Below are 144,179 nucleotides of genomic sequence, written 5' to 3'. Positions count from 1 at the left end.
CCCCGATTATGGGTTTGCAGAAGCCTAGTGGAAAATACAGAATAGTGCAGGATCTTCGGAAGATTAATAATATTGTTGTCTCATGTTGTCCAGTGGTACCGAATCCATCAGTGATATTATTTCAGATACCGTTCCAAGCTGAATGGTTTACCGTGATAGATTTATGCCAGGCTTTCTTTTCGATACCTTTAGATGAAGAGAGCCAGTATCTTTTCGCTTTTAAGCTGGAAGATCGCGTCTTAACATGGTGTCGTATCCCTCAGGGGTATCCAGAAAGCCCATCGATCTTTAACCAGTTATTAAAACGAAATCTTGAAAGTCTAGTACTGCCCAAGAATTTGGTTCTAATCCAGTACATAGACGACCTCCTAGTTGCGTCAGAAACTGAGGAAGCTTGCAGAGAAGACACCATAACCTTGTTAAATCACTTGGCCGAGAATGGACACAAGGTGTCTCCAAGTAAATTGCAGTATTGTATGACTGAGGTGCAATACTTGGGCCATAGGATTGAAAAGGGAAAGCGGAAGGTGTCTCCAGACAGAATAGAGGCGATCATGAAAATGAACGCGCCTACAACACAAAGAGAAGTCAGGATGTTTCTAGGCATGGTCGGTTATTGTCGGCAGTGGATAGCCAACTTCTCACTGAAGGCAAAACCTTTATTACAACTGACGCACAAAGGAGTAAGTGATCCGGTACCATGGGACAAGGATTGTTTGATGGCGTTTTTGCAGCTGAGGGAGGACTTATGTCGTGCCCCGGCTTTAGGAATGCCTGATTACACAAAACCATTTTTGCTTTACTGCTGCGAAAGAGAGGGATGCGCTTTAGCGGTTTTAGCTCAGATCCACGGAGATGCGCGTAGACCAGTGGCGTATTTCTCGGCTACATTAGATCCAGTAGCCGCAGCGTTGCCCGGATGTCTCAAATCCGTAGCTGCAACGGGTGTCAGCATTGAACGTTCTGAAAGCGTAGTTATGGGTCATCAGTTAGTTGTGTATGTACCTCATTCTGTAGAATTGTTAATGACCAGGACTAAGACTCAGCATCTGACAAATAGCAGGCTCACACGCTACGAGCAAGTCATACTGGCTGCCGAGAATGTGACCCTAAAAAGATGCTCCGTCTTGAATCCTGCAACTTTGATGCCACTTCCAAATGAGATTGATGACGAAATTTGTACAGATCATGACTGCCTTGATGTGACTGAACTATGCACCAAACCGAGACCCGATATTGTGGATGAACCATTGACTGACCCAGATGAAGTTTTCTTTGTTGATGGTTCATGTGTAAGAGACAATGTCGGTCAGCTGAGAGCAGCTTATGCAGTTTGCACAATTACGAGAGTAATAGAAGCCGCTTGCCTGGAAGGAGTACACTCCGCTCAGGTAGCTGAAATTCTTGCTTTGACTCGCGCTTGCTTAGCGGGCGACAAACTTCGAGTCACCATATACACCGATAGCCAGTATGGTTTCGGGGTAGTTCACGATTACGGGCAGCTATAGTCTCAAAGAGGTTACATGACCTCCTCGGGTTCTCCCATTAGGAATGGAGAATTCGTGAGACTTTTGTTAGAGGCATTGCAAGGCCCAACAGCTATAGCAGTGGTCAAATGCGCAGCGCATACGAAGAACATTGACTTTGTTTCACTAGGTAACCGCTATGCTGATGAAGTAGCGCGTTACTGCGCAGAACAGGGATATTCTCACACTGATGTAAAAGTGGGGGGAATCCAGGAAAGAACTGAATTGACAATGTTGTTGGATACTGTAGATACGTGGGATGAATTAAGAAGTGTTCAGGAAAATGCACCAGATGACGAGAAAAAGAGTTGGGAAACAGCGGGTTGTTCCAGAAGCGAGATGAATTTCTGGATCTCCGCCGATGGGAGAGCAGTTTTACCAAATGAACTTGTTAGTCCAATGGCAAGGAAATTGCATGGATCAGCACTCATAGGAAGAGATGCTATGGTGAGAGTATTCAGACAAACGTGGTTTAATCCCAAATTTAGAGTAGCGGCAGAAGCAGTGTGTCAGAGATGTACGATCTGTCAGCAACTAAATGTGGGCAAGAGAACACCAGTTACATTGAGTCATATTGGGAGGTCTGGGGGGCCTTTCAATAGGATGCAGCTTGATTTTATAGAAATGCCTAAATGCAATAGACTCAGATACGTTTTAGTGATTGTTTGCATATTTTCTAGATGGGTTGAGGCTTACCCTACACGTAGGTGCGATACACTTACAGTAGCAAAACTGTTACTTAGAGAGTTGATACCGAGGTTTGGGGTGCCATCCTCTTTGGAATCGGACAGAGGAACTCATTTTAACAGCGAAATAGTGAAGATGCTATGTTCAGCTTTGGGTATCGATCAGAAACTCCATTGCAGCTATCGACCAGAAGCTTCAGGGATTGTAGAGCAAATCAACAGCACGATAAAGTCCAGACTTGCCAAAGTTTGTTCAGCAACATCCCTGAGTTGGCCAGACGCACTTCCAGTGGTTCTTATGAGCATACGTAGCACACCGGATAGAAAAACAGGTCTCTCTCCTCATGAAGTGCTAATGGGGAGAGCTATGAGATTGCCATCGGTTCCGACTGCAGCTCTAGTGAACATCACAGACGATTTGATCTTGGACTACTGTAAGGGACTATCTGATGCCGTTAATTCTGTGTCCCTCCAGGTCCAGGCTGCAGAGGTTCCATCAGCACAAGACTTGTGCCATGACCTGAGTCCGGGAGACTGGGTCCTGGTGAAGAAGCATGTCAGAAAGAACTGCTTAGACGTGCTTTGGAGAGGACCGTTTCAAGTTATACTAGTGACGAATACTGCAGTAAAGTGTGGAGGTCTGCCAAACTGGATACATGCCTCACACACCCGAAGAGTGCCAACACCTCTAGAAGAAACAGCTCCTCTCTCGGATGAGAATCCAGCGGAAAGCGGAGAAGCCATAGAGGGGGAAAGCCAAGCTGTGGAGGTGATCGAGGGAACTGAGATTGAGACGGAACAGGTCGACGAAGGTCAGGACATCAGTGAGACCGAAGTCGCCTCAGGAGAAGAAAGTAATTGGGAGTCCGACACAGATATCGAACAAACTGAGAGTGACGAAGAGACTGGTCCAAGAACAAGGAGCAGGAGGACAAAGAGAGACGAAGCCAGTTGGCCGGAGAGAAGGAAAGGGCCAAGCTCGGAAGAAAAGCAAAAAAGAACTCTTGTTCCGATTGCAGAAGAATCAGACCAGGAGGAGGAAACTACAGACTCAGGAACTGAAAGTCCAAGAAGATCGAGGAGGGTACGTGTGCCCTGCAGAAGGTACGCCACCCCAGAGTGGACTTATCTAGCAGATGTCTTGGGGACAGAAATCTGGGAGAGTGAAGAAAGTGAAAGTAATCGATCACGATCCATTTGTGGCAGTGGAGATATGGATGTTGACGCCTGGACTCGAGACTGAGGGGTTACTGACTTTCACACTTCCCATACCCCCATATTTGAGTCAAATTCAAGATCTAGTGCTAAATAGATTACAATTTCCAACTTTTGGCCAGCAAATCCCAGAAGAAGAAGAAAAAGTTATTCGTTTTGAATTATTAGAAATTGTTGTGAAAGCTGCAGGTCCGAGAATAATTGTTGATGCGTAAAAGACTTTTGTATATAAGCTATAAAGAAGAAGGTAACCTAGCACCGAGTGGAAAGAAGAATAAAATTAGGGATTACATTTAGAGGACGGAGAAGGGTTAGGGTTGTCTGTTGCTAAAAGAGAGAAAGACATTGTTGCGAAAAAGAGACTTTTTGATAAAGAACACTTTAAAGACTGGGAAAGCAAATAAAGCAAACCAAGACTGCAGAAGGAAAAACTTTTTCGCAAAAGAAGGAGCTACGCTGTTTGATGACTTGGAGAACGGCAACCCAAACCGAAAAGCTAGATGTATAGTAGGTACACTAATAGCAGTAGTAATTTTTCTCATAATTACAGTAGTGACAATATCATACATAATAGGACATGAAACTGATAAAGAAACAGCAGATGTAAAGCCTGTAACGACTTTGAAACCTGCTCTTGTTGGGAAGAACGAGGAGAGCAATGTTATACGTGAAAAGGCGTTATTGGCAGATGAAGCTCGTAGATTACATGTAGACGAGTCACAGGGAAACTTTAGGTCAAACGCATATGCTAAACTGTTATATGAGTATATCGATGCCATGGAGGCCAAAGATTGCTATGTTTGTATGCAATTGCCGGCTTCTGTAGACGAAGGCATTAGATATCATCATCTTCCATTGACTTATGGGATAACATGTAGTTTACTGCTCAGTATATTTTATGGTAGGGAAGGATTTGAGTACTACTTTTCAAATTATGATTCGGTACTGCCTGAAGTTCCGAATTATAAGCAAATGAATAAGTGGGACTATTACAAAAAGGAGGATAGACTAGCTAAGTTCTTTCTTCCGTGGGATACACTAGATACTTCATATGCACGCAGAAATAACCTAACTTGCAAAGTGTCAGAGGTTGAGAAAAAGTTCATAGGACAAGTAGATGATAGATACAGAAGGCAGAAGATTCTAAAAATGTCAGGACAATGGAAAACTGATTGGACCGAAGAAGAGAAAGCACATAAAAAGAAGGGTAGCAATGGTCCAATAGCATTGGATAGAACGCAGAAAGGAAAGTTATGTTTAACTCGAAGCAAAACGTATTACGAGAATGTATTTGTAGGTGAAGTGAATTGCGAACATGCTTTTAGATTGGAGTACTATACGACAGATTTTATGAAAGAGATGCAAGTTATTCCGAATTTATATTTTGTATGTGGAAGAAATGCCTATGTAAAACTACCTGACAATTGGTATGGTTCGTGTTACTTGGCAATTGTCTTCCCCAAAATATATCATGCAAAGGATGTAGCGATAATAGAAGGAAAGGCTTCGAGGAGAGCGAAAAGGGAAGTAGGAGATGCAGAAGTAGTAGGAGATGTATTTGGAGCAATGTTTCCGATGTTAGGTTTAATACTTAACGACGTTAAGATCAGGAGACTGGCTACAGTTGTAGATAGATTATCTGCAAGTACTGCAAGGTCATTAATGTTGGTAGAAGGTGAGATGCAGTCGATTAGAGCAATGGTTCTTCAGAACCGACTTGCTTTAGATGTACTGCTAGCAAAAGAAGGCGGAGTTTGTAAGGCTTTGAAGGTCCAGGAATGTTGTACTTATATTCCTGATAATTCAAAACCACTTGAGAAAGTCATACGGAACATTACACAGATTCATCAAGAGATCGAAGATTTATCAAAAATAAATGTTTGGGAAAAAGTTGGTCATGGAGTAGGAAAGGTTGGGAGTTGGTTTTCCAACCTTGGGAAAAGCATAGTATGGTACATAATAAAGCCTGTATTGATAGTATTAATTTGTATAATCACATTGTTAGGTTTAGAAAAATTATATGAATGGTATAGGTCGAACCGGTTACAACGAACAATGAGAGAGCAAGAAAGGAGATTAGCTGCTTTACAAGATCAACAGTACAAAAGTTTAAGAGCTCTCGAAACGATGAAAAGAGGGAATATTGTAACTAGTCCTGTTTAGAGATATTATTCAAATTGCATTTAGTGATGACTCCTAGAAGTCATCAAAGGGGGGACTGAGAGAGCGCAAATTTGAATAAAAAATTATGTATAGGCCGTATTTACAAGCACATCGTATAACGTAGGAATGAAACGTATATCGTAATGTGAAATTGACACTTATAGCATATAGATAACCGATATAATCCAAAGTAATATAGGAAATGTAACTGCATTCACTTTAGAACCTGTATTAGATTTAGAAGGCCCGTATATGTAGTGGGCTGATGTAGAGATGGTGTAGAAATGCTTACGAAATGTAGAACGTGCAAGGGAGAATTCATGTACGTGTGTAACCTTTAAACGGAGAAGCAGCGAGAAATGAAACGTGAAGAAATGTGTAGAACATGTATAAAACGATATAGAGAATGAGAATATAAAGTTATGCTTTACGTAGTTTATATTCTATGTACAATGTATTCACATATGTGTAACCGACTTTCGCTAAATACGAATATATATAAATGTGTGTTAAGGGTTATACTGTGTAGAAGGCTTTTTGTGAGAATGTTAGAAAGGTTTAGGTCATTTGTGATTCTAACCTGACTGACAGAGGGTTAGCAGGAGCACAGTCCAATGTATATAATTTAGCGGACTTACAGGAGTCGTAAATAGCTTGATGTGGACGTGAGAGCCAAGAAGTCTAGCACTTGTTAGATTTAAGGTGACAATGCTGGACAAGGTTTATGGCCTGAACGTGATGAGAAGCGCTTAGAATTTGAAACTTGTTTTGAATGACCATTCACAGGACCTAGAAGGTCAAAGAATAGCAGTTGTAAGTTAAAGTCTTGTTTAAGTTCATATGACTTTTTGATCTGAAAGTGTCAGTTGAAGTCGCCAATAAGAAGATGAAGATGACATCTAAAGAAGAAAGGTCAACTTAACGGACGGCGAAAGAGATGAAGCAATGGAAGAAGCTAGAAGCTGACATCATCGGGGAAAGTCCGTGGTGGGCGTCAAGGGGCGTTCCACCCACACTGTGATTGTGTATTTTAGGGACAGCACCCCGGGGAGAAGTTAGCAATTAGCGAAGGGAGAGCGATTTGCTCAGAGGGAGCTCAGAGAGAAGGGCGAAGCATAGATGACTTGAGCAGATGCGCTGAGAGAGATCAGAGCGCAAGAGAGCAGTAGGCCGAGGACCCTTAAGAAGAGCGGATGGGTAGGCAGAGAGGGTACTGCTTCTTAAACTTAAGTTACCTTTAGAGGCTAAGAGAGTTTGAACTTCTTTGGGAGTCAAACTGCTGACACCTTTTTAGGTTAGGAACTTGCGAAGTAGGGATGTCACATAGCATAGAGTAGGGACAGATTTAACGTGATACTTTTCTCTTTCTGTAGATGACGCCAAGGAACCACTTCACATCGAAACTTTAAAATTGCTGATATCGGAATTGATTTTGTATTCTTTTGTATACTTTGAGGTTTATCCTGAGCAGATTGTAATTGCATACAACTTTGACTTTTATATAAAACTTTCAAACTTTATCAGTTGTAAGTGGTTCTTCCGAGTGGCGTCAGTTAATGGGGTTTATCTAAACTATGCGGGGGTTGTCTTTTACTCAATGACAGATACCAACGGTCCAAAATAGATGAATGAGATAAGTTATTAAATTGATCATAAATTGATATCAAAATCTCATTCCCCGCAATGGCACTATATGTAACCTGCAGAATAAAGGGAGCTCAAGACTGCACGGTCTGAAATATGACCCATGGTAGCCTGGACACGTCAGTAAGCAGACCCAGCATCAATTCCAAACAGAAATACTGGCACATTGCCTTGCCTGGTCTATTTGACAAACCAGCCTCTCAAGGGCCAGGACGACAGACACATTAAGCCTCATGTTATTTATCAGCACCCTGGATTTTTTGCGTGATGCTAGGACAGAGACTGACTGGACACATGTATGGATAACCTGGGCAGCTCCGTGGCAGATGTGTGATTTTTGCTCTAGATAAAAAATGCTTCTGGAAACCATATGAAGATCTTGAAGTAGATCTTGAAGTATTTTCATGCTTCATGGGATTCCCATGTGTATTAAAGTTGTGGATTTTAACAAGGATAGCTGGAAATGTGTGTTTTAAAGTACACTGCAACCATATTTGTCAAAATATCCTGGAGGGAATCAGCCTTTTATCCTCATCCACCTGGAAAAAGTCAAGAACACTCTGCTGTAATTGAAATTAGTATGATAGTTGCAACTGGGGCAGGCTACAAATAGAATAACCTAAAAGGGAGTTGAGGTACATGAGATATGGAGACTTACATGGGATCACACAGTTTGAGGAAAGGGTATCGGGGATTTGAACCCAGCTCTCCCAGTTTGAAATCTGAGGTTTGAGCCTATGGGCATGTACAGTCAAACTAGAATTTCCCTTTTTGAAAATCAATAACATTGCAATATGCCTTTTGTAAATCACTGCAAAGCACACTGCTATTTACCTTTCTCTTTGAAGTTAACTATATCACTGGAGCTCCAGCTGAAATCATGGATGTGCTTGGCAAAGATGTGCTAATTCTACATGGTGGATAGTGAAGCCTTGGGTGTACTGGTGCCCATTATGGTTTCGGTATGCTCCAGCCATTGGCTTTCATGTGTTTTTCATGGTTTTCCATTGCTTGTATTTGCAGTACTTCCAGACCATAGCGTAACTTCGCTAATGCAACCTGTTTAGCAGAAGTGCCTTGCTCCCAAGTCCAAATGGTGTTGCCCAAGATGTTGCTTCACAATGGAATTTTCTGTCATGTCTAGCTAGGGATAGCACACACAAAGTGACCCCACTATCGTAAAACATCCCCTAACATAAAGCTAGGACGCCTGGCTTTGCCAACTCTTTTTATAGGGTGTTCTCCCGTGACCTCCTGACATAGTGTGTTCTATACAAAAAAAGTGATAGTATCACAAATAGAAAAGTGTAAAGAACTTTCAAAAGTAACTTTACCTTTTCTAACCCACATTTTGTATGGATGTCGAATTTCCCTCTGCACTGGTGAATAATTCATTTTCAACACAGGATATAATTGAATAGTATCACCAGTTTCTGTTTCTTGAACAATTAACCCTTTCGATGCTGATGACGAGCTCAGCTCGTCATCACCCACGGGTGTCGTGTGCTGATGACGAGCTGAGCTCGTCATGGTGGCAGCAAAAGTGCAAAATCCAGCACAGGGGGGGGGAAATGGCCAGCAGTCATGTGGTTAATTGACCAGCATATTGTCTCCTGATCCCGTATGACCATTGGTACAATAGACCAACAGGATGACCTAAGGGGAGCGGCTTCTATTGCAGACAGTGCATAGATGGCGTAGAGTTCAGGCTTTGCAATGGAAGGTGCTTTTATGTCCCTTATGCACTTTGACCTGCTTGGTCTCCACAGTCGTCTCCTTGAATCCTTCAGAAACGGACTATATTTTGACCTATCAGCGCTGGAGCATTGCCTCCAAGGTGGTGCAGTAGCATAGTGACAGGCACTAAGCGCGTATGTAGTCTCGTCTTAGACAGTGAAGCAAATAATTTCTTAATGTAAACCCTTCTAGGAAAATTGCTGAGCATGCCATGTGTTGGTGGATAACCAGTCAGGGCAAAATTTCCCCCATATCTATATTTCACAATAGGGTATGTTTTTTTACTCAAAACACATGATTTAAATGTGTCCTATGCTGGAAGGTCAGTTTTGCTTTTATTCGTTTCATCTACCCACCCCGATTGTCCTGACTTTGAAAAGCATTCTCCAGAGGTTTCAGTCTTGTTTCTGTGCCCCTTCTCCGGGTCCCTTCTTTTCTAAGATATTGCTCGGTGGGATTCCTGCGGTGTGCTCTTGAAGTTGTTGCTGTGTTACTTCCAGTCTGTAGCCTCACATCATGCTTCCAGATGCTGTTTTTTGGCCGGTGTTGTCAATGTTGCTAGAGGCTGTTCCAAAGCAACGTTGGCACCCTAGATGTGCTGATTGGTCAGGGTAAGTCCTGGAGTCACCCTCTCAATTTTCCTCCGTCCCCATGGCAACAATTGTCTCTCCATCTCTAAATCTAGGAATAGAAATAGCAGCCCCTCAGAGCCATGCCAAGAACCATCCCAGCACCCACATCAGAACCATCTTCAAGCGCGATTTCCACTGCTAATCCCAGACTCACACTCACAGAAGGAACCCATGTACCAGCAGATCGAACATCTTCCCTGATCAAACCATCCCAGCAACTCTTTCACACGGGCACCACTGATGCGGAGTTTGTGGGCGGTATTTATTGTCCAGTCATACTGAAAGAGTTGCGCATCTTTATCACAATAATATTTGAGCTCTTTATCAGTACTTATGACAGCATAGTCACTCTCAGTAAGAAGAGCGTGCACAAAAAAAGCAGGAAACAGATCTACAATCGGGCCAAGCTTCGCAAACAGGAAATTATATTTACATGGTAAATAAGGTGGAAATCTGTGCTCAGTAAATTGACAAGATTGTGCATTTTTTTCCTGGTCTGCCACGTATGGCACAATAACACAGATAATTCTCGTACGTCAGGCACACCACATTTTGCTCAAACAGCAACCCTCACCTTAAAAGGTCATTTGGTCATTGGCATTGTGGGTCACAGATTATGAGAAACGCCTAGATAATTTTTTGCTCATATCTCATTCTTACATCTCTTTTTTTAAAGGGCACACGCATCGGAGGTGGTTGACCTCATCTTGCCTCACCTTTTACATTCAATCGAAATTAGCAAAGGCCCATATATTCTGTTCGTTTCTTTACCCTGGCCTAAAATGCTGGTGTTTTGGAGGTTGTATGAAGAGATCGTAGACAGGGTCTCAATAAAAATGCACATTGTTATACTTTTTTTCCTAATTTATTATTTTATGAGAAACATTAACATCATTATATAGCTTGGACAGCCTGAATGAAGTTTGTATTGTATTTAATTGGACTCAACCCTGTCTATTTAAAACATTCAGACCTGGGCGATGTCTTTATATTAGACTTGCTAATGAAGATTATTTTCAGTACATTTCAGGTTAAAGTATTTTGAATCCGGTTGAAGTGAAAACATTTTGCATTTCAAAATGTTCTCATTTGCATTAATTAGTTTACTTGTTTACACCACCGCTTTGGTAGTTTTTAAAATGATTTTTATATTCAATATTGCAGGCACTAGAACAAGCATACAGTACAACCAGAGAGGAACTTTATGATTACATACAATAGTGTATGTGCCCTTCCCATGGCCAGAACCCCCGGTTTCTGGGCTGTATAATCCCCTTGCCTCCCTCCAGTCCCTTCCCTCATGTCCCTTCTCCGAAATCAGAGTTCCGGCGACATTCTGATCGAACGTCAGGGTTCGTACTCTTCACAGCACATCGAGTACTTGTAGGTTTGCCATGCTCCCCATGGTTTACCAAACTTCTTTGGGCATCCAATGCTTTCAAAGACCACCCTTTCTGCCTCCCTACACATGTTCATTCCCCCCCTCCACTTTACTATCTTTGGAACTTGTATCACCCCCCACAGCCTTGCTAAGTCTCTCTTGGCCACCATGAACCCCAAATCCAGAATCCCAGAGGCCTACGTGGTATTCCTACATCATTCAGGACCCCCAAGATTATCAGCTGTGGTATTCTCGGAACCTCAAGTTTCATAACTGCCTCCAGTTCCTGTATCACTTCCCTCCAAAACCCCCGCAATCTTGGGGCACCCACATATAGTATGTAGGGAATGTACCCTCTCCACTGACACATCTTAAATAATTGAGGCTCGGCGCTGTAAATGGTGCCCTTTTTCTATGGCCACCCCCCCTTACTACTCCAAATGCTGATGGTTGTTGCTCTGCATTGGAGTTTGCTGCCCAGACCTCAGTGCCTGTGCTCTCTCACAAAGCTGTTATTTTCGACTTGGTGACATTACCCCCTTGTAAGTCCCTAGTATATGGTATCAGCTGTACCCAAGGCGTAGGTAGTAAATTAGCCCCCGGGATGCAGCACGGTCTTGTACCACCCTGGGTGACATAAGAAAACTATTGACATCAGGCCTGCCATTGAATACTGCAGGAGCAGTGCAAACTGCTCAAACTCGACTGTGCCCTCACCGTATGCGGCACAGTCAAGCACACTATTAACCCCTTCCATGCTGATGACGGAACGGTTCCGTCATCAGCGTCGGTTGAGCTGTGCTGATGACGGAACCGTTCCGTCATGACTCCGCCCACGCAAGGCGGAGTCAGCACAGGCGGGGAAAACGCCCCGCACGCAAGGGGTTAAAGATAGGTCTGGCACCCCTAAGGTAGACCTTTTTAGCCCAATAGACAGGGTGCAGTATATTAAAGGTGAGGACAGATAAGTGCAAGCTTTTATGTCCCGATCGTGGCATTCCCCAGTGTAAGTTACTATAAGTGTGAGACCGTCCATAAGTTAACATGGGCTATAACTCTAGCATTTTCAAGGTTAGTATCTCCATTATGGTACAGCCGAAATATGTAATGTTTGGTATCAAACAATGTGCCTTCTCACCCATGTCATTAATCTTGTGCCTGGGTGACGTGGCATGCACCCAGGTCGCTATCATAGAGGCTGCCCACCTGGTTGCCCCAACTTCTCTGTGCTCTGGCTTTCCAGTGCCTGCTGCCACCGAGGCAGGATTCTGATATCCTGTCAGGCAACGTGGTCAGTCCCAGGCGTCAGGAACAAAGGCTTGGACAGTAAGGAGGAAACACCTCCCTTCTCCTAAGCAGGCTAGTGAAGTAGCACATCAAGTCAGTAAGCTTCAAATGCGGCAATGCCTCTGATATGCATCAGGCCTGACTAGCAGAGGAGGAAATAGCCCTCCCCCTGCTCCAAGCACAATTGCACCCACACAGGTGGGAAATTAGCTACGCAGGGAGGTGTACACCCTCAGAGGACCAGCCACACCTCAAGGGCGATAAGCATGACTTGTACACTTTAATTTGATTTCTGCCATCTTTTGGAATGGCAGAATAGACTGTTCTGGGTAGAAAAGATGACCTACGCCCCCGAATGTGGTCACCTCAGGGGCCGACTAGCTGCAGGGACTGGCTGCCCATTGGCTACTAGCTTCCACACCCCTAAATCCTCTAAATCCAGGATTTAAGCAACCCCCTTCACAACAGAACCTCAGATCTGAATAACTTGCATCAATGAAGGACCAAGAGAAGACCTTTGTCGGCAACAACAGGACTTTGCACACCACTCCAAAGCAAAAGAGGGATACTTTGTGCCTGTGCCAACTGACTTGGAACTGAGTGATCAAACCCTGTCCTTGGCTGAAACTCAGCACTCCCTGACAGAGGGACAACTGTGGAAGCCAGTAGCACCCTTAGACTTCCCTGGACTAGTGCCACTAGTCCCCTGCAAACTGCAGGTTAAAACACTCACAGGATCCAAAGAATTGCTGGCCATCGAGCCATCCGTGGGATCGTCCAAATCCAGCTGGTCCAGTGCGTTGTGGGAGTTGTAGTCTTGCCGGCCCGTGTTTCATTCACTACCTCACTCCCCAGTACCCAGTGAAGTGCAGTACCTTTTCGCTGGGTTTACTGCTGCCAAGGCTTGTTGGTCACCAATCTTGCAACTAAGCCCCACACTCAACGCTGCCTCTACAGTGAACACGTGCAAACTTCATCTGATGTGAGCAGCTTTGTATCTGTTGTGCTTTTGCATTCTGTTTCTTGCAGCACTGTGTAAGCAGTAAAACCACCATTCCTGTGGCTTCCGTTCAGCACCTCGGACTGCAAAAACAACTCTGCACCTGGAATCCACAGGCTAGGTGGCCTGCATCACCTTAACCCTGTGAGGGTTCCTCTTAACTCGACCTGCAACTTACCAATTGTTCTAGTGGTGTTTCTCATTGACCGCAATGCTATATTTTGTATGTTTCATTTTGTAGGGATTTAGTATTGCTTCAAAAATCTATAACTCTGGTTATATGTATGCTAATCTGTTCATTTTAGTGTCTAAATTAAGATACAAATACACTCAATGGCAGCCGGCATGACTCGCGAGAGGTGTGGCGGGGGCAGGAGCGAATTGGCGATGGGCCCATGGGCGTGATGTTGCACAGTACAAAAAATAAACATACACTTAACTTGCCACCGGGTCGCGCATATTTGCTCCTGGTCTCCTCATGGAACAGGAAGAACAGCCAGTCTCCCCTGACCAATCACAATGCTGCAATGCATCGTTGTATTTGGTTTTGAGCGTCCTGGTTGGATAATTGGGAATGTGCGCATGATTGGTTTGGGCGGCCCAAGAGGGCCAACCAAACAGTCATTGTGCACTTAGGAATGGGCAAACCACTCCTCCCCTGCCCTGCTCATCGACTACTGATAGAGGATAGTCCAAGAAAGACTAGAAAATACCCTAAGGTGTATGAATTACTCTGAAACCCTTATGGACATCCTTCCTACTCCAATAACCAACTCCCCTTTTAAAATAATTGTCACTGTAATTATATTCACTGTTTTGGCTATGGTCACTCCACTGGGGTCACATAAGTCACAAAATTCTATTGTGTGTGCGTAAATAGTGATAATACACAGTATTAATTGACAAATTTTCTACTTACGATTGAAAATAAAAGCACTTACTTTGGCTGAAGTGAGTGCTGCTTAAAAATTCTGCTTTGTGGAGCTGTCTTTTCTCTTAGTCATATGGGCTTTTGAAGTCAATTATTAAGTGTAACTTCATAAGAAAAACAAATGTATGACATATTGACTACATTGTATGCTACTTCTGCTTAAATCAAAACAAGAAAGTAATACCGTGTCAAAATATAAATGATTCCATGATTTAAATGAGTTGCTTGTGAACAATTGTAGATTGGGTGTCTGCTCTTAAAGCAGAGCAGACTGGCCCACCCCCCGCCCGCAAAGGAAACATAAAATGATGATAACTCAAAGTTATTATCATTTTATATTTACTTTACTGCTCAAAAGCAGTGGGGTGAAGCTCCTCTGCCATCTGACTACACTGTATTTAAATAAATTGGTATCATATTTCTCTTGAGTCATGTTAATTACTTATTGGCCCTGTTGGTACTCTATAATGCTTAACACTCGTTCCTCTAGTAAAGCCTGACTGCTATTTGCCACACTACCAGGACTGAGTTAAGGATTTATTAGTGTGAATCCAAGTAACATCTTTGAGGTATTGTGATAGAATTACATGTTGAGGTCTAGTCCCCACATGACCTAATACTCTACTTTCCTACAGGTGCCCTACCCATTTTAAATAATTTGCTATGGTTGTAGTAAATCCGGTGCAATATATTTAACTGCACTAGTCTTAGACGAGATTTTATGGCTACCTCCCTCGGGTGCATGAAAGCCGCCTCTCTGTCTATATCTCCCATGTCCCCACTATTAGTTTCTCACCTGGCCTAAAGGCCATCCAGGGCATGGTTGATCATGGTACAGTAGAGTTTTGAGATCGCCGTCTGGGCTACTGCTTCCTGTAACAACCCCTCTCCCCCGTTGACATCCCCCTCATTTCCGAAGTGTGTGCAATAGCTGAAAATATTTTCACCTCCCCCTGATGGAGGATGTCATCCAGGGGCTGAAAGCACACCAATTTCAAGCTTTTAAGACCTTTGAGCTTATGTATTTTGTTTTAAAGTCGTAACCTTCCACAATGGGGTGGACATCTCTAACTTCTCCTGCCATCCAGTTGCCTTCTGTAATCTTCCCACACCTTAAGATCTCTTTAGTCAGTGTAGGCAAACACTTCCTCCCCTTTTTGCTGTAGATGTAGTAAACATGTCTGGCTGCTTCGGTGCTTTCTCAACACGTGTCCCTGGTAAACTATGAGGGGATAAGCCCTAAACATTAATGACCTGTAACTTCTTCTCCCTCTAATAGGACCTAATGTCTGGCAAGACTATTCCCTGTTGTACCAGGACCTGTATAAGGTCTGTAGGGCTATCCTTGTGGCGTCTTTACTCCATAGGAACCCTCTCAATATATTGCCAAGTTTGAGGAAGTAAGCCTCAGGCATCTCAAGGGGAATGGTCTGCAATGAATGCAGCAGTTTCAGAAAAGTTATCCTGTAATGTAGTGAGGCTCTTCCTAGGATTATTAATGGCAACGTGCTTCACCTCTTTGTGTCTACACTAAATTCGCCCGGAACTCTCCCTAGGACCGCTGTTATTGTCATTGCCGGGTCCATAAGATAAAGTAATATATCATCTTTGTCCAGCAAGATTTTATCAGGCTTTACCATCAACTCCAGAAACCCTATTACATTCGTTCAACATAGTCCTAAGCTCACGAGTGGCTCCAGGCACAGAGGGAACAGGAGCGGAGAGAGCAGACACCCATGCGTTGTTCCCCAATCCAGCTTCAACACCCCATTCATTCTCACTGACACTATAGGGGTTCAATAGAGCAGCACAACCCAGTCACCAAACTTAGGCCCAAACTAAAAGCGCTGCAATGTCGGGTGGAGATAGGGCCAGTCCATAGAACCAAAGCCTTTTCTGCATCTAAAGAAAGTATGGCTCTGTGGTCTGCTCCCCCCTTCATTATATCCTACCACACCTGAAGCAGTCTGAGCTTGAGGCGGATAGTTGGGGGCAGCATGAAGCCAGACTGATACTCATGTACCAAGTTAGTGCCAACTCTAGCTCGTCTGTTAGCCAACATCTTAGCCAACACCTTAATCTCTGTATTCAAGAGAGAGATATGCCTATACAAGACGCATTCATCTTTGGGTTTATATGGTTTGGGGATCACCTCTATGATAGCATGATTCAAGTCTGGTGGAAACTGGCCTTGTCTCCTGATTGTCCGATATATATATATATATATATATATATATATTCAGAAGGTGCGGTTTGAGAAGTGAGGCAAGGTGTTTACCCAGTTCTAACGCGATGTCATCGGCCCCTGGTGCCTTCCCCGAAGTAATTGCCCGCAATGCCTCTCCTATTTCCTCAAACATGAGGTCACCTTCCAGGGCCTCTCAGTCGTTTGCATCCAATGCCCGTAGTGGGGCTTCCTCTAAGAATGCCCCGATGTTTGGATACGATCTGTGTATAGCTGTATGAGGTAACAAGGAAATGTCTCTGCTATGTCCTTATCAGTGTGACCCATCTCACCTGCCTCGCTGTGCACCTCCTCAACCCATCACAACCCCTACTCTCTCCTACCCAACAATGCCAAAATGTGGCGTGCCTTATCTCCTGTGTCATGTAGTTTCTACTTCGTCGCGAGGTAATGAGTATGAGCTGCATTGTGAGTAAGATTACAGTACTGCTCCCTGAGCGCCTCCCATCAGAGGTATATCTGGAGTGTGTCCTACATGTATCCACTCCATCTCAAATTCAGGGAGCCATCACTCCATCTCTTCCTGTGGACCACTTTGTTCTGCTCATTATCACAGAGCACAGTTTTGTATGTCTTCCAAAATGTGACTGGGGAGGTCACTGTTCTCACGTTTTACCCAAAGTATGGACTCACTACTCAGGACTCTGACTACTCCCCTATCCTGTAGAGCTCACACATTCAGCTTCCATGTCCTAGGCCTCCTTTGGTTCCGGTTACCCATGTTGACCTGCAGTGGCAAACAAATTGATATACTCTGGGCCAAGTACACCACCTCTTACACTCATAGAATTTGCAGTGCTGGGAAGAACAGAAAGTCAAACATAGAGAGCATCCAAGAACATTTTGGTCATTAATTGGTAAGGGTTGCGGGGCAAGGTTGAGTCCCTCTCCAATTCCAATTAAGGAACGAATCTGGGTTGAGCATATTAAAAATCTATATGCAAGCAATGGGGAATGCTCACTTCAGGGAAGTTACAACGTGGTGCATTTGGCTCATGAGGAACCTCCTTCGGAAAAGTCCATTGTGTTGGCCATCCGTGAAATGCGTACATCAGGGGCCATGGGCCCAGATGAGTTGCCTATTTCTGTCTTAAAGCAGAGTAGCACAAAGTGGAGTAAAATCTTATTCCCTGTATTTGCTCGTTGCTTTTTGAATAGGGCGGTTCTCCCATCTTGGAAGGGGAGTATTTTGGTTCCCCTTTTCAAGAAGGGTGATCGACTTCTGCCTCAAAATTATCGCCAGATTGCCCTCCTGGATGCCGTCGGCAAGGTCTTTGCCAAATGCCTTTTGAAATTATTATCTGAATGGGTAGATCAGAATAATATTCTCCCCTTTGAAGAAACGGGTTTCCGTAAAGGACATGGAACTATGGATAATCTAACAGCTTTACAAGTGATTATGGACAAATACATCAGAGTCCGGGGTGGAAAGGTATATGCTGCCTTTATAGATTTTTCCACAGCCTTTGATAAGGTTGACCGCCACCTGCTGTGGAGGAAACTAATATTTTTAGGTATCCCCCCTTTACTGTTAGATTTAATTCAGGATCTCCATACGGATACCTGGTGCAGAATATTGTTGGGAGGAGAAAGAGGTTTGTCAGATCCTATTCCCTCGGCCAATGGACTCAAACAGGGCTGTTTGCTGGCACCATTATTGTTCTCTCTTTATGTTCATGATCTTCCTCAAGCTGTAACTTTGAGTGGCGGAATTGCTCCTGTATTGGGGGATAATGCTATTGTGTGTTTAATGTATGCCGATGACATATTATTGTTAGATTTGACACCGAAAGGATTGAACAAGCGTCTACAGGCATTACATATTTTTGCAGAGGCGCACTTTCTTCAGATAAACATCTCCAAAAGTAAAGTTATGTGCATGTCGGGGAAGAGAAAAACCGCTCATGGGAGTTTCATATGGACATTAGGTGGCCAAAAGCTGGAAATCGTAAATTCATACCTATTTTTGGGGAAAATAATTTGCGGGAATATGAGTGATAAGGCCCAGATTGAGAATAATATGCGTAAAGCTCTGATACAGGGCAAGGGTCTAAACGCTCTTTATAAAGCCACAGGAAAACGTCATTTTCCCTTCCTGTTAGAAGCTTTCCGAGCAAAAATCCCCGCCTCATTATTGTACAGAACTGAACTTATTGATGTGAGTAACTGGGGTTTTCTCCACATTATTGAAGGTAGACTCTTGCGACAATTATCCTCTGTTAATTCCGCTTGTTCTGTGGCCTCTCTTAGGCTTGAGTTTGGCTTAAGAAGTAGCTGGGTCCAAGGACTAGCTGGGATAGTCAGATGGGTCTTCTATCTAGCTAAATGCGAACCCTCCACACTAAGACATTTCATTCAAAAATAATTATTGGGCCCTTTAAAAGAACTTTCTCCAATCGTAAAAAACTTTAGAAAGGCGGTCTCTTTGTTGCGACTGGAAGAATCTTCTTTGTTTTCACTCTCTTCCTACCAATTAAAGGCATTATTAAAAACAGCATCATGGAGGTTAAGCTTTATGCTGGATAGAGACTCTATTGTATCAAGGAAAAGTAGTCTGCCGGTGATTAATTCCTATGTTTTTAAAACTATGCAATGTTATGCATCTTGGAATCTTCCACACGGCATTCTGCGCTTTTGGTACTTGTTAAGACAAGATATGTTACCCTTGAATAATCTTCTATCCAAATGGTATGGTTCTTCCAACATATGTACCTTGTGTAACAATTCGATTCAAGACCTCTCTCATGTTCTGTTTATTTGCCCAGCTCTGTCATATTCGCGGCGTAAGTGGATAAGATCAATTTGTTTGAAACTAGGTATCTTATCTGTCAATGCATTTTCTGAAGTGATCCTAAGCCCCCCTAATGAAATGTTCTGTCCTAGAATATTTAACTTTTTTTAATGTTTTTTGAATTTATATTAATTTCAGGTCGGTTATCTTTTACCTTGTAACAACTACATGATTTTATATACTTGTACTGTTTTGTAGTTGTACCTTTTATGTGGACCTCTCACGAGTTCCAAATCATAAAATAAAAACTTGAACTTGACACTAGAGAGCATCCAGTGTGCACTTGAATGGAATGATTACTGATGGTCTGAGGGTTGCTGAGCCCTCTAGAGTGTAGTTCCTATATTCCCAATAGGCTCTGCACATTGGAATAACATTTCCTATAGATTTGACGTAGGTCGACTAGGTCTCTATCAAATATATTAGACTTAATTGTGAGTGCCAGCTAGCTCAGAGGTCACTAGAAACTTTCTCGAATACACAAGAAGGGATTCGTTTCTGACCACCGCATAAACATGACATCTTTGTTTCCCCAAGAATAAAATGTACCTTAAGAGTCGTGGAAACAATAGATAGATATTTTTCTTAGTCAATCGTGCATGCTTCGTTTCAACAGAGGTGCAGAGAAATAGAGAGACGGGTGTTTTCAATAAAAGGATTTATTGAACAGCCTTCTTTCTCATGCAAGTAAAGTGAACTGCTACAATCGTAATACTGGCTGTAAAGTATAATGCGTACAGCAAGAAGAGTATTATAAAATAATACTGTAAAAGCATGGTATGGTTTTTAAGCCATAAAATACATACATAAATAACAAAAGCGAAAAGTACTCTACTGGTGCTTCTAAAATATGCCTACCCCAATGTACCTAACCAAAGTCTAGTACGAGGGAAGAAGTAAGTATGGTGTAGCATAGGTTTAGTTTCTTTGCCAAGAATCTATCCAAGATTTCTCTTAGGGTCTAATCAGCTCTGTACCTTGGTGTAGAATGAAGGAGGTCTGGTATCTCTGTCTCGGGACTCGATTTCCCAACACCCCACAGGGGGAGCTTGGAAACACTGGAGCTGGCTTCTCAATGAGAGAAAGAACAGCTTCTCTGTCAGTGCGTCAGCTCGAGGGTCGGCTTCCTTCGGCACTTGCTGTAGCGTGTCGGGTAAATAGATATTTGAGCTGCTCCGAACCACTGTGTGTTTGCTAGGGCAAGTGTAGGCATATTTATACCTTTAAGGTGCCTGGTTTGACGTGAAGTCGGACACAATAACATCACCAAAGAACCCCAAGGAAATGGTAGTTCTTTGAAAACACATATCACTAACAATATATTGGAGGGTCTAGCGCACAGTGTGTTCTCACAGTGTTCCCAAAAGAAACAGTTCCAAACCAAATGTATCAAAGAAAAAAGAGTCATCCCTACAGTGATCAAGGAGGGATGCCCATCAGTCACCACACGGAACCGCCCTTCATCATTTGGGATTCCACCAAGGCCATTGTAATGTAATGTAATGTAATGTAATGTAAGTATGCACTTATATAGCGCGGCTGTCACTCCAGGGAGCATCCTGGCGCTTTAAGCCCGTAACCTAAGATGGGAGGCCGGCAAGCAGTCAAATTCGCACATCTGTCTCTTCTATACTGAAACACAACTGTGTCTAAACCAGAGTCATACAGACCGTGTCTGACAGGTTGAAAATCCAGGTTTTCAGAGCCTTACGGAAATTGTTCTCCGCAGAGATCAGGCGCAGATTGGTTGGGAGTTTATGCCAGGCTTTTGCGCCCAGTGTTGGGAGGGATTTTCCTCCTCTTGTTGCAAGTCTGAATTTAGGAATCTGTAACAGATTCAGGCTTGCCGATCTGAGGGGTAAATATTTAATTACCGTCCTAATTTCTATGCAGGTAAGTACTAAAAACAGAATAACTCAATCGGAAAGAAAGACGCAGAGTCCGTGGTGTTAGAGTTCTTAGGGGTTTTATTCCTTAAAAAGGAATGGTTCTTGAACCGGATATCGGGTTCCTGACACCACTGGGGTTCAGGAAGGGATAGAGCATACTTTATTGACAAGACATAACTTTTATACTTAAATCATATAATGGAAACCAATACAGTAGGCGTAACAGCTGCGAGAAACAAGATAAGAGCACACACGTGTTAGCAATACGTAATCAGAAGGCGTGAACCAGGCGTGTGTGCTAGAAACGTCCCATGAAAGTGTCACAAGTGGGTGGGTACATAGCAGAATCTTGCAATGTCAGCAAAAATCTGAGATTTGGATGCGCGCGCAGCTGCATGACGTGTGATTGACGTGGAGCTGGAGGGTGCAGGGGACTTGACATTTACACTAGAGGAAAGAGACAGAAGTCTGGCATGTCAGATCAACTCGTTCCTATATCATATCTGATATCTGATGTTTGGGAACCATATTATCTAGAGGGAAAGGTCTCTTGGGCAGAGGCTATTCTATACTGACTGTGAGTGCGTGTAATAAGCGTCTACGTGTCTGCATGAGATGCGAGGGGGCATGGGCCTACCATGGTAACAGAAGCTATGAATTACTTGCACGGAGACAGTGAGGCCGGGCCCTTTGCTCTGCAGCTGGAAGGATGTTTACTTGAACTAGTAGGCAGGAATGTATTTTTGAGGAGCGGAGCAGATAATTTGAAGGTTGAATACAGTCTTGGCAGGCAACAGGCTGAGCTAAGCGCCGTTAGCCGCGCAGGGAGTAAGGCAGAGGTCACGGGTACAGAGGCAGGCCCAGGCTGAGGCATTCAGAGTCAGAAGGCAGGAAAAGGCTCGATGGCAGAATTTAGGGCCTACTTCGCCAGAGCTGAAAAACGTGTAAAGTACACCACAAAAAGACGTTGGCAAGGCATACTTAAGAACGGAATATTCAACCCATTCAGGGTGGATCTGAAAGAGGACATGTTAACGTTGGACGCAAATGTATTTGCGTCTTCATAGCTGGCACAGGAGGGAAGTTACATGCACTTTAAGCTCGTACATGGAGACGGTGGGGTACACGTTAGGGAACATATCTTGACCATACAATTTATATTTCCTCATTCCCTCCTTGTTCCCTACGGACCCTTCATGATATATCGATCCTCATGAATCGATCAGTCTGTTCATGTAGCATCATTTGCTCTTCTTTCTTCTTTTCATGTTTTGAGTAGAAACTTGAATGCGGAATACATGATGTGGCGCACAGACCACAAATCGCTGGCCCACATTGTAGGCACAGGCAGCAACTGAATACTATGAGAAGGGCAATGCCTAGGAAGGATAGGATCTTCCATCCCCAAGCGGTCACCGTTGTCCAGAACCAACCGGACCAAGTCCAGGTGCCTGGATTCTGATGTATCAAACTTGCAATTTTATGAAGACGTGTGATAGCTTTATATACTGTTGGCGCGTTTTCTGGAATGAAAACACAGCAACTCGACCCGATGACCTTACAGGCTCCGCCCCTATCTGCTAGGATGACGTCAATAACAAGACGATTTTGAAGAACAACAACCCGCATGGCAGATTGCTCCTCTGTTAAGTTGCCTAGAGCGGAAGTAGTTTCATTCACTACTGCTTCGAGGGTTCTAGTTAATTTTCGTATCAGTTTACTATTAAAGACAGTACCTAAGTAGGGGAAGAAACCTTTATTGAAGTCTGTGTATTGCTCCCATGCCGTTTCAGTATAGTCGACAATCGGGAGGTCTCTCCGGAATCTATTGGTTACTAGATTTGTATTTCTGTGATAATCAGGAGGGGCTAGGAAAACAGGTGGCAGAAGGAATGCAATGTAACAGGTACCATCCCAATCTGGAGGTAAGCGTATATATGCGTTATGGCCACAAACAAAGTAGGAATGACGAGTAGCTCTAAATGTAGACCTGCCTTGATCGCTGAATTCGACCACAGTAGTACATTTACTATGACCTAAGTGTACTTCTGTGTTTCTGGCACATAAGTCACCCGTGACTGGTAATACTGACATAGCAGGGAGAACTGGTGCAGCTTCGGATTCAACAGTAAGAATCATGAGGTTAATTGTATAATTACCTAATCCATATACTTCATTTTCTAGATCAGTTCCTGTCCTAGTGGGAAGTCCCTTCTTGTCAGGGTAACAGGCGTTAAGCAGAACTAAGTTCAGGTTTCCCCAAACCCAACTTCCTTCGAAAACAGCAATATCAGAGTCTAAAGAATTAATTAATCTAAACCATGCTCCACATGAGCCATTGTGAGTGAACGGGTATGGAAAGAGAGGCAGAACTCCCTTGTATTTCTGATAGGGAGGGAGTCGGCCACATATCCAACAGTTTGTAGCATTATTAGTCTGATGGGAGTGATGTAACATACTAATGAATGTGTTGTTGCGCAGCGCAAGTCTGTAAGATAACTCGTGTGGGGGTAATTCACTAAAGGAATGTTCGGCAGTGACATTGTAAGCAGATGCGGTACGCTTGAAGATAGGGTAATATATATGCAACAATATACTGGCAGCAATAATCAGAAGGCTTAGAAAAAACATAACCAATAATGTCACTATACAGTGACTACGAAGTGATTTACAATATGCACGTTTCTTGAGTTGTCTCTCTCTCTCTCTATCTCGGTCTAGGGGATACATGTCAGAAACTAATTTAACCGATTCACCTAGGGGAGGACTTAAACAATTAAACTGTCTGACTTGCTAGACCGTAACTTGGATTTATACTCCTCTTGCGGAGTTTTCTCTCTCTTGGAAACTTCAAAGTCACTAGAATCGGGGCAGTCCTTTGAGGGGGTGGAAGAGTCAGTGTCTGGCAACAGTTCATTACACTTTTTAATATGACTCGTATGGATCCACCCCTTTCGGCCCTCCACCTTGATTGCAGTCCTCGTGGTCAGAAGGACGAGCTTCGGCTCCTGCCAACGGGGCTCCAGCGGACTCCTCCTATCGAAATTTCGTATCAGGACAGTATCACCAGGACGGACATCGTGTGGCTTCACATCAGTGTTGTCGGGAAAGGCTGCGGCAACCTGTGAACGACATGATTGGAGTGCAGACATCAAGGAGGCAAGGTAATCTGTCAGCATATTACAGTCAACATTGGTTATTTTCTTAGGCATGGGCGTCCCCCACATATTTGGTGGTCGGCCAAAGACCACCTCATACGGGGATAGTCCTGATCTCGAATGGGGGACCATTCTCATGTAGAATAGTGCAACTGGCAGGGCGACTATCCAGTCGACCCCTTTCTCTTTACATATTTTGGCGAGACGTGTCTTCAGTGTCTGATTGTGCCTTTCTACAAGGCCAGCTGCCTCGGGATGTCGGACACAATGGAATTTCCACTGGTATCCGAGCAGAAGTGAAACCTGCTTCATGAGCTCGGATGAGAATGGCTGTCCGTTATCTGAGTACACGATACGAGGCAAGCCGTACCGTGGGAAGAATTCACGAACCAGCTGCTTGGCAGTGGTCGGGGCAGTGTAATCTGGGACTGGATATGCTTCGGTCCAACGGGAAAGTGCACAAACAACTACGAGGACGTACTTGAATCCTCGACAACGGTCCATCTGGATATAATCCATCTGGAGGACTTCAAAAGGGTGATCGGGAGGATGAAATCCAACTTGCTCTACAGGGACGCTTTTACCTGGATTGAACTGACAACAGATCATGCAAGTACGCACTTTCTGTTTTGCGGCTGCTCGTAAATGTTTGTTGTACCAGAGATTCTGTAAACTGTCTAACATCGCTTTTTCTCCTAGGTGTGCTGGACTATGTGCTGTATTTATTATGACTTGAACCATAGAGTCGGGGAGAAACCATGTAGATTTCCCCTTCGTCATCCATCCCTGATCTGTCTGGATCCCTCCTAGTTCAGTCCATTTCTTGATTTCATCTGGAGTGGCATGTGTCTGAATATCGATTACATCTAATGTGGGATCCCTAACTGTCAAACAATGTGTCGGCACTATTGTCTTTGTCACATCAGTTGTCTGGGTGTGAGTCAATGCTGTATGTTTTGCTGTTTTGTCTGCCAGGTCGTTACCCTGGGAAATAGAGTCTGTAACTTTAGTATCTGCTTTACACTTCATGATAGATATGCCTGAAGGCAGATGTATTGCTTCTAACAGTGCTTGAATAAGGGGACCGTGTTGAATCTTGGCACCGTGAGAGGTCAGGAAACCTCGTTCTTGCCATAACACTCCGAAGTCGTGTACGACTCCGAAAGCATAACGTGAATCGGTGTATATGTTAACATTTCTGTTCTTGGCTAGTATACAGGCTCGGGTCAGAGCGATAAGCTCTGCTGCTTGAGCGGACAGTGTATCAATACGGTGTGTTTCCTTGACTTCAGTTTCAGTGGTCACTGCATACGCGGCCACCAATTCTCCTGTATTTGTTCTCATACATGAACCGTCCACGTAAAGTGTCAGGTCTGGATTTGTCAGTGGAACATCTGTTAAGTCTCGTCGGGGCTTTGTTACTGCATTAATGATCTCTATACAATCATGCGGGGCTGAATCTGTCATAATCGAAGGTAACAATGTTGCAGGGTTTAGAATGTTACAGCGTCTGATTTCTATGTGTGGCTGGAATAGCGTCAATTCATAACCTGTCAGTCGTGCTATAGTCAGGTGTTGAGTCTGTGTTCGGTTTAGAAGGACCTCTACAGAATGTGGAACTTGTACTGTCAATGGATGTCCTAATACTATTGAGTCGCTTTGTCTGATTGCTAGGGCTGTCGCTGCAACTGATTTTAAGCACGCAGGCAGAGCCTGGGCCACTGAATCCAATGTACTTGAAAAATAAGCACAAGGCTTATGGGAACCTGCTTGATCTTGAGTGAGGACAGACAACGCTGTACCATCACATTCTGTAACAAAAAGTGTAAAAGGTTTGCTGTAACATGGTGTCGCTAAAACTGGTGCTTGACATAAAGCTTTCTTTAATTCCTCAAAGGCCTGTGTATGTTCCTGAGTCCAAGGGAGGGCAGTCGAAGTCGCTGCCTCCTGTGTTGTCAACTGAATGAGTGGTTTAGCTAGAAATGCATACTGAGGAATCCATTGTCTGCAGTACGAGGTGAGGCCTATAAAGGCCCGCACTTCCTTTTGTGTCTGGGGTTGTGGCATGTTTACAATTAACTGGATGCGATCAGGAGTGAGCTGTCTCCCCACTTTGGACAGCAAGTGACCCAGGTACACAACTTGCTGAACACAGAATTGTAGCTTCGAAGGAGACACCTTGTGTCCCTTGTCGGCCAGAAAATGTAAAACTGTCAGTGATGCTTGTTCACATTCGGGTTCACTTCGTGCGGTGATCAGCAGATCATCGACGTACTGTAGTAAGGCAGTGTTAACTGGCATTTGGATACAATCAAGTTGTCTTTTCAGTGCTTGGCTATAGATGCTGGGGCTTTCTGTGAATCCTTGAGGTGCGCGTGAAAATTTGAAACTTCGTCCATTTAAACTGAATCCGAAGAGATATTGGCTCTCTGGATCAATTGGTACACTGAAGAAGGCGTTCTTGAGATCAATTACAGTAAAGAACGTTGCTTCTGAATCAATAGCAGTCAATAAGGATGAGATGTCGGGAACCACAGGATACTGTGGGACAATGCATTTATTCAGTTCTCGTAAATCAATCACCAGCCGATATACTGGCGGTGCATTGGGATCAGTACGTTTAAGAATCGGAATGATAGGGGAATTACAGATATTGGAGTCGGTTTCTACGACCACTCCTTAGGCAATGAGCTCTTCAATGATTTCCAGTAAAGCCACTACAGCATCGGGTGGTAACTTGTATTGTCTGATTCGGGGCAAAACAACTCCTGGTTTGAGTGTAACACGGTATGGTGTGATGTGCATGCAACCTACATCGGTTGGGCCTTGTGCCCACAGGTGTTTCGGTACATTTTTCAATCTGACATCAAACTCTCGTAATACATAGTGACCCTTAAAGTCACGTAGAAAAAGTCTAACTCCCTCCGGAGAACAACATATCACAGCTCCTAGAGCCTTCAATGTCTTGATACCTAACAAGTTTTCGGGACATGATTTCGTGAGTAACAAGTCTGTAATGCGTGATAATGGACCTACTGCTAGGGGGACTGGTTTCGATACTTCATTTACAATAGGCTGTCCTGAAAAACCAAGGGAAACATTCTGTGAGCCTGAGAGGGGTGCCCCTGGGACTTCATCATGGCTGATTGTTGTGCGGCTTGCCCCTGTGTCAATTAAAAACGTTCTGTCTTTTCCCAATACTTGACTGTGTACATAAGGACCCTCTTGATCTACAGGAATCTCAATAAGAGGCAAGCCAACCTCCCTCTCTAGGCTGTTTCATGTGTATCGCTGATAATCGGGATAATCAGATTGGGCATACTGGCTCATCTGCCGTGAAACTTGCTGCGTAGCAGCAATAGGCTGTGGCTGTGGCTGTGATACCGCTGCGGTCTGTACTGTATGTGATGGAGCATGCATAGGCTGTGAATTCTGTGAAGTCTGTTGCTGGACCTGGTCTTGTCTAGGCTGACGCGGTCTTTCTTTAGTTTTACCTGTTGCTATATTGTGTTTCAGGACTGGACATTCATGTACGTAGTGACCTGGCTGTTTGCAATAGTTGCATGTCCCTTTAACGGGAGCTGCTGAATTACCTGTCTGGGTCGCACCCTTTCTCTGACCGTCGGCTGGAACCGACTGGGCCACTAACATTTTCATTTTCGTGTCTTTCATACGTCTCTGTTCGTGATCCTGTTCTTCTCTAATTCTGTTCTGGTGGTATTGTAACATTTGTAACATCTGGGATGGCGTATTTGCTTGCCATATACTTTCAACCTTATATACACGATTCTTAACTTGTGTCAGGGAATTCTCAACTAATTTTGTTACAAAAAGATGTGGGTATGACTGGCTACCTGGTTTTAGGCCACTATTAATAATGAAACATTTCTCGAATCTTGAATAGAAATCACTAGTATCTTCATCGTGTTTCTGTTTACAGGCTGAGATTGCGTCCCAGTCTTCCTTTTTAGTTGTCAATAATCTTGGCAAAACCTGTACTATTAAACCTGGTAATGCTTTAGCTTTGTCCCCAAGGCCTAGCCCTGGAGTACGACCTTTTTCCTCGTCTTCTATTTCAGTCCAAATAATCTTTTTATCTCCCACCTCCCATTCTTTTTCCTTGAGTTTCTCGTAAATGCCGGTGGGCAGCAGTACTTTTAACAATTTCATAATATCCGTATACGTGTAATCTCCCATGAGTAACATGTCTTTAAGTTCCCGGTGAAAACCTGCAGGGTCTTTATCATGACAGGGTACTAGTTTCTTCATTTCTAACAATTCCAACTTTGTTAAAGGTGTGTACACAAACACACGTTCCAAGGCATGATTGGCATTCATAACTGGGTGTACTTCTCGTAAAGGATTCTGCCTGTCAAAATGAAACATTTTTCTTTCTGGGGGCGGAGCTGAAACATATTGTGGGCCTAAGAAAGCGTTATATCTGCGGCGTTGTTCTAGAATTATTTGAATTAACTTGGTACTTAGGCCTCTCCATCTATTCATAAGTAGTGCTTCTAATGTATCAGGTAAGGGACCTGGATCAGAATGTTGTTGTCTGTATAACGTGATGAGATGCTGAATCATGTATACACCAGCTAATTTCTGCTCGTCTGGGGAAAGGTTCAGAAATGTCTGTGCTAATGTATCATCATTGTATGTGCTAGGATTGTCAGCCCATAGTACTGCTGACCGGGCTAGTTCTTGTTCATCCATAGAATTGAGTACATGATACCCCATTCGTTCTTGAAGACTTTTATCGGTACCTTGAAACAGATATTCAGGAGAACTCGGTTTTGATATACCAGAGAGAAAAACTCTCTTGCTTTCTGGTCGAATGCCTTTCTTAAGGTAATTTCCCTTACCCACATACGCTATCATTTCTTTAGCCGTGTCATGTTCTTCAGGTCCGTCCTCCTCGGAGGAGTCATTCCTGTCACTTTCTTTTTCTTTTTCTTGTTCTTTTTCGTGTATTTCTATTACTGCTTTTCTGATTTTCTTGTACATACTTGCTATACAATTCAGTTTATCATGGTTTCCTTCGGCTATATTTTGACCCCACCTGTTTAGTGCTTCCATCTCTTCCTGGTCTACTCCAGGCCTGTCTCGTTCTCTTATTAAGCAATTTATGAAGAAACGTAATATACAACCTTGAGTGTCAACTTTCTGGTGAGCCAGGGCCTCCTTAATACTTTCAGGATTTTCCCCAGTCTGGATAAAATGATATATTCTATCTAGGTGTTCAGTCATTCCTGGAAATAACACTAGGTAATCTGTAACTTTTCATAAACGTAGGGATGCTAACAACATTCTATCGTCTTTACCGGGTACTGGATCGTATCTGCAAATTGGAAGGGGTTCTTTAAGCATGTCTAATCTTGGTGTTTGCGGTGTACGTTGCTTCATTATGTCCCTAATGTTCAATCTGTGTGTTGGTGGCGGGGTCTGGAGACCTCCTGTCGCACCTCCTGTGGCGTAGGCTTGAAAATTGCGTGTCTGTGGAATCGGTATCTGTACCTGAACTTGTCTCTTATTAGGATCAGGCGCAATCGGATTTGGTATATTAATCTTAGATGTGGGAAGTGGTGGAGGTGGAGGAGCAGGTGGAGCAGGCTGTCGAACGGGTGAACTTTGTTCCGGCAATGGCTGGACATTGTCTCGGAGCGGGTTGCCACCTCCGTCACCGTCAGTAGGCGGTACGTTGGCACGTGGATTGGTGTAAGCGGGAGCTACATCGTCTAGATAGGAAGCAAGGAATATGTCTTTGGTGGTCCTGTGACTTACTTTAGTTGGAACCAATGGTGGCGGCAGATCTTTCGGCATTTCTGAAGTGGCTTCAGGCAAACCCTCGGCCACAAAGTACATGCCATTTACAAGATTGTTTCGCATGCGGTCTACTTGTTCTGCTTTTACTCGGATCCCTTCATTAACTAATTCGTTTTCTCGGACTTTATCCGACTCTTCTCTATGTCTGTCTTCTTTTCGGAGTGCTTTTTCGGCACGTTTATGTGATTCTTTACGCCACAACTCTATGGCATCTTTCTGAGATTGTCTGGCTTTCTTTTTCCATAGCGCTTCTTCTACTTTCATGATGCACTCGGCATCCCATGTTCCTGTAACGGGCCATCTGTGTCTCTCCTCTAGGTGCTTGGTATAATCGGCCCATAAATCTAGATACAGTATGGCATCTAAGCCATGCTTATGGTACATAAAACTTCCAGGAGTGTCCCTAGGGGGAATAGGAATTTCTTCCTCTAGTATCTCTTTCCTAGTTCCTATCTGTCTTAATTTATTGAAAAACGGCATCTTTTTACTTAGTACTGGATACTCGATACTTGTTACTTACTCTGAACACAGCTAGTTACACAAAAACACAGTAATGTACATCAAACAATCACTCATACCACGACATTAATCACATGAAAACATTTTGAACACATATGACTACCCTTGATACTAGATGTACCGCTAAACAGCACAGATACACTGTTGAGAACAGTGCAAGAACTCGAATGCCTGATGTACTGCTAAACAGTACAGATACACTGTCTAAAACAGTGCAGACCGTGTTTGTGTACCCAAACCCGTCTTTACCGGATACATAATAATGCACCCGTCTAGATGCGTCCCCAGCAATGGTACTCACCGGGAAGCACGGAACAGAAGGAAGGCCTCGGAAAACTCGACTGGACTGGAGCGGACTGGACTCGACTCGACTCGACACGTGAATACTTCGGAACTGGTGGGCCTCTTGACACCTCGGACCTTGCTTCTTTCGGCTAGGCTCTGGTCGGGATCCTCCGCACTCCTCACCGCCTAGTTTGGATGCTGATCGCAGTCTCCGTCACCTCCGTAGGCCTGAGGGAGATGCAGGAAATCCTGCGGGTACGCGTAATTGTCCGTCTTGACTTATGGCAGGGGGCAAAGGTTGCAACGCACCAACCAGCGCGTAAGGTGGGGGAGGGGTCCCTGTTCGGGCGCCATAATAATGTGGTAAATATTTCATTACCGTCCTAATTTCTATGCAGGTAAGTACTAAAAACAGAATAACTCAATCGGAAAGAAAGACGCAGAGTCCGTGGTGTTAGAGTTCTTAGGGGTTTTATTCCTTAAAAAGGAATGGTTCTTGAACCGGATATCGGGTTCCTGACACCACTGGGGTTCAGGAAGGGATAGAGCATACTTTATTGACAAGACATAACTTTTATACTTAAATCATATAATGGAAACCAATACAGTAGGCGTAACAGCTGAGAGAAACAAGATAAGAGCACACACGTGTTAGCAATACGTAATCAGAAGGCGTGAACTAGGCGTGTGTGCTAGAAACGTCACATGAAAGTGTCACAAGTGGGTGGGTACATAGCAGAATCTTGCAATGTCAGCAGAAATCTGAGATTTGGATGCGCGCGCAGCTGCATGACGTGTGATTGACGTGGAGCTGGAGGGTGCAGGGGACTTGACATTTACACTAGAGGAAAGAGACAGAAGTCTGGCATGTCAGATCAACTCATTCCTATATCATATCTGATATCTGATGTTTGGGAACCATATTATCTAGAGGGAAAGGTCTCTTGGGCAGAGGCTATTCTATACTGACTGTGAGTGCGTGTATAAGCGTCTACGTGTCTGCATGAGATGCGAGGGGGCATGGGCCTACCATGGTAACAGAAGCTATGAATTACTTGCACGGAGACAGTGAGGCCGGGCCCTTTGCTCTGCAGCTGGAAGGATGTTTACTTGAACTAGTAGGCAGGAATGTATTTTTGAGGAGCGGAGCAGATAATTTGAAGGTTGAATACAGTCTTGGCAGGCAACAGGCTGAGCTAAGCGCCGTTAGCCGCGCAGGGAGTAAGGCAGAGGTCACGGGTACAGAGGCAGGCCCAGGCTGAGGCATTCAGAGTCAGAAGGCAGGAAAAGGCTCGATGGCAGAATTTAGGGCCTACTTCGCCAGAGCTGAAAAACGTGTAAAGTACACCACAAAAAGACGTTGGCAAGGCATACTTAGGAACGGAATATTCAACCCATTCAGGGTGGATCTGAAAGAGGACATGTTAACGTTGGACGCAAATGTATTTGCGTCTTCATAGCTGGCACAGGAGGGAAGTTACATGCACTTTAAGCTCGTACATGGAGACAGTGGGGTACACGTTAGGGAACATATCTTGACCATAAAATTTATATTTCCTCAGTTGGTACATACCGTTTGAACCAGGGGAGAAGGTATTTGGGTCCTTTTTGGTGGAAAGCTCTGAAGGTAATCACCAAGATCTTGAACAGTATGCGCTTGTGAATGGGTAGCCAGTGTAGGGCCTTGAGAGCAGCCGAGGCGGATGATCTCCTCGGCCATTTTAACACCAGGCGGGCAGCAGCATTTTGGACCATCTGCAACTTATGCAGGACAGAGCGATTGAGTCCTGCATATAAGCTGTTGCAGTAGTCCAAGCGAGAAGTTGCGAGTGCTACTGTCACCGTCTTCCCGGCTGTCAGAGGAAGGAAATCAAAAAACTTTCTGAGTCCTCTGATGATGTTAAAGCAAGACCTTGCCACTGCCCCAGCCTGCTGTTTAAAAGATAGGGCACTATCAAACTTAATCCCTAGATTTCGGGCCGTAGCGATGGTATCCGGAGGGGATTCCGCATCTGAAGGCCACCATAGGCTAGGCGAAAAGGGGTTTTGGGGGCCGAAAGGTATAATTTCGGTCTTCCCAGTATTACATTTAAGATGGTTCTCACGCATCCAGGTAAAGGTTGTGGTGAGGCAGTGTTTTAGATTTTCCTCTGCCTTTCCATTTTCCCTATCTAGAACTAGAATGAGCTGAGTATCGTCAGTGTATGATATGGTTCAGATGTTAAAGGACGAAATCAGCTCAATCAAGGGGGTCATATATAAGTTGAACAGTACCGGGCTCAAACTAGAGCCCTGCGGTACCCCAGTTTGTGTGACTTTCTCCTCAGAGCAGTGTTCTCCCAACACTGTGACCTGTCTACAATGGTCAGGAAAGTTCTTCAACCAGTTCAACACAGTGCCCGCTATACCCGCCGCTACCAGACGGCTGATCAATATTGCGTGGGACACCGTATCGAAGGCCGCCGATAGATCAAGTAAGACAAGGACTGCCTTCTTCCCTTGATCCATGGCGGTCTTCAGTGTCTCCACGGTGTATATGAGGGCAGACTCGGTGGAGTGTGAGGCCCTAAACCCTGATTGATTAGGGTGCAGGATATGCTCATCCTCTAGGAACTTAGTCAGCTGTTTGGTCGCCACAGTTTCAGTCATTTTAAAAATCAGCGGGAGCAGGGAGATTGGGCGGAGGTTGGAAAGTGTTGAGGGGTCTGGCAGGGTTTTTTTTTGCAGTGGTTTTACTGCCGCCAGTTTCCATTCCGATGGGACCTCAGCAGAAGACAGAGATGAGTTTATGATGTTGTTTATGATGGGGTTGACTGTATCAACTAAGGCCTGTATCAGCATTGGGGGGCAAGGATCAAAAGGGGATCCAGATTTAGTGGACATGATCAATTGGCGTGAGTCTTCCGGGCTGATAGGTCGGAAATCACAGAATTTTGCTATTCCTGGGGCAGTTTCTAGGTCTTCTATTGCCTTGGAAGTGGGCTGTTCAGAAAAATCTTTTGTAAGGTTTAATATTTTCTGCTCAAAAAAACCTGCAATGGAGTTGCATAGGGTGAGAGAGGGAGGGATCTCTGATTGGAGGAACCTTGGTTTCATAAAATCGTTAACTACTTTAAAAATCTCTTTCTGATTATTATTTGAAGAAACAATTGCTTTTAAGTAGTATTCCTTTTTAGCATTTTTAATCTGTGCATGGTACTGCTTCCTAGATTCTTTATAGTGGCTGAGATCCTCTTCCTTATAGAGGCGGCGCCATTTCCTCTCCAATCTTTTAACCTCTGCATGTTTCTCTTTTATGGAGAGCGAAAACCAGGGTGCCGATTTTTTGTTCTGGTGTAGTTTACTGGGTTTTGTGGCCTTGGGGGGGCCGCAAATTTCCTTTATCCAGTGGTTGAAATTTTTATTATCTACTTCCGTGACACCCGTAGGAATGGGTTTGAGAGCTGCAGCTGGGATAGGGATAGCCCACCAACTGTCACGGTCGGGGGTCCTGATGTTGGGAGGAACTCCACCGCCGGGCAGTAGGGTCTAACTGGGGTCTTTCTTATCAGATTATGAGGATGTAAATATCACACCCTGGGGGACTGATGTTGCAGTGCTCAAAAGGTGTGAAAAAATGAACAAAACTGGTGAGTGTAAAATAGGATAGGGGGTTACTTATAACTTTATTCTGGTGTTACCCTACCTTCCAATATTAAAAAGTAGTAGTTAAATGACAGTCAGAAAAGAAATCAAGACCGTCTAGATGTAAGGTGTGGTCGACATGTTTCAGCAAATAATAGACGTGTTTGTCATTGTTTTCTTCAGGACCATAGTAATAATAGCTACTGCAAACAAGGTGATAGTGATATGATAAGTGCTGAAAATCAAAATACGATACAAAGATCACCTGATATCTCTAGGTGTTCTGTTCTGTTCTAAAGAAGAGAGAAAACAGAGAAGGTTTGAAGACTGCAGTCTTCAAACCTTCTCTGTTTTCTCTCTTCTTTAGAATATCATGTTAAGAGGGAACAGAACACCTAGAGATATCAGGTCCTTGTAAGAAGTTCCTTAAATCAACGCCATCTTTAAGCAAAGATAAGTGTTGTTTAACCTCTGTAAGTGTGGATTTTTTTAGCCACTCAAGGTACAGTTTTCCTACACTGTATGTTGTTACTATCCCTGGATGTTGTTTCTGGACATGTCTTGGATCTGCCTTAGTTACTGTAAAGCCTTGTGTCTTGTTCAGGAATCTATCTTGACAGTTGCTTGTGTCTGTGGGAAAGATTAACAATTTTTTCCAATCAGGATCAGTTCTGTTTTTAAGTAAAAGTGATTTTACGTTGACCCCTCCCTCTATAGTGTTTTTACTATCAGGTGTAGGTATAGGTATGGAAGGTTTGTTTAAATCTTTTATCTTGGCTATCCCAAGGCAGGATGTCTGTTGCACAGTGTCATTCAAAAAAAAATTTTGTTCAGGGATGATGCAGGTTCTAAATAAAGATTCTATTCCCTGCACCTACCAGTCTTTTGTGCCCCAGGCTGCTTTTGTCTCAATGTTGTTTTTCCAAAAGTCAAAACCTAATGAAGAAAGCTGAGCATAAAAGGCTGCAGAATAAATTTGCTTAGTATTAGTCAACATACTTTTCATTCCTGTCTTATTAACATTTCTAAAGTAAAATGTTTGTGGATTTGTGGTGTTAAACCCTGAAAAGTATGGACATTTTTCATAGAATGTTTTTGAGCTACCTTTTGGTGGCATTGGACAATGTTCTCATTGATTGAAAGTATAAACATTTCTAGGGTTTGCAGATTTGTGCAAGTAATGTTGACCATAGTGATTACAACGGTACATTTGTTCATAGTCTGATGAACCTTCTAAAAATTCATGTTTTGTAAATTTAGCAGACATCTCTAAATCTGACATCATATTATTAACAGTCTCAAAGTCCCAATCATCAGAAAATGTGCTCAGTGAAACAAAGTCACTCAAGGAAACCTTAAATTGATGTGGAATTTTCAACAGCCCTGCAGGACCAGAAATGTCATAATCAGTTCTGTCTCATGCTATACCACCAGGTATAGGAAAGGCTGTGATGTTCACTGATGTCAAGTCTCTTTGTTCATGATGAGATGATTTGTGTGGCTTTAGGAGCAAGTTGATGTTCTTACTTGCTGTGTCCATTTTACTATATTTTCCATTTATCAGTATCCCCAAAGTTAATACAAGAATTAGCCAAAGTAGGAGAAAGAACACGCCTAGCACAATCCAAAATTCAACCCATGGTGAAACCAGATAATTTTTTTCAAGTTACTGAAAAAGTTCTGTTACTTGTTTTTTAAAAGTTTTATTTGCTGGCGTCGTTTCGGGCTCACTGGGATCCTCAGAAAACATATCAAAGTTGATAAAATAGCCAGAGGCAGTTCTGTCAATTGCTGGAATTGCATCAGGATTTTTTTAAATCACTGGGGCTCCTGGATCCTTTGTCATATTAGTATAGTCAGATGCTACATCATTGTAGACAGGAGTGTCTTGACAAACTGTTATTTGGGTCTCAAGAGGCACAATTTCCATGGCTTTATTGCATAGTCCTTCTTTTCTTACTGCAGATTCTTCAAAGGTGATGAGTCTCTCAGTTTGAACCTCTTGGATAGTAGTGAGATTTGGTCTTCTGCTACATCTTTGGAGTCCACTGGGCCTACTACTTATTATCGGCCACATGATGTGGTTTGGCCAGGTCCATGGATACGAACTGTTCTCCTTTCTTCCAGCAAGGGTCGGTAGTAACACTGTTCTTGATCCGTCGATTGCTAGTACAGGTACTGGTTTTCTGTAAGAAGGCCCAAATTCCTTCGTATCCGCGATCTTTTCTCTGACTAGATCCACAATCTTTGGAATCCAGACAGGCCTTGCTGGGACGGGTGGTTCTCCTTCAGTAGCCGTTGGCTTCTGTATTGTGTTGATTTGACTTCTCCTTTTCTCGTTAAAGTCCTGCAAACAGCCGAACGATCTTTGATATCAAAGGGTTTTTGTTTCACCACTGAAGTGTGTCGATCGAGATCCTGGACAAGCATTCAATTACCAAAAAGTATTTCATTTGGAGTGATTCCACCCAGAGAATTTCTTGGCAGATTATTTAAACTACGTTGGACACTTATTAGATGTTTGACTCACCCGTCACCCGAGCCTAATACCCTAGCTGTTATAGATTGCTTTATGTCCTGTTTTTTTCTTTCCACTACAGAATTTCCCTCAGGATGGAATGGACTTGAATATCGCAATGCAGCGCCCAGATTGGCCATGGCATCCTTGTAAGCTTGAGAGCTAAATGCAGGACCCTGGTCAGAATATAGGGTGCCGACTGCGTATGTGCCGATAAAGACTCGCAAATCTTTTATAACAGTTTGGGTGTCAGCCGAGCACTGAGGCCACATCAAATGAATCCTGAGCATGAATCTACTGCGACCATGATATATTTATAGTTGCCTTCACTCTGTAAGGGACCACAGTGGGCAAGGTAAACGCATGCTTATGGTTTATCTGAAATTAAAAGGGGCGTCTGCGCCTGGCGTTTTACTGGTGAAAACTTCATTTTCTGGCAGATTTCACATTCCAAAACATAGTTTCTGGTCTGTTTCCTCATGCGCAGCCACCAGTATCTTTGTTTTAGTAATGAGACTGTGGCGGAACCACCTGCGTGTCCAAAGGCAATCCCTTCATGTGCTGCTAAGATTAGTCCTAATCTATGTTCCATGTTTGGAATTACTCTATCCCCCACTCCAGTGATTCGAGCAAAAGGAACATTATTTGAATCAGTTATATATGAGTATTTGAGTGGAAAGCCTTTAGGTAATGTTTTACCGCTGTCTTTGTTGGATCACGTGAGTCTTTTGTAGTTCTTTCTGTAATTGAACTACTTGTTCCCAAAGCAACTTATGCTTGATTGTGCCCCCTTTTGCATCTTTGAAACTGTTTTGAATCCAATTCTGCAAGTATTCATTGTAAGATTGAACGCAGTAATATGAATCGCACACTATCAGTGTGGGGAATTCGTGATCTGTATTTTCAAGCGCCATCTTAAATGCCTGTAGTTCAGCTCGCTGAGCTGTAAAGTCTCCTAGAGATTCAGTTTTTGTGATCATAGGTCGGAATCTACCATCGCACCAGCGACCTTTAACAATCGCGCATGCAGCACTATAAGTTTGTTTACCTCCAATTGCGGGCTGTGCTGATCCGTCTGTATTAATTATACATTCGTACTGTTCGAGAGGCAGAATCTCAGTGGGCAGAGGAAATTCTTGTTCATATTGTAGAAATTCTTGAGTCTTCAGATAGGGGTCAAAAACGTATTCAACGTCTGTTGCAGCAAGAGAGTTAACCCATTGTATCTATCTTGGATGTAAAGCCTTTGCATTCTGAATGCTACCTTTTGTCACTGCTTCTAAAGCAGGTACAGGAGTAACGACCATTATGCCTTTACCTTGTGCGAGAGCTCTCTCTTTTGCTACTGCAGTTTGAACCGCTGTCAGAATTTTTTCTATTGAAGTGAATCAGGATTACAAGGTTGCGTACTTTTACGCGTGTCTGTAAATGTGTTGTTGCTGTTTGCACTGAAAGCAAAATTTCTGTGTGCTTTGCAATCCAATTAGTTAGTTTAAAATCAGGTTTGATTAATTTGTAGAGAGGTTTAACCCTTTCTGCATAATTTCGAATGTAAGCTCTTCCAAAATTCAGGAAACCTAGAATTGACTGTAAGTTTGTCAGCGTTTTTGGAGGTTGGATCAGCGCACACTTTTCTAAAAAATTGGCTGCCAGGCTTTTGCCTTCACTTTATAACTCGTATCCTAAAACTAGGACGTTGAGGTGGGCAATTCTTGATTTCATAAAGTTGAATTTGTACCCTTCAGAGGCAAATCCAAGTATTATGGTATTCACTCTATTCAAGTGCCTATCCAAGTCCTCGTCTGTTAGATAGATGTCATCAACATAAGATAATGCCTCATCATCATACGTGTGTAGTAACTCTGTTACTCTGGCTGAAAATAACCCCGGACTATTCATGAATCCCTGGCAGAGACGACAGAAGTGACGCTGTGGCCCCATAATTGAGAAAGTGGTCAAGTACCTGCTTTCAGGTGCAATATTTTGACAGAAGAAACCATTAGAAATATGTGGTTTTCTATTTTTTAAGCACAATGTTACTCATTAGTGCTGCACTGTGTGAATTTTGTACTGCAAAGGTTTTGCAACAAGAGTTTAAATGTCTGTAGTCCAAAACTAGACGATATGTATTGTCTGGTTTGGAGACAGGAAACAAAGGATTGTTCATTGACTAGGTGCATGGTTCAATCATCCCTTGGTATTCAAGTTGATCTAATATCTCCTTGACCTGTTTTTTAGCTTCTTGCTTTACTGGATACTGCCTTTGTGCAGTTGGTTGAGTTTTTATCTGGATTTTATGGTGAGGAGAATCCTCATCCCATCCTACATAATTTTTCTATAATGCTGGAGCCTAGGATACATCCCATTATCTGGCATAGGTGTAGTTTAAGTGAAATGGAATATGATTAGAGAAGGCTGGCATAATGATGTATTCCCCCTGTTCAATGATTCTTCTGATTCAATCTTTTTGCTTGATTCTCGTGTTTATTCTGAAACCTTTTTTATACAAATCATTCAAAGGTATATGTCAATACATTCTCTATACTGAATTCTCAAAGCATACTTCAATGTACAAAAATCATATTCAATAACTCCTTCACCATCATTGTACATTCATAATTAAAGATATTCGGCGATTGCTGAATTTGTTGGCCCGATGCATTTCGGGACCCACGTCCCTTCTTCGGGGGCCTCTGTGAAAGGAATAATATATGCACGTTAATTCTGCTAAATAATATTTATGTTTCTATATCAGCCACTACTAGGTTCTGAGTTCCACACTCCTCTACTAAGAACTATAGTGATTCATTATTATCTCTTTGTGCACATTCAACAAACAATGCAAAAAATCCGATGACTCTTCCAAAACAATAGTGCTTTCTATACCAGTTTAAAAACAACAACAATGCATGGTAATCTCTTCATACACATTTATGTCGATTTACAAAGAGTAATTATTGTTTCTAAACGAGGTTACTCTGTCTATCGGCTTTTCATATGGTTAAAGATTTAAGATTTAAGCTCACTCACATGTGTATCGCAAACGCCTAGATGGACCTCACTGTGTAAATCAAAGGAGCTGATCCGTGTGACTACTCTGTGACAAATAGAAATTTTAAATAAGAAACTCTGTGATGAGAGAACAGTTGAATTAAATTAAGGTGGGGTCTGGTAGAGATTAGCCTATCGTTACCTGCTCGTCAAAGTGAAAAAACAGCGTATCTGTAAGAAAATGAGGAGCCCATATTAAAAACCGGGTCTTCAAGTTACTGAAACGATATGCCGCAAAGTGTTAAAATCGTATGAGCTTACCAAAAGTTTTCAAACACGTTCGAAAAGTCTCTTCCTGGGTGTGCCTGTTCGTGAATGTAGCACTGGTTAAAGTTGAATATCGCGTTTTTTAAGTGAAACGCGCTTTCCGCGTTCAACGACAAAAACGATGGGCTATTCGAAAAATAAACGTTGTGTCAGCCATATTGGAATGGTGTATACACTGAGTAAATACACGCTATATCTTAATTCTGTTAAGATTGCTTAAATGCTTAAATTTTAGGGGAGAGCCAGAGGGAGAGAAACAATAGGGGTAAGTACATGCTAGGAAGGTAGAAATGTAAACGCGTGGCTCATGAACGCGTGAGTGGCGATGCTGTAATACTGGGATACTGGCCAAATGTGGATGAAGCTAAATGAAACACTGATCTGGGGCGAATGGAGTCCCTAAATGGGAAAAGACCAGTAGTAGAGAGGTGTACATGCACTGTTTGTGTATGATAGAAGAGTAAACAATTTTCATAATCACAATTACTTAACAGTTGAATGTGTACATTAATAACATGCCAGCTATACTGGAATTCACTCTCTAACCATAGTTGTAGAATAGGTATATATATACAATCAAAGCTTCAATGCATTACCGAAGTTGTTAAACAGTTATATACACGTCAATTAAGTCCTAACCATATGCAGTTAAAATGAATCCTGATTTGCTTTCACAATCACAAAAAACATACTAAATCCAATTTGTCATTTAAACCCGTGGGTTCCATTGTCTGAAATTTTTTGATTAGCATGACTTCCCTTTGAGACAAAAGTTTCTGGCTATCTGTTCCTTCTCTTTTTTCAATTTTTTCTATAGCCATAAATCGTACTTGGGAGATATTATGATTGTGCGTAATCCAATGAGCTGCCAAATTGGACTTCATGTTCTTGTTTCGTATCATGCTTTTGTGTTCTCCTATCCTTATTTTGAGCTTCCTTTCTGTTTTGCCTATATACATTAGGCCACAAGGGCATTTTATGCAGTAAAGTACAAAGTTTGAGTTGCAATCTGCTGTGAATTTGAGTTTAATTTTTTCTCCAGTTCTTGGGTGGGTTACAAAATCTTGTTGCATAACATTGTTGCAATGGACACAGTTGTTACATTTACGCTTCCCCTTATGGTCAGTGTTGCTGGGTTTGGTCGTCATTTTTAAATGTTCTTGTAAATTGCGACTTCTAGTGTATGCAAATAGAGGTTTGGATTCGAAAATATTGTGGAAGTCCTCATCGTTTTCTAATAGTTCCCACCTCTTTCTGATGATTTTCCTTATGTAGACTGCTCCTGTGGAAAATTTCGATACAAAGACTCTTCGATTGGTGTTGGTGGATTTATTTTTGCTTATCAACAAGTTTTCACGGTTGATCGCCTTGATGCGTGTTTCTGCTTTTTCTATACATGTGATGGGGTAACCTCGTTCCATGAATCTCTTTTTTAGTCTTTGCATGTCCTCATCATGGGCTTCTGGAGTTGAACATATTCTTTTGCTCCGTAAAATCTGTGAAAACGGTTTTCAATGAGTTTGGGAGAGTGAAAGCTCTGATACAATAAAGTGTTGTTTCTGTCAGTAGGTTTAACATATGTTTTAGTAGATAGCATTTCCGTTTTTTTTGTTATTTTCACATCTAGGAACGTTATTTCTGTGGTGCTAACAGAATGTGTGAATTGGATTCTTGCATTCTTTTCATTGAGTTCTTGTATGTTTTGCTCCAGAGTTTGACGAGAGTCGTCCCAGATTAAAACAATATCATCAATGAAGCGTTTGTAAAGGATTAAATGATCCGACCATTTGGTTTCTGAAAGAATATGTAATTCCTCAAATTGGGCCATAAAAATATTAGCGTAGGTTGGCGCTCCTCCAAAACCCATGCTGGTTCCACTTATTTGTAGGAAATAATCGTCCTTGTACTTAAAATAACTGTGTTGAAGGCAAAATGTTAAGAGTTCCAATAATAGGATTTGATTTGCGCCTAAGTTTTCCATTTGTAGTAGGGCCCATTCTGTGGCTTCAATGCCTTCTTTAAGAGGGATCGACGTGTACAAGGACGTCACATCCTTCGTGCACATGATCCATTGTTGGCTGTTGATGAGATCCAAATTGCTGAGCTGATTCAAGAAGTCTGTGGTATCTTTAATGGTAGTTTTCCAATTTAAAACAAATTTTTGAAGAAAAAAATCAATGTATGTACCCAATGGTTCAAATAGCGATCCTACACCTGAGACGATGGGTCTGAAGGGAGGATCGTAGAGATTCTTATGTACTTTGGGTAACATGTACAAATACGGTCTCTTTGGATTTTGTTTGGTCAGGAATTGCTCAGTTTTAGTTGATATCCAATCCATTTCTTTTGCGTGGTTCAAACTTTTTTCAAGAGTCGACATTATTTCTTGAGTTGGATCTTTCTCCAAACGTAAATATGTGGTTTCGTCAGCTAGGTGTTCCATAACCTTCTTATTGTAATGTTCGGTGTTCATTATTATAAGGGCTCCCCCTTTATCTGCTCGCTGAAATGTTAACTCCTTCTGATTGGACAATTCCTGAAATATGTTTCTTTCCTTTTTGGAGAAATTGGAGTTCTTCTTGACTTGAAAGTCTAGTTTGTGAATATCAAGCAAAACCAGTTTTGAAAATAAATCTAGAGTTTTGTGTGATACTGGAGCTACACAGGTGCTTTTGGGTTTGACTTCCACATATTCCTTAGTTACTGGTGGCTCTTGTTCATTGATAACATTGGTGAAAAAGTGTTTAAGTCTGATGCTTCTCATGAACTTATAAAACGCAATTTCTGTTTCAGCCAAATTCGAATAATATGTAGGGACAAAAGACGTACCTTTATTGAGAACTTTCATTTGTTGACTTGTGAGTTGCGTGGATGAAATGTTGATTACTATGTTCTCCAGCTCCGTAGATTGGGTTTGGTTTTTTCTTTTGGCTTTTCCTCTCCTGGTTTTTGTTGATTTCCATCTGCTTTTGATGTTGGGGCTGTTGATAACTGTTGACCTTGCTCTAAAAAAGCCTCAGTAGAGGTTGCTGTTGGGGGTATAGCTGATGTGGTTGCTGTCTCTTTTTCTGTGCTAGATGTTTCTTTTCTCTGTATCGGAGCTCTAGAGGTGGAAATGTCTCCATCTGATACTACACTCTCATCAGATGAGGTGAATTGTTTTTTGGAGGTTGGACGGCGTTGAGCATACATTTCTGCCCATGTGTACACTTCATCTAGACGATAGTCAATGGTATCTCGTTTGAATTTTCAAAGTTTTCTTTCTTGCAGATCTTTTTCATAGCTTTCCAATTTGTTATTAATTAGATCCAGTTCATTTTTCCATTCTTCTCCATCCATGCGCTTAGATAGGTCTCTCTGTAAATTGAATATCTCTTCTTCCAATTCTTTTATGCTTTTAGATAATTCTTCCACGATTAATAAAATCAGGTCTAGCGAGCATTTGTTTAACACCGCGTACCATCTGTCCATGAAATTCTTGTTGTGTTGAAGTCGAAAGAGGAGGGGTTTAATTGCGAGTCTCAAACCTCTTGGGATGCGTTGTTGTTTATGATATTGAATTAGCGTTGACGCGTGTAATCTTTGATTGAGTTCACGTCGCATGATGAATTCCAATTGTCTTAATTGTTGAATTGTGGAGCCTTGGTGGGACTCAAAAGATTTAGTGGCTTTTATAAGTGCGTAGATTTCTGTCGCTTGTTCCGCTGTATACGTTTTGGCATCAGCACGATTTTCAGTGGTACCTGCTATACTGTCGAATGTTGCCATGTTGTTTGGTTTGATGGGTGCTCAGACCTATTGTAGGCAGTGACTGAGAATGATATTCAAAATTGTGTTGTAGGTCGCTGTCACTCCTGTTGTTGTTGTTCATTGGTTTACGTTGTGACTTTTGTCAAAATTAATGTCCTTCTTTTGCGTGCTTCTTGGTAGCTCGGGCTGCCTGTCCCTGAGATTATCAAAATTGTTTGGGGATTGGTTTGTGGAAACAATATCACAACCTTACCAAGCGCACAGCTCGTTTTGCGTTATTTCCCCCTGTTCAATGATTCTTCTGATTCAATCTTTTTGCTTGATTCTCGTGTTTATTCTGAAACCTTTTTTATACAGAAATAACGTTTCTAGATGAGAAAATAACAAAAAAAACGGAAATGCTATCTACTAAAACATATGTTAAACCTACTGACAGAAACAACACTTTATTTGAGAATAAACGCATCAAGGCGATCAACCGTGAAAACTTGTTGATAAGCAAAAATAAATCCACCAACACCAATCGAAGTGTCTTTGTATCGAAATTTTCCACAGGAGCAGTCAACATAAGGAAAATCATCAGTAAGAGGTGGGAACTATTAGAAAACGATGAGGACTTCCACAATATTTTCGAATCCAAACCTCTATTTGCATACACTAGAAGTCGCAATTTACAAGAACATTTAAAAATGACGACCAAACCCAGCAACACTGACCATAAGGGGATGCGTAAATGCAACAACTGTGTCCATTGCAACAATGTTATGCAACAAGATTTTGTAACCCACCCAAGAACTGGAGAAAAAATTAAACTCAAATTCACAGCAGATTGCAACTCAAACTTTGTACTTTACTGCATAAAATGCCCTTGTGGCCTAATGTATATAGGCAAAACAGAAAGGAAGCTAAAAATAAGGATAGGAGAACACAAAAGCATGATACGAAACAAGAACATGAAGTCCAATTTGGCAGCTCATTGGATTACGCACAATCATAATATCTCCCAAGTACGATTTATGGCTATAGAAAATTTTGAAAAAAGAGAAGGAACAGATAGCCAGAAACTTTTGTCTCAAAGGGAAGTCATGCTAATCAAAAAATTTCAGACAATGGAACCCACGGGTTTAAATGACAGATTGGATTTAGTATGTTTTTTGTGATTGTGAAAGCAAATCAGGATTCATTTTAACTGCATATGGTTAGGACTTTATTGACTTGTATATAACTGTTTAACAACTTCGGTAATGCATTGAAGCTTTGATTGTATATATATACCTATTCTACAACTATGGTTACAGAGTGAATTCCAGTATAGCTGGCATGTTATTAATGTACACATTCAACTGTTAAGTAATTGTGATTATGAAAATTGTTTACTCTTCTATCATACACCAACAGTGCATGTACACCTCTCTACTACTGGTCTTTTCCCATTTAGGGACTCCATTCGCCCCAGATCAGTGTTTCATTTAGCTTCATCCACATTCGGTCAGTATCCCAGTATTACAGCATCGCCACTCACGCGTTCATGAGCCCCGCGTTTACATTTCTACCTTCCTAGCATGTACTTACCCCTATTGTTTCTCTCCCTCAGGCACTCCCCTAAAATTTAAGCATTTAAGCAATCTTAACAGAATTAAGATATAGCGTGTATTTACTCAGTGTATACACCATTCCAATATGGCTGACACAACGTTTATTTTTCGAATAGCCCATCGTTTTTGTCGTTGAACGGGGAAAGCGCGTTTCACTTAAAAACCGCGATATTCAACTTTAACCAGTGCTACATTCACGAAAAGGCACACCCAGGAAGAGACTTTTCGAACGTGTTTGAAAACTTTTGGTAAGCTCATACGATTTTAACACTTTGCGGCATATCGTTTCAGTAACTTGAAGACCCGGTTTTTAATATGGGCTCCTCATTTTCTTACAGATACGCTGTTTTTTCACTTTGACGAGCAGGTAACGATACGCTAATCTCTACCAGACCCCACCTTAATTTAATTCAACTGTTCTCTCATCACAGAGTTTCTTATTTAAAATTTCTATTTGTCACAGAGTAGTCACACGGATCAGCTCCTTTGATTTACACAGTGAGGTCCATCTAGGCGTTTGCGATACACATGTGAGTGAGCTTAAATCTTAAATCTTTAACCATATGAAAAGCCGATAGACAGAGTAACCTTGTTTAGAAACAATAATTACTCTTTGTAAATCGACATAAATGTGTATGAAGAGATTACCATGCATTGTTGTTGTTTTTAAACTGGTATAGAAAGCACCATTGTTTTGGAAGAGTCATCGGATTTTTTGCATTGTTTGTTGAATGTGCACAAAGAGATAATAATGAATCACTATAGTTCTTTGTAGAGGAGTGTGGAACTCAGAACCTAGTAGTGGCTGATATAGAAACATAAATATTATTTAGCAGAATTAACGTGCATATATTATTCCTTTCACAGAGGCCCCCGAAGAAGGGACGTGGGTCCCGAAATGCATCGGGCCAACAAATTCAGCAATTGCCGAATATCTTTAATTATGAATGTACAATGATGATGAAGGAGTTATTGATTATGATTTTTGTACATTGAAGTATACTTTGAGAATTCAGTATAGAGAATGTATTGACATATACCTTTGAATGATTTGTATAAAAAAGGTTTCAGAATAAACACGAGAATCAAGCAAAAAGATTGAATCGGAAGAATCATTGAACAGGGGGAAATAACGCAAAACGAGCTGTGCGCTTGGTAAGGTTGTGATATTGTTACCACAAACCAATCCCCAAACAATTTTGATAATCTCAGGGACAGGCAGCCCGAGCTACCAAGAAGCACGCAAAAGAAGGACATTAATTTTGACAAAAGTCACAACGTAAACCAATGAACAACAACAAACAGGAGTGCCAGCGACCTACAACACAATTTTGAATAATGATGTATTCGCCATGTGGGCACTCCCTGACAAATTTTGGTGGCCAGTCTTTTCAGCTAGAAGAATGTCTTAACCCCTAGAGAGCTTCTCCAAATAGAGTGCTGTTATTTTCCTAGTTATTTCCCCCTCCATCCGGAGTGTTACTTCACATAACTTATGGGGTATACTAACCCTTGTATCGGCTGTTTCAACTTGAATGTACTCATTCAAGTCCACTGTCTCCAGATGATCCTTCAAGATCCTGCGAGCTATGGTGACTTCTGTTGCGCTGTCCAGCATTGTCTGGGCCCACTCCCCGTTCTTGAGTTGTGTCCTCAAGATCTTCGGCATGTCTGATTTTAAGACCTGCTACCTTCTTATTGGTAAATTGGGTTTTCTTATTTTTTGGAACGTGTTGATCGTCTTTGGACTTCACGCGTTCTTCTTTGTTTTCTGATCGTCCTCTTCTTTCTGATTTATGTAAGGAAGTCTGAAAGGTGCGAGCGGAACGTGTATCAGTATCTTGATATCTATCAGGTTTTCTCAAATTATCCCTTTTCCTGAAGTTATACCTCTTTTCAGAGGGCTCCTTTTGAGGAGACCTTCCTCGGGACTGAGAACGCTTCTCATTAGAAGTTTGTTTAGTATTTTCCCACCTCTTTTTAGGAGTAGTGAGAGTGTTTTTAATAAAAACCTTTTCAGGACATTCTGTGAGTTGGGGCTTGATTGGTTTCCCACCCAAACTATCTCTACCTAGTTCTTCATAGGATTTTTCAATTATTCTGGCTAGTTCATATGGTTGCTCAGTTACATCAATTTCCCTTATTTTGTGGCGGATCACCATGGATGCTGCTTCACCTTTAATATTAACTAATATTATAGCTGAGACCTGTTTGAAATCTTTCAGCAATTTCATACCCAGATTTAAAGCAGGCTCTGCCCTGTATTGATTTTGAATCTGTTTCAGGACGTCTGGCATCACCGCCATAGATGGAACAGCATGTGTTTTTGTGTATATTGCAGCAAAGACTGTACCCCAAGTGTCGCAGTCCTCCAAGTGTGATGCGATGTCCATTGGTAAATAGATTGGTAAAATTCTGTGTTTCTCATGAGGTGTATTGTCAGGTAATACTGCCTCAATTTGAGTAATTTTTTGAGCTATCCAGAATGGAATTTGTTCCCTTTTTGCGGGCAATTTACCAATGACTGATTGTATAGTCTGTGGTGTGATTTTATTTGTGTTCCCCTGGTGAGGGGTTTGTTGTTGAATCCTTATAGGAGGTTGGACTGTTAGAGTCTGCATGACATATTGAACCAATTGTCTATGTATTTTTATGAATTGTTTTAGTTGAACTAACAGTTCTGCACCTGTCATTTCTTCAATGGCAGTGTGTGGTGTATAGCTGGCTCCTGGTCTACCTAGTGGACCGTGCCTGGTAATGTGATTTTGATGTTGTAGGGCGTCTTTAAACCAGAGCTGGTGCTCTTGGTAAGTTAGTAGAATTTCAATGTCCTCGAAAGGAACGTATTCCGTTGGATTAGCCTCTATTTTCGAGAAGTGAAACACAAGCGATACTGCATTTGCTTCAGGGAAGACAATCCATGAATAGAATACCTCTGTCTGCCGATATTCATGTGCCTCTATGACAAAAATTACCCTACCACCTCTAGATGATAGGCCATTTGTTATAAGCTTTATAGTGATGGTTTTCCTTTTCTGGGATGATTATTGCCTCTGGGTCTGTTCTTGGAAACCGGTAACATTAAAACCAGGTCGGGCTGCAGCTGCAGTTCCACCGGTTGCGTTATTGCCTGCCGGTCCACCGTTCTCGGTGTTGCTATCCGACATTTTGGTGACTGAAAGTTTGAAGAGCAAGTTTCAAGGAAACAAAGATAAGGTGCACAATATTTTGGATTTTCATCCTACTCAGTTATGGCGGATATTTTATCCTTTAACCCACTCCAGACGTCTATTGGAGTATTTTACGGGAAAAAGGGGTCTCTGTGAAAAGCACGACTGAGTTACTCTAGTATCTAGCGTTAAATTAGTGCCTTACCAATCTTTGGGCACCATGTAGTGTAGTTCCCATATTCTGAAAAGGCTCTGCGAATTGGAATAACATATCCTATAGATTTGACGTAGGACTTAGGTCGACTAGGTCTCTATCGAATATGTTAGACTTAAATGTGAGTGCCAGCTAGCTCAGAGGTCACTAGAAACTTTCTCGAATACACAAGAAGGGATTAGTTTCTGACAACCGCATAAACAATAAAACGTATCTTCAGAGTCGTGGAAACAATAGATAGATATTTTACTCTCAGTCAATCATGCATGCTTGTTTCAACAGAGGTGCAGATAAATAGCGAGACGGGTGTTTTCAATAAAAGAATTTATTGTACAGTCTTCTTTCTCATTCAAGTAAAGTGAACTGCTACAATCGTAATACTGGCTGTAAACTATAATGTGTACAGCGAGAAAAGTATGATAAAATAATACTGTAAAATCATGGTATGGTTTTTAAGCCATAAAATACATACATAAATAACAAAATCTAAAAGTACTCAACTGGTGGTTCTAAAATACGCCTACCCCAATGTAGCTAACCTAAGTCTAGTACGAGGGAAGAAGTAAGTATGGTGTAGCATAGGTTTAGTTTCTTTGACAAGAATCTATCCAAGATTTCGCTTAGGATCTAATCAGCTCCGTACCTTGGGTTAGAATGAAGGAGGTCTCGTGTATCTGTGTTGGGACTCGATTTCCCAACACCCTGCAAGGGGAGCTTGGAAACACTGGAGCTGGATTCTCAGCGAGAGAAAGGACAGCTTCTCTGTCAGTGCGTTAGCTGGAGGGTCGGCTTACTTCGGCACTTGCTGTAGCATGCTGCGTCAGGCAAGTAGATAGTCGAGCTGCTCCGAACCACAGTGTGTTTGCTAGGGCAAGTGTAGGCATATTTATACCTTGAAGGTGCCTGGTTTGACGTAGAGTTGGACATAATAACGTCACCAAAGAACCCCAAGGGAATGGTAGTTCTTTGAAAACGTCATGATTTCTAGGACAAATCAATATTCAAGCAAGGGGATGTCCCTGACTGCTGAAGCAGAGTTTTCCAAGAAATCATTGTGGCTTTTTGGAACTAGTGGAAGTAGCCATGCCTGTATTTGGACTGGATGGGTTATGTCTAAATATGGTTATGATTTCTATGCTTATATAAGGGCAATGTGAATTGTACCTAGATAAGGGCATGAGTCGGTAATTTCGCTTGGATTTCTAAAATGCTACACAACACCTTCACATGCCAATCAGGACAAAGACCCTTGTAAATAATTCCAGGTCTGTGGGCCATCTCTGTGGTAAGTCCCGCCCTGTTGATCTATCCAGTGTCCTACACATCACGTTGTTGAAATCCCCCCTATAATATGCAGTTCGGCACTCCGGTTTAATATAATGGGCCCCACCTCGTGGAGGACCACTCGTTTTAGCCTTGGCTATGCATAGATATTGACCAAAAAAAGTGTCTTCCTCTTCATTGAACCCTGCACCACTACATAGCGGCCGTCTGGAACTACCCATTTACTTGTCACCTGGGAAGGAGTTTTTTTTTTCTAGAATCACACCCCTCAACCACCTGTGTAGCCCGAATGCACCAGTAAGATACATCTACCCCTTTGAGGGCATTTGCAGTTATTGCTCATGAGATGGGTTTCTTGCAGTACTACTACATCTGGGGAATGGTGACTAAGATACTGTGCCCCTATGCCCCTTTTAATCTTACATCCCAACCCATTATCATTCGACGACAAAATTCTTACTTGCTCTGTCACATAGGAACTATAAGGGGTAAGGTGGGATCCCCAAGTTCTCCAGAGTTCCTCAGCCTCTCACCCTATGATGTCTGAATGCAGTGCCTAAACAGCCCCTTGTAGCTCGTCTCCCCATATCCGTCCCCACCTAACTCACTCTGTGCATGAGCTCAGAACTACCCACGTCCCCAACTGCTATCCCCCTCCATCCATATGTACTTCTCCCACTCTACTTGGGAACCCACAGATTCCTCATTGAGCTGTCCTGTAACTAAATTCCCTTTGTAACTAAATAACCCTATTTAAACACCCATCATACCATTATTATTGTAATGCTGGTCAATCCATAGGCCTCGTGTTTGTGGAACAGGAGCCCAGATTACTACCGATGCCCAGGCCGCTGGCGCAAACCGCCTCTTAGTTCCCATGTTGAATAGTTACCAAATAAAGAGACGGGCGCTGGAAGCAGGAATCAAGAACAGAGTTTATTTCTCATGAGGAGAGCCAGTCATTTCGGACACGAAACACGGTGTCTTTCAGGAGGTGCTCTAACAAGTGAGCTGAGACTCCGTCTTTTATACTTTACAGAACACTTGGCATTACAATCATGATATTGTGTAACAAGGAAAATACATCCCCATAATCCTCGTGTCAATCCTACCCCACATGTGTCCACAATAGGGACCCTTGACCTGCTGATAAGAGGGGAGGGCAATCACGCAGCTGAGTGTTCCGTCAACAGTTTAGGATGTGTGCGCCTGATCATAGCCCAGGGGGTGGGGTGGCCAGGATCAATAGTGGGTCCTTTGAAGAGGAGTGACTTCATACAATAAGGGCAGTAAATGGTACCTCCTGGCTCAGGCGATGGCCTCGGACATGTGTGGTCAGCCGGACTCGAGGGGAAGGGGTCATCAAAGGAGTGGTATTCATGCTGCGTGGACAATCGAGCGCGGAGGGAAGGCTTGTCAACAGAGGGGCATTCATGGAAGGAAAGGAGGGGTTGGTCAGGCGCGGCCGTGGCTCCCAAGGACAGGGTCTTGCAGAAGAAGAAGGTTTATGACTTGCCCATGGGAGGAGAAGGGAGGGGGGGGAAAGCCAGGGTGGACACAGGGACAGAGTCACATAGAGAGAGAGAGAGGTCTTATGACCCGTACATGAGAGAGCGGGGGCAGTCAGGTGCAGCTGGGGAGGGCTATGCCAGCTAAGGCGAAGGATGTCTCTTCAAGAGGGAATGGGGGGGTTTGTGCGGGTCAAGCAGGAGGGTTGCCTTTCACAACAGGGTCGCGCAGAGGGAGAGGGTTTCATGGTCTATGCATGAGAGAGGGGGTTTAAGATACGCGCAGGAGGGAAGCCGGGGATTCCAATGGGTAAAAGGCCATGGTGCCTAGAATGGCTGTACATATGCATATGGGTATGGGCTCTTACTGGCAGAGTGATACGGTCAATAATTTACAGTATTCATGGTGCTCACAGGGAGAGGAGTGGGAGAAGAAGGGAAATGAATGCTGTTTATGTACATCAATTTCTTCAATTTCCACAGTCGCCCCTTTTTACATTACAGTGTTCATTTTTGCAATTGATGGGGTTACAGATAGACAGGCATCGTTGAAGAATTAGCATTCGTTGATACTAGCATTTGGCGTACAATCATAGACAGTTGAGGTGATGGGCAGAATGCAGCACATAGGAAATTGCATTTCGTTGAGTTCCTAACAATTAAGCACACTACATAGCATAAGTCTTTCTGACTTAAAAAATGTGACCAATGAACAGTTTTGACCAGGTAGTCGAGAGCGGAATTCAGTTCAATACACAAGATTTCTTCGTCACAGTGTCTTTTTATCAGTGAGCCATCACTGGTAGGCTCTAGTCCGTGTACTTTCGTTGGCGCTGTTGAGCACCAGCGGTGGAGCTATAGGTCCAGCTCGGTTCTATCCTTACGCGTTGCAGGGTGTGGTCAGTCCTCTGCTGTTAGACCACAGTCCTGTTCCCTAAACAATCCGTTTGGCGGCGCCTTATGCTCGGCACCTATATTTCCGTGGCAACACCCTACTCCACTTGAGTGCAGTTCTTCCCCTTTGGCAAAAAGTCATGTGGAAAAGAGGGTGAGTGTGGTTCAAATAGTCGATAGGAGGGAGGGCGGAGTTGGGTCAGAGTTCCGGGGACACACAAAAGGGACCAAGGGAGCAAAGGATAACAAGCAGGCAGGCCCATCAATCGGGCCCAAAGAAGGGGAACGGAGACTCCAGGCACACGTGGGTTAGCAGACGGAGGGCTTCAAGGTGGCCCGTCATTTTTCATTTTCCACGTTGAAATGGCGGTCTCGTCCCGTATCTAGTTGCTCTGCAGCTCCATCTTTGGTCGAGGTCACACGTGTCCCAAGATCTGCAGCCGGGCTGTACGTTCACATCTGACCCTTCTCCTTCGGTGATCGTGAATCTTTAAATAGGTACAAAACAAGCTTTAGAGAACTGGTCAGGGGAAGACATTTATGCATGCGAATTCCTCTCTCAATCCAACGCACCTGGGAGATACGCTCATTGGTCACAGTCAGAAGTTCATTTACCAAGCAGTGCATATGTCGGCATTCCTACTGAGTTCATGCCAAGTTTTATTCATTGTCTACACAGGTCACATATGGAGGAAAGTCAGACTCTTATCAACTGTGTATTTCATCAAACTCAACATTTCGGAGCCTCCAGGGAGACTCGTCTTTCTAACCTGCGCCTTAACAGTCTAACATTTCCCTTCAAGGCTGGCTAACCTTTTCAAACAGGGCGGGGGTGCTATCATCGAGAGTCAGGGTAAAACATGTTTTTCTCGAGGGACGACAATTACTCATGGTCATCATGTTTATATCCAGGACAGCAGCTGGGGTCAATCAAGTGGGGCAGGGATTCTTCGGGTATTCGTGCTTGGGTGCAAAAGGGGGTGGGGCAATCTGGACGTTGGGGGTCAATCTAGGCGCTGGCGTTCGTCTCTGATGAACAGAAATAAGGTGCCATTGACATACAGTTCCCCTATAAATGGCCAAATTTGGGGGACCTTAGTCGTCTTACCTGTCCTTTCCTTCTCAGCCAATTCAAGTTCATTTATTTTGCAGAAAGGAGAGGTAGTAATATGGCGAGATACAATCATTTTAGTTTCGGTCAATTTCGCTGAACACCTTCGCGTTCAATAAATATCCAATCAGACTGGTGCCGGTGGGGCACAATTTTACCACAAAGAGGGAGAGAAAATAGGGAGACTCTCATAGAGAGTGAGAGTCGTCCGCAATCCAAACGAGCCATTCGGTACACGTATGACATGTAGAGAGAGGGAGAGAGAGAGAGAGAGAGAGAGAGAGAGAGAGATAAGGGGGTGGTGAGAGAGAGAGAGAGAGAGAGACGTGTACGAAAATAGGTCTTTTAGTGCGCTCGCAACACAGAACAGCAAAGGTCAGGCAACACGCAAATACAGACAGAGGGAAGACATAAATCCGTACATTACATACACACAAACTCAGACAAGGAAGACAACACATGTATTACATATATAAGACATTCACGACAAAACAGAAAACGACAGGTGGCCATCAAAATCCATATTATATCCTACGTATCTTTACTATCCTATTTATCTATGTGCTTAGCTCTTTCTACCCTTCCCTCCTTTTCCTTCTCGCTTGTTATCTCTGCGAGCGTTCTCAATTGCCAATACTTACACCTCGGTTAGTTGATCAGAAATTAACCTGGTCGTGCTATTTACCCATGGTTGGATCTTAAACCATTTTTCAGTTCCTTCCTTTGGTGGGAAGTTCCCCAGGCTGAGGCAACGGCAAGTATTGATCGGGAGAACAGTCGGACAGCTTGGCTATATCTATAAGAGTGTGAGAAAGGGGGCAGTGCATTTTGAACATCAGCAACATTTCTAACTTTCCAGACGGGTGGTGCCGTGGTAACCCTTACCCACACACTTTTCCTTGTCCTTACCCTACCTAGTCAAATGTCTAGTTACATTGTCTAACGTGTTATTTCTTAGTCAATTGTCGTCATACAGTACCCGTCAAGTTTCTATGTCAGTCCATCCTCCCAGTCGCTATGTTCTAAGGAGGAACAGTCATGTTTAAGTCTACGTCTTTTTTTTAAAAAACTTATCGTCATAAGGACTATGCACATATTCCCTCCTTCCCTTTTCGTCGGTGGTTCGACCATCGCTCTCCCACACTTCAGCCGACGTTCTGACGTGACCTGCAGAAGGGAGGAGAAAGAAGGGGTGGGGGGGGCAGCATTCAAAGCACATCGGCATGCAGTAGTCCGGAAATGTTTTTACTTACCACATACTCGACCTATCTCCACGTACTGCATTTCTTTACCATCTCGGCGTTTAAGCCCAGAGGGACCAGTAATGTCAGACAGATAATCATTGACGATCTGCGTATCTACATGAGTTACTTGGTCGCAACCCCTTTTGTTGGGTGCAAGGGTGGCGGCCAGGTGGCATTTCTGTGGTGTTGTTTCAAGGGCGTCTAAAACACTTTTTCCGGCTGCCTGTGACACAAAATGTAGCTGCTAAATATCTGGTCCTTTTTAATCTACATCCTTCATCATACTTATTCTTCGCTCACAGTAGCAAAACATCCAAAACTCATTAATGCAACTGCTACAAACATGCTTTCTTTTTCAAAATACCTATAATAAAGAGGGTTGGTGTATAAATACAGGCCTATAACCCATTGGACCGGCCACGGAGCAGATCGGAACTGTACGTAAGAAGAACGAAGTTGGTGGCAGTTCATTGCATAAAGTGCAGCAGTGCAAACAAATCGTATCAAACTTCCCTACAGAGCAAGCATGATGCATGTCAAGAATTCAGTTTTAATTAATTCATAAATTCATTATCCAATACTCATTCTTATTACACCAATTCATTTTCCAAATCATAATCAGTACCCACCCTAAGTCAGTTCTTTGTCCGGGCACATACTCAATATCCTTCATATCTACTTTCATTATCCAAAAAACTACATACATATCTCGGGGCAAAAAGCTGCGTGGTCAGGGTGCAACAAAGTTTATTCAAAAAGTCTCATTTTGTGTCGGCGCCATTTTGGGTGGGGTCAGGCGAGTTCCAGCACAGTCAGAATATCTCCAATGACTCGTGGTTGGGCCAGAACCTTCCGTTGGAAGTTCAAAAAGTTTTGCACAATGTGGTAACAGTCTAACAACAGTCAAAGAGTGGAGAGGGCAGCAACAATTTTCCTACCGGGTCATTCTGGTGTTCCTCCGGAACTGAACAAGTCTGTGCCGTGGCTGCATTTTAGCCATTTCCAAACTGAGGCTGGTGCCGGCAGGAGTGCACCGATGTCGCGGTTCCCAGTGAGGGGGGCGGGGGCGCCCATGCGGAGGGATCGGGGTGCCCCCCGGCTCTCATAGAATCTTCAAGGTTGAGGAGAGAAGGCATGGGGTGCGTGCCCGTCCTGGGCAAAAGACCGCTTTTCGATGTGGACCCTCTTTAAGCAAAAAGCGTTGGGGTGTCGCTGGAAGCCTCCACCTGGAGGGAGGTGGGGGAGGCTCGTTCGCGTCACCTCCCCCTTCCAGCGACCCCGCGCCGTTCCTCGGCTCCGCCGCTTCGATATTGGCCGTGCTGGCTATTGAAGATGGGGGGGGGGTGGTCGGCGGCTGAGGCAAGACAGCCCCCCCCTTCCTTTTTGACATGTGGCGGGACTACCTCCAACTCTCCAGGAGTGGACACGTGGCGGGGCTACTTGCTCTTGTCCAGACGTCGGCATGTGGCGGGACTACCTGTAACTATCCAGGCGATGGCATGTGGCGGGACTACCTGCAACTGTCAGGCGTTGGGTGTAGTTGCGGCCATTATAGCACAAAGAAATGCCGCCATCCTCGCTTTGGCTTCGACCTTCGACGAAAGCCGGATCGGGTGAGAGAGAGGGGTGGTCGGTGGCCGAGGCAAGACAGCCCCCTCTCTCCCCGCGGCCTGCAGGGCGGCAGAAGAGGGAAAGGTGGAGAGGTCCTTATTATTCTTTGGGCCGCCTGCCCACCAGCATCTCCTACTGACCGCGGCCAGGCGAGCCCCGCATACCTCGAGGCCTCGCCCTCCGGATGGGCGTAACCGCGGACCTGTTGCACTTCGGGAGCTTCCGGAATGGGGGTAGGTACCTATTGAATTGTTGCTATTTCGTGTGACCGTTCTTTGGGCGTGGTGGGCAATGAGGCAGACATGTTGGGAGCAGGAATAGGCAGTGAAGCCTAGCTACCTCGTGGCTATTTTTGCTGTCAAACTTTTCGCCATTTTATATTTCTTATTACGAACTATTTCTAATGTTTCTTATTTTTAGCGAAGTCAAAAGCTTATCAGGGGGTTACTGACTTAGCCTGATTTCTTTTTAGTTTACCTTCTTTTCCTTAGCGTGTTTCGAGCTAAAGTTTTCTGTTAGTAGGGAACGGTGATCACTTCATATTTTTATGTGTCCTTTTCACTAGGGGGTACTTCTGGACGGACCAGACGAGGTCCCTCCAATAAATGGTCCGGGGTGGAACGAGATTGTCGATCAAAAGGGGAACATATATTCCTTCATTAGGGTATCATCCTGGACAGACCAAGCGATGTACTTCCACTTACTAGGGTAGCCTCCTGGACGGACCAGATGGTCTACTTCCACTAAATGGCCCATGAGCGGGGAGCATATGTCCTCCATAAGGGTAGTCTCCTGGGCGGACCATGCGAGCTACCCCCCAAATAACCAAACAGTGGGGAGTGGGTAGGACTGACGAATTCACAAAGGGGCATAACCTACCCTTTACTACTTGCAAAGACTAGACAGAATATTTCTATTCCACGTTGTTTGCAAGTAGAAAATACCTCAAACGAAACAATTCCTGGAACAACAATGTCCAGGCAACCAATCAATCAGTGGGGAGAAAAACAGGCATGACGGATTACAACGGGGACAAATGTCTGCATTACCTGCCCTTCGCTATCCATAAAGGAAACAGAATATTCCTATTCGTCTCTGTTTGTGGACAGGGAAGATCTCAAAGAGCAACAATCGATTATTAATCGATTTCAAACAATCAGTGGGGAGAAAAGTAGGCATGACGGATTACAACGGGGACAAAAGTCTGCATTACCTACCCTTCTCTATCTGCAAAGAGGGACGACGTTCCTATTCGTCGCTGTTTGCAAACAGAGAATGTCTCGTTCTCCAGAAGAGAACCAATATGTCAAGTAGCATTCAAAGCTAAATGAACCGATACCAACAATATCAGTATACAAATACCGATTCCAATACAAACAATCAATCAATCAGGTGGATAGAACCACCCTACCAATCAGGCGTAGAAACACCCTACTTAATCTTACCCGGACCGGACCATACGGACAGTTCTTCGTCTTCCTCCTCCAGCGCCCGATCGTTCTCTTACTCCATGTAGCATTCCTGTGGGATTCCAGTCAGGACAATAGGTCACCCAAGAGAGGTCCGTTCAGAATTGGTGAAGTTCTTTTCGATCGGCAGCCGGGCGAGGGCCCTCTCAAGGCAGGTATACTCCGATCATTTAGATGTTTACTTCTTCGTCTGGATCTCTCTTACCGGACCTTATGTCACTGATGGACCCCGCGTTGGGACGCCAATTGTGGAACAGGAGCCCAGATTACTACCGATGCCCAGGCCGCTGGCGCAAACCGCCTCTTAGTTCCCATGTTGAATAGTTACCAAATAAAGAGACGGGCGCTGGAAGCAGGAATCAAGAACAGAGTTTATTTCTCATGAGGAGAGCCAGTCATTTCGGACACGAAACACGGTGTCTTTCAGGAGGTGCTCTAACAAGTGAGCTGAGACTCCGTCTTTTATACTTTACAGAACACTTGGCATTACAATCATGATATTGTGTAACAAGGAAAATACATCCCCATAATCCTCGTGTCAATCCTACCCCACATGTGTCCACAATAGGGACCCTTGACCTGCTGATAAGAGGGGAGGGCAATCACGCAGCTGAGTGTTCCGTCAACAGTTTAGGATGTGTGCGCCTGATCATAGCCCAGGGGGTGGGGTGGCCAGGATCAATAGTGGGTCCTTTGAAGAGGAGTGACTTCATACAATAAGGGCAGTAAATGGTACCTCCTGGCTCAGGCGATGGCCTCGGACATGTGTGGTCAGCCGGACTCGAGGGGAAGGGGTCATCAAAGGAGTGGTATTCATGCTGCGTGGACAATCGAGCGCGGAGGGAAGGCTTGTCAACAGAGGGGCATTCATGGAAGGAAAGGAGGGGTTGGTCAGGCGCGGCCGTGGCTCCCAAGGACAGGGTCTTGCAGAAGAAGAAGGTTTATGACTTGCCCATGGGAGGAGAAGGGAGGGGGGGAAAGCCAGGGTGGACACAGGGACAGAGTCACATAGAGAGAGAGAGAGGTCTTATGACCCGTACATGAGAGAGCGGGGGCAGTCAGGTGCAGCTGGGGAGGGCTATGCCAGCTAAGGCGAAGGATGTCTCTTCAAGAGGGAATGGGGGGGGTTTGTGCGGGTCAAGCAGGAGGGTTGCCTTTCACAACAGGGTCGCACAGAGGGAGAGGGTTTCATGGTCTATGCATGAGAGAGGGGGTTTAAGATACGCGCAGGAGGGAAGCCTGGGATTCCAATGGGTAAAAGGCCATGCTGCCTAGAATGGCTGTACATATGCATATTGGTATGGGCTCTTACTGGCAGAGTGATACGGTCAATAATTTACAGTATTCATGGTGCTCACAGGGAGAGGAGTGGGAGAAGAAGGGAAATGAATGCTGTTTATGTACATCAATTTCTTCAATTTCCACAGTTGGGTCTAGGGCTACATTTGAGTCATCCTCCATGGTGTCGATATCTGAAGTGTGGTCTTCAGTGGAAATATTCTGCGATGACTGGGCAGTCAATTCTTCTTTACATCTTGATAAGGCTTAGGTAGTCCTTCCTCAATTTGTCCCAGGTCCCCAGTGGTGGGGACCCCTTCCTTGGTGTCTTCCGTTTTGTCCAGTGGGGTCGTTTCTTGACTCACTCCCATGCTGTGGCCGGATGATCAAAGTAGAGGGATTTTCCCTAAAAAATTACTCTGAGTTTGCCTGAATAAAGCAAGATAAACTCAAAACCCATGGCCTGCAAATTCTATTTCACATGTTCCAATGACTGCCATTGTTTTTACAAGTCTGGTATAGTCCAAAAAGATGAAAATCCTCTGGGAGTCAGACGTAAGAGTCCCCAGCTTCTGGGCCACCCCCAAAACCAGGTCTCTGTTACTGTAATTCAATCGGCGGGCTATAAGTGCTCAGAGGGACGCTCTCGGAGGGAGGGTTCTTCACTGATGCCTGATGCACTCTCTTAATGAGAAAACAATGCAAAATCTGTTCCCCTGGTTGTAAGGTGCAGAGCCAGTCCTCCAGGAATTTCTGAGGCTGATTCCCTTCCACACATTCAGTGAACTCTACAAAGTGCATGTTATTCATCTGGATCTCTTCTCCATGTCCTCCGCTAGGTTTGTCACCTCAGAGACCTTGTCTGTACCTTTTGGCAGAGATCTTTGACTGTGTTTCTATCACCCCAATGAGAATCTCAGACTCTGTGACTCACCCAGTAGTTTTACGCAGATCCACTCAAAGCACAGTCACATCTGTGCCTATCTCCCCTATTTTGGATTCCAGGGCCATTCAGAATGTCTCTATAGCCTACAAAATTACAGCAGTTTCTGTAGGGACGTGGCTCCCCCAGCCTCTGCAGTCTCATGGTTTGGCATTGGTTCTGCTAATTTATCTAGTTTCCTCTGCTTAGGGGGTAGTTAGTCCTTCACTATCTCCCCATCTCAGGATCAGAAAAGTTCCTATAGTCCAGCAGAACTCCATCAACAGCCCACTGAGAGCCACACAAGCAACCCAAGGGTGAGGTGGGGAGGGGGGACCTAAGCCCCATAGCCTTCCAGTGTCGTCAACCCACACCTCTCAGCCTCTCCAGATCAAATGCACCGGGGGAAGTGTAGGTACTGGTACATATGTCTGGTCATCTGATCTTGGGCTATCCCCTTTTCCTTCTCTCTACTACCTCAGATCACCCCGCACATCGCACTTACGGGCCCACGGCAGGCCGCCAACCCCCCCCCCCTGGGTCCAATTAGCACCTCAGAGGTCCAATGGGTTTGCCACTGCGTCATGGCCTCTGTTACTGTGCAATTCAGCCCTCATGTTTAGTCTGTCTGGACCAGTTCGCCGGGACAGTCATTTGGGGCACCCCAAACTCTTTAAAAGCCTATAAGGTTCAAAGTTTCACAGTATCCTTTAAAGAACGTAGAACAGCAATGAGGTGTATTTGGTTAGATCCAGTTGTGTATGTTCCGATAATAAACACCCAGTTGTAAAACTTCTAGCAACGGCGGTGTAGAATACCCTGTCCCCTGCACAAGTTACACATGTTGCGAGTCACCTCCCTGATGAAGCATACACTCAAATTAGCAGAGGGTGGAACAGTGCAAAGCATCATTGGAAGATAGAACACCCAGTGCTTCAAAGTAAACATTCCAAACGGTAAGCATGAACCGATGAGTATGATTACAAGAAACATCACCATACCACAGAAAATGACATCATTGCATTTCCCATCATCCATCTGCACAGGAAGTGATAGTGATGGTCTTCCACCCACAGCGCAATGTACTTTTCCGCCCTCCGGGGAGCTGCTTAATGGTAGCCACAGCAAGAATGCAGAGTGGGTGCACTTCTGGCATGCCAAATGTAAGCTGGTCCGCATACTTCCATGCCTGGAATGCACCCAGAGCCAGGAATCTTGGTTCTTCCCCTACCCACAGCAATCGTGCCTCTCTCCTTCATGCTCTCAACCTCAGGCACTTCTCACCACACTGCTGCCACATTGCTCCACACAACACGGAAGGAGTGGCCATATGTGCATCTCTTTCCCCTGCACTCTACCACACCCTACACCCACCACTCCTGCACCAAGAGATTTCCGTTCCCTCACACAAACCACCCATCTGCTTGCGCAGACCAAATCCACCCACACAAAATGACACACTCACATGCATGCTTCTCAACACCAGCTTGCTCACCAAACACACCACGGAGATATGGAACTTACAGCACAGCAATGCTCCAGACCCGCTCTTCCTCGCAGACGCATGTCTAAACCTAGCCTCTACACCAGACATCACTACAACCACCCCCACTGGCTACAAGATCACCAAGCAAGACCATCAGTGCAGGACCAGAGGTCGAGTGGCAATCATATTCAAAGATACAATCAGCTTCACCACCTACATGGAGTACCTCATGTTCAAGATACGCATCGCAGCCAATTTCTCACTGGGTGTAACTCTCAAATACAGACCACCAGGACCTCACATGAATTTCGCCAGCAACATCATGGACTTCATCTCACACCTCAGCCTCGATGCTAGCACTCTCCTTCTTCTCAGAGAGTTTAACTTTCATATAGAAATCAGCAGCTGCCCAAATTATACAGACCTTTTAGAAAACCTCAGAAACCTTGGCCTCACCTAGCACATTACTGGACTGCTATTAGGTTCCTTTTTCTCCTCAATTAGCAACATCGCAACCATGACCTGGACAGACCACACCCTCATCAGTTTCAGTATACACATCCCTCACCACCACAGACCTACTACTACTGGTACTGCCTCCCGCAGCTGGAAAAGCATCACAGAAGAGGAGTGGAATTCTGCCATCTTCCATACTGACCAGAGCTCACCTTGAGCTTGCCAAAAGCCATCAAGAACCTCAAATGGAGTACAAATAGATAAGAAGTCAAAATACCACAGATAAATTAATCTTCTAAGTAGCCCTAAGGCGCTACAACTAGCAGATACGGAACACAAACCACACAGCTCTTGCAGATCGCATCAATACCAGCTCTAACAGCAGCAAGGAAATATTCACCATCATTAAATATTTCACCACACCTCCTGCTGCCTTCAGCAAAATTACCTCCTTACAACACCTTTGCAACAAGCTCTCCAGTAGTATGTAACAAAAATTCCTCCTTATACAGGACACTCAGCCAGACCCTGTTTCCATCATGGCTTAAGATCGAACACTGACCTTGTGGCCTACCATCACCTCTGTCGAAATTGCTGCTACCATAAAAACCATTCTCTCTGGCCCCATCAAACCCTTGCCCCCACCACACCTTAACCAACGACTCCTACCAATCAGTTAAGCACTAACACCCATCCTCTATACCTCCATTGACCCCGTCACATACCTGAACGTGTGGAAACATGGAACTGACATGTCCCTCCACAAGTAAAAAACGCTGCTCCACACTTTCCAACTATCATACCTGCCTATGGTCTTAGAGAAACTAATCAACCAATGCCTCACTGACCACCTCTGCAACCACCAGCTCCTGGACACCACACAGTCCGGATTCAGGCCTAACCACAGTACAGAAACAACACTAAACACTGCCACAGACGAAATGTGCATGATCCTTGACAGAGGAGACACTGCAGCCCTAATTTTCCTGGGTGCCTCTGCAGCATTTGACATGGTCTCTCACACAATCCTAATCAGGCACCTATATGAGATTGGCATCCAAGGACCACCTCTCCACTGTACCTGCTTCTTTTTAACAGATAGAACACAAGCTGTTAGTTTGGCACTTACTCCTCGGCAGCCACAAACTCATCTGAGGAGTGCCTCAAGGTTCATCGCTCAGACCCACAATCTTCAATGCATACATGATCCCTCTGGTCAACATCATCCACGCACAGAACATACACATCCTCTCCTTTGGTGATGACATGCAACGCATACTCTCCTTCTTGGACAACACCCCCTTGCAAAGGAAGCAAGTTCCCGGCCTGCATGACCTAAGTCACTAATTGGATAAAAGTCAATTGTCTTAAGTTTAACAAAGACAAGACAGGAGTAGTGATCTTCATCAAGGAAACCTCACCATGGGACTCCAACTGGTAGCCAGCCAAAGTCAAACCCACAGCCAGCTCCTATGCCAGGAACCTTGGAATAATCAACAGCAACCTGGATATGATGTCAACATCATCACTTCATCCTGCTTCCACACAATCAAGATGCAGATGAAGATCTTTAATTGGCTCCCAAGCAACACTAGATAAACTGCCACTCAGACCCTAGTCACCAGCAGGTTGGACTATGGGAATACCCTCTTTGCTGGAATCACCAAGCAACTCACTAGAAGACTACAAGCCATCAAGAACTCAGCACCCAGATTGATCATCAACCTTCCACACAGAATTCACTTCCCTCCAAACCGCAGGGAGCTCCACTGGCTCCCGATACACAAAAGCTCTCATTTCAAACTCCTCATACACATATTAAATGCACTCCACAACTTGAGCGTAAGGGTAACAAAGAGAGAGCTAGGAAGGGCAAAGGGGTAAGTCCTTTCCCCCTACTAAACAGTCATCAAGAACAACCTAGATGGACCTGCCGATGAATCCTCATACCAGGATGACTCAGTACCATACACTGGAATGCAGAAAACCAAATAGGTTTGTAAGAAGAACCCTCACCCACCAACCTAGTTGATGGCATGCTTCATCATTGGGTTCCTGAATGCAACCCAGCTGTGCTTCGACGCCTGAGTTACAGCGGAGTGAATGTGATATGTGCTCAAAGTGGTGATGTTCAAAATGTCTCGGGGATCACCCACTGATAGTGTTTTATTCCTGGGGTCCCAGGAATGTGAAATGTGATGTGGTAAAAAAATAAAGCCACGTAAATGTTTTTAGCACAAACGCTAATGTGTGCTGTGCATTCAGTGGTGTAACCGTACTTCCGGACCCCACCTCCTGGTTCAAATACCAGCTACGTGAATTAAGTCATTGTAATTGATCCCAGGAAGAGACAGATTCCTGTAGTCACACATTCATCAATGCTGTCCGTCCACCTTTTTCACCTACTCCGGTCTTCTTGGCCTTAATTTTTTTGCCACATCACATTTCACATTTTATGGTCCTGAAGAATCATTATTGTTGACAAGGCTGAAACTTGTCGACCAGTATTTAGGGGATAATGAAGACCAATTTTTCATCTTCACTATATCCCGCGTGTCTTTTTAACTGTGTCCTAGGACCCCAGGAATAAAACACTATCAGCAGGGGACCCAGAGACATTTTTATCATCACCACTTTAAACACATTTCACACCAAAAAAACAAACCCACTCCGCTGTAACTCAAGCGTCGAAGCACAGCTGGAATGTATTCAGCAGGCTAGCTGGGAACCCAACGAGGAAGCATGCCACCAACTTTGTTGGTGGGTGAGGGTTCTTCTTACAAACCTATTTGGTTTCTTGCATTTGAGTGTATGGTACTGAGTCATCCTGGTGTGAGGATTCATCAGCGGATCCGTCCACGTTGTTCTTGATTTTCAGTTAACCAACCTACCATAGTCAAAGCTAGGTTCACACACTTACTCAGTGCCAGGATACTCTCACTGGTGGTAGTGCACTTTACAGATCACATACGATAACATAGCAAACAAATTTCGTGTGTTATGTTTGCAGGTAATTGTGAAGTGCACTGATACCTAGTCAATCAACTCAGATTTGTAGAGTGAGGCTAATTACCCAGGAGTGTATCCAGGTGCTATGTTCATGCTGGGATTAGTTGAAGAGGCAGGTCTTGGGTCTCTTTCTGAATTCTAGGAGAGAGGATGCTGTTCAGATGTACAGGGCAAGGTAATTCCAGGACTTGGCAGTTGATGAGAGTCCATTTGGGGAGGCAGAGGATGAGTCCGGCAGCTGAGTTCTGAGTCTCTTCTGAAAGTCGATGTCCACGTGGGGGCACTCTAACTTTTATATGCCTCGACCGGTCAAAGACATTTTTCTTCGCTTTTTCAGGTTTATAGTGCAAAGATCCCGCCAATACTTTCATATGCTCTCGAATACATCCCAATAAGTCAATGGAAACATCAAGATCTTAAAGAAGGGAAGATCCTACGGAAACTCACAAAGATGTCTCAAGCAGTCCTGGTACAAGCCCTCCGCATCCAACTTTCACTTGTTAGTTCTTATGCCAGAGGAATCAGTAACGTTATCAGATGGGCATATAGCCTGCTCTATGCAGAACAAGGAACGCTAAAATCTTTACTTAAAACAGAGACATTCGAACAAGGATCACTGAAATACGTATTCTGTAGGAATGTCTCAACTGCTTTTTAAATTATCTAATGTTAATATCAATTTGTTACAATCCTGCTCAGCTGAAGCTCCTTTTTAAAACATTTCATTCCAAGACTAAGTTTTGATATTGATTTTAAGCATTGCGCCAAACTGTCACTATATAAAAAATATGCTGAAACTATGGTTTATAGGAAAACACAACAGTATATTAATTTTAATCTAAAGCATGGCATCAGGAGATCGATTGCATTACTCCGATTTGAGATATTTCCTCTAAAATCTTTTACCTACAAGTGGCTATGAAAAGAAAATTCTAGCAGTCTCGGTAACATTTGTAATGGTGGGGAGCAAGACTTGGAACATATGTTGTTTACTTGTCCAAATGCGACAGTCGTCGAAGCTAGATAAAGGTTACTACAACTAATTTGTATAAAATGTAGAATTAATTCAATTCAGGACTTGATTTCGCTTTGTAAGGTTCTGCCAAATGAATTTGTATGTTACAATGTATTAAAACATTTTAAATCTTGTTTACCTTTGCATTAGAACATAAACTTTTATTTTCTTATCGTCTAAATTCTATATATCATGTATTAAATATTTGTTGTTCTCAGTCGAGAACTAAATCAAATAAACTTAAACTTGAAACTCTTCAGGAGTTGGGTGGTGATTCGTGCATTGCCATAATCCAGCTGGCTGGGGACTAGCGCTTCAGTGACTATTTTCCTGGTGCTGACGGGGAGCCATTTGAAGATCCTTCGTTGCATGCAGAGGGTGTGGAAGCAGGCAGAGGAGACTGCATTGATCTTGCATTTCATGGTGAGTTTGCTGTCCGGGATGATGGCAAGGTGGTGGGAGTGGTCTGTTGGTGTGAGAGTGGGTCCGAGTTCAGCGGGCCACCAGGTCTCGTTCCACGGTGAGATGTTGTTGCCAAAAATCAGCATTTCTGTCTGGTCCGTATTGAGCTTAGTCTTTATCTATTCTGTGAAACTCATCATGGAGTTGTGAAAATATGTTCTGGTGGTCGGTGTCTTCTGAGAGCGAGAGGATGAGCTGGGTATCATCTGCGTAGGAAATGATGCTGATGCCATGGGATGTGACTGTGTTGGCCTGGGGAATCATGTACGCGTTGAACAGGGTGCAGCTGAGGGATGAACCTTGAAGCACCCCGCAGATGATGCTCTTGGGTTCTGAAGTGAAAGGAGGTAGGCACGTTCACTGGGTACATCCTGTGAGGAAGGAGGCAATCCATTTGATGGCATCTCCATGGATCCTGATGTGGTGGACTCTTTTAATGAACGTGTGGTGGGATATGGTGTTGAGTAATGCTGAGAGGTCAAACAGGATCAGGGCAACTGTCCCACCATCAAGGAGTGTTCTGATGTTCTCAGTGCAAGCAATCAAGGCAGTTTCAATGCTGTGGTTGGCGCAGAAACTGGATTGAGAGGTGTTCAGTAGGTTTTTTTCTCTCCAGGTGTTTGGTGAGTTAGTGGTTGAAGGCCTTCTTGAGGACTTTGGCAGGAAAGGGGAGCAGAGAGATGGGGCAGTAGATTTTGAGTTTGTTAGGGTCAGCAGAGGGTTTCTTGAGGAGGGGGTTCTGACCTCTGCATGCTTTCATTCATTGGGAAGGTGGCCATGGTGATGGATGTGTTGAAAATGGAGGTTGTTTTGTCGCTGATTTCTTAGCTCCCAGGGTTGTAGATGTTGTGGGGGCAGCAGTCCATGGGTGCTCCAGAGTGGACGGAGTTCATGGTGGCTGTGGTTCTTTGAGTGGTGAGGTGTTCCTATGTGGTGAGCGGGTGTTTGTGGGTGGTGTGAGGAGGTTGTTGAGGTGTAAGGGTTGGAATTGGAAGTTACTGTAAATGGTAAATATCTTGTAGTGGAAGTAGTCCGCTATGGAATTTCAGAGCTCCTGGGAAGAGAAGGTTGTGTTCTTGGTGGCTGTTGGGCATGAGAACACTCTGCTGATGCTAAAGAGTTTATTGCTGTGGTTGGAGCTTGCTTGGATGATGTATGCCAGGGAGCCTCTTTTTGTGTCTTTTAGGCTTTGGTGGTATTTGTTGAGGGCTTACATGAAGGTGGCTCGTTCTGTGGGATCTCTGCTGTTGCACCATCTACTTTCTAACTGTTCCTAAATTCTAATATATACCAACTAACTTGTTTGTTGGATCTGGTGCTCTTGCGCTGGCTTGATGGGGGTGACTCTGTTGGCGTAGTTGGTGATCCAGGCGGGGACATTATGAACGGCCTGTCCAAGGCTGGTTGTAAGGTCAGGCTGGGTGGTGTTGAGAGTGTCCATCCATTTGGTCTTTGTCACTTTGAGCCAGCTGCAGCAGGAGAATCCGGGGGGCCTGGTGGTAGTGCATGGGAATCCTGAGATGATGAAGTGGACGATGGTGTGGTAGGTCCAAGTGAGTCTGGTAACATGACTATACTTGACTCTCGCTGGCAGTGAAGATCAGGTCAAGCATGTGTCATGCATTGTGTGTCTGTAACCTGTTGTGGTGGGAGGAATTTTCTCATGGTTGAGGTCACTGAGGAAGATCTAGTGCTTATAGTCAATGGTGAGTGGGGCAATAATTTCAGGGATAGCTTTGCAGAACCTGGGGTGTGGTCCTGGGGTTATGTAGGCGAGGGTGCCTCTGAAGGTAGTTTTGCCGTTGTATTGGAGTTGGAAGTTGAGGTGTTTCTGATTGGTGTGGTGTAATCTAAGGTATTAGTGCAGCTGATGGTTTCTCTGCAGATGATGGTGATGCCTCCTCCATGTTCCGCTGCTGCGGTCCCGGTGTATCATCTTTCATCTGTTTGGTGTCGTATTAGCGATGTCAGGGGTGGAAGAGGTGCTGAGCCAGGTCTCTGTGATGAATATAACGTCGGATTGAGGTTGGTAATGGTGTCCCAGATTCTGGTTGCTGGTTTGCAGTGTTCGGGCATTGAGCAGGAGGCCTGAGACTAATTCTGGGTAGTCGTGGTCAGTGAGGTGGGTGTGGCAAGGGTTTCTGTGAGGGGAGAGAGGTCCTAAGGTTCAGGAAAAGAAGCAGTAGGAAAAAGGTTGGACCGTTGATTGAGGAGATGCAATACAGCAATTTTTGTTGCTGCGTCTGGGGTCCAGGGCTTTGAGCTCTGTGGCAGTGTATCTGTGGTTGGCCAGAGGGCCAGGGTTCCTGGCGCTAGGTACCGTCCAGATGCAGACACAAACAGTTTAGTCTTTCACGCACCAGTTCGCACCCGCTGCGAGGACTGCTGCGTGGACCATTGCAACCTCCATTAAGTTAGTCCTGGTAGGCCGGAATGTTGCTGGGAGGCGGTAAGAAGGAGAAGCGATCAAGCCTAAAACAGTACAGCAAAAAAAAAAACCATACAAATAAATCTGAGTATGACAAACGGAGTATGGCAATACCAGCAATGAGCAAAATACAAATACCAGCACAATAGCTGGGGACCAAAAACCCAGGCAAGCAAATAGTGTCAGCAAGCAAAGGGTAGCAGGCACCAAAACCTGGCTTCTGTATATGGCTTTATGATTAATGCGTGCTATAGAATGCAAATAAATATGTTGTATTTCCATTACTGTTTCGAATCTGGTGTCTAATGAGGTTTCTGGTATATAATTTTTGAGGATTTGTTCTTTTTAGATCTGATCTCAGTCACGATCTTTTGGTATTACTAAAAATATATATGTATATAATATACTCGTTTGGCTTTGAGCTAACCCACCATTGGTCTGTTATACCGCCACTCTCATTTTTCTTCTGCCCTCTACAGAATACAACTTGATCCATTAACTAAATTCACTACAAGAGAATGCGTTCTGTGTTTTTACAAATGGCACATCCACACTGTAGTTCTCTTCGGTAACATGATCTACTATGGCAAAAGGTCCTTTGCTTGCCAAAAATATTTTTGCTTCTAACCAATGTTTATTTTATTTTTTTGCAAGGGCTCGGCAGTGACAAAAAAATGTGCTTTCTTTTATATTTTATTTTTTATAAAAAGCAAATCAAAACAACCATTGACAGAGCCAGATGGCCGGCAGCCAAGGCAGACCTACTTACTGTGCCAATACTTGTTCGCCAGTGGAATACAGTGTTTACTGCTTATGTGAACAAATGTCCATTTTGCTTGCCTGCGTGATATGATATTATCAAATCCATTCTGAGTGACATTTGTTTCAAGCTGCAAGAGGCCATTTTACATTTGCGCCATATTATGTTATTTTGTGTTCGTAAAGTAGTTGTGCCGCACAAGGACATGGTGACTGAGTTCCTGCAACATTTTAGAATGGGAGGGCGAATATCCTTCCAGGATGAGACTCGTGAAATGATTTGTGGCTACATTTTACATAGGATCTCATGTTGACATTATTAAATCAGTATAAATCTTTTTTATACCTACATACAAAGTTATTTTTAATTTGTGTTAAATAATAATTGAGAACGCTCAAGAAAGAAGCACCATAGGCAGGAAAATGATTGTCCCCATATCTGTTTCATGAATGTTTATCTAGGTACAGCAGCCCGTCCCGACCTTGTCCGGGAGCAATCAGGCTTCAGGGCCTCCGCCCGCCCCAGCCCTCGCCCCCCCCGACATTGTCCGTGGGCCCCCCGAAGTAGCAGCCCGTCCCGACCTTGGCTTCAGCGCCCCCGCCCGCCCTGGCATTGTCCGTGGGTCCCCCGGAGCCTTACCTCATCCGCCGCACCTCCCCGCGCTCCTGAGTTCACCGGTCCGTCGCTCCTCCCCGCCTGTCCGCCGCTCCTCTCCGCTCCACCCAGCCTGTCCGCCGCTCCTCACCGCTCCTCCCCGCCTGTCCGCCGCTCCTCCCCACGCTCATGTCCGCCGCTCCTCCCCGGGCTCCTGATGTCAGCACGCACGTTGCGGCCGGCGCTACTTCCATCGGACTAATTTTTTTTTCTCGTAAATTTTTTAAATACCTTATATTTTTTTAATTTACATAGCCTATGTCCATCTGCACACCCTGACAATTACAACGATGTAACGGGTGTGTGGATTGGCTGGTCTACATAGTTGCTGTGTCCTCTCGTGGTCAGCGCCGGGACGCCCCTTTGCTGGGGCAGCTGCGCGCTTTACAAAAAAGATAACATAACATAACATAACATAACATTGGCGCTGTGGTTCCCGAGTTTACCCGCCTCAAAGGTTCAAAGTTCTGCCTTTATAATAGTAGTATAGATTTCAGTTCCATTTCGTGATTGTTTGAAGGTACTATGGATTGTGGTGCAAATATGACATTTATGTAAGACTGAAGGGACAAATAGACTCTCTTGCTGGGTCGCATCATGACACAGTGATTGAGCAGCATCACTGCTGTAACCCAGCTTGGTCTTTCTGCTGCGCTTTCTGTATTAACGCAGCACAGCGCACAACAATGGTTCACAAGTTTAGTTTATTATTATTATGCATAGTTAATTAAAACCAGTGCAAAAACATTATACAGAACAGTAGAAAAAGACTTTAAAATATCATAAAATTTGTACATTGTAATCATCAATAACGAGCTTGCACTAAACCCAGTCTGAATGACCGAAAGTATTTGTCTTATGGCGGGGCAACATGTTCCCTTAAATAATGAGCTTCCACTACAAAACCCCGTCTGATTGAGCAAATTATTTATCTTATGGCGGGGCAGCGTGTTCCCTTACATCCTGTAGGCCGCCTGCTTGTTGTCTATATCAATGATCGAAAGTTTTTGTTTTTGGCAATTTTTGCTCGATCATTGCAAGGAACTTAACATATCTACAATTCAGTTTCGTGTTCAAAGGGTTCAGGTAGGCTAGCACTGCTTGCCTTCTCGTGCGAATCCCTAGCTGCTTGAACTGGCCCTTTAAAAGCTGTTGACGGGCTGGCTGTAACTCTTCACAAAGACAGGTCAGATGGAGTATGTCGCCCTTGTCAATGTTACACAGCGGAAAAACCTCGTGGCCATGGTGGTTGATGCTCGCTGCTTGGCAAGACCCCTAGTCTGTATTTCAAGAACTTCAGTTTTGTGGTCTTAGGATAGCCCTGACTGAAGTATGGTTGTGATGACAACGATTTATACAAATTTAATGTCATCCAAGCGTGTTTTCTTTTGGCGAATGTGGCCTTATCCTCTAGTAAGGATAGAGTTTTGACCATTTTCCAGACTAGTTTTTTGAATTGGTTATGCCAAAGTTGCATGTCCCAGATCGCAGTTAGATTGGTTGCCCCCAGGGCTTCCTGCAGGTAGGATCTTGCCTGAGATGAGTCCCTGTTTTCAATATCTTGCCATAGCAGCGAGTTTAGAGTGTTGGTGGTAGCCGAGCATAGTTTGTGGCAGCAGATGATGTATGCTCCCTGTCTGGCAACAACTTGCTTTTGCAAACCAAATTCCAGCCTGAGTTGGGCAGGCGATGTATAGGACGGGAGCGAAAACATTATTCTATAAGCTTTTGTCTGGATTATGTCCAGGTTCTTGGAGGTTCTCCCACGAAGCGCCTCGCTGCCATTGATTGGCTATGTTTTTTAGTGTGACGGCAATGCACGCCCCTCTCCTTTTCGCTTCCTGCTTTTGTTGTACAAAGGGGCAATCTCTATCAAAGAGGACTCCCAGGTATTTGTAAACGAGTGCAGACTCTATTTTTTGGCCGCCTAGGGCCTATGATTTCTGAATCTTCTTCTTGGTGTTGATCGACATGGTGCGTGTCTTGCTCAAATTTATTTTAAGTTTATTTTCCTTAGCGTAGCTGTTCATTCGGGTCAGAAGATGCTGGAGGCCGATGTAAGTGTGGCTGAGTAACACGACGTCATCCGCATACAACAGGTTGCTCAAGATTTTCCCTCCCAACCTCGGGGAGTGCGAGTTGCATGTGTTGAGTAAACCTGATAGATCTGCCATAAACAGATTGAACAATTTCGGGGCAAGCACGCATCCTTGCTTGAGGCCTTTGGTGGTGTGGACTTTAGATGACAGATGTGTGCCGCCTCCTAGCTTCACCTGCACCCAGGTATCAGAGTGTAGAAACTTCAGCATGCTTAGAATCGGCTGCGGTTCACAAGGATTCAACAAAATTCACCCTCATTAATTTACAGGAGGAAGGATTTCATTTTTGACCACTTTGAAATTGCTGAAATAGCAAAAATAAAGGGTAGAGCTCCAATCTCCTTTTCGAAATGGCACTTCATGAAAAGCGACAAAAAAGGGGTGGGGGGTGAGTGGCTTTGGAAAGGACGAGGATAAACCAATATTCCTGGGAACCTTAAAAATAGTGCTCGGGCTCAATATTCAGTTTAAAAGGATATTTCAAGCATACAGAGATGTCAAACAAGGCTGGGACCTCTATCAAATAGAGGGGTCAAACAAAGATGTGTCCTTGTGGTGTTATGCAACTTACTCACATACTTCAAGCTTATCAAGTTGTCCTACAGTTTGAGTTAAGCGGTCTTAACCTGCAGTTAAGATCGCATTGTTTATTTATGATGATCCCTCCCACCTCCTGGCTGAGATAGAAAACTCCCTGCAGGTGTAATTGACTGCAGTGTTTTTTGCCATAAAAAATCCAGATGAATCCCACACTATCAAAAGTCATGGTCTGTGGTCCTCACTCAAAAAGGGCACTGATCAAAACGCGTCAAGTTAGGGAGCAGCCAGTTACTATCACAAGATTGTTTAAGTGCTTGCTGGAAATCATATAATGTAATCTAATTGGAAAGAATTACTTGGAAGAACGTTGTAGTATCCTGCAGCTCCTGGTGGGGCTCTAATCTCCCACATATTTACATGATGTCATGTACCTTACAACCTGTTATCTTCATGAATAAATCATCCTGAAATACTACTTTCCTGAGTGGACCTCCTTTACTACAAACTTCTTTCTAGACCCGCCTACTTTTTGCAAATAAACAAGGAAAAGTGATCTACAAATCCCTCAATGAAATTGGTCAAGCCAAAATTGAAGTTTTTTTTTTATGGAACAAATCTTTTTATTGATTTAATCAAACGGTGCTGTCACACCTGAACACAGCCATTCGCCTACAACCTCAGGGGCCGGTGGCTAAAAAAAAAAACCTGCCATATAGATAAGTATCACAGTATTGCTTGCAGTCCAACAATTGGTAGGCAGGCGCTTCTAAAGGCCAAGTATAACAGGCAGGGAGAACTGAACATTAGATAATGTATGCTAGAGCATGCTCTCCCGCCATGACTTTTTTTTTTTTTTAAATGGCTCAGACATTTGTACGGCACATATGGATAATATAGCAATAAAATGATTGGAACTGCACACATAGATATAGCAATTGGCGCCCCTCAACCCTTTGCGATGGCACCTTGGAGGCAGGTATTGGATATGGGCCTCATCTAGTCAAAGCTGATAGCGCTCCCATGTTCTACATCAGGAAAAAATTTGCAACACTGTTCGGTTCATAGAGAAAGCATGAAAAGAGTCACTTAATTCTATAAATCCACATATGTTTCACCTAGGGATATCAGCTTGCCAGCTTACACTCAGATGATTTTTTACAGCATGACTCTTTGCAAGCTTCGGCAAGGAGATGACAAACCAATGCTAAAATACTGCCTAAAATAGAGGGGCATTCGGAACACATATGCGGTATTTGAATCCAAAAAAAGCCTACCCGGCCAGAAACCATTGTGTGCGATAGACAGAAGGCCATGTAGACCCGGATGGAAATTAGTCTAAATCAGAATAGGCTCCTTCTTTTGGCTCCATGCAAGAACCTCCCGACCAGCGAGCTCATGGCCGAAACAGATGAAGCAACAGTCCCATCTTGTCATAGTTATCTTGTGCAATTATTTCTCCAATTCAGGCTTCTCTTTCAATCTTACAACATCCTAATGAAAAGAACAGTATGGGCAATAATCGAGATATTTGGTCTGAGACTTACTAAGGTAAATATTTGCTACTTCTCGTGATTGGAAAATGAAGACCCAATCTCAAGAATGACATGTTATCTAGGAGAGGCTTGCCAACCACTCAAGAAGGAACTGAAAATAATGAGTAGCAGTTAGATGCATCCCATGACCCACAGGCTTTTGTCATTTAAAGGAGCCAGACTTTTTGTCCCCACTGTTTCTTTCCTGTCTCTCAATTTCTCTTTTTTCCATTCATTTTAATAAACTCCTGCTTTCCCGACAAATCTTGTAGTCGGAACCCAATCAATACTTTACAAGTGCATGAGCGGTCACAAAAAACAACACATCCTTCTGAGACATCATTTTGGGAAGGTCCCTTTACAACCTCTTTGCTTTAATCTCTCAATGATTTACAATGCGGGCAGTGAAATGTTCTAGCTGCTCACAAATTCTTTTTTGTGTCATTTAATACATAAGTACACTGAATCTTGGATTCTCAAAGTATGCACACATTGTACTGGAAAAACCTGCCAAATTGTGAAAAATCCCTTTTTTTATTTTTTACGGAGTTTTATATAGCGCAAACTTGACCCGGTTTCGGGTATCGGAGTGCTTTAAATAGCACTAGTTGCGTTACATGAGGACACATTCATTTTTTGTTAGGCCTTTGATATGTTTGGCATGAATTACGCCAGATTGTACACTCAATGGTAGAAATAATGCTACAACAGGTTTGATGAGTGCATTAAATTTCCACAGTGGAAACAGGAGAGATACTGTGTAAAATTTGAAGCCTGGAGGTAAAGTTAGATGGTAGACAGTATCACTATAAGTAACAGTTATTTAGTCTGTAAACGTTGATAAAATAAAGGCAAGGTTGTGGCTTGGCATAATGACACTACTTAATTTTTCTGGCCAATCCGGCTTGATAATTACATTTTTAAATCATAATTTGGATTCAAAGTTTGCATTTATTTTTAAAGCACCAATGTGTTTATCAAGGGACTTGAAACAAGGGTATGTATGATTAATAAACGTGGCGTACTTACTATAGAGCAAAAATAGAACTTCAGAACCTCTCATACAGTAATCTAGAGACAATAAACCTAAACTGATCCGAATATAAACCAATATCCAATACAAACAGTCTATGAATCCAGTACAGTGATCAACAATTATTCACAAGGGGGATGGGCAGAGACTCGGGGCGGGGGGGGGGTCATTGGATTCAGAGGAGTTAATAGCATTTCTGTACAGTAAATTATTTTTTTACAGAAGACCAATGCGGCTGACCCAGGTTCAGCACTTCTATTCCAGTATGACAAAGAAAGTCCTTTTTCCGTGCACACACGTCCGGAGCTTGCCGCACTTTCACTCCACTGAGAATCAGACAAAACTTGAGGGTAACGATGGTGCACCAGTAACGAAGTCAAAAAGAGCTTCAAGTGCATCCAAATTATCCTTTTTTTCATAAGTTAAGTTTTCTAAAATTGAACCACAGCCAAAGCGTTTCGTTCTTTCGAACTTTGCCAGGGCTCTAAATTAGCGTGTAGATCAGATCATGTAGCGAATCCCCGCACATATGCAATGTATCAAAAGGTACAGAATATCACTTCCCATTCCTCATTTCAAGACTGGAGGCTTATTCAGATCACCCCAACTAATACTTTTGGGTGACTGGGCCAATATAGCCGCCTGCTCTCCTCCATGAAGAACTAGGTGTGGGTCAGAGTAGCAGCCCACCATCATCCATGAAGAACCGGAGGTATAGTCTGGGGGTAATGGTCACCCCAGAGAAAAATTAGACTAGGTGTGGGCCAGAGGAGCAGCCTTCCATCCTTTGTCACAGAGACATGTTCCGAAGCCGGCAGATGAAAAAAAAAAAAGGCTTTGCCGGCTTCGGAACGTGTCTCTTTCACGGAGGATGGTAGGCTGCTACTCTGGCCCACACCTAGTCTAATTATTCTCCGGGGTGACCATTACCCCCAGACTATGCCTCCGGTTCTTCATGGATGATGGTAGGCTGCTACTCTGGCCCACACCTAGTCTAATTATTCTCCGGGGTGACCATTACCCCCAGACTATACCTCCGGTTCTTTATGGAGAACAACGGGACGCTATATTGGCCCAGTCACCCACAAGTATAAGTTGTGGTGATCTGAATAAGCCTTCAGTCTTGAACGGAGGAATGGGAATGGGAATTTCACTGTACCTTTTGATACATTGCATATGTGCGGGGATTCGCTACATGATCTGATCTACACGCTAATTTAGAGCCCTGACGAAGTTCGAAAGAACGAAACGCATTGGCTGTGGTTCAATTTTAGAAAACTTAACTTATGGAATAAAGGGTAATTTGGATACACTTGAAGCTCTTTTTGACTTCGATCCCGGTGCACCGTCCTTACCCTCAAGGTTTGTCTGTGCAGTAAATTAATTAAGGGAAAATATTTTCCTGCTGTGAAAACCAATTTTCTCAATTGTCACCTACCAGAAGCAGAGCTTAAAACAAGTAGATTTGTTTTAGGTATTTGAAATAGTGCAACTCTTGCTCCAAGGGGCAGACGAGCAGTGCAAAAATAATATATTTTGCTGTAGTAGAAGTATCTAAAACATGGATGGGGTGGTGGGAATAGAACAATATAGAGGGCGGGGGTCTGGTGGAGACTGGATCAAAACAATAAAGAAAGTGACAGGAATGGGGGTGTTTGGACATGTTATCTGAATTGTTGTCCCTACAGTTTGTTTTTATATATTTACACTGTGAGCCACAGAGAGAGGAAATGATTTCTCTAGAATCACAGAGGCTTTGTTCAAGTAACAGAGGCAAGATAAGAACTAGGTGTACCACACTCCAGGGCTAGCAATTTAGTCAGTAGATCACATCTCCCCCTGGTGTGTTTTAATCATCCACCCTTGCGGCAAAATGTCAGGAAGCAGAAAATAAATAGACACTGAAATATCAGGAAAAAGTGGAAGCGGGGCCGAGCACGTTACAGAAAATTAGCGGTAAAAGGCAGTCACTCTTCGTTGTATCATTTGAGCATGCTTTCAAAATAATGGAAGTAGGTTCTTTTTCCGCCCCTCCCCCCCTCAACATCAATCTTGGAGGCTGGTGCACAGCATGTCTGTAAATGTGAACTCATATTTGTAAATAAAATCGAAACGCAGCTTAGCTGCCTGTGTGGAGAACAGCCTCGCTGGTTTCTATCCGGATTTACTAGCTGTATGTGCTGAGAATAAGAGAGCTCTGGGAGTACAGAGGAAAGCAGCTCTGTGCTTCTCAAAGTACTGTATTGTTTTTATCCACTAATAAAGATTTTAAAACTGAACAAATAGCAGCTATGAACATTGCTATTTCGGGTAACCATGGTTCCTTACTAAGTAGCAACAACATAGTTTTTTATTCCATACATCAATCTAAAATGCGAAATTTTTGCCACTAAAATATCATGACAGGCAATCCCGACCATTTTGCTACAGAGCCAGCACTTCCGCCTGGAGGTAAATCTTGCATGATATAATCTGCTGCCTTTCCACAATGTTCCATTTGCGGCAGACATATTGGACTGGTTCAAGGGGGGGTCTTGTTTTGCGCATTTTTACTTATTAGAGTATGAAACTCATTGTTTATATCGTGACATGGGTTTATATATAGTAAGATAACAATTAGTTGAAAAATGCCACTGAGATCTACATGCTACCTGCAAGTTACAGGTTTGAATCATAATAGAGCAAAGCCATTGGACTGAGATTTGCTGTAGTATCGTGTGTCATTACAGCTGTCCAATAGCAAACGCACTTTAGCTGTCTAGAAACTCAAGAGTGGCATTTAGATTGTGGTGGAGCACGAGCGCTGCCTTGAATTGGCAGTGCCCACACCTGCTCCCGTCTACAAAACTTGGAGTTCCCTTGTTCTTTTTAGTGATAGAGCAGAAGCAGTTGGTTGACAGCGGTGGTGCCATCGTTCTCTCCACTGCATACGTCTTTAATGACGTAACACATTCACCACTGAGCTCTTATTTAGAAGTGGCAGTGGCCCCAGCAACTTTGGGGCATATTATCAAGCAATAGCGATAATTATCGCTATTTCTTGTTTAGAGACAAAAATTTACCGCTGAGCTGCGTCGATTTTTATCGCAGATAAACCTTGGTATTACCAAGGTTTATCTCAAATGCGATAAAAATCGGCCGCAATGCATGAATATCGCTGAAAAGTCAGCGATATTCATGCATTACTGAGCTAATGCTCTTAGCCATGTTATCCACATCCCATTGGATAACATGGCTAAGAACTGCTCAGGGCAGGTGTTAGCTTTTGGAGATATTCGCACTTGGCGCGAATATCTCCATAAGTTGGTAATAGCAGATAGCGATGTTAGCGACTGTTTCCAGTCTCTAACATCTTGGCACGCCCACTTTGCATGTCATTAGTGATAACTATCACTGACATGCAAAGTGGGGCCCAAGATGGTCGCTATCTCCTAGTAGCTGTCGCTAACTGGTGTTAGCGACAGCTAGTTAATATGGAGATAATTTTATCTCCTCTTTCTTGGCTTTTAAAGCCAAAAAAGCGGAGATAAAATCCCTTGATAATATGCCCCTTTATTCCTGAGTGACAGCACTTGTTTTTCCTACTTGGGACCAACAAGAGAGGCATGACCATTCTGCATAGGTAAAGTACAGAATAGCTTCCATGAACAGAGGAGAAAGTTCTCGATGCCTTATTTCTCTTTTCAAAAAAACTATATAGTATCAGATTAGCAAAGTTTAGTGCCCAAGTAGCTCTGCTGGAGTGACTGGCATGCATGCCTGTTTTTGCAAGGATCCCTAAACTTGGTGGTCACAGATACACGAGAGGAGACAATGAATGAATGAATGAAACTACATTTATAAATCGCACAGCTACTGCGTAGACCGTCCCGTCTCTGACCTGGCGGGCTGGACGGTCTAAGTGACCCTGAAAGATTTAATTGTCTACGGATGATCCAGCAATGTGACCTGATCGCTGAACCGTTACAAAAACTTGTCATTTGTAGTATTCTGGCAAAAACATAGTATTTATGATAAGTTATTAGCACCATAAATGATGTGTATGTTGCAAGTTACAGAAGTAATGTGACCATACAGAAGAATGAGGCCAAAAGCTGAGTTCCTATAAAGTCATGTAACTCTGAGGGGGTTTTCAATATCATTTTAAATGACATCTAATGGTGGTCAGTCCTTCTAATAACCCATCACGCCACCACGTTTCAAACAAAAACCTTAACATTTCGGTATCTCGCTTTCTCATACGAAGGTGCAGATATATTAAATACATGGGCAATTCGTAGAGCAAACAAAAAAAAACTTTCATGTAAGCTAGTCATATTGTGTAAAACTTCCTGGCAGTTCAGGCTGGACTGTTCCCATGGGGAGCAGGATCAAGACTGATTTGCATATGGCTGGGTCTAATCTGGAATGGCATGGTGAGCAAAGGCCCAGATTTCTGTCCTGGAGGAGAATGTTTGTCATTGTTCAGCATTCCGTCCATCAATTGTTCTTTTTGCTTAAAACATATTATTAGCAGCTTATCGTAAGTCACCATATTAGTGACCCTTTGGAAAGAATGCGTGGGAACATGAAGACATATTCTTGCTTTCCTTAGATGACTCTAGCACAGCTATAATAGCACGCTGTCATAAAGGCTCCTCTCTTAATGACTGTTCCTCTTTTGGGAAAAAGTAGTTCAAAAGAGCTGTCCGCCGGTTATTGATTTCGATCTTCAAATAAAAGTTGTAATTCTTCTCTATGATCTGCTTTCCACAGTGTCTTCTGGCACAGGAAGGAGGGATTTCGAAGTTACAACTTGTCTGGTATAACTTTTTTACAGGAGTAGCTATGTAATTTTCTTTTTACATGTTACATTTTTATCATATAACTATATTGTAATATGAAAATTGGATACATGTCTTTTTACATGTATAATATGCAGGGTGGTGTTGTGCACATTTTGGCCAATTATCGTAGAAAATGACGGGAGGCAGGAGGACAAGCTGTTAATTGAAATTCAAGATTAATTCTCTAGAAGTAATTAGTGTAAGGCCATATAACTGGTGCAGATATGGCAAATATTTTAAAATATATTAACTGTTGTATTAAGTATCAGAAAAAAATTAGGTTTAGTGGGAGGGGGTGTTTTTACCACCAACCGCCTGGCAGAGGACTGCCAAGTATAATCAGAGACCCTCTTTGTGGGAAGCATTATGGTATCTTGCATTAGGTTTGGAGACCGTGTGGTAAACTTGCAGCTGTTCTTAAACACATAGTATGAATCAAAGAGATGTTTGAGGGATAAAGTTGCCTTGGCATATACCAACCATCATTCCCCTAACACAGGTATCATACAAGTGGGTCAATGGTGTCCACCCAGAAGTAGACTTGATGCAGCCCAAGGGTACCCATAGGTAGCAATTATATGTCACAATATCACATCTGAAATATCATACAGCAAAATTATTGCTTCCATAGTAACATCTACCATTATATTGTCGAAGTTAGTACAGATTTACTGTTCTATTACTAATTACCTTGGCGATATAGCAGTAGTCAATAGTGTGGACGAAATAATTTTGAAGGTGTATAATTAGATCGTGGTATAGTGACCCCACCCACCAGACACCACGGTATTTGAGGGCCATGCAGAAGTGAGGCTGGCACAATGATGGGCTCCTACTGAAATGGAATATGCAGTGACTGGATAATCATGGATACCAGAGAAGTAGATGTAGGGGTTCACCAAGAAGTGTAGATGGCCCAACCAAAGACTCACCATATGTACCACAGTAGGGGCTATAGGATCCACCCAGAAACAGAAGGGGCAGCTCAATGATAACCATAGACAGTACAGTTATGGATATATGCGATTTACTCCAAATTATGGATGGCATAGCTCACTACTAATCACAGACACCACAAAGTCTACCCAAAAGCAGCAAATTGCAATCCACAGGACAGGGTTTTACTGGGGAACTGAAGAGAGTAGGTGATAAATTAAAGTCACCTGGAGAAAGTTTTTGTTAGATTTAAGTGGGCGTGAGGTGAGGTGAAACAAAGGAGGAAAGGTTAGAGGTTAAAACAGGTAGAGGCACTGGCTCAGAGACCCTAGTCGGCCCTTAAAGCACCAACAGGGCAGACACCCTCAATCTCGCCACCCTTTATATGGTCCCCACAACAGGTTACACTTGGAGGATAGGCTAAATGGACCAGTAGGTGTCAGTTAAGGTTAGGAGATGGGAGGACAAATGAGAAGGACCTGAGTCCCATGATGCAGGAGGCTGTTCACACCAGATGACGCCCTTCAATTGGGAGGAGACTGGGAAGCAGGACTGTACTTGATAAAGCATAGGGAAAAACAATGTGCAAGAACATAGGAAACCAAAACCTCCAAGACCCTTATGCACAAAGGTGTGTTTCCTTATGCATATCTCCAGGTGAAGAGATAACCAGCTACATTTAGGTGGAGATCTCTTCATCAATTTTTGGAAATAGATGTTTATGTCTGCGCCTCTTAAAATGAGGGGGTTGGGTCACCCACTGCTGGATGTATGACTATATAGTTAATGCTAGTAATTCTCCACTCAGATTTCTAAAACCTGCATGTTTGGAGAGATATCTGCTACAGGGGGCTATCTCTGTAAAAGGGACAGATATCTGTGCCTGAGGTCAGAGCTCTCAAAATGGAAGTGATGAGGAAATGCACATGAGCTAAATCACACACATCGCACATCTAGTCATACAGAAAACACACACACAACCTATACCTTCTACGCTATGTCCTCTTTACCTTGAGCTGCCTATCAAGAGGCCACACACAAGTTCTAGGCTCCTGGATTGAGCCAATCCCACTCAAGAGGAAGACTAAATTCATTGGGGGTGAGACATGTCTTAAAGTTACTTTTGTGCTAAATCACAACAGGCAACTGTATGGTCTGCCTCGATGCAACTTCCTTGCGATTACAAGGCAGGCATGGGCAGGAATTTCCTCATTCACTTAATGCATAGGGGGCTCGTACTGTGAAGGACATATAAACATCTCAGGATTAGAGGATGCACTCAAGGAGTTCTCCAGGATTCAAGTGGCAAAGGTTGTTTCTGCCGATGGACCTGGAATCGTTTTCCCCTCACCTTCGTAGAGGACTGAATCCTCTCCCCATGAACCCTGACCTTCTGTATGAACTAAATGTTCCTTAGAAACCTGACATCAGGATAAGTACAAACTCTACAACCATCTAACCCAATAAATGTGTATTAAAACCACACATGTTATCTGCCATATCCCCAACCTATACAACATTAGGTAGCCATCACACACATAAATCGCATACACAGGCTCTAAAATCCTCCTTTAGTGAGTTAACTCTTTCATCCATATTTCATTCAAGAATCTGTGCTGATGTTGTACTGCAGGGGTCTCCAAACCGGACCTGGAGGGCTGGATCCATGCCAGATTTTTAAAATAACTACATGTATCTCAATGGGATATCCAAAAAATCTGGCATGGATCCGGCCCTCCAGGACCGGTTTGGAGACCCCTGTTGTACTGTATATCAACAAACATATGTCAAACACATGTCTCCATGCCTTCATATTGTTTGTGTTTTGATATCTCACAATTCTGTACATGGCCCATTTTCAGCACAGCAACAGTGATACAACAGCCCTATATATCTATAACTAGCAGCCCGTCCCGACGTTGTCCGGGTATGAATTGCTGCCGGCCAGTTAGTATATTGTTTTGTAGGATTTCGTTTTGATAGCATTTCTTATCTGTGACAGGCCTGTGAAACGCTCCGATTCACAGTGCACTGCTGATCCACTTAAGAGTGCGCGTTCAGTAGTGTGTGAACTCGAGTTTCCCTACTTTATTTTTCCTTGCAATATTATAAAGCGCAAACTCGACAACGTGGCATGAGCACAATTTACATTACAGAAGAACACATTAATTTGTGGTAGGCACGGGGAGACAAAGCGATTTGCCTGGAATCACAGGATGTTGAGCTGATGCCGAGATTCGAACGTAGCTCCCCAGCTCTAAAGTTCGCAATTCTAGAACTTGTGGCGGGAGGTGTGTCTAAAAGTGTATGTCGGTGCTGGCCATCAGTGAGAGAGACCTGTGCATTTTTCAAATCGGTGGTGAAAAAATATGAGTATGTTGCTGGAGATGTGGACCACCGTGCCACCAATGTACTTACCGGGGGAGGGTAAACACCCATTATTCCGCAACTTTCTTTCCGCAAACCATCACTCTGCATACTTTCATTACGAAAGTACCATGACTCCGCGATGCCATTATAACACATGTCATTACATTTTATATGCTTTTACCAAGCATATATTTACAACAAAATTCGTTGTAAATGCATGAATGGTAAAAGCATGTTTTTTTTATGTTTGGATAAGGTAAGTATGGGTATAGGGGTATATGTTTTGGGGTACTGAGGTATATGTTTTGGGGTGTTTGGGTATTTTAAGGGTTCAGATATAGTTTTGGGTTATGGGGTTCAGGGCTAGGTTTGGGTTTTGGGGTATAGGGGTATTTTTAGGGTTCAGGGCTAGGTTTGGGTTTTGGGGTATGGGGTATTTTTAGGGTTCAGGGCTAGGTTTGGGTTTTGAGGTACAGAGGTATTTATAGGGTTCAGGGCTAGGTTTGGGTTTTGGGGTACAGGGGTATTTTTAGGGTTCAGGGGTAGGTTTGGCTTTTGGGGTACATGGGTATTTTAAGGGTTCAGGGCTAGGTTTGGGTTTTGGGGTACGGGGTATTTTTAGGGTTCAGGGCTAGGTTTGGGTTTTGGGTAAATGAGTATTTTAGGGTTAAGGGGTAGGTTTGGGTTTTGGGGTACAGGGTTATTTTTATGCTTCATACAGGGGTATTTTTAGGGTTCAGGGGTAGGTTTGGGTTTTGGGGTACAGGGGTATTTTAAGGGTTCAGGGCTAGGTTTGGGTTTTGGGGTACAGGGGTAGGTTTGGGTTACAGGGGTATTTTTAGGGTTCAGGGCTAGGTTTGGGTTTTGGGGTACAGGGGTATTTTTAGGGTTCAGGGGTAGGTTTGGGTTTTGAGGTACAGAGGTATTTATAGGGTTCAGGGCTAGGTTTGGGTTTTGGGGTACAGGGGTATTTTTAGGGTTTAGGGATAGGTTTGGGTTTTGGGGTACAGGGTATATTTATAGGGTTAAGATGGGTTAGTGTTTAAGGGTGTCGGGGTATCTTAAGGAGTAAGGGTGGGTTATGATTATGGGGTGCAGGGGTATTTAAAGGGAGCAGGGTGGAAACCCGGAGCTGGAATGTACAGAACCTGGGAAGAAAAAACAATGAAATATTGGGCACACCGCTGGTTTTTTTTCCCCTTAATCCCGCGCCTCGCACACGCCCACGCCCCCAGCACATGCTCACAGCACAACGCAGACACCCCCACAAGGGACTACTTTGCTGGCATGGTTCTTTTACCTTTTAAATGTATATGGTGGGTGTCTGCATAGCCTATGTCCTTCTGCTGCAACTGCCCTTTCCAACGCTGTATTGGGTGTTGTGATTGGTGCTGTGGTTCCTGAGCTTACCCGCCTCAAAGGTTTGGGCTCTCTCTTTATTATATTAGTATAGATATGAGCAACACCTGCATTTGTAACAGGAGACATACAGGCAGCAGTAATTCGGCTCTCGACCATCCACCGAGCAGGTAATTCTCCGACCATCTTGCATCTACGGCTATTTGTCGTCATTTTTACTTCCTCAGCATCATTTCACAATTGTAACAGTGTATGTTTTTTGCCCTTTTGTCCTTGTGAATGGAATGCAGCATATGTCTCATGTATATTTGTCCGCATTTACACCGTTTGTGTCATAGAACACTGTTTTCCTCTGTCATTCTTGTTTTATCTCAACTTTAACATTACTATTCTCTCTTGCTGCTGGATCAGGGGAGACATTATCATTGCCACTTACACGGACACTAGCTCAGCGATGACATGGAGAGGTTTGTACTCAAATGGAACATCCGTGGCAGTAGAAGATAAGATACCATTTTGTACCATTTTGGCTTCAATAAATACCAACTTCATATATTTTAATATGACAGAATGTAATATTTTTTACTGTGCCTATGTTATTTCTGAAAGCTAATGTGAATGATGGTTTGTTGATGTAATTTACACACCCTTTATTTTCTAACTTAGAACTTTGTTCACCTTCCTCTTGCATGTCATTGGATCAGAGATGTCAGGCTCATGGTTCCCCCTCAGGAATGTGTCTGGACTTTAATGCGGATCCTTCTCCCCTACCTTGTACTCTGAGGAGGCTAAGAAGCAACTCCCATAAACACAGGGGTAGGGTAATTGGTAAAGATACACATCACTGCGTAGCACCCTCTCTTGAATCTTATATGGACTTGTCTTGTGTCCCAGGCCTGAAGAAAGAAAACAAAGAAATCTTACATTATAGTCTCCTGAATTGAACTATTTAAAATACTGTGTATGATATACCTTTTAGAGTGGGATACTTCATGTGCATATAAGTAGCTGTGATACAACACAAAGTATGAAATGTAACTATAAATGTTAACACTTCTGTGATGTGATGATATACACATGCAGAATCTTATCCCTATTTGCTATGAATAATACTGAATACAGTTTACACTAAATTCAGAAAAACAAATCAAGTATGTGATTCAAAGTCTTTAGGAATAAGGGGAGATTGTCACCCAGCAGAGGAAAACATAATTTCCTCAATAGAATCAGTCATGAAACAATACCCCTTTGAAGAAATGTCCAGGTCCATAAAAACACACATGGTGGCACTCACAAAATTCAGTTCCACTGAAGAAACACACCAGGCACCATGAAAAAGATTTTCCAGAGATGATTGTAGCCAAATTTAGTTTTTAGACTGAGCGAGACCCGAGCACCCAAAAACAGGCACTGGGAAACAAGATTCTCCAGATAAGTATCTTGATAGTTCAAAGATGGCCTCCGCATTCTAGTTTACGCTTGTTCTTTTTTGGAAAGTGACTCACTATCTGGAAGCCACCATTGGCTTCCATCACAGAACTATGTGTGAGCGGTTCCTATTCAAGGTCTGAGGGGCTCCGCCCTCATTGTGTTCTTCTCTTTTGTGACTGATGATTAAAAATAATAATATATAATAACTGAGAGTGGTAGCTGTCATTCTTACCCTCACAAGGAATGAGAGTCAGGCAGGCAGGATCATTCAAGGTATCCAGGGCACATGTGTACGTATGACGCATTTATACTGGGCTTAGATGTCCTCAGCCCTGTAGTGTTAGAGCACAGTTCACTTTTAGCTACAACACAGAACCTGGTGGCAGGTATTATTGCCGCACTAACTGACAGTTTTCAAAACCGTTCCTTGGTTCAAGCCTCAATATGCACTATTGCCCACCTCCTAAAACCAGCCACCAATGTTGGTCTTAACTTTACATTTAAACTTTTTTACACATATGTGGAGAGGCAATGTGTACAATACAAATTTCTGGCTTCAAATGCCACGCATTAAACATAAATAGATGACAGGAGTGACGAATCTCCAAACAGTTGGCGTAGTTTTCAAATACTTTTATTGTGATTCATAAACTCCACTGCACAGTTCACTTTTGTAGGATGAGCAGCTTTGCTGTACAAGGCTACCCCGGGCGCTTCAATCCACAGCCCAGTTCAAGGCTACTTGCATGTCACTCAAGGCCAGCCAACCCTGTCATAAGTTGGGAAAAGGGTAGAGTAAAGCATGTTGTCAGTTTGGTCGTGGCATATGGCTGGACAGGCCTGTAACAGAAGGCCTGCTTTCAATCTCAGTCATAGTGTTTTTTCTCGCAGGATTCTAGCCATCAGCCATTGCATTTAGCTTAGAGGCCTTGTTTGCCATACCCATGATTGGAGGCAGTGATCCTGTCCTAGGTACCCTACCACACTGCCAGGTAACCAGTATGTGATTCGCGAACAATATCTGGGCTTTCAGCACTGCTTGGGAGCATGACAAGAAGCGTAAATAGAAAGCCATGCCATAAACCGCGAAGTCCCTGCAGGCAGCAGTGCACACCTCTGTGGTGTTAAACATACGAGAAAGGTATGCGCCATTGAGGTTGGAATGTTAAAGAAATCATAAGAGGTGCGTGTTGTCAAATTAAACATTTGTGCACTTCCTTGCCCCAATTAATGACACAAGTGGGCAGTGTGTTACCGTCTCCGGAGTCCAGTAGAAACAGGATGACTGGGAATGACAAGCACAACAGATCATACATGTGTGAGTGTTGCTGGACAACAGAAAAAGATAACAGAAAAAGAAGACAGAACTTCTGTGGGCAATATAGTATAAAGCTAATACAAAGCACGTAGAAGGTCAGTCTACTCCGTACAACTGGAATCTGAGCTTCATCTTACAATGTGGAGGCCAATTTCACTTTTATACATTTGCAATCGTAAACACGTGATACATTTGCACATTTAATAAAGCCTTTACTTAAGTACATTATTTTATCACAAATTAATAATTTCCCCAAAAAACAAGCTAACCACACGTTTATAGAATGTGGCGCCTGCACGTGTTATTGGTTACATTTCAACACTTCTGCTGTACTACTGACTTGTGTCTTTGAAGCCTTGCAATGCTCTACTCTCAACATATCGACTGCTCTACAAGGCCTAATCCACCTATCCTGTGCTTCTGTGCTACTTTATCTACATATTTCTCAGAGACGTGTTCTCGCAATGTGAGCCTGTAACTTCCCTTTTCTGCTGCGAGCCTGTAACTTTCCTTTTCTGCTGCGAGCCTGTAACTTCCCTTTTCTGCTGCTGCGAGCCTGTAACTTCCCTTTTCTGCTGAGCCTGTAACTTCCCTTTTCTGCTGCTGCGAGCCTGTAACTTCCCTTTTCTGCTGAGCCTGTAACTTCCCTTTTCTGCTGCGAACCTGTAACTTCCCTTTTCTGCTGCGAGCCTGTAACTTCCCTTTTCTGCTGAGCCTGTAACTTCCCTTTTCTGCTGCTGCGAGCCTGTAACTTCCCTTTTCTGCTGAGCCTGTAACTTCCCTTTTCTGCTGAGCTTGTAACTTCCCTTTTCTGCTGTGAGCCTGTAACTTCCCTTTTCTGCTGCGAGCCTGTAACTTCCCTTTTCTGCTGAACCTGTAACTTCCCTTTTCTGCTGCGAGCCTGTAATTTCCCTTTTCTACTGAGCCTGTAACTTCCCTTTTCTGCTACGAGCCTGTAACTTCCCTATTCTGCTGAACCTGTAATTTCCCTTTTCTGCTGCGAGCCTGTAACTTCCCTTTTCTGCTGAGCCTGTAACTTCCCTTTTCTGCTGCGAGCCTGTAACTTCCCTTTTCTGCTGCGAGCCCGTAACTTCCCTTTCTGCTGAGAGCCTGTAACTTCCCTTTTCTGCTGTGTCTTATTATATTTCTCTATTCTAATGAAACTTGTTTCTACTTCCCTCCCCCAGGACTTCTTTTCTATTCTACTACTGCAGGCAGTTTAGAACTATATTTCTCCTTTAATACGTACATCTGTACATGTCTTTCTGCTGATGCTTGCTGAGTCTGCCTTCTTCATTTCTACATTATTATTAGAACATGACAAGAGCATTTTCTCATTCATTGTTAATCGCAGACAATTGCAGGGATTCCACGTGGGTCATGTTTCACCTGCAGGGCTCTTACTTACGTTTTTCAGCTCCACCATGCGTGGGAAACTCACCCAATACAATACAGGAGCTTTCTTTGTCTCTTGTAAATTTTAGCTGTTCTTTTAAATCATGACTACAAATTCCAGCATGCAGGTTAAAAACCTGGAATGGATGAACTACTCACACTTGAAGCTGGGAAACTTGAGAGTTATTTTCAGACCGCTGTCACCTCCATCACTCCCTACCAATCCCTTCACCGGCTGCTACAAGATTTATGTCCCATGACCCAGCCATTTTCCCATCCGGCATGCATTTCCTAAAAATAAGCCTTTGCAATACCTGCTCTTATAATTTAATTTATCCTGTGCAGCATCTTAACCAGGGCTCGAGTCGGGGTACCACGCGGGTGGACGGCGTCCCCCACTTATTTTACCGGGTGAACGCCGTCCCCCCTGCCAAACAGCTGGACTTCACTCTTTGGCCTCTCTGGGACGAGATCGGAGCGCACCTTACGTGACGTCACTTCCTGTCGTGACGTCACTTCCGGTGACAGCGTCTCCCCACTTCTCTTTTTAGGACTCGTGTCCTGATCTTAACCCTTTGGGCGAGACCGGAATTCCCCCACGGTCCGGGCGAATTCCATGCGTGCACAAATCGGATGCCCCCGGCCGTCCTACGCACATGCCCACCGTGACGTCGGGACGGCCTAATTTACAATTCACCGGAGTCACATGCACAGGACTGTGCACGTTCAGCTCTCCTATGTTGAATGCATCTTCATTTCCATTTTCAGTCATTTCATAATATGAGTTTAGATGAGTTTATATTCTCTTTGCTTTAATTCAAATCCCCCTTCCAAGTACATGTAAATTCACAGCTTCTTAGAAAGAATTTAAGTACTATCTCTGCTTAGTGTTTTTTGACGCCGTGGTGATTGTGTTACTTATCTTAATTCCACAGCTGCCATGTGGCCCAATATCATTTGGATTCTCAGCTACTTATGGCTTTTAAAGCAGCAGGTTGCATTCTGGGACTTGAGAGTTTCACTTTTAACGTTGATAGTATAGGTCAAAACATCTAGAAGACAAAGAGCAAGTAACACAAACATAACTGCCTGATGATGTCTCTCACATTAGCAGCTGTGCATCCGTAGAATACTAGTGTCATGATGTGTTTTAGTGTTGTACATTTTCTCACTCATGGTGCCTTAAGGTGTTGCGGTACTCTTCTAAATGGGCACCTTACTTTTCCAATAAAAGTTCATCTTTGGTTGCAAGGAAGGCTACATATATTACCTCTTGTTTATTTGAGAAGGCTTTTTTAAAAAAAAAAAAAGACTAAAGAAAGTCATCTGCAAACAAACTTCAGGTGTTTTTTGGTCGTTTGTATTTATTTTGTAAAGTCTTGTTTCTTTTAACAACTGTGCATGTCTTTCTGGATGTATGTAAATTATCTGGAATAGGGCCTGCTAAATCGGGCTGTTGACTGAGATAAGCAATTGCAGTGAGTATAATACGTATCCCTGCGAAGAGCAGCATTATGAACATCCGCCTCTATTTCAACGTGTCATGGAAAAAAGAGAGATTAAAATGCGAGATGTGGATGTCGCAACTACCTGTCCTCCCATAAGCCTCCCTAAATGCCCAGACTAGAAACGCTCACAATCCTTATGCATCACCTACTCAGCGACACAATTGCTCTCTACACTCTCCACATCTCTACACCTCTCTTTCTCCTTTCTCTTCGAGCCTCCAGGGGGGCAGAAAGACAACCAGATAGTACGCAAGGGAAGCGGGGGAAGTCTAAAGGAAACGATAAGAGGATGAGCCAGCGTGGAAACATGGACTATGAACTTACAAGCACAGGCCAACAAGGTTGAGACAGCGTCGGCACGACTCCACCCCCCCCCCCCCCCCCCCCCCCCCCCCCCCCCCGGGGCGTTTTCTTTTTCCTATTCTCATTTTCCCATTCCCCATGTGTTTTACTCTGTACCTTGTATATATGTCTTTTTCAATAAAAACTACTGAACTAAAAAAAAAAAAAACAACGGATTGAGGAATGTGCCCATTTCCATGTGCAGAGCCAGTGACAGTTTCATTGCAGGCTATTGTGTTGTACATGTACTATTCTATTTGTAGTGAACAAATCCCACATATGGGATTTTCTACAGGGCTGGGCTGGCTACTGGATGTTTCGATCTAAAACAGGGGTCTCCAAACCGGTCCTGGAGGGCCGGATCCATGCCAGATTTTTTTGGATATCCCCATTGAGATACTGTAGTTATTTTAAAAATCTGGCATGGATCCGGGCCTCCAGGACCGGTTTGGAGACCCCTGTTCTAAAATAACAACGCAAAAACAAATGGCTTTAAAGCAGGCTTTAACATGATTTGTTTTCCATTGTTTATTCAGGTGTGTCCACAGGTCCCCAGCAACAAAACCGTCCCCACAGCAGTATAGCTGCCCCCCACCCTGCCAGCCCACTGAAACTCTTATTAACCAGACAGGCACTCGTTTTCTGCCCTCCCACTGCCCCTGTCCTGAATGTTCTGTTTCATCGTACACTGGGCAGGTATTGGGGTGCTTGTGAATTTTTATGCTGTGTCGTCTCTTCTCTCCTCTCCATCAGCTTACAGCGTGACTAAGCTCGTGGATCATATCCAGCTAAGAACCAATTTCCTGCACAAGGATGGAAGTACACCACATGCACACTTATCTCCTTTCTGCTGCCCTCCATGAATAAGCTCAGCTACAAAATAACAGCTGAAACCTGCTGGTTGTCCTGCAAAACACTTTCTCTTTGCAATTTACACCCTCAAACAATACAATATGCAATAAAGCTTCTTCAGGACCTCTAGATTTTTTATTTTCCATGTTCTGTGAAAATATGCTAAAAATGCCCCATTTGGTCTTAGTTGTTGAAAGACCTTCTCCAGGAAACACCCCCAGACTATCCACTAGGAGGCCAGGGTTCCTTGCACATTCTGTCCTATTCGAGGACTATATTTACGCCTCACCACTTTCAAAGTTGACGATCTGCCACTGGAATTATATAACATTACTTACAGTTGTATTCAATAGTAAATATGTGAAATCACTATTCTAGATATGAGTGTTTTGAACGACCAAATCTAAGGAATGATAAATGCACTTAATGCCCATGTCCATCTACCTTGATTGGCCCTTGTGACAAATCCTCTCCTACTCTGACCATGAGTAATGTATATTGTGATGATGTTTCTGACAAGATAGTGAGGCAAGGATGCTGCACCATCCACAACTGGAGGACAGAAGCAATCCCAGGAGAAAATCCAATCCTCTTTCAAGCTCCAATCTCAGTGCCTACAACTCCTAAACAGGAGGAGGAGGAGTAGGACATTATGGGAACCACCCAGTGGATGTATGTCGTTACAACGCATACTTTCAAAACGCATACCTTTACAACACATTTTTTACACCGCAACTTCCATTACAACGCATTCCATTACAACGCATGCCATTACAACGAAATCTTTGAAACTACCTTTACAACGCATTCCACTACAACGCATACTACATTTACAACGCATACCATTACAACGCAAACAATTACATTGCATGTATGGTAAGTATTGGATAGTGTAGGGGTAAAAATTACTATTCTAACTCCAGGGGGTGCAACAGTAGGGTAAGTATTGGATAGTGTAGGGATAAAAATTACTATTCTAACTCCAGGGGGTGCAACAGTAGGGTAAGTGTTGGATAGTGTAGGTATGCGTTGTAATGGTATGCGTTGTAGTGGCATGCGTTGTAGTGACATGCGTTGTAATGGTTGCGTTGTAATGGCATGCGTTGTAATGCATGTTGCGCTGTAAAAGTTTTGTTGTAAAAGTAGTGCGTTGTAAAAGTTGCGTTGTAAGTGTTGTTTCCCCCACCCAGTATCCATCTGCCAATATTACCTCATGGCCAGCCAGAATTCTTCCTCTTTAGGATTTCCTGATGATTGCAGTTCCTCAGCCAGCTGCTAAGCATCCACTTGTCCTGAATACACAATACTTCCCTTCATACAGCTAACAGGTATACCAGTTAAATTCTGTGGTGTTGATGACCTCCCCCACTTCAAAAGTCTTCCTGCCACGTTATTCGTCTCCATGATAGACAACCTACTGGCCATGTCAGAAGGTCACATGTGGGAGGAGGAGGTCATGGTCAAATCCTGTCTCCTGGTAAGATTTGTTTTTAGCAACAGTCATTTGTGTTGGGAAAATTCATGGAATTGCAGCCCACCACAATGAACTTGATTGAGAAAATGACATGCATCTTGGAGAATTAAAAAAAAAAATCATGATGCCAAAGTTCAGCAGGAAAATCTACCTTTGTGGAGGGAGGAGAGTGCAAGGCAACATGCCTTGCCTACGCAGATGTTAAAGACGAGTACACAATTAAATGTGTATTGTCAATGCATGTTCAGAAGTCAACTGAGGTACCACAACAAATAGTCAGACCCATACATCCCACAAATCTTAACAACATTACTCTCGGACCACCCACAAACCCTGACACAATCCACTTGCACCAACCACAAACCCACCATTTAAGCCTTAGCAACTAAAACCTCTACTTGGTATAATTGTGTGTACCTGAAGATATGACAGGCTCCCTCCCAGGGGGGTTGACACAATTCCCCTAATCCTGAATCTTAATAATAACTACAGTACCAAGTCCCGAATTTCAAAATAAGATATCTACCAATATCCACACATCTTTGATGTTAAAACTTCGAACTTGTGAGTACCTTGAATATAAATCAAAATTGCAACAAATATCCAGGTTTTTGTTTTCAATTATGGATCGCTATGTTAACTGCTTGTTGAAAAATTCTTGAATGCATTATAATATGCATTCTGCATTGGTTGGCATTTTTCATTAATGTCATACAATTGCATAGAAAAACATGCATAGCCACTTACTCATATAATATGACTGCAATAATTAGTATTAGTTTTCTTGAGTGATATTTGTATTGTATTTTTAAAGTAATTGTTAGACCTGGCATCTTTGGCGTGGTTTCCCCTGACTTTCTGCCTCTACCTCCTGTATTGTTGACGCTGTGCTGGATTTCGTGTTTGCGTGTTTAGATGCTTTGTGCACTTTGCCACTGCTGATCAGTGTCAAAGTGCAAGTGCTCCCTGGGTAAATTGTTACTGTGATTGGTTATCCATGATTGGCATATTTGTTTTACCAGTAGGTCCCTAGTAAAGTGCACTGAGTGTGCTAGGGCTGGTGATTCAAATGCTACTACTGGGCCTGCAGCACTGATTGTGCCACCCACATGAGTAGCCCTATAATTGTGGCTCCTGCCCGCCTCTGCAGTGCCTGTGTGCAGATGATAACTGCCATGCTGACCTGACCAGTGTCCCCACTGGCCAGGCCTAACCCTTCCCTTTCTTTACAAAATGGACACCCCTATGAAAGGCCCAAGGTACCCCCCTGGGCAGGGTGCATTGTATGTGAAAGGTAGAGCATGTACTAGTGTAGGTGACATGCTCTGAATATGAAATACTGCCAATTTAGTTTTTCTCTATTGAAAGGCTATCTTGCCCATAGACTAGAATGGGGAATGCTGTGTATAATGTTTACTTGCAAATCTTCCCATAGGAGCAAGATAGAAAATTAAAGTCTGGTATCCGTGAACTTAGAATTTAAAAACCCATCTTTTAGGAAGGATGGTTTTCAAATCCTGTGTTTGAAAACAGCACTTTTAGAAAGTGGCAGTTTTCTTGTCCGACCTTTCTGTGTGCCGCCTTGGCCTGTTTGTGAATTGACTGTCTGGTTTGTGAGTGACAGGGGCTCGGGTGGCTACCGGAGGCTGGGTGAGTCAGCACTAGGCTGAATAGCTTCATCTGCATCTTGAATGGTGGGATGGGACAGCACCTGGGCCTGAATAGGGCTGTGCCTGCCTTCCACAATGCTGGCTCCACCTCCTGCTGGGCGGCCTTTGGCCCTGCCCCTCTCTCTCAAAGGAAAGAAGGAGTCATGTAAACAGAGTGCTCCAGGACTGACCAGAACTGATTTGGACAAGGCCAAGGCCTCTCTGCCTTCAGAGAACAAAGAGAATATTGGTATAAAAAGGGATACCCATACCCCAAGACTTTAGATCATCCTGGTATCAAGAAGGAACCTCTGCCAAGGAGAAAAGCTGAAAGACTGCAGAGGAAGGACTGTCCTGCTGTGTGTTTGTAGGCTGACCTGCAGTTGCTATTCTGCTAAGGAGAGGGGACGGACTTTGCTGTTGCTGTGTCCCCTTGCTTGAAGAGATCTCCAGGGGCCTGAGGAGAGCTGGCCTCCTGTTAAGAAGTTCCAGGAACAAAAGGACTTCACCCCTAGCTTTCCCCCTGAACTCTGCTGTGTGAGTTCTGACCTGCCTAGAGTGATTGTTCTATTTGTGGGGCCTCTGGAGGTTAATGCCTACTGTTTGGGGAGCTGGTAAATAAGATCTACAATTTTGCATGCATCGCCTGCTTGCGGAGCGCATCAGCGACAGTGTGGGAAAATTCCTGTTGCCGTGAAGATCGTCGCAGTGCCTGTTGCCGCTGCAAGAACCGACACATTTTTCGCTTGCAGAGCACATCGCACCGATGCGGGAAGATTCCTTGTGCTGCGAATATGATCCCAGAGCCTGCCGTTGCTGTGAGAACTGTTGCACTGCTTACTTGCGGACCGCACCCCTTCGCTGCAAACAGCGTCACAGAGCCCAACACCATTGCATTGAGGGGCATGACAAAAGAAGATTGATGCTGCGCCACGGATCGCCGCTGCACCGAAAATCGTCACTGTCCCGAAGATCGTCGCATCGTGCTTGTGTGAGTCGCTTTCTACCGGAGAACCTGCACATCGGAATCCATACAAGGTATCACATCGCTCCCCATACGGATTTTTTGCAACACGCCCGTCGCATGCAGTGGGGTTGTTGCATCGCCTCCCTAGGGTCTCAGGAGTGATGCATTGCTTGTTTTCCGACGCTGCAGTTGCTGCTAGGAACTTTTGTCGCATCTACAGGTACTTTGGACTAAAACTGACCCAACTGTGGATTATTTTGACGCAAACCCTAGAACTCTTTTAAAATCATATTCTTGAAGTGTGCATGTTGGATTTTTGTCGTTTTGGTCTTGTGATGTTTAGATAAAGATACTTTAGTTTTCTAAATGGGTATGGAGTCCATTTGTGGTGTTTTCCCTGTTACTGTGAGTGTTGGTACAAATACTTTACACATTGCCTTTGATAAGCCTGTCTGCTCGTGCCAAGCTACCAAGGGGTTGAGCAGGGGTTATCTATAGAGTGCATCCCCTTACCCTGACTATAAGCAATGGTGCCTATTTGGACATTGGTACCTACCTCCTCCAACTAGAGACCCCCAGATCTAATAGTTATACATTTGAAAAATTTGCTTTCAGAGGTTGTTCTTGGGAAATGGACAAATTAAAAAAAGGGTGCCCGGATTTCGGTGGGAATTATTAACTTGGAGAAAAGCAGGCAAATCCTGGAAAATGTACATCGGGAGCATCAGGGCCAAAGTCTGTTTGCATTGGTAAAAGTGCAAGAATTGAAAATCAAATAGCAGTACTTAAAAGTAAAATTTACAAAAATCAAAGTGTAACTGTCCTACAAAAAGAGTGTTAAAGAATTAATCAAATCTTCAAATAATAAGTGCAGTCAATCCCCCAACCCAGATGGAGTGTCCTGGTTTTGGGCAAAAGTTTCTGGTCCTCCTAAAATTTAGAGAGGTGGTTTGTATGGACAGAACCAAACAACCCAGTACATGAGTACATGGACACAGTAGACGGGGGAAACAATTTGGACTGGCAACTGGGTGATGTGACAACTGCAGGTGGAGTGGGAAGGGAATTCAGACATAATATTATACCTGCTATAAAGCAGGTCAGGAGGGAATATAATTCTTTGTGCTAGTCAATTAGCATCTCTCAGAGAGCCCTCATTTGTCTTTTATCCACCTAGCAGTTGAGGGTTTTGATGGTCTTCGCCTACAATCCTATTCCCCTCTTTCTTCATCAGTTTTGTAATTTGAAAGGGAATGGATATAAAAAAGACATTATGAATGCATATGTCCAAAACATCATCAACCTCTCTTTACTTTTGAAGAAGCTACTCAGGATGCTATAGATTGATGTTGTCACACCCATAGCTATTCAATGTGTTATTTACATCTTGCACATTTAACATTAGTAATTAAAAAGTCCAAAACTGAAACCAACATCAGCTCTATCTTGAAAATCTTAAAATCAGGCTCACAATGCAGAATATCTTTCTTAGATTATAATCATGCTGTTTTGATAAGTTCATTTCATTCCTTCCAGCTCAGCTGCCAGCACACAGCCTGTTGCCCACTGGCAGCGGGTGGGTATTGGTGCAATAGGCAGTGCCCCAACCTTCATAGGAGGAGACCAGTGTGAGAATAAAGAAGAAAAAACAAGCAATCAGCAGTAATACTGGTTACTTATATTAATTTAGGTTTAATATGTTACTGTTTTTGATTTAGGTGCAAATGTGCATGTACCGGCTGAAGGCCTCTATCGCCCTTCAGGTACAAGCTATGTCAATTGTGGCCTGCATGCATTGACTTTGTGGCTTTGATATTCCTTTGAATTTGTGTTGCCCATGGCTTGGTCGGAACAGTAACATATTTCAGAAAGATAGATGGACAGGGCAGGCCTACAGAATGAAGTTGGGAGTCCAATGCGCTGGTAGGCAATGTATGGGCTAAGGACTACACCTACTTTTACATTTTCCTCACTGGTTGGGGGTGGAGTAATTACTAGTCTGGACTTCTTGCCGTACATGTGTGCATACATTGCAGCATTCTTGGATCCTCTAACTGGTGGAGAGCCACTTGCTTGTGTTGGTCAAGTCCCTCTGTCCGGCCTGCACCATTCCTTTTCGCTGTTTGTCCAGGGTCACTAAGGATGACGTGCAAAATGATGTACTGTCAATGAACTGCCCATCTGGATGTCATCAGCACCAGTTAGCCCTCCAGTATTTTGGTCAGAGCAGGTTTGTTTTCCTTTTACACTCACCGAAGCATGGAGTGTGATCCCATGGGTGACACTGCTTTGCGACCACTCGAGGTCTGCACAGGGTTAGCCCCGACATCGTGCTACAGTGAGCTGCAAATAGAAGAGTGAGAGATGTGCGGAATCTGTGGTACCTAATACCTGAGGGAAGTGGGCAATGTCATAGAATTTCCTTGGCCCTTATTGCCTTTCCACCAGTGACAATGGCATGACTGGTGAAACTGAATGGTGGCGCAGCTTAATACCACAGAGAAAGAGACTAACTTGGCTATGAGATGCCTATATTGTTTCCAGTGAGTGTCTGGAGAGGTCCAGTAGCCAGGAAACAGAGTCCAGCTAGTTTTTGCAAATGGGGAGGGATGGTCTTGGAGTGGGCTGTAGGTGATTCAGCCTCTTGGTCACGTCTGCAACCAGGTCAATATTATTTTTCAGGGGAGAGGTGGTAAGTGGTATTCTGTTAATGATTGCTACCCTGGACATCCCAATGATATTGATTCCTTGCCCGTAAATTCTTTATCGCCTCCTCATGTAGTTGTTCCTCAAAATGAGCAGCAAGGCAATTTATTCACCAAATGCTTTTCCATGTAGGCACAACTGTGTGTAATTGGTTAATGTTGGAATGAGCTCAAATGTTGATGAGTGATTTAGTTCACTCTCTCTGTCCTTGCAATTGCAGGAATGTGAATATTGCCTTGTAGCAGTTTTGGACTTGGCCCTTTTTGCAGGGTCTTCACAGAACTTTTTGCTTCCCTTCTGTATTTTTTTTCTGACCTGTTGATGTTGCTTTTTTGACTCTGGTCACTATACCACTAGTGATCAGTGCTAAATTGCAAGTGCTATGTCTTGTAAACTTGGTATGATTGGTCTACACTTGTCTGGCATATTTAATTTACCTGTAAGTACAGTGGTATCCTATATACCCAGGGCCTGCAAATTAAATACTACTAATGGGCTTGCAGCGCTTCTTGCACCACCCACAGTAGTAGCCTTTCAAACCTGTCTCAGGCCTCTGCCACTGCAGGGCCTGTGCGCGCAGTTTACTGCTACAGTGAAGTAGAATGCAAAGTGGTTAAACCATCGGAAACTCCCCATTTACTACATTAAGTCACCCCTAAGTTAGGCCCTAGCTAGCCCTATGGGCAGGTGCTGTGAAGGTAAAAGGTAGGACATGTGCCTTAACTGTGTGGCATGCACTGGTAGTGACACCAGCCTATTTGGTTTTTCACTGCTCTCACAGGTTTGCATTGGGGAATCCCTGAAATGTGCTTCAGTGGTAATTTCTGACATGAGAGAGGTAGCGTGGCCATGTTTGGTATGTTTGGAATAGTAAGGTTAAATTCTGCTTATTGTTGAAACCAGATTTGTCAGTACTATTTTAGAAATGCCACTTTTAGAAGTGTGTATTTCAGTATGCTTATGAGTCTTTGTGCCCTGCCTGGATGTGTTTTCATTGTCTGGTTTTGACTGACAGGAGAGAACGGATGTGCATTCACTCTAGACAGTCACAAGGGGGGTGGAGGGTTGTCCTGCCTTTCCTGGGTGACTCAGTGCTAGGCTGAATAGACCTTGGCTGCATTCAGAGTAGCTGGGGGATTTTCCCTTGCACCTGAATAGGCCTGGTCTGCATTGGGAGTGGTGGGAGGAGTTGCACCTGAATAGAGTGTGCCTGCCTTCTACAATGCTGTCTCTACCCCCTGCAGTGTGCCTGGGGCCAGGGCTTGAGATGTGACTGGGGGTGTTGTGCACTTCTAAACAGTGTTTGAAGTGCCCCCTAGAACAAAGGCTTTGATACTTTAAGTGCAAGGGCTCTGACCCCATGATTTTGAGCACTGCGTGGGACTTGTAACTTACTGCCGCTGGCTCTACAGACTACACCTGGCCAGAAGGAACTGTTATGCTGCCAGGAGGAACCGCCATTGAATTCCCTTGTCTGTTGTGCTGACCTGTGGCCTGTTGGAGTTGTAAGAAGGATTGCCAGCTTCTTAGGGAGGACTCTGTGTACTGGCATGCTGCATCCACCCTGGTTGGGTGCCCCCAATGACCTCCAGGGCTTGGTGGCCTGCCCTGTGGGTGGAAGTAATTAGCACAGGTCGAGCGCTTTATTTTTACTACAAGAGCATGGTAAGCGCTGTATTTCCTCATGTGGAGAAGAGGGCAGCGGCCTAGTTTTTCCTGGAAGCCCATGGTGAGCGCTGTATTAGGCAATACCCCTTCAAACTATAGGTGTGTGTGGCAGCACAAAGAGGAGGTTGTGTACTGTAAGTTGCAACGGGAGGGGAGAGCTTGAATGTGGAAGCCGCAGAGTGCACTAGTCACCTCAGCGTATCCCGAGGCATCACTGGGCTTAAGAAGGTTGCCTAGCAACCTGGGAAGTGGAGGGCGGCTCTGCCCAATACTCTGGAGCGTGAAAGCTCCAGACGGATGTCACAGTAGCTGTTGGGCCTCAGGAGAGGGGGATGCCCTACTGCAGTCTGGAGACGCGCTTCGGCTCCCAAGGCCAATTCCAAGGAGTAAAAGGAGCAGTGGCGCCTCTGGGAGGAGTGGCGCCAGAAGCTGCAAGGGCTGTGCTGTTTGACCCTGCAGGGGCTGAGGCAGCCCGGGAGATTCCCGACTTGCCCGGAGTGCAGGTTACGTTCCCTTACTGCAGGCTGCTATGAGAGGGGTGTATAAGTAGAAAAATCCCAAAGGGTAAAGCATTCCTCCAGCACTTACAATTCTACAATTATTGTGAGGCTCACACTCATTCCATTCACTCCACAAGGATGTACTACAACAATTACTCAGTGTATAACAAGGGCCGGAGACCTGTTTATACTTGTCTTATTCTTTATTCCGTTGACAAATATACAAGAAAGTTCCTATGATTAAAAAAGCTGAACATCCGCTAAACAAATTAAAACATTCCTAATTTTTTAAAAACACAATTAAAAACAAATACATATGTTGGACAAACATAAGGAGAGTATTGCACCAGACCTACACAATTGATCTTGGAAAATTACACACCCCTTATTTGATTTCAATAATTCATTCAATACTTAACAATACAGGGTATATTTATCGTTTAAGTAAGGTGGATTTGGGGGATTGTGTATTCAAGAAGGTGCGTCGACGCGTTTCGATGGACTCAAAATTATTATTTAAGACATGTGGTCCTAGATGTAAATGTGGTCTACGCATGAATGGTGAAGATAATGTAAGAGTAAAATACAGGGAAGATTCAAATTGCACTCCCCTTATTTTAAAGACAAGTGACCACAGATTTGAACTTGGTCCCTGTATGAATGTACCGGTTTGCGTATGGAAGAATGAGAGTGGATAAAGATGTACTAGATCATGGACTCATTTGAGACCTTCCAGGTATCTCGAAAAACTATAAACTTACCTGTATATGTATAAAGGGTGTTTAATGCTTTTTATGTCAGTTGGCTATACATGTAATTTTTCTTTCGGTTAAAATGATGGCAAAATGTCAAATTGTTACAATAAGATGACCTTACAACCCAGAACGGATATATAGTAAAAACAGTGTATCTGAAGGTTTTTATTTAGCAATTACATGATATATAGTTACAATAGGACATCTGTGGCTAAGTATTAGTTAATATTGTACTATTGTGTAAGATTACCATTATATAGAACGATGTGTAAATGTTATTTATGTCTTGTAGGTATACACGCAATGTTTAACTGTATCCAGCCCATAGGAGAGTGATCTCTTGGTCTTGACATAGATGGTTTAATAATTTTGAGTCCATCGAAACGCGTCGACGCACCTTCTTGAATACACAATCCACCTTACTTAAACGATAAATATACCCTGTATTGTTAAGTATTGAATGAATTATTGAAATCAAATATGGGATGTGTAATTTTCCAAGATCAATTGTGTAGGTCTGGTGCAATACTCTCCTTCTGTTTGTCCAACATATGTATTTGTTTTTAATTGTGTTTTTAAAAATTTAGGAATGTTTTAATTTGTTTAGCGGATGTTCAGCTTTTTTAATCATAGGAACTTTCTTGTATATTTGTCAACGGAATAAAGAATAAGACGAGTATAAACAGGTCTCCGGCCCTTGTTATACACTGAGTAATTGTTGTAGTACATCCTTGTGGAGTGAATGGAATGAGTGTGAGCCTCACAATAATTGTAGAATTGTAAGTGCTGGATGAGTGCTTTACCCTTTGGGATTTTTCTACTTATACACTGTGATAGTGCCCCAGTCCCACTGGGTAGTTGTAAGGGGCCCCTCTCCTTTTTAAATGCTATGAGAGGGGACCTGACCAGGTCTCCTCACCTGCTGAGGCTGTTTGTTCACGCAGCAGCTGCCTCTTGTTGAAACATACCCTAGGGGCATTTATTTAGGATTCTACAGTTCCCTCTGCTGGCAGCACTGCACTGCGCAGTCGTGGTCACGGGCAGCTGCACTTCCCTAGTGTTCTCCCTGGCCGCATTTTATGATTACCCCCTGCAACTGGTACAGAGGCACATGGACTTAACGTTAAGTTGAGGGCTTGGGCCTACTGTTGCTGATGTGCCTAGAAGGATATCTTGATTAGGCTGCTGATGATGGCTCTGGTGGATTTATGTAAATGACCTAACCTAAACTGCTTTTCATGCCTAGAGGCTTTAGGCATATCGTTTGGCCTGCACTGTCAGGACAGCGAGTACTGTGTTTTTTCATAATCAAACTGCCTAATAAGTACAGTGATGGTGAAAGGAGGGGTTAGGCATAATGGTTTCATGATGCTTTCCTACGTATGATACCAAGTAATGTATGACAGGCGCAGCTTATAGGCATTGCTTTAGTGCACTACAGGTTTTATGACAACTACTCTATGGCAAAGTGATATATGATCTATGTGAAGTCATGACAAGTGCCTAGTGGCACAGTGATTTATGTGATTATGGTCTAAGGTGTTTTATATAACCTTGTATGGAGTCTTGTTTTTGTTGTGTGCCTAGTGTGTCACTGGTGTGTGATTGTGTTGCGCTAACACTTTACACATTGCCTCTGGAATAAGCCTGGCTGCTCTGCCAAGCTACCAAGGGGGTGAGCAGGGGTTATCTTGGGTGTGTAACTACCTTACCCTGACTAGAATGGTGGGTTCTGCCTGTCTTGGGTGTGCACCCTAGGGTACCAGAAACCCGTTTTCTAGCAAGCAGTATGTCTTTTTTTGCGTGTAGCATAGGTTATGAATGATAGTGGCTATTCAAAAAAAGTATGAATTTAATTTTTTTTGTATTTAATTATTTTCAGTATTTATTTATTTTTGACAATATTTGTATTTATTATTCCTATTTTGTCCCTGTGGTTAGTGTTTTTCCTTTGTTCCACAATTGGTGCAGTGTCAATGTTTGGGCATTTGGGGTGCTTGACTTACACCAAGGCTTGAATAGAATTGCTTTGAGCCTGTTTTATCTGCAGTACTTTTGAAGTAGATGTATGCATGTATTTTGTGAATAGCAATTGTCTTCTGTGGCTGCCTCTTTGTATTTGTATGTGCCTCGCCAAACCCATCCTTAAATTTCCTTCTTTCCAGCCTCCCACCCTTGTACAAGCCACACTATATACAAAATCATATACCCTGGCATGTGGAGATGTCCGTACTTGTGGAGGTGATCTCCAAATAGAAGAGATAGTTGAGGGGTGAAGGATTGTGAATAGCTTTTATGAATATGTAAAGTTGTACTACAGGAGCACTAATCTACGTTCTCATAACTGGCTTTAATGAATAGGCCCCTAGGTTCCTTAAAAATGATCATACAAAGCGCAGTAAGAAAATCTTAGGACTAAACTAGTATCATAAACAATATTCAAACATGTTGTTAGACAGTAAACACACTCTACAATGTTACATACACTTTAAGTTCTTAGGCAAAAGTCTTTCTATGGGAGGGACAGGCACTAAAGTAAAAAAGTATACCAAGGCTCCCAATGGACAATATCAAGCACATATGCAATGCAAAATTATTTGCGATAGGGAAACATACCGAAAAATACGTCATTACTGTTGGAAACTGTGTCTCTAGTTGGCAGAGGTATGCACCCAGTTCAAGTAGTGAGCACAATCCTAGTCAGGGTAAGCTAGATACACACTAAAAGATAACCGTGCTCACCCTTTGTTAGCTTGACACCGAGCAGTCAGGCGTTTCTAAAGAGGCAATATGTAAAGTATTTCTGCAATACACGTATACAGTAACAAAATGACTCCACACAGCTTTAGAAAAATAGAGAATATTTTTATGAGAAAATCAAAAACCCAAAACGACAAAAATCTAATACGTTTTTAAAAATAATCCCAAAATAGTATTAGAATTCAGTAGCATTAAGAGATTGCTTGAGGTTGCGCTACACCAGGGTAGATCCAAATTTCATGTCGACTACAATGGTGGGTAGGCTGGCTACATGGCTCAAATAGCTTCCACTGCATTGACTGCATTGACGTCAAAGACTCGTTGCGAGGAGTCATGAAGGAGTCACATTGTCATCGATTCTGAGGATGGAGGTGAAGCGTTGGTGCCAATCTTCGCATTCAATTAAGGCTTCGTCACAGAACCCCTTTACGATGCATGCATTGAGTTGTTGTCAAGCTGCGCAATCAATTGAGGCAATATCCTCGATTGGCTTTTACGTACGCGTCAAAGATCAAGGAATCGGATCCAATCAGGGCAAAGTCGTCACTGCATCGATTTTGAAGCAAACCAGTTGCAGGACCCACTTCTGAGGCCCAGGGCTAGAAATGACAAATCAGGCAATAGAGAACACCTAGATGGCAGAGTCCAGCATCAGGATTGCAGGAAGTCTTTGATGGCCCTAAGACTTCAGAACAGGGAGCAATGCAACAAGCCCTTGGAGTTACTCTGGATTCAAGTGAGATGAGGCCAATCCTTGTCCTTTCAGGGCACAGAACAGCAGGCAACAGGGCAGCTGAGCAAAGCAGAGAAGGAGTTAGAGTGGCAATCCTTGTAACACAGCAGTCTTTACTCCTGACAAAGTTTGTCAGATGTCCAGTAGTGTACTATCTTGGGAGGGTCGGATCCCCAGTACTTATACCCTACTGTGCATTTGAAGTGGGGGAGACTTCAAAGAAAGCCCTTGAAACCCACAGGTCCCCTTTCATCCCAACCCTGTCTGCAGCCAGGCTATCTGTGGGGGGTAATCAGCCATTTTTGTGGGGCACAGGACACTTCCTATTCAGATACAAGTGTCAGCTTCCACTCCCTGACCAGGAAGAGCTATCAGAATGTAGATGAATGCAGATGAGCTCTCTGCCACACCCACCCTTCCTGTGTTTGTGGCTGTTTAGAGGGAATGCACAAAGTGTGGTTGTGGCCTTGATTACAAGCTGCAAGGCAAACAGAGCAGTAAGAGCAGAGAAATGTCCGCTTTTCAACAGTGGCATTTCTAAAACAGAAATGTTAAATCCACTATTACTATTAAATAAGATTTTTCATTACCATTCTATACATATGAAACAAGAAGCAGCTACTCCTTTATAATCAGGAATTACAGCTAATACTAGCCTATGAGAGGAGTAGGCCTCACAGTAGTTAAAAACTAATTTAGTTGTTTGTCAATTCTAGGACAAGTAAAAATCAAAAGTACATGTCATACCTTTTAGTTGCACAGCACCCAGCCTTTAGGCTGCCTAGGGCCTACCTTACGGGTCACCTTATATATAATAAAAGGGGACTTTAAGGCTTGGCAAGTGGTTTTAAATTCCAAGTCGAAGTGGCAGTAAACTGCATACACAGGAATTGCAATGGCAGGCCTCAGACAGGTTTGAAAGACTGCTTGTGTGGGTGGCACAATCAGTACTGCAGGCCCAGTAGTAGCATTTATATTACAGTTCCTGCGTATATGGTATACTACTTTAAGAGAGACTTATAAAAAACGAAATATGCCAATCAGGTAATGACCAATGTCACCAGGTTTAGGGGAGAAGCACATGCACTTTAGCACTGGTCACCAGTGAAAAAGTGCTCAGAGTCCTAAGGCCACAAGAAACAAAACAAAGGCCAATACTGAACCTATTATCAGACGTTTAGAATAAACCTCTATGAATGAAACATATTGGTCCGTGTGTTATTCACGTCACTAGTTGTTTTATTTATTTAACACGTTATACATTTTAATTTTTAATATTTTTTATAGAAATTTTTTGCATGTACAAACATTTACAAAAATTCAAAAACACAAAAGATTTACATATTTACACATATCTATACACAGCACATCCTACCTACGTCATTCATACTTCTCTCACACCTTTATACATGAAAACAAAACAGCAATAAGGACCCCTGTCAAAAGATATCTACACGTTTCTAAACCAAATAGAGCAAAATGTTGACCTAATTTTTGCAATTATTCTAGTTATATACAATGCAACTCAATTCATTGTTGTTCAAATTAAATTCTAATGGTATTTAATAAAGTTTGACGGAGAGTCCAGTACAAATTAAGTCAAATCAGGTCAGAGTCCTAAGGCCAACATAAGGATACAACAGAATGTGGAGGTAAGCAGGCAAAATGTTTGGGGGTGAACACCCTATGGACGACAGGGCTAACAATTACAATAGTCATTGGCTTAATGATCTACCGACTTTAAGAAACAGCCTCTTTTTAATTGTGAATTACGATAGAAGTCCTGAAGAACAGTATCCTTTGGGTAGGGGCCAAAAACAAGAAAGAGGTATTGGCGGCCATTGCTGGACTTGGCTGCTCACAAAGGTAAACCTGGAACAACTGTGAACATTGTGTGCTCAGAGCTCCTTGAATGGCAGTGAATCACTAATAGGTTTTCTGCTATTGTAAAAGCAACCAGTTTCCGTGCCCTTTTATTGAGTACCGGCCCTGCACATTAATATGATTTCAGTTATTTATAAAAGGAAACTTAATGGAGTTAGCCCTCTTTTTTTATTAAGCCTTAGGTCTCTAAATTACTCGTGTTTAAAGCTCTGCGTTAGAAACAATGCCCCTTACTGTTCCTGCACGACTTCAGCACATTTTATTGCATGGTATTAGGTAATCCAAGATATACTTGGGTCATGTTTTCCTTTTAGGATGGTGAAATCATTTATTTTATTGAGACTGAGACCATCTACAAGTAATGCACTTGTATTATATGATTTATTGCTTCCCTGTTCCCAGGGGGACAATGAGTCTGTCAAAAAAGTGTCAAACTCGCTTAAATTGCAGGCGGATAAAAAAAATGTATGACTAGAAAAAACACATTAGTATCTTTGAGCATTACCATAATAAAGTTTCTTGAATGTATAGTTTGGGAATCAGTCACAATTATATTCTACTTATGGAATAAGTATTAGTGATATATGTTTGAAGTTTATTGGCTTGAATAAGCAGGTTTGGTCTGAATACGGCCATTATGTGCAGAGTAACGGGGTCAGACGTGGGACGTCCAATCAGAAGCAAATAATCCGGTCCTGCACTTAGAGCCCTGTCTCCTCGGCTCCTTTGGGTGGGATGGAGGAAGGGCTAGGCCTCGAGCTGAGCACTTGCTGTGTCGGTCAGAAGGCTGTGCGCAGTTAGGTTTGGCAGCATGGGGCTGGGACCTCCAACCGCAGTCTTTTGTGCACAGCTAAGGGCAATGCCTAGCTTGATTGGCACAGCGATTGGAACCAGGACGTTCTCTCTGAGCTCACTGCTTAGGGTCAAAGGTCATAGGCAGCTGGGTAGGATGGCCGTAAGTCAGGCTCTGCACTCAGGGGTTGCTGCAAAAGGCTGACCTCCATGCCTCGCTGGGTTGAATCTGTCCGGGTTGTTTGAAGTATAGACAAATATTTACTGGTAATAACTCGTTAAAGATCAATTGTAGTTACCTTTTCTCGTATTGATTTATTGTTTTATAATAAACAAGCATGAATGTAATGAAAAACTGCAGTTAAAGTGATGTTATGCTTCTAATGCACAACCTAAAACGGACCATCGTTTCGCTTCGCAGTTGTAGTGAGTAAGCTGTGTATACCACGGGCCTATTCACAAATGTATTTTGGAGTACCTAAAGTAGTTCATCTTTAGTACTTTTTACGTACTCGTACATGCATTTGGAAATATGCTACGACGTATAAAATGGAAACATTCAAGGACTATACATACACAATTGGAAATGTAAAGTTGATACTTGTATAGCGCACTACTCAGTACTCACCCGCAAGGGTCTCAAGGCGCTTGTACGAATACCGCTGTGGAACCCATCCTGGCTTTCTCTGTGAGGCGTCCACTCCTGGGCACCCCCAAGGTGGAGGCCAGGCATCCTTAGCGTTGTGGAGATTAAGCAAGCTATTGCCCAGAGTTGGACTCTATGATTGGAATAGGAACCGAGGCGAGAACGTGGAATTTTGAGCCCAAGACCCGCCGAGGCGGGGAATCGAACCCTGTTCCCGGGCTAGACCTCTGCATCAGGGTCTGCCGCTCTAATCATTGAGCCACACTTCTCCATTAGTACACATAGAAAGGACGGTGCTGCCTCTGCACTTTTGCTAATTGGATATTGGACTTTTCAGGGCCTATTCACAAAGGCATGTACGAGGACGCACATGAGAACGTGTGTGTAGTAGTACTTCCCATACTCTAAATGCTTTTCTGAGGTGTCTCCTATATCTTTCACCCTTGCCATGCATTTGCTCATGGCCTCATATGTCCTCACTAATGACATCGCTAATGGTATATTATTGATGACGTTACTGATGGGCTCACATATGACATCATCAAAGGCAAAATTGAAATTAACATGCTTTCTCATATCTATAAATGTAATTTCTGATGTGTTATATTTAGCACTGATGACCTGATTATCAAGGAAGGTTTTTTCCTAGCATCTCTTTTAATATTGAAAACATTCTATTAATATATTCTTAACACACTGCTACGAACAGGGAAACATTAACATGTTCCTTTAAGATTCTTACATCTTAACTGTCCTGCTTCTCTTCAGCGCTGGGATGCCCAAGGGTAGCTAGCTATGCGCTTTACAAATCCGTAAACCTAAACCTAAATATAACAGCTGCTCATAGTTAACAGTAAAAGTTTACTATACCCTGAGCCACTGGAATATATATGGACCATTTTATGCTGCTGGGTTGTCTGAATTATGCGGCATGAAATTGTAATTTATGTGACATTATGTGTTACAGCCTGTGGGGTTGTTATTGTGCTGTTTTTTCATTTTAACACGTTAAGGATGGGCATATTTTAGGGGTCACCAGCTATGATTCCTGGACCTGTCTTGTGACCACTGGCCTCAGATATGGAGACATCAGTGCCGAGAGGGCCTTCCTTGTTTTCTAGCCACTTTTTTTGCTTATAGTAATGATGAATATTGCTCTTTTATTCACTCTAGTGCAATAACATATGGAACACAATCATCAATCTGGAATTGGGTCTTTGCTGGCAGTTGAGGTCAATGAAAAAATGCTTTGAAATGTATGTTGTGTCCATGCCTGGTAGAGAGAATGAATGCATGTGAGAGTACATGAGTATGCGTGAGCTTGCATGTGTTTGTATCTTTAAACGTGTGTGAGACAGTGACTGGTAGTAAAGGTGAATGAGTGACAGTAAGTATGAGTGAGAGTGACTGCGGGCGAACATGAATAAGAATGTGTGAGGGAGAGTTTGAGACTTCCAGTGAGTGTCAGTGAGATTGAGAGTCAGAGTGAGAAAGAGGCATGAGAATAAGAGTAAGTTCCAGTGAGTGAGCAAGAAATTATATATGAACGCGTGTGTGAATGAGTGAGAATAAGAGTGAGTGCATGCGAGAATGAAGGAGTGCCCATGCTTGTGAGTTAGTGAGAATGAGTGTGGGAGGGAGCGTATAAATTAGGGTGAGTGACCATGTGGTATATGCTGGCGGCCCTGTCATGCTGAAATTAAATCTGGTCCTACAAAGAGACGGATGGTAACATACTGGTGCTGGTATAGTGCAGTGGAGGAAATCATAGCATGACAGGCACCTGGGATGAAATGGTGGCACTGGCATACTTCAGGTACTTCTCGGCATATGGGGCAGCAGTGGCAAAATGCTGGAGCAAGCACCTAGGAGGTAATTCTTGGCATATGAGAGGACAACTCTGACAGATAGGAGGAACAACAATGGCAAATTGCTGGCTGCAACATCCTGACATAATGTTTGACATAGTGCTCACCTAATGGCCACAACGTTAATTGCAAAATGGTTGCACTCACTTATTGAAAGCAATTATTGCCATGTAGGAATAATCATAGCACATGCAGGTATTCATGACAGAATGCTGGTCCTGGCGCACTGGGGGCAATGTTTTACATATGTGGGCGCCCCTAGCACATTTGTCAAAATAAATTGGGTCAATTCAAGGGGAGCGTCCGGTTTCTTTGGCATGGCAAATTATGAAAGGGCTTATATATTTAGGGAGTGTCCTTTCAGAGTCTTTGGCTTTTTAGCTAATTTATATAACGTGCTGTAAAATGCAGTAATTGGAAATTTACTTGGAGAGAGAACCTCACAAACACCCCCACCCCTGAAAGAGGTTGGGCTCGCTCCCTACAAATTGGGGCAATTATTGCGCTCCAAGTCTTTCAAGAATCATGTCAGCACCCAAATACAGGTTATATCTATAGTGGGCATTTTCCTATGTTATATTCATCATTCATTAATTGTGTAACTTAATTTTATATGACTTCCTAGAAAGATTCAAGGTCAAAGGTCATGTGATGCTGATTCCTATGATGTCATTAAGGTCAAAGGGAGTCTGTTGTCACTTCTGCTACCCCAGGCATTTTGGTGAATCGATGTCTCTAAAATGAATACTGCCTGAGCAAATGTTTCACATAAATACTACTGCATTAATACCTGAATACAGCAATAAGTAAATGCGAGGTAACCAGTGAACCTTTGCAACGTGTCTGTCTTGAGAGGCACCATGTGTTACACTTTTTCTGAGTAACTTTTCTTCCGTTTGAGCTAAAAACAGTTTTTCCTTTTGTTGAAATCTAAAAAATCTGCAGCAGTGAATAGATTATGTTTCACATTCATAATTACTCCGCAGCATAACATGAATCCAGTGGCCCTGAAAATAATATTGCAAATACTGTCAAGAACGGGGTTAGGGCTACCCATAGATATTATTAGGGGTCGCCAGGGGGCTGTGACTCTGACACCTGGCTTGCTCCTTACACCCCCTGGCACAGCCTTTGCGATCTCTGTCCTCAAAGGTGGCAAAGGCAATGCCAAGAATAGAAGGAAAAAAGTGCTGCCATGTGCATTGTTTATTTTCTGCAGCTCCGGCTGTAACCCGAGGCCTTAAACTTTGAACTCGCTACAAAACAGCAGTGCAATGCATATTCTTCCTGAATAAAATAACAAATGAAATACAGAAAATACACGTTTAAACAAGATGTTGCCGATTTTTAATTATGGTCAACATATGGAAATAATGTGTTTAAATTAAAATCTTACACGTGCTTTAAATGAGTGATAATGTCTTACAAGTCATGCTAATCAAAATGTATTAAAAAATGCGAAAGAATAATTTGTCATCAAAATAGTTCACATTCAATATATAGCCCAAATGAAGATATAAAGGTGGACAGAACCATTATTATTTTTAAACCTTATTTTTCTTTCTGATATTTACCAGTATAGTTTATGCTTAGGGTATACGTATACACTAGGAAAGCCATTAAATCATGACAGTATAAGGTATAAGTAATGTGGCGCACCACTGTTATGTGTTTTTGTGGTACTGTATTCTCTTTGAACAAACACCCATTTTTTCATGCAGTAAAACGGCAACTTGCATTGTTTTTATCATTCAAGCATCCTATTTAAAATGTAGGTAGCCTATTAAATGAACATTTATTCTTGTTAGTAATGTGTATTATGCCACTTCCTCAGACGATTTAGCTTCAGAGACAGTGACTTTGGGGGCTCCCACTAGCAGCTTGGAGGGTGGTGGGGGGCTGGCTTCCACTGTGCCCGATTGGAAGATGAACTTGGTCCTACTTAAACGGTAGTTAGTTGTTTATGTCTTTTCTGTCTGCAGTTCTGCAGAGAAAATGCTCATAGATAACATTGTCACAGAAAACCATGCCTGATGGGTGCAGGCCTTGGGCTAACACGCACAGTGACAGAAATAGAAATGATGGAAATAGTGGTGAAACAGAGAGAGAGGAACAACAAATAAAAGACATGGATGAGAGAGAACGGAGAGAAAGAACAAGCATTTACAATGCAATAGGTCTCGCAGCATTAAAGTTTGAGTTACTGGCATTGTTAATGACAATGCTTTGCATTAATTTATTTTTTATTTTTATTTGCAATTGGTATATAAACATTGTTTGTGAATGGTTAGCTGTTGCTTATGCTAAGGAAAGTTGCCAGTAATATAGAGTGCTATGCTAGTCTTGCTTGTTATAAGCATTCTGATTTAAAGCGCTCTAATACCTGCGGGTAAAGTTTGCGCTACATAAAAGTGAAAATAAATAAATAAATTAAAAAAAGCATACCTATACCACGTCCATTCTTATTTCGCGATGGCACATATCTTTGGGTCCCTGTACTTGTTAACTGCACCCGGTTGTGGGAAAACTTCCATGGCAGGAACAATGTGTTGCTGGGCAGACACAGGCAATGTAGCCACAGTCTGTGGCTGCACCACAGGGTAACAGTGTAGGGGTAGGAAGGCAGGCAGTTGGTAGTGCTGTGCCATAGCAGTGTAGTTCTCTGTGTATGCTGGGCATGGGGGTTGCTATTGGCTGACATGAAGTGATGAGGAGGTGCCGGTTCGGTATGCATGCTTCCTGATCTTAGACAGGCGACAGGTAAAACAAGGCAGTACTAAGGAGGCACTACTAAGCCTTTTGACCAATGAAAAGCCACAGTTTACAGTGGATAATGACAAGCCAATAAAAAATGTGGATGGAGCTTCAGGTCCCTACTTCAATACAGCATGCCTCGCAAAGCATGCACTGCCTAGGCTCAACCTAAAAAGTAGTGCTTGAAAGCAAGCAGTGGAAGAAGAGATGCCAGCCAATTAAGAGATGGCAGAGAAGTACTCAAGGTCCAGCCAACTGTAACCCACTTTCGCAATAGCATAAAAATAAGAGATTTATCATTAAAAGTACCATCCTTAATTTGTATCATTTTTATCTTACATACTCTTGCCAAGCCCCTAATGACATCATCCACCCGCCTTTGAGAGACCCCCCAGTTTTTGGTCCCACTTAACTCCCTGTCTAAACCTCTTAAAAAGTGGGATTATGGTCTTGTGGCGTGGTACGGTTCTCTCTGAGGCAGGTACGCCTTATTTAGTGATGACTGGGACGGAGAGGTTGATGAGACCAACTGCAGGAGTATTCAGATGAAGATTATTGGCGGGCTCAGCTCTCACAGCCATGCTGGACCTTCCTTGGCTTGACCTCGGGTGAATTTACCGTCTTCCTCGCCCCTCTCTTTGCCTGTCCGGCCCACCTCTGACCATGTTGTGCATGTCCCGCAGTGGGAGAACCGGCGCTGCTGCCCTCTGCACTGCCTAGCTCTGCCCATGTAGTGCCTGTTAAGCACTGGTAGCGCTAGGGGGAGCCTGGTGCATGTCCGCGTGCTGCTGCTGCTGCCGCCCTCTGTTATTCCAGCCCAACACTTGCCGACCGAGTCCAAGAGAGGGACCGTCCAGCTCTGCCCGTGCCGCTTACTGTGGCTCCCGTGAGTCTGTAGAGAAGGCGGTGAGGGCAGGTGCATACCCGGGCGGCCAGGGCTCTGCCTGGAGCTCGGGGAGGCGTTCGACGGTCCCTGGAGGTAGCAGCCGGATGCAGACCCTGGGAGTGGGCGCGGCGGAGCAGGACGACAGCAGCTGCAGCAGGAAAGAACATCTCAATGCCTGAAAGAGCGCACCCTGTGCCCCTGAACACCCAGGGCTGGCATCGGCCTCGAGACGCAGCCAGGCACGTAGGACTGTTGACACTGCGGCATTGCATTTAATGCTGTAACCCTGTTCAGGGACTCGCTGAAAGGGCAGGGAGTTCGGCACGATGTTCTGCCCACCGTTTAAATGGCGACGAGGGTTGCCATGTAAACATAGCATTATTGTGTAGTAATCTTGGCAACTGGGACGCAAAGAAGTAAGTTGCAGGCATCCTTCTACTGCTCCGTAGTGCACCAACATGGCAATTCTGCAGCTGCTGCCGTTGGTCGTGAACGCGGATCACGTGATGCTGCCTTCCGTGAAGCCGGCCAGGAAGAGAGCAGTCATCGGCATGCGGCGGAAACGCCGTCGTCGTGAGCCTGCACATCGGCAGCTCCAAGACTAAAATGGAGACTGACTCACGTGCGCGACCAAATCCCATGCTCGCGTGGCCAGCTCTTGTCTCTCCCTCTCCCATTGACAATGCTGCGTGTGTGGCCAGCTCTTGTCTCCCCTTGTCGGCTGAGCCGATGACTATAGTTCTCGGCAAAAACGCGCTTCGCGCGTTTCTAGCCGAGACCTAAAAAGTAAGGTGAACAATGGATGGGCAGAAAGGGATAGAAAGGGAGGAAGGAAACGTGACAGAAAGGCAGTCAGTGTTAAAGGAAAGCATTATGAGGTTGAAAGGTACGGGTGAATGAATGGATGCAGGGTAAAAGGATTGATAGCTGGAAGGGTAAAAAGATCAAGAAAGAAGAGTGACAGGATGAAGAAGTGAAAGGGTGGATGGAGGAGTGAACACATGGATAAGAATGGATGAATGTGTGAAAGGTTGAATGAATGCATTAATGTATTGATGGGTGAATGAGAGAAAGGATGTATGTAATCATAAAATGATGAATGGATGGATAGAAAAAAGTGTTAGATGGTGAAAGGTGTGTGAATGGAAAGGTGAAGGAATGGATGGAGGCATTCTTAGATGGATGGATGGATGGATGGGGGGAATGAGGAAGCAAGAGTTGAAAACATTGCTCTTAAGAGGTTCGAGTTTGCTCACTTTGCATGAGTCGCATGATTAGAGATTGGTGCAAATGGGGGTATTTTTATTTTCTGGCTGCACCCTGGTCAGAGATCATCCAATGTGTCACTTCCTGTGATGTAATTGAGTCAAAGGGTGTTTATGTGATGTCACTTCTCCTACCCTTTGCATTATGGTGAATGGACGCCAATGAAACTCAATATAAATGAATCACCCCAACAGTCTGCAAGAGATCAAAGTGAAAGGTTTTCAGTCACAAATATGCAAAATATTCTTGCTAAATTCGTCTATCAAAGACAAGCAGCTTTACGCTTCTTCAGTGAAGGGTTCGCAGCTCAGGAGCTCCTGTGCATCGTTTGATCGGAATCCTCTTTACAACCATCAGGTATTTTGTGGTTAGCGTGGCCAGGTATTTCCCATGACCTGACATATCACTGACCAGGACTTCGCCCTTGGTTCGTGGCATGTCAGGCGAAGCAGCAGTGAATGAGTTTGGCAAAGCTCACTAACATGTAAGAAAAGAAACCATTAACACTCGACCAATCATTACCCCTAAGAGGCCCTCATTTTAAAAAAGGGCTAAAATGACCTTGTTAGGATACCTAATTGGAGGTATACAGTTTACAGGTTGATGCTGAGTTCGCATACACCACACCGGTATTTCTTCCATACTTTTTGATTGATTGCAAAGTTGGCCTATCCCTATTTTCCAAAGCATTCAAACTCCCTCTTTCAGACATCACCATCAGTTACACCCAAAACAGTCACATCTATTAATATTACAGCTACCCCCATCCCACAATCATTAGTGGCTGTGAATTGAAAGATAGAGTCCTGCAAAATAAATTATTGGCCAACTTTCATCTCTGTTCCGCTTCCTCAATTCTCCAGCATGAGTCTAAAATAGATGACCTTGAAAAACTATCATACTATTGTAGGCCAGGAGCCACTGACTGCCCACATCGGTGAAGATTACATGAAAGGTTTTAGGTTTTACGGGATACATGATTGGCTTCTTATATACTTAGAAATAACCAGGACGAAAATGTGGACATCAGTAAAGCTGAGAATCTCCTCCAGTGTGGCTTCCATAGGCAGATGCTGGGATACAGTAGACTCTAGGAGCAGCAACTTAAAACAAGCATTTACAATGCAATGGTCTCGGCATCATTAAAGGTAGAGCTATTGGCATTGCTCATGACATTTCTTTTTTTTTCATTAAATCATAAATAAATGGCATTGTCATTTACATTGCCAATACACAGCACTCTGCACTCAACAGCACACACCACTCTGCACCTGCACTCACTGCTCTGCACACTCACTCTGCACTCACTACTCTGCACTCACTCTCTGCACTCACTACTCTGCACTCACTACTCTGCACTCACTACTCTGCACTCACTACTCTGCACTCACTACTCTGCACTCACTACTCTGCATTCTGCACACTCACTCTGCACGCACTACTCTGCATTCTGCACACTCACTCTGCACGCACTACTCTGCACTCACTACTCTGCATTCTGCACACTCACTCTGCACGCACTACTCTGCATTCTGCACACTCACTCTGCACGCACTACTCTGCACGCACTACTCTGCACGCACTACTCTGCACGCACTACTCTGCACGCACTACTCTGCACGCACTACTCTGCACGCACTACTCACTACTCTGCACTCACTACTCTGCACTCACTACTCACTACTCTGCACTCACTACTCACTACTCTGCACTCACTACTCTGCACTCACTACTCACTACTCTGCACTCACTACTCTGCACTCACTACTCTGCACTCACTACTCTGCACTCACTACTCTGCACTCACTACTCTGCATTTTGCACACTCACTCTGCACGCACTACTCTGCATTCTGCACACTCACTCTGCACGCACTACTCTGCACTCACTACTCTGCATTCTGCACACTCACTCTGCACGCACTACTCTGCATTCTGCACACTCACTCTGCAGGCACTACTCTGCACGCACTACTCTGCACGCACTACTCTGCACGCACTACTCACTACTCTGCACTCACTACTCTGCACTCACTACTCACTACTCTGCACTCACTACTCACTACTCTGCACTCACTACTCTGCACTCACTACTCACTACTCTGCACTCACTACTCTGCACTCACTACTCTGCACTCACTACTCTGCACTCACTACTCTGCACTCACTACTCTGCATTCTGCACACTCACTCTGCACGCACTACTCTGCATTCTGCACACTCACTCTGCACGCACTACTCTGCACTCACTACTCTGCATTCTGCACACTCACTCTGCACGCACTACTCTGCATTCTGCACACTCACTCTGCATGCACTACTCTGCACGCACTACTCTGCACGCACTACTCTGCACGCACTACTCTGCACGCACTACTCTGCACTCACTACTCACTACTCTGCACTCACTACTCACTACTCTGCACTCACTACTCACTACTCTGCACTCACTACTCTGCACTCACTACTCTGCACTCACTACTCTGCACTCACTACTCACTACTCTGCACTCACTACTCTGCACTCACTACTCTGCACTCACTACTCTGCACTCACTACTCACTACTCTGCACTCACTACTCTGCACTCACTACTCTGCACTCACTACTCACTACTCTGCACTCACTACTCACTACTCTGCACTCACTACTCACTACTCTGCACTCACTACTCACTACTCTGCACTCACTACTCAATACTCTGCACTCACTACTCTGCACTCACTACTCACTACTCTGCACTCACTACTCACTACTCTGCACTCACTACTCACTACTCTGCACTCTCTACTCTGCACTCTCTACTCTGCACTCACTACTCTGCATTCTGCACTCTCTACTCTGCACTCACTACTCTGCATTCTGCACACTCACTCTGCACTCACTACTCTGCATTCTGCACACTCACTCTGCACGCACTACTCTGCACTCACTACTCTGCACTCACTACTCTGCACTCACTACTCACTACTCTGCACTCACTACTCTGCACTCACTACTCTGCACTCACTACTCTGCACTCACTACTCACTACTCTGCACTCACTACTCTGCACTCACTACTCTGCACTCACTACTCACTACTCTGCACTCACTACTCTGCACTCACTACTCACTACTCTGCACTCACTACTCACTACTCTGCACTCACTACTCAATACTCTGCACTCACTACTCTGCACTCACTACTCACTACTCTGCACTCACTACTCACTACTCTGCACTCACTACTCACTACTCTGCACTCTCTACTCTGCACTCTCTACTCTGCACTCACTACTCTGCATTCTGCACTCTCTACTCTGCACTCACTACTCTGCATTCTGCACACTCACTCTGCACTCACTACTCTGCATTCTGCACACTCACTCTGCACGCACTACTCTGCACTCACTACTCACTACTCTGCACTCACTACTCTGCACTCACTACTCTGCACTCACTACTCTGCACTCACTACTCTGCACTCACTACTCTGCACGCACTACTCTGCATCTAGCCGAGACCTAAAAACTCCACACATATTGCTTAACAAGATCCCTGCACTCCAGGCTTAACCCATTATTGATGGTACCTCCACTCAGTAAGGCTCCAACTCGGGGGAACTCCTTTCTGTCTAAGAAGCTAAAGTGTGGAATTCAATTCACTGCTCGAATAAGAAGATTGACAATCACCCCCAATTCCATTCGGACTTGCTTCTCCCCACCTCTGATAACACAAGCTACTGACCCGATACTCAAACAAACGGCAAGCGTAAATGCATGGCTGCATCTCCTCTCACACACACCGCAACCTTCCACATGTATGCGCCATGAGATAAGCCGAACCCTATTTGGAGCATGATTTCGAAACTCATGCACCTCAACCAATCTCTCCCACATAGGACTGTACCTAGGGTAGAACCAGATGTGAGCAGTGTACTTTGATATTCAATACACTGACTGACTCCGCTAGCCCCTCATATGTCAGGAGCCTGGTCCATAACTTTACCGATCTCACTGCACTAAATCCTTACTTAATGACGTTATTCATCCTCCAGTCCAGGCGATGAGCATTGTTCTGTAAATGAGCAGGTTCTCTGTTACATCTCAGATGTCCAATTTACATAATTCTAAAATCAGTCAGCCACCTCCTGTCAGCAGCAACAAGTACAACCACCACACACAGCGCTTCTGCACATTCTAAAGCATTTGGCGACCTTCAAATAGTGTATTTAAAGAAAATGATAAGTTCCTCTTTGGAGACTCACGGAGCTGCAGATAAAATTATTTGAGAATCCTGTTGCTGGCAATGCACCGTAAAACCCCAGTTCGCAACTATGTGTCAGGAAAAAAAACTTGAGAGACCTTACCTAATAAATATTTCACCACCAACCACGAACAAATGCAATGCAAAGCCTAGTTTTACACAGTTGCACTGGTTCAAAGTGATATGAAATGCCAGCACCTTTCGTAAACATCCTCTCTCTGGGAGAATAAACCCCAAACCACCTCCATAAATTGTCTTTAACATCTATGCATTGTTAACCGCGGCTACTTGCCGGCCCAGGCTATTGCGCTTGAATGGTCCATTAGCCACTAATATACTCAGCACAATGCCTACCTGCCTACGCACCTGTGCCTGGGGCACTGGGCAGGCGGGGGCACTGTATCCGGAAAAAGAACCCCCACCCCTATCAACTGCTACAGGACTTTTGGGGAGAGGGGAGCCGGACAGAAGGACAGCGACGCGCACCGTACCTGGGGTATGGCCGGCGGTGGTCTCAGGAGGCAGCCGCTAGCCGCTTCGAAATCCTCCGCGGTCCCCCTCACCCAAAGTCGCCCTTCAAATGTAAGGAGGCGGAGGACCCGTGCAGGACAGCACCTACTTCCGGTTTGGCCGGCAATGCTTCCGGGTCGCCGCAGGCAGCGCGGCGGCCCGCCCTGCACGGGGAAGGGAGGCAGCTTTCGAGGAGGACAGCACCTGGCCGCGAGCGCGTTCTCGTGCGCGTGGCCTTAAAAAATCGGCGCGCGCGGCCAGTGCTGTCCTCCTGGGAAGCTGAGCCGCTAACAATAAGGTCTCTGGCGAGAGCGAGCTTCGCTCGCTTCTAGCCGAGACCTAATAAGCACCGGCAAAGCCAATAGGTCTAGCACTAGCTGCCAGCCTTCTGGCAATTCTTGATTTGTCATGGTTTTTTCAAAATGTTATTGGTTTGGAATATTCTGGGTGTTCTGAGGTGTTGTCAGAGAGAACAGGTATTTTAATGTGAGCGAAGCACAGTGCATTACCTCCTTATAATGTTTATAAGAGTGTAGTGGGGAGGAGGACTCAAAAAAAAAACCCCTGTTTGTCACTGTTATAGTTGCACGCGACTGGACTGGGTCTTTATTTTGAAATACAGTTCATGAGTGGAGGGCGACCCTTTCCATTTTCCCTCTTAGCTCCTGTGTGGTTTGAAAGAATTGGAATATTCTGGACCTTCATCAATCTAAAAAAGAATCATTTGCTACTGTCAAAAATTATTTTGATTAAAAAAAACATGCATTGCCTACTCCCCTGTACTGAATGGAACTACTTTGTGATTGGGTGCGTTCCTTGTGAAAGGGAGGCATGCCGTAACTCATAGGGAAATCAGCTATAGGCTGAAGTGAGCTGATGCATTGCCCCTTAATGCATGCTGGAGTGGGTGGAAGAAAAATGTGATTGACACCACCCAAATACATAATGGATGAAGTCTGGATGAGACCAGTATCAGTAACAATGTTCTACACATAGTTTTAGTAAAATTAAAAGGTCTTGGCTAACACAGACCTAAAAAAGTTAATCAGTCTAGCATTGGTTGCAAGCCTGTTGCCATTGAGAAAGAAAGTAAGGAAAGAGGAAGGAAAGAAAGGAGAAATGAAATGAGAAAAGAGAAGGGTGGCAGGGAAGGAACAAAAAAGAACAAAAAAGGAAGGAAAGTGAAAGGAAGGGAAAAGGGAAAGAAAGACGGAAGAAAAAATGAACAAGGAGGAAAGTGAATCAAAAAGAAGGGGAGAAGGGAAGAAAAGAATAGAAAGAAAGCGCTGGAAAGAGAAGGAAAGAAGGAATGGAAAAAACAAATGAAATAAGGGAAGCGAAAGAGAGAACAAAAGAGAAAGAAAGAAGGATAAAATGAGAGGGAAAGTAAGAAAAAAAGAAGACAAAGAAAGAGAGAAAAACAGGAGGCAATAGAATGAGTAGCCAAGAGAAAGAAAAAAGGATTGCGGAAGGCAAGAATGAAAGATGGAAACAAAAGAAAAAGGAAAAAGGAAAGAGAGACAGGGTGAAAGAAATTAGGAAAGAAAGAAAGAGGAAGAGAAAGAAAAAAAGTTTTTAAAAAAGATAACCTAATACAGAACAGTTTCAAATTGGCACAACTGGGTATGCTGTGAAATAGCCGCAGTCGGGTAAGTAAAGCACTCCAAAAGGAATTTACAACAGCATTGGCAGGAGATGGGATCTGATAAAGACGGAATATGAACCAGAAGTGTCCTAGTATCACATCTGGGTCTAAATCAAAAGGCCACATAAAAATAATTATAAAGTAGAAACACTGTCACTGTGGGGAACTAGCTAGTGTAGGAATGTGCCCCTTATAGAGAGCAAAATGCAGCACTCAAATAGAAGTTAACCAGTGGTTTAAGTAGGCTGACCCATTGAACCATGCTATATGAGTAGTGGGCAAATGCAAAACGTGAATGACACAACAAGAGACCAATGGATGGAGAGAGGTGACTGAAAGACCTATCAGAAAGTTTACTGTACATATTTCAGTGAAATCAAAAGGTCTTGGCTAAAACCAGACCTAAAAAAAAACCCATGCAGGTTGAGAAGGGAGGGAACTGTTATCCCCAGATGTTAGAAAAGGAAGTTGGCTGTGTTTCAGCAGATACAGACATCTACCAAAAAGGGAAACATACATGATCACAGATGCAAAGAGGACTTATCTGTTAGTGACCTGTTGACCTCCTGCTTTTCGTGTTGTCTGCTACTGGAGGCTGCACTGTCCGCTTTGCTCCACCAACCCCGGACTCTTCAAGCCCCGGATTCCTGCCAACTCCTCGCGGTTCCCGCTCCGCGGGACCCGCTTCGCTGTTAAGGCAGGCAGACTGGGCAAGGACGTAACAAGCTACAGAAAGGGCGTAGCAGGGCTGCGAGCGCGCAGGGACTCGATGTTCCAGGAGTCCCTGCTGGCCGATCAAACACACCTGGCCCGCTCTCCCTGCTAGCCCCGCCCCCCTGAGCGCCGGGGGATTGAAAGGCTCAACCCTAATCATCCCATCAACTATTTAAGTGGATTACGACCCCGCTGCGCGGGAGCGCGCCCGGGAGAAGCCCGGGACAAGGGCGGGACCGTCTGTGGCCGTCAGGGGCTGAAAGAGGCTGGGCTGGGCCCACTCTCTTTCATCTGAATCTTCTTGACTCCGGCTGAACCAAGGAATAGATTACGGACATGCCCTCACCGGCACCATGTGAAACCCCATCAAGGGCGGGGGGAAGCAACACAGGGACTCTGGACAATTATTTCAAATCCGCCAAAGGAGATGGGGGAAAAGAAAGCTCCTTAGAGAGGCGCAGGGCAGAGCGTCGTCGCTCAATTGAAAATATGAAAAGTAGACCCCTTAGTGAGATCATCCCCTATCCCATTTCCCAAGAGGAAGGCACCCCCACCGATAGCCAAAATCAACCAACCCAAGAGGACTTTCCCCTACTATTACGGGAAACCCTTACTACCCCTGGTACACTGTCCGAAAAGAACATAGAGATCATCCCATCCTTAACATCCACCAATATGGCAGTTGATTTGGTCACCCAAACCCCCGCTAAACAAAAGCAAGAAAAGCAAGCCAAAGCAAAGTGTTGTGGTTGATCTCCATGGGCCCCCACCCAGCAAACGCAGAAGGAAGACAAGGGGGGGGGGGGGCAGGGGAAAACCAAAATATCCCACTTAGATTTTGGTAAAAAACATAAAACCGTATTCCCCCCTGTCAGGGATAGGGATAATGTGCACACCGCTACCTCTCCTAAGGATCCAAGTGCTATCACTGTTGTTACCAACAGTGACCCAGTGGTTAATCCGTCCAATATAGCCCCCTCTCTCACATCTCTAGGGAGTATAGAATTCTTACTCCCCTCACTCTTGCAGCCCATCAGTGAAAGTATGAAAAAAGTCGAGATTAGGCTTACCATTCTAGAGGCAACTCTTACTACCCTGAACACCTTAGTTAGTAAGCAATCCAAAAATATGGGGCCCAACCCTCCCATAGGTACTTTACCTAACAAACATAACCCCCCCAATATAGGAGTCTCACAGGGTGCCAACAAAGGACCCTCCCAGGGCGCCCCCACTGTCCTTCCTTTGCAGCCACTTATGCCTATTTCAGTTCCGGCCCCACGAAACACTCTAACCAATATGCCCCCACAGTTAATAGACCCTGTCCCCCACAGTCTACAGACAGGGATCAACTCTGGGCTCCCCCAAGCCGTTAGTACTTCCTCTCCCTCTCCGGCCCGGCTTGCTCAAAGATCACGGAGACCAGATCTGCCCCCAGAAGCCAACAGGTTAACGGTGGTTTTAGCAGGTGCCCCCCCTCTACAAAGAGGAGAAAACGAAGATTTCCAATCCCTGAAGAAGAAAGTCATTAAATGGCTGAATTGGAATCGACCCCTACCACCACAATTTAATAATGAGATCATCATGGTCAGAAGGGTGCCTTGGCTGGGGAAGACGAGGAAAACAATAATAGGGGATTGTATAATGGTAACTTTCAAGGACCCAGGTACTGTTTTGCATATTTGTGCAGGGGTGAATCGATCATTGGATTCCCCCATACGGACCCTGCCAGTCTCCTTTTTCTTTCCTCCTATCCGCATGCATTATAACCCGCCGCATGGAGATTGGACAAGGGTGGAACGGAGACACAGACACAAAGAATATGTCCAACGCCCAAATTTCCAGCTACCTGATACACCCTATTTTCATTACAACCGCTTTAACTGCTTGAACGGTCTAGACGGGGTTGACTGACTGCCCACCAACAACCCTGGGACCCTGGACAATGGCTCCTGCAGCCCCCCTGAGCCACCTGGCCTCATTGTTGGCAATGTCCCTGATGCACCGACTGGTTTAACATCTGAAACCGTCTCCGCCCACTCTTCTGGCACGGCAATTGACACCTCCGAATACCTGAGATTAATCTGGTGGAATGTTGCCGGACTAGCTAATAAACTGGCCGATCAAGACTGGTTAAACTACATCGAGACTGGAGACGTTTGCATGTTTCAGGAAACCTGGGCAAGAGAAGACTATGGGCACCAAGGTTACCAGTCATTCTTTATCCCAGCCAGGTGGGAGGGCAAAGGTCGCCCATCAGGCGGGCTCACAACCTGGGTTGCATCTCACCTAGGCTGCAAGGCAACACGGTTACCGGCCACCTCCGACGATATCCTTGTGGTTTTACTATCCTGGCCAAACCAAGCAAAACTTGTCTTAATCAACATCTATTCCAGGCCAGTTGGAATTGCCAAGGAATCCCCTACCATAGATGAACTCACGAACTACCTATCTGAACTACCAAGTGACTTACCCTATGTGGTGGGAGGGGATTTAAATTCCCACTTTGAGCCACTGCCAGGTCTTCTAGAGGGGTTCCCAATGGAGGAAGAGGCTAGATGGTCAGTGCCCCCGGTAGAAGCTCCCCCCCCGAAGGCGTGGACTCCCCTTGCATTACAGATCACAGCCCTTACCCTATTTTCATTACAACCGCTTTAACTGCTTGAACGGTCTAGACGGGGTTGACTGACTGCCCACCAACAACCCTGGGACCCTGGACAATGGCTCCTGCAGCCCCCCTGAGCCACCTGGCCTCATTGTTGGCAATGTCCCTGATGCACCGACTGGTTTAACATCTGAAACCGTCTCCGCCCACTCTTCTGGCACGGCAATTGACACCTCTGAATACCTGAGATTAATCTGGTGGAATGTTGCCGGACTAGCTAATAAACTGGCCGATCAAGACTGGTTAAACTACATCGAGACTGGAGACGTTTGCATGTTTCAGGAAACCTGGGCAAGAGAAGACTATGGGCACCAAGGTTACCAGTCATTCTTTATCCCAGCCAGGTGGGAGGGCAAAGGTCGCCCATCAGGCGGGCTCACAACCTGGGTTGCATCTCACCTAGGCTGCAAGGCAACACGGTTACCGGCCACCTCCGACGATATCCTTGTGGTTTTACTATCCTGGCCAAACCAAGCAAAACTTGTCTTAATCAACATCTATTCCAGGCCAGTTGGAATTGCCAAGGAATCCCCTACCATAGATGAACTCACGAACTACCTATCTGAACTACCAAGTGACTTACCCTATGTGGTGGGAGGGGATTTAAATTCCCACTTTGAGCCACTGCCAGGTCTTCTAGAGGGGTTCCCAATGGAGGAAGAGGCTAGATGGTCAGTGCCCCCGTAGAAGCTCCCCCCCCGAAGGCGTGGACTCCCCTTGCATTACAGATCACAGCCCTTACCCTAAAGTTTGGAATTAGAGCCTGTAATGGGCGAATGAGATCTGAATTACCCAGCAGAACCACCTATAATAGAGTGGGAAGAGAGTCTCGCTTGGATTATGTCTTGGTCCAAATAGCGAAGTGGCCAACCATCCGGGACTTTAGGGTAAAGGAAAGGTTAGATAGTGACCATAATGCACTTGAGCTTGATCTCATTCACCCTGGCCTTCAGACTCCTACAATGTCTCCGGAGGGGAGCAAACCTGAACTCCTCCTGGAAAACAACAGGAGAAGAATCAGGTGGGAACACCTGGTCACAAGTAAGGAGAAACTTCCGAGGCATTATGACGGGATCATCCCCATCTTGGAAACTGTGGGAGATTTAGATACCGGGGTGGACAATAAAGACTCTCAGGCCAAATTATATCAGGCACATGAGGACCTCATAAAAGTTGTGGCCCCTAACCTCTTTAGTAACGCACGGAATTCAAGTAGGGGGTGGCCATGCAAATCCTCATGGTACAACTCAGCCTGCAGAAGGGCAAAAGGGGAGCTCCTTACATCTATCAAGGAGGGTCTAGGGGGGGATAAGCTAAGAGAAAGTAGACGGGCCTATAAAAAACTTGTTGCCCACGCTAAAGCTGAATGGGAGGAAAATCAATGGGAAGAGCTTACTAAGGCCCTAGCGATAAAAGACCATCGATTGTTTTGGAGGATAGTGAGCGGGGGGTCGGAAAATCTCCATTCGGCAATCGAGCCAAACATCGCACCAGGGGTGTGGCAGGCACATTTTCAGTCTCTCTACAGCTCTGAGCCGGGAGAATCTATCACTGAGACTGGGGTTGGTTGGCCAGACTATGAGGGGGATCCAATAACTCTGGGCGAGGTCACTGCTGCAATAGCAGGACTCACCTCGGGAAAGGCGCCAGGGATGGATGGCATACCCGGGGACCTGTTCAAACAGGAGCCCATTGTTTGGGCCCCCTATCTTGCCGCTCTGTTCAACTGAGTTCTCAGCGGCATGGAAATCCCTAGTACTTGGCTGGGGGCGGAGGTGGTGCCCATATTTAAAAAGGGCTTGACTCTCCTCCCAGCCAACTACAGACCCATCAGTTTAATTGATGTGGCACAGAAACTGTTTGGCAGGGTACTGTTGAATCGGCTCCAGGACTGGGCAGAAAAGGTGGGTGTCCTTAGCCCCTACCAGGCGGGATTCAGAAAGGGAGTTTCTACAGTGGACCAGGTTTTTCGATTGAACATCACCTATTGGAGGGCAGCAATATTCGAGGGCGGCAGTCTTTACACAATTTTTGTGGATCTACGTGCCGCCTTCGACCTGGTGCCCAGAGGGAAACTCTGGAGCGTTCTGGCAGAGATGGGCGTCCCCCCGGACATCCTGTTAATCTTACAGAGATTACACCATAATAACTATGCTCGAGTGAGGTGCGGGAGGTCCGGGGTACTTACGGATAGATTCCCCGTTGATCGAGGGGTAAGACAGGGTTGTGTGCTGGCACCAACCCTGTTCTGCCTCTTCGTCAACGGGGTAATCGCCCACCTAAATGCCATCGACTACACCGACGCCCCCAAGCTGAACGGCAGCAGGGTGCCTGCAATTATGTTTGCAGATGACACCCTGCTGCTGTCTAAAACCCCAATGGGGATACAGAGGATCCTCGATTCATTTGTGGCCTTCTGCACTGACAGGGGGTTAGAAATTAACACGGCTAAAACTAAATTTATGGTTTTGAACCCAAGCCAAAAATTGCGGCCGAACCCGCTATTGGGAGCCGCACGGCTCGAGAGAGTTTCCACCTTTGAATACCTCGGTGTGACTCTCAATGAAACTATGTCTTGGGGATCACACCAGAGCAGGGCGAACCTTAAATTGGTACAAACTACAGGGGGCATCGCTCGGATGATGAATGGCTCCTCATACCGTCCGCTGGGGTCGCTTATCCAGATCTACAAGGTACAGGCCAGGGGCGCAACTATGTATGGGGCGGAACTGTGGGGACATACATTCTGTCGTAGTCTGTCCACAACGGAGAATAATTTCATCAGACAGATAGTCGCACTTCCGTCCAGCACCCCGCTCCTTCCCCTGAGGCTAGATCTGGGTCTGCGACCAATAGCCGACGAAATAGGTTTGAGACCCATAGCTTTCTGGCGAAGGCTGTGGAGTAGCGATGATCTTTCCGCCTATAGGGCGGAATTGATGGAGCTATTGACCCACCCGAAAGCGCTTCGGATCCCCTGGATAAAATACATCCAAAATACCTGTATGACAATGGGGTTCTCTGACCTATGGACAGATCCTGCTAATGCCGCACCAAACATTTCTAAGAGATCCCTGGCCAATGCATATCACGAACAAAAATTAGCTAGGGCCCTAGATAGCCAGGGTGAAGGGTCACTATCCTCTGTATTCGCACAAAGTAAGGACTTGTACAGGTTTGAGGGGGTTTTAGATGCCATTTCCCCTGTGCTGGCCAGGAAGCTGTTTCTCCAATGGAGATATGGCACATTGCCCCTTCGATCTTTTACCAGTTCCTGGTCATCACCCCCCACCACTAAGCAGTGTCCGGCCTGTAATGCCGCGGAGGAAACTGATTTACACGTGGTCCTCTTTTGCCCAGTTTATAAGGTTGCGGGGAAATATTGGCTCCTTCCACTGATTAGAAACTTGGGTTGCAGGGAGTATGACCCAATGTATAGAATTTTAAAAACTGATGTTGCAGGCCCAACTGTGTTTGCACTAGCAACATTTTTTACTAATGTCTGGCACACTCGCACCCGTATTTTGAAGATGCAGGCTCCCTCTTAATTTTAAGATTTATAGTTCTTAAGGCATTTTAGCAATATGTAATCCTAAGGTTTTATACTGTTTAAGTGTGTATTGATTGATTATACATGTTGATTTTACTGTGATTGTATATGTTTTATTGTTTATCTTTTATGGCCAATGGCCGAAATAAAGATTGGAATAATAAAAAAAAATAATAATATACTCAACAGTAACGTAAAACATTGCTTCAAAGAAATAGCGAGTAAACATTTTTTTCATTTCACACCATCTCTACATTAGAAATAGGAAGTCATTTAGTAAAGAACAACACACAATTTGAAATGACCTCACAGACACGCATGAAAAAACAGTAAAGTAAACAAAGTAAACAGTTTACCGAGATAAAACCTTCCAAAATCTTATTCTTCACATTAGTGTGTGTAAATTGTCAAGTACAACATTTATAATCTAGTGCCAAGGCAACTGATTAAATAAATTGTTCTACTCAATTATTCTAACAAGGGGGTAGTGTGCCCTGTGACAAACGGCATGCCCTGTGCATTAATAAGACTCCAGGGGTTTAATGTGGAAGCTTTATGTCATAAATACACATCTTTATTAGACCTGCGTCTGAAAACAGGAGCCGTACTGTTTATACAGAGACTGGTAAACCACACTTAATGCAGAGTACTAAGCAGCCCATTACATATTTTAGTCATGCATTACTTTTTATAGGGTGAATTCATTGTTTATAATGAATCTGTAATGATCCTGTTTCAAGGTGCTGCACATTTATTGCAGGATGTATTACAATGTAGTTCCCAAGAGGGCAGTACATCCACAGTATGCCAAGCTGATCATTGGTCCGGATGGAATTTTTTTTTTTCAATTCACCCATCTGGTTCCACGAAGCTGCTTAAGCCTTCATATGACCTCCACTAAGCAGCATTATACTTTTTGTGTGTCATGAATGGCTTTGCTGATATCCTGTAGCTATCCTTGTTTCCTTCTGGAATTTCTTCTCTGACTGCTCCTGACGGGACTCTGCACAACTGAGTAATGTTTTATGTGAAGAGAGTCTGTCGATGCATGCTCCATGGTGGCAGACTAACATATCGTTAGAAGAGTATGTAAAATATTTATTTTGTCTAGGTCTGTTTACTGCTGCCAGAGTAGATAGCCCGCTAGATAAATAGGTAGGTAGGTGAGTAGGTGGATGGAGGGATGGATGGATGGACAGACAGACAGACTTGGTGTTATGGAATGCAGATGAGGTAGGTGATTACATTGCTAGATGGACAAACTGCTTTATTTGTTGCATATGGATTACAGATTAGATAGATAGATGGGTAGATATATAGGTAGATAGATAGATCTCAAAGAAACCAATCCGTATGCTCCAAAGTACCATTTGATGATGTAATAATAAATTCCAGTATCCAGCCCAATATCTTGCGTACCGTATCAGCGATCCCTATATGCCCAAACTCCTATCTTCACCGCGGACACAATCCCCCCCGTACTTTCGGTGAAGATCGCCGTTTGGGTAACTCATATATATAACTCAAGATCCAAGAGTATAAACGTCTTACCTAATATTCGGAAGAAATATTTTGCTGCATAACATCACAATACTGATTCGCTTCGAATGATATAAAAATGCCCTGAAGAAGTTCTGATTTACAGAACGAAACACGTCGGCTGTGGCATAAAATTCAAAGAAAATAAAAGTACTTAAGAAAGAATCACAAATCTTCTCTTCAATACTGACTCAGTATGAAATTACATGATTACACATGTTTTGAGAGTGGTGCAGCACCAAATTTTGAGACAAAAATCTTAGGCTATCTGGCCTTTGTGGACCTCAGGGCAGCCTTTGATATGGTCCCACAGCTGCACCTTTGGCCCACCTTGGCCACTGTGACCTGCTGGATATCCTTATTAGACTCCACAGTAACATTACTGCACAAGTCAGATGGGGCTCAGGTGGTAATCTGACTGACCCTATCTTAGTGAAGCGCGGGTGAGCCAAGGGTGTGTACTCATGCCCACTCTCTTTTTTTCATATATCAACAATGTTTCTTTTCTAGGTGAGTGCAACCATGATTCCCCTAAATTAGCCGGTCGCTCCACCCCAGGACTCCTTTTCGCAGATGACACCCTCCTGCTCTCTCGAACTCCATCAGGTCTCCAAAATGTATTGAATACATTTCATGTGTTTTGTGTTATTCACAGGCTCGAGGTGAATACTACCACAGAGGGAACTTTTAGTTAAATGGGGAACTTCTCAAAGTAGTAGGAACACTTGACTTCCTGGAGATTGGAATTGACAAGAGCAGGACTTGGAAATCACAGATGGAAAAGAGCAAGGTGGTTCTACTACATTCTGCCTCAGCCATTACTAAGAGATTTAAGACAACTACCCTCAAACCTGCACCTTCAGCCCTTGAGGTATATAGAGCAACAGCACAGGCAGCTGCACTTTACAATGCAGAAGTCTGGAGAATAACGAACCTCAAAGGTCTGACTAACAAAAAAATAAATTCCCTGAGATCTTTATTCAGCCTCCCGCAGAGTACAGCCACATGGCCACTTTATTTTCACAGGACTCTAAAATAGGTGGGAGACTTATCAATGTTAAAAACACTTCTCTACTGGGAGAGGCTGTGGTCAACTCCAGAGCTCCATCAATACAAGTTAGCAGTGGAGGAAAGTAAGCACCACATCAATGCTCACCTTCTCCCCTGGTTTAAGTTGGTTAAATCTCATTTCATTGCTTTAGATTTGAGTGACCATTGGAGTAACACTTCCACAACAGGGGCCGGCACCAAGAGTAGAGTCAAAGCAGCATTCTGGGAAAAGTAAATTAATGAACACCATTAAAATAGGAAATCCAGGGACTGATAGACGTATTCCTACCCTGTAAAGTTCTCCCAGTTAAATAAGCATCCAACCACCTATGGCACAGATATTTTACATACAATTTAGAGTGGGAACACTGTTAGTTAACAATTTTACGCATAGAAGGAAGCTCCATAAATTCATCCCCTTACATTGTGACTTTTGAAAATATGCTAGTGAAGATTTTGTCCAAAATATGTTAGGCCTAGGCAGAGTTGTATCAAACCGTTGTGTAATTTGTGGTGGTGTGATCTTATCTGGTGGCTTATCGTAGCCTGAGATGCCGCACGTCAGGTTGTGGTATTTGGAATTAGCTGATATCTGTACACTGTGTAGGTATATAGAAAAAAGGGGGAAGAGTTATTTTAAATGTACATGCACTTGACTTTGTATTTGATTAATCCATAAATACGTGACCCTGTGAGGTCCAGTGGTTGACGTGGCTCAGAAGCTGTAATACTGTTCTCCTCTTTTAAATTGAACTGTTATTATTGCTATATGTATCTGGTTTATTAAAAATATATATTTCATTTTGGTTCTTGCATCATCCACATCCACCCTAACTAAGTGACTGACTGAGCATGGGGATATTTCTCGTTTAAACTATTTTAATGGAGTCCCTTCCTGGCGATTGTTGTATTATGTTTTCCCAACTCATTTACTTGTATTGGGATTATAAATGATAATGGCATGAACTTGCCTTGTATATATTTTATCTAATGTGCTTTTATGATCTAAAGATCTGAAATAAAGTTGAAATTTAATTGAATTGATTCGATAGAGCGATTGGCAGCCTTTTTTAGTGAGTCTGGAATACAGATCAAGTAGATGACATACAAAGATAGATCGAAGATAATAGTATCATTGCTAGGTAATTACAAAAACAGCAACAACTGTCTCTATTTGGGGTATCAGGAATGTTCCACCTAATGGTCAGTGCTATTAGGGAGAGTAGATGTTTTTCATCAGGTACCAGTGAGCACCTTCCTTTTCTTTAAAGACTTCTGGTAAGATGGATGCTTGTTGCTTGCCTCATGGTGGCTACTGTACTTTCTTGCTGTCACTCAAGGTTGGTAGCCTTGAGCAGCACTGGGGCAGCATGTTCCATCTAGCCAGATGTCCCAGTGGAAATCTAGCTGCATAGAATGAAACGGATGTATTGAGAAACTTCATCCAAGGTGAAGTTGTAAATCTTTGCCAATTTTTGCAAGAAGAAGAGCATCTGACTTTGTCCAATTGCATGACCCTAGTTTTAAATTCATACTCCCCTTGAGTTAACAATGCCATGAAAATCCTTATATTGACTCTCTTTCCATGAAAGATGTCTTCAATTTTCAGACTTCAACACAATAGATCTGTTGTTCCTGTCCATGGGAAGTAGCATCTAAGAATTATTTGAAAAATGTAATGCTATCTTGTGCGGTCATGGGGAAGCCTGCGGTCCTGCGGGGGTGAAACTCCCTTTTGTTAAAAGGTGGTATTTTTGCCCATGACATTTTTGTATGTAGATTAATGATATTGTGTAGAACAATATCCAGAAGCCTATTCTACAAAATGAGATTACTAACATGCCCTAATATTATTATTTATGGACCACAGCAAACTGTACTGTGGAAGGTACGAAAGCACCACCAACTCATCCACGCCACCAAGAAAACCGCATTCAAGGAACGACTGGACAAGAACGCACACAACAGCAAGGAACTCTTCAACATCGTCAAAGAGCTCTCCAACCCCAACGCCGGAAACAACGACATCACCCCTTCGCAAGAACTCTGCAACTCCCTCGCCTCCTACTTCCACAACAAGATCGCGGACATACACAACAGCTTCAGCACTCAACCGACGCACGCCACGACCGAACCTCCGCTCCCCACCACCACCCTCCGCGCCTGGACTCTGATCAGCACCGAAGACACCGTCCGTACGATGAACTCCATCCACTCCGGATCTCCGACCGACCCCTGCCCTCACCACGTCTTCAACAAGGCCGACGCTCTCATCGCACCCCACCTGCGGGACATCATCAACACCTCCTTCGACACCGCTACCTTCCCGGAGAGCTGGAAGCACGCCGAACTCAGCGCCCTACTCAAGAAGCCATCATCCGACCCCACCGACCTCAAGAACTACCGCCCCATCTCGCTGCTCCCGTTTCCTGCAAAAGTCATCGAGAAGACCATCAACAAGCAGCTGGCCGCCTTCCTCGAGACGAACGGAGCCCTCGACCCCTCGCAGTCTGGCTTCCGGGCCAACCACAGCACCGAGACCGCCCTGATCGCAGCCACCGATGACATCCGAGCTCTGCTCGACAACGGAGAAACAGCGGCCCTCATCCTCCTAGACCTCTCCGCGGCCTTCGACACTGTCTGCCACCGTACCCTAGTACAGCGCCTCAGCAACGTCGGAGTCCAGGAGAAGGCACTGGAGTGGATCATCTCCTTCCTCGCCGGAAGGACACAGAGAGTCCGCCTCCCTCCGTTCAGATCTGAAGCCACCGAAGTCATCTGCGGCGTTCCTCAAGGCTCCTCGCTCAGTCCAACCCTCTTCAACGTCTACATGAGCCCCCTCGCAGACATCGCACGCCAGCACAACCTCAACATCATCTCCTACGCCGACGACACCCAGCTGATCCTCTCCCTCACCAACGACCCCGCCACCGCCAGAGCCAACCTACACGAAGGGATGGAAGAGGTAGCCGAATGGATGAAGAACAGCCGCCTGAAAATGAACTCGGACAAGACGGAAGTCCTCATCCTGGGATCCTCACCCTCCGCCTGGGACGACTCCTGGTGGCCCCCCGCCCTAGGCAGCGCACCCAAACCAACAGACCACGCACACAACCTGGGTTTCATCCTGGACTCCTCCCTCTCCATGACCAGACAAGTCAACGCCGTCTCCTCGTCATGCTTCAACATCCTGAGCATGCTACGTAAGATCTTCCGGTGGATCCCCACCGAGACCAGGAAGACGGTCACCCAGGCCCTCGTCACCAGCCGTCTGGACTACGGCAGCTCCCTCTACGCCGGAACCACCGCCAAACTCCAGAAGAGACTCCAGCGGATCCAGAACGCCTCAGCACGAGTCATCCTGGACATCCCCCGTCGCAGCCACATCTCCGGACACCTGAGAGACCTGCACTGGCTCCCGGTCAACAAGAGAATCACCTTCCGACTCCTCACCCACGCACACAAAGCCCTACACAACCAAGGCCCAGGATACCTCAACAGCCGCCTCAACTTCTACGCTCCCAAACGCCAGCTTTGATCGACCGGCCACGCCCTCGCCGCCGTCCCCCGCATCCGAAGAGCCACCACAGGGGGACGGTCCTTCTCCTACCTCGCCGCCAAGACATGGAACTCCCTCCCGACCCACCTCCGACTGACCCAGGACCACCTCGCCTTTAGGAAGCAACTCAAGACCTGGCTGTCCGAGCAGTAGCGGACCCCCCTCCCCTAGCACCTTGAGACCCTCTGGGTGAGTAGTGCGCTATACAAATGCTCTGATTGATTGATTGATTGAAGGTGTCAAGCTGCAGCTGGTGAGTCAACGTAAGTACTCGGGTCTATATTTTGCACATAGCAATAGTTGGGTTAGGCAGATTGACATAAGTAAGATAATCCTGGTAAATAGACAGGCTGACTTAATGACTTTAACTGAAAAGCTGCTCAACAAGATATTACTCGCTCCTTGAAGCTTTTTCAGGACTTATCTAATCAGGGGTTTTACCAAGTTTTAAGTTGTACGTCCACACTTGCTGCAAACAAATTAAGGTAAAACAAATTGGCAAACCAAATTGGTCTCTCTTTTACACCGAGCTGTTGGCTGTCCCAGTGTTTGTCTGTAAAGTATTTCGAAATACTGGAAGAAAGGCAAACACATATCTTATTATATCTCAAAATCGTACACTGATATCAATGTTGTCACACGTTATAAATGGTGATGTTTATTTTTCAAATACTTTTCACTCAGGAAACTTTGAACAGAATTTAGAAAGAATAAGGAAATGTATGAATGTGAAGGGAAAAACTTGTCAAGACCTAATTTACTTACCACAGTATTCAGCCATTGGGCCTTCTGTAGTAGGCTAGGTAGCATATTTATAGACCTCCAAGAGTGCCTTGCTAAGTACACCTTCTACCTCATATACAAGCTGAGTGAGTGCAGCAAATTGATGTTGTAAGAAGAGAATTGAAGGTACAAGGGAAAGAAACGTCTCAAGATCAGGATTGCAAGTACTTGGAGGGGAAAGAAATCGGTGGGTTTTATGATTAAATCATGTAAATCTGATCAACAGCTCCCTTATATAGATATTTTACCCAACTGCTACATTAGAAATGAAGTTTTAAGATTATGAATAGGAATTAATCCTTGCTATATGAATGACGGGATAAAAGCGGTTATGATGGATCCCGAAGGAAATTGCACCTGCAACCTAGGCGCAAAATACGATATTTTGCACATATTATTAGATTGTCTCAAGATCCTTGACACACGGAAATTGTTTTTACAACCAATATTTTTAAAATATGGGATAAAGAACCATGCACAGGCAGCAGAATTGCTAACGGAAATGACCTATTTGGACATAGCATGTGCACTGGGGAAATTTATGCTTGAAGTTAAAAAAGTTTTTAGTGTTTATAAAATTGGGATTCATTGAATTTCATTTTAGGATAACAGGAATTAGATTAGAAAATGAAATAACTATTTATTATGGTATTATACTTTTATTGTGTATAAACGATTAATGATATTGTATTATGGAAAGATGGAAATGTCCTTATTATTTTATGTTTACGAACCGAGGGTCTAAATAAACATTACCTTTGACTTGACATTACTTGAGTGCAGCAGTCAGATTCTCCCCACAGCCATAAAAGCCTTTGTGTGCCAAGGTTTGTGCTTTTTTTCACACTTTGGAATGCAGAATAAAAAGCTAAAATAATCTTGAAAGTCTACCCTTCAACCATGCTGCAGCAAACTTATCCCTGTTACTGTGCTTTGACAGACAAGCTGGGAGCAACATACCAAGGGGGAGCAGAACAGCACTCAATGGTGACAGTGAGTCCACTCTCATGAAGTGCTAAATGAAGGAGCAAAAAGAATTTCCCTACATGTGAGTAGTGGAAATATACAAGTCGCCAACCAAAAGGATGTTAAAGAGCCTATGCCCCAAGGGAAGGAAATACGCAAATTGAGGAAGGCAAGTAATTAAATAAGAAGCAAGCAAATGAGAGTGACAATAAATCCAACCAATGCTTAGTAATCATAAAGGTGTAATGCACTGTAAGTTCATGATAGGTCTTTTGCAGCCAGGTAGTTTGCACTGTCTGGTATGTGAGACTGAATGATTTAAAAGTATTTATTTGATATCAAGTTTAGGGGAATGATTCAATTAAGGTAGACAGAGGCCAGAATCTAAGATCAGTTGTTTCAACAGCAGTTTTACCTCTGACACCATTAATCGCACTACATTTTCAAACACAGATGTCCCTATTATTTGACTCTGTGGTTGTACTTCATACTTCTTTTTCTTCAAAAAACTTTTTGACATTTAAGTATCCCTTCACCATTATGCACAACACATATATACAAAACATGATTTTACTGAACATCAAAGACCATTATTGAAAAATAATTAATACACAGAAAAAACGATCATAGGTTTGATTTTCCCATACATTACATTATGTTTTGATTCACTTCAAACATTGCTGTCAAAAAATGAGATATCCTTATACTTGTGCGGTCTTACAATTAAACATACCTTGGTGTTTCCTTTGTTCGAGATTTTACACTACATGTCTTTTTCAAAATTGATGCTTACTGCAATTTTAGACTGTGCTTATAATGCCAGAAAATATATACTGAGTCCGAAGCCAGACATTCTTGAGTCCTGACGAAGTTCCCTCTAGCAATCGGGAACAAAACGTGTTGGCTGTGTGCCAGTTTTTACAATTAACATAATAAAAAGAAGCAATTTTGGATTTACTTTGGCCTTTTCATTGACTCCGCATCATGTGCACCTTCCTTATTCTGGAACATAATGTACAGTAGATGCCATATATCTACGAGAAGAATTCATTCATCATGGTTAGGCACTATAGAATAAGTAAGCATCCATGTTTTTGTCAAGCTTTTGTGAGAAATGGGGTTGTTGGTTGACCTGGGTCAGGGCCGAACTGGCCTTAGCGGGCAACAGGCATTTCCACGGGAGGCTGGAAGGGTGGGAGCCGGTTTTGCCCCAGTTTTGGAGCTATGCTGCAATATGGGCCCCATTAACAAAAGCAGAAATGCTTCAAACTTACCCCCCCCCTCCCCCCCGGGGAGGCTGATCTGGCAAAATTGCCAGTGCTGCTTTGGGTTCCCAGTCAGTCCAGCACTGACTGCGGACCTGGTCAGGCAACAGCCACAATCCCTTGCAGGGTGAATCACACAAACTAACTAAATTAGCCTTTGCTTTAACCTGGGTAGCTTGGCACACAAGCTTGGCTTAACTTAGAGCCAGTGTCTAAGTATTCATTCAGCACACAAACAGCAATTAAGTGAAAACACATCACAAGAAAAATCCCAACCCAATTTTGAAAAATAGATTACATTTATTAAATTATTCGACACCAAAACTCCACTGAGTAAAAACCAGATATATTGATTTTTAAGGAATTAAGTGGAAATAGTGCCAAAAATCACAAAGCACCAACAAGGTGTGTCTTGCCGCACTGGATCTCAAAAGTTCAGGCCAACCGGGATGGAGCATGGGCCAGCTACAGGGAACAGGCTTGGACCAGCTGAGAAGAAATACCTCAATCCAGGCTGCGTCAACATCGAGGATCCTTTTGACAATGAGGTTGCAGTGCGCAGACAAGCACTGGTGTTGATCCACGTGGCGGTGTGCTGGTCCTGGTTGCACAGCAGTGGCAATGTGTCTGCTCCAATGAGCAGTTTACTGCGTCACCGTCGAGGCTGTCGATGGGATGCAAGGACCTTGCGCCGAGTAGAGCGTCAAGTAGTGTTGGTTCAGAAGGTGATTTGTCAACTCCAAGCCAAGCAATAGCAGTGCTGCGCAAGTTCTGATCCAAGCAACAAGGCAATGTGCCTGTTTGATCCACACAGCAGCGGTACTGTTCTCCACAGTGGTGACGATGCATCAGTTCTGTTAGAACAAGCACCTTAGGCCTACTTTCAAGGGACCAGGACTGGGATAGCACCACTTGGCAAGGTGGACTCACAAATGGCAGAGTCCAGGTGCAGTGGCAGGACAGTTGGAAGTTTTTTTATAACTTTGAGAGTTCAGGTCAGGATGCAACCAACTAGCCCTTAGAGTCACTCTGGGTTCAAGGGATGAAGGTCCAGTCCTTCACACACAGGCAAGGAGGGCATCAGGGCAGCATAGCAAGGTAGCAGTTTGTCCAGAGCAGCAGTCCAGCAGAGTGGCAGTCCTTCAACAGCACAGCAGTCCTTTTTCCTGGCTGAGTATCCACAGGTCTAGAAGTGTACTGAAGTGGTAGGGTGTGAGGTCCAGTTCTTATACCCAGTGGTGCCTTTGAAGCATGTAAGACTTGAACGTTTCATAGAATGGCTTTTAAGTGCACAGAGGTCCTACTTTCCTGTCCTGCCCCCAGACTCATTACAGGGGGGGTATGCAGCATTTTTGTTGGGACAGGACAGCCTATTGAGTTGTAGGTGTGAGGCTGTGCCCAGTTCCTCCCTACCATCCTCCCAGGATGGTCGAGCACATCACACCTAAGCTCCCATTGTGTGTGGCTGTCTAGGGGGAATCCAGCCCAGACATCAACCTCCTCAGACGTGCATCAGAGACAAGCTGCAGGCACCAAGGGATAAGAGCAGGAAAATGGCAACTCTCTAAATGTGGTATTTCCAAAAAACTAATGATACATTTGATTCACCATTAAAGAAGACTTCTCAATGCAATTCCATAGGTACTAAACATGACAGATCAACATCTTACCAAGTAGAAATTACAGCATATTAAATGTATTAAGGAATCCTCAATTTTATACTAGAGGAGGGGTAGGACTCACAGTAGTGAATAACGAATTTGAGAGTTTTTTCTATCAGAACATGTAAAGCTTTAAAGTACATGTCCAACCTTTTACTTACTCATCATGCTGCATTATGGGCTACCTAAGGCCTACCTTCAAGGTGACTTACATGTAATAAAAGGGAGTTTAAGGCTTGGCAAGGGGTTTTAAATGCCAAGTTGATGTGGCAGTGCAACACTGCATTCAGACTTCAATGGCAGACCTGGTACAAGCTTTAGAGAGCTAGTTAAATGGGTGGCACAATGAGTGCTGCAGGCCCACTGGTAGGATTTAATTTGCAAGCCCTAGATATAAGGTATACCACTCTACAAGGGACTTATAAGTGAATTAAACCAGGTGTAAGGGAGTGTGCACAAGCACTTTAGCACATGTTTGCAGTGGTAAAGTACAGTGAGTCCTAAGGCCAACAAAAACAAATTCGGCAAAACATTTGAGGGAAGACCACCCTAAGTCTGACAGGTCTAACAGCTTTAAAGTACAGTTTAGAATATATTTATATTGGTTAGTTAGTATAAAGACATAAAATACATAAAAGAAACGTCAAGTGAATGCCTTTAAGGCAAAGACTGCCTTTTTTGTAAGCCTGATTGTAGTAACTTATTAGTTACCCTCCGTAACAGAAATGCAACAAACGTATTTTTAAAAGTGGATACTACCTACTCTTGTTAGATCATAGACGGATACTAAAGTAATTTTTAGTTGACTGCATTTGAGAAAACTTACACCAGCTTACATACACACTGCAACATGTGCTCTGACCACCCATAGAGAAAAGCAAATTCCATTAATTAACTGGTTCAGAAGAATTAAATATATGGTGAGTAATTCCACTATTGCCTTTTTGCATTTGGGAGTTGTGCAAAAAATGTTACCTGGTCAATTGGTGCACAAGCCTGAGCCAACAAGAACTGTATAGGTGCCGTGATACCTAATTTGGTCCAAAGTGGAGTTGTAAACCACAGGTAGAAATGTTACTTGTCTCTAGAAGAAAGGATCACTATTTTGTTAAACATAATCTAGAAAAGTCTCCATTGGTTAGGGGAGACTATTAGAAGAAAAGATTAGGTAAACAATCCTCAGTTGTTTTTGAGAACCACAGTCAACCCACTGATGAATTTGGTTGTAAAAGTGGTAGACCACATATACATATTCCCTAGAGGAAACAAGGATAGCACATGTCAAAATGATTGAACTCCTATCATTGGCTGGTCATCAATATTGTAGAACAAGTCCACCCTAGGATTCTGCACACTGTATGTGAGACCTTTAGGTTGACTTCAAGGAAAAATGCAAACAAAGCCACTGCACCTCATAAATGCACACTAAGGCAACATACATTTGACAACAGAACACACACACACATCTCTATCACAATCCTCAAGTCACAGATATCACGGACACTCCTGAACTTATGATGCTGGCTTGTTCACAAAGTATGTCATCAACAATGCATTTCCGCTGTAGCCTTGATCATGGTAAGGATAGGGGAACTGGTGGTCATTACATTCAATGGATTACAGACATACATGACGGACAAAAATAAGAGAAAAGTGTAATCAAACAAAGAAGGGAGCCACCATATTAAACACATATACTGCAAAATCACAGGCATTGGTATAATTCACTCTGTAGTGATAATATAATTGGCAGCAGTCAAGAGTAACATGTTAAATGTGTTAACTATAAGCAGAGAATGATTGTCAACATCGATAATGTAAACCAGGAGAGACCCTGTCTCTCAAATGTTAAGAACTGACTGAGAAACCAAGACCCAGGAAAATTTAGCAAGATGGCGCTTGGCCATGCAAAGGGAACCCGGTAACAAATAGATCGATCTTGACACCCATTGGTAACAGCAGAAGAGAGGTAATACACAATTTTCGCTGCTGATGTAAGACCTGCCCATGAGGTGCAGCAATCATAAATGGAGTATGTGTGAGAAAGTGTAAAGTGACAGTAACAATTCTACAAAAATGTAGTGGGTATGCAGGATTGGCATTAATCAACCCAAGGATGTGGTATGGGAGAGTCATAGGTGCAGTGTATAAATAAGCTAAAATTGTATGGCATGGCACAGCACCCAATGGTTTGTGTGAGCTGTATGACAGTAATATAAACCTTGGAGATATACTAACCCATGACCAATTTGTAGTAGCAGCAGTAATATTATACACAGCATTGTAGCAGTGTCAGTATCTGCTTTACTGATGACTGGCATCAAAACGATAAATTGTATATTACATATCAATTGAAGCAAAAACTATCCACTAAGCATGCAACAAATCTTGCACATGTGGGCTACAGTGACTAACAGTATTGCCAAAGTTCGAACATTTGTCACTTCGAGATCAGCTCATTCAGGCTTGCCTACAGTCCCTCAATGTGTGTTAATCGCTTGATCGCCCATGGGACAGCTAATCATAGATGCACATCATAGTCTTAGTGTCTACATACAGTAATTAAATATGATCACGGAGATATAACATATTTATACCCAGTCAAATATATATTTACATACTGCATGCACAAGGTTATATTTAATAAAACACCTCATTGTGCACAACCATGCAACATATTCTGCCCAAGTGGGCTGCCATGTTTATGGTTAATGTGCGATGTAAACATAAATCACTCTATCATTTCCCCCATGTGGGTTTATATTGAAACTCTCGAGATGTGCTTTCTGCTAGGGTGATGTGAACAAAAGGATATGCAGTGCCCAGCTGGCTACCCTCCGATATATTCAGTGCATGTACCTGTGTGAAGGAGATAAAAGTAGATAAAAGCAGAAATAATGTAAAGTGATTAAAATCTGTTCTGAGTACCTAGGTACCTCAATAAGTAAATACAGCATAGATAAGCAAGTAATATTATTCCTACAAAATGTTCTGACATCTCGTCACTGGAGTTCAAGCTAATTGGTACCAGTGTATCAAAATACTTGAATTCCAGTACCCTCAATTTGTGTTCTCTATCACCCCCTCTAGAATCAGGAGAGATGGCATCAATCACCACAAATTTGAAGAGATTTTTATTGCAAAAGAGTGTCTCTGTAAAATGCTTGACTACTGGATATTATTGGTCGTTATGACGAATGTCTGTGCTCAAGTATCTGTTTTCTAGCTCGGTGAATTGTACTCCCTATCTATAGTTTATTACAAGGGCAGATAAGGCAATAAACGCAGTAGTCTGTGTTGCATCATAGCTGCCTTTGATGGCATGTACCCTAGTGCCAATTGGGAATCTTGATTCTTCAGCATTTGGCACTATTGCTGCATGCTTTGCATCTCATGCAGCAGAAAAAGCTTCTGGTACCCCCAATGAATCTGTTAGTGGTGTCTTGTGTGACCATGCTGGGACTCAATTTGTCCCTAAGGGATCTACTCTTTCTGAAAGTGATCTGGTGTTTCATGTAGGTATTTGTCTAGTATCTGGACTGTCTTAAATATATGCCAATTTCTGTTGAAGCGCCTTCTTTACCTGGTATGCATGTTTTAAAGTGTGGTGATGAATCTCACCTGGTCGGGTTTGTTTATCACAGGATCAGTTCTAGGGTACAAGAGACATGTTCTGGACACTAGATATACTTTGGCACATGCTTGCTTGATAACCTTTTTGCTGTACCCGCACGTCCTTAAACTTGATAAGCATGATGGCTTTCTCTTCCTCAAAAGCCTCCCTAGTACTGAAACTACGTTTTGCACGTAGAAATTCTCCATAAGGGACACTGTAGATCAAGATAGACTGGTGGGCACTACTGGGATTGCGGATGTGTAAATGGTACACTCAATCTAAGGGGAAAGCATGCTTAGGAGTGTGCATACCTTACTGCATCCAAGGACTGTCCGTCCTTATAAGACATGTATGCTTTTTTTGTTGAAATGGATTTACTTCCTTTTGCCACATTAGATGGTGGAAGCATTAATTCATAATAGAAAAAAATATGAAGATACAGGGACCTTTAACTATCAAATAGATGACCAAATTATGTTTCTTAGTTGGAGGCATATGCTAAATTAACATGCAGTGTTGGAGATGTACTTCCTCAGACCATAATTAAATGCACAAGGCTCACTTACATGATTACATCTGTTGTCTTCTCCTTAAATACTCAGATTTTAAAAACATCTTAACTTAGTTGCATGTTTCTAATTTGATTGGATAATGTACTACATTCTGTGTTTTCCATGATACATTGTCAATGCGGGCACAGCTTGCTGTGAACATTTACTAATGATTGAAAATTATAGTATTTTTAGCTCAATACTGATGCTAAACAATAATGTTAAATCAAAAATGAAATACACAATTACATATAATAATAATACAAATTATCAAAGCTGTAGCTTTATGTTTACACCCAGTTTGAAGCCAAATTGTATATTT

The sequence above is a fragment of the Lissotriton vulgaris genome, chromosome 12 (assembly GCF_964263255.1).
Source record: "Lissotriton vulgaris chromosome 12, aLisVul1.2, whole genome shotgun sequence".
Taxonomy (NCBI): Eukaryota; Metazoa; Chordata; class Amphibia; order Caudata; family Salamandridae; genus Lissotriton; species Lissotriton vulgaris.
Note: the sequence above shows the minus strand (reverse complement) of the source record.